Source organism: Phacochoerus africanus, chromosome 8, assembly GCF_016906955.1.
Source record: "Phacochoerus africanus isolate WHEZ1 chromosome 8, ROS_Pafr_v1, whole genome shotgun sequence".
Taxonomy (NCBI): domain Eukaryota; kingdom Metazoa; phylum Chordata; class Mammalia; order Artiodactyla; family Suidae; genus Phacochoerus; species Phacochoerus africanus.
This window is the reverse complement of record NC_062551.1, coordinates 118,627,216-118,771,394: the sequence shown is the minus strand read 5'-3', so window position 1 is coordinate 118,771,394 and position 144,179 is coordinate 118,627,216. Positions and strand designations below refer to the sequence as shown.

The following is a 144,179-nucleotide window of genomic DNA, read 5'->3' as shown; positions in this document are numbered from 1 at the left end:
AAAGTGTTGAAATTTTTATTAGGATTGCATTAAATCTACAGATAATTTTAGAAAGAACTGTCATTTTTACAATGTCAGGTCTTCTAATCCATGAACATAAGGTATCACTCCATTTATTTCAGTCTTTAATTTCCCTCAATTTTTCCACTGGTTCCTGAATAATCTCATCTATAAATTTTATTTTATATAACATAAACAGACTACTGTATAAACTAAGTGATTAACAAGAATCTACTGTATAGCAGAGGGAAATCTACTTAGCAGCTTGTGACAACCTATATGGGCCAAAAGACTGGATATATTTATATGTATGTCTGACTCACTTTGTTGTATATCTAAAACAAATATGACATTGTAAATCAACTATACTACAATAAAATTATTTTCAAAAAAATAAAAAATAAATTAAAAAATAAATTTTATTTTATAGACTCTTAAATTTTTTTAATTGCGGCAAAATATACATAACAAAATTTACCAGCTTAACCATTTTTAAGTGTACAATTCAGTAGTGTTATGTATATTCATGTTGTTATGCAACCAATCTCCAGAATTCTTTTCACACTGAAAACTCAGAAACTCAGTATCTATTAAGCAACAACTCCAGACACCTCCACCCTCAGCCCCTGGCAGCCACCATTCTACTTTCTGTTTCTATGAATTTGATCACACTTACTGATTACACTTATGTGAGTGGAATCACAGTATTTGCCTTTCTGTGCCTGACTTACTTCACTTAGCACTGTATCTTCAAGATTCATCTATGTTGTAGTGTGTGTCAGAATTTCCTTCTTTTTTAAGGCTAAATAATATCCTATTGTGTGCATATGCCAGATTTTGCTCATCTCTTCATCTGTTGATGGACACTTGCTTGGCTTCCATAGTCTGTGAAGAACATGCTACAAACATGGATGTACAAATATCTCTTTAAAACTGTGCAGCCACATGTAACAGAATGAAATTAGAACACTTCCTAGCACCATACACAAAAATAAACTCAAAATGGATTAAAGACCTAGATAGAAGACCAGACACTATAAAACTCTTAGAGGAAAGCATAAGCCAAACACTCTGACATAAACGACAACAACATCTTCTCAAGATCCACCTCTTAAAGCAACGACAGTAAAACCAAAAATAAACAAATGAGACCTCATTAAACTTAAAAGTTTATGCACAGCCAAGGAAACCCTAACCAAAATGAAAAGACAACCCACAGAATGGGAGAAAACATTTGCAAATGAATCAACCGACAAGGGATTAATCTCCAAAATTTATAAACACCTTTAGCAGCTCAATACCAAAAAAAAACAAAACAAAACAAAACAAAAAAAACAACCCCATCAAAAAATGGGCAGAAGGTCTAAACAGACAATTCTCCAAAGAAGACATACGGATAGCCAAAACACACATGAAAAGATGTTCAGCATCACTCGTTATTAGAGAGGTGCAAATCAGAACCACTATGAGGTACCACCTTACACCAGCCAGAATGGCCATCATCAAAAAGTCTACAAACAGTAAGTGCTGGAGAGGGTGTGGAGAAAAGGGAACCCTATTACATTGTTGGTGGGAGTGTAAATTGGTGCAACTACTGTGGAAAAAAGTATGGAGATTCATCAGAAAACTAAAAATAGAACTTCCATTTGATCCGGCAATCCCACTCTTGGGCATCTATCCAGAGAAAACCATGACTCGAAAAGACACATGTACTCCAATGTTCATTGCAGCACTATACACAATAGCCAAGACATGGAAACAACCTAAATGCCCATCAGACAGAGGAGTGGATCAAGAAGATGTGGTGCATATACACAATGGAATATTACTCAGCCACTAAAAGGAAAGAAAGAATGGCATTTCAGTAGCGTGGATGGACCTGGAAATTATCATGCTAAGTGAAGTCAGTCAGACAAAGAGACACCAACATCAAATGTTTTCACTTACATGTGGAATCTGAAAAAAGAACGTGATGAACTTCTTTGCAGAACAGATACTGACTCACAGACTTTGAAAAACTTATGGTTTCCAAATGAGACAGGTTGGGGGGTGGGGGATGTACTGAGGGTTTGGGATGGAAATGCTATAAAATTTAGTTGTGATGATTGTTTTGTACAACACTAAATGTAATAAAATTCATTAATTTAAAAAAAGAAAAAGAAAGAGATCCAGTGTAATCAACCTGCCCCTAGGTAGCTAGTTGGTACCCATGGGGAGTGGCACCATTTGAAAGGCTGAGCATTGGCTCTACCGTAGACAGATTAGGCACTCAGCAGTAATGTTAGCCAGGTAGGTCTTAAGTAGATGAGTCTGTGTTTTCTAGCCCATGCCTGGCCTCCATCCCTGCCACTGTGGCCACTTTGTTTATGGCCCATGAAGCCATCACTGGGGTGCCTGGGTAAGAGATTGACTTGCATGCACAGAGTGTGTCATTCTGTCCACTTGATTATTAGATACCCCCTGTGCAGCGCACAGCCATGGCTCGCTGGATAGAGAGGAGTCCCTGTTGCACCATGGTAGCGGAGCTTGCTGGAAATCTTCCTCTAGAGCACAAGGCGGGGCATCTCACTAGCAGCATTAGGAACCGAAACTGCCCAGGAGGGTGCAGAAGGATACTGCTGCTGCTACTGCATCTTGAAAAGCCTGGCACACCAGAACAAGAAGGGAAGCCCCTCCTCCTGCAACATTTCTCCAGCACCCCCTACTGGAGATCTTAAGATCAAGCTTTGTTGGTAAAAGGAAAATGTTTAGAAGGCCAATTTCATGTTTATGAAGCAGGCAAAGAAGGGTGAATTTCAATAAACTGCTGGCTGGCAAAGGCACCATGCTGAGCTGAATAGTTTCCCCGAAAATTCTTGTCTACCTGGAAGCTCAGAATGAGCTTATTTATGTGATGCATTTTTTTTTTCAGATATAGTTAGTTAAGATGTCTTACTAGATTAGGGTGGACCCTACATTCAGTGACTGGTATCCTTTTAAAGTAGGTAAGACAAAGAGATGAGGACAGAGGCAGAGATTAGAGTGATGTGGGATTGCCAGCACCCACCAGAAGTTAGAAAAGGCAAAGAAGGATTCTTCTCTAGAGACTTCATAGGGAGTGTGGCCTGCCAACACTTTGATTTCAGACTTCTAGCCTCCAGAACCATAAGAAAATTAATTCTTCTTGCTTTAAGACATAAAGTGTGTGGTAATTTGTTATGGCAGCCCTAGGAAACCAACACAGCACAAATGTTTAGTTCTTGTTTATGGAGAACCAATTCATAAATGCCTGGGCCCCCCCTGCCTTGGGAGAGAAGCGAGAAGCAAGACTCCATATGAACAACATGCTAAATGCCCAAAGTTACAGCAGACTTTGAAGTACCACCATCCACCTCCCTCTCATTGGGCATTACTCTCTTCTCAGACATGGATTTTTCTACTGTATGAAATGTATCATCTCTGTCTCTTCACATTAAAATGTCATGAAGCCATTATGCTTTTATTCCAAAGTGTGCACTGGCAGCAGCTCCCTGACCCACTGGGCTCTCCTCCTCATGGAGTATCAGTCTTCTCTGGTAACCATGCCTTCAAATCTGTCTGAACAGTCTCTGCTAAATTTCAGATTTAACAGTTTGCTTTTGTCCTTTATCTCCTTCAGACCTTACCTGGACTCCCTATAGCAACATAAATCAAATTTCACATCCTTTTGTTTCCAGCCCACCCCCATAATCCCATTTCTAGTGGTAAACTATCCCTTTTTATCAATTTGGTCCTCTTCTTTTTATTTCTGTATTTATGGAACATGAATTAAGTAGAGATCAATGTGCCAGCCACTATAAAGGGAACAAAGGACACACAAAGCACAAAGATGAATGGAACTCAGACCTTGCACATGAGTGAAATAGACATATCTAGAAGACTCTAGAAGTCTACTAAGGGGAATGGGTAGATGGTGGTGCTAGTCCAGGAGATAAGGAGGGAAAAGAGGCGAAGGTAGAAGTGAGAAGTAACCCATCTTTAGTTTAAGGTACCTGTGAAACAAACAAGTGGTGATGTCTGATAAGCACTCAGCTCTATGGAGAGGAGGCTCAAGAAAAAGATCAGGCTCAGATATAAATTGGAACTGATTAGTTTAGAGACGGTGGTTGAGTCCTCATAGACAGAAATAGATGAGCTACCCCAAAGAGCACCTAGTGGGGTAAGAAAAAGTGCAGGAACCAAAGGTAGAACAATGGAGAATATTCTTTTTTTTTTTTTTTTTTTTCGCTTTTTAAGGCCACACTCATGGCATATGGAAGTTCACAGGCTAGGGGTCAAATCAGAGCTACAGCTGTCGGCCTACACCACAGCCACAGCAATGAGGGATCCAAGCAGTGTCTGGGACTTACACCACAGCTCAGAGCAACACCAGATTCTTAACCCACTGAGCCAGGCCAGGGATCGAACCCACACTTCATAGATCCTAGTTGGGTTCGTTAACCACTGCGCCACGACGGGAACTCCCGATTCTTAATATATGGAATTTCAGGGTTCCTGTCGTGGCTCAGTGGAAACGAATCTGACTAGCATCCATGAAGACGCAGGTTCCATCCCTAGCCTTGATTAGTGGGTTAAGGATCTAGTGTTGCCCTGAGCTGTGGTGTAGGTCGCAGATGTAGCTTGGATCTGGTGTTGCTGTGGCTGTGGTGTAAGCCAGTGGCTACAGCTCCAATTCAACCCCCAGCCTGGAAACCTTCATATGTGCCGCCAGTGCAGCCCTGAAATGACAAAAACAAAATGTGGAATTTCAGAGCAAGAGAAACCACTGTAAAGAGTGTTCAGAATAAGAGAACTTCAAGACAGAGGAGTGGTGAAAAAATTAAGAACAGAGAGTTCAAAGTGGAAGAAATGCCACAGTTAATGTGAAATGCTGAGAAGATAAGAAATAAGTGAATTCAATTTGGCAACAGGGAAGACAAGTGAGGGGTAAGGGTGTGAGCCCAATATAGACATCTTAAGGGGAATGGGGGGTGCAATTATAGTTTATTTTCTAAAACCAATGTCATAATACACACAGTTGAAAAGTCAAATTGATCTATGAGACCTAGAATGGACAAGGGTAGTCCCTTCCCCATCTTACCACTAAGTCCTGCTCCTCAGACTGCATCTGCTTTCATCTCTTACAGCTGTTTCCATGGGGCTTTACTTACACTTTTAAAAATAACTTGATATAGCTATTTCTTTTTGATATTTCACTTTAATAATATTAAGGTCATATTAAGGAAGATAAGGATTTGGCTCTCACGCATCCTCAAGTACCTTCATTACACAGAATTCTCCTCTCCAAACTCCAATCCTTCCAATATGCTTCAAATCTATTGGTTAGATCAGAATTTGGTGTTTACATTATTGCAACTATGTAAATATTATCCATATCTAAGCCTTGTAATATGCTATAATTTTTTTTTTTTTTTGTCTTTTAGGGCCGCACCCACGGCATATGGAGGTTCCCAGGCTAGGGGTCCAATCAGAACTGCAGCCGCTGGCCTACACCAGAGCTACAGCAACTTGGGATCCAAGCTGCATCTGCAACCTACACCACAGCTCATGGCAACACCAGATCCTTAACCCACTGAGCAAGGCTAGGGATCGAACCTATATCCTCATAGATTCTAGTCAGGTTCGATAACTGCTGAGCCACATCGGGAACACCAAATTCCTTGTACACCATTTTGTTTACCTGGGACTAATGATAAATGATAACATTGTTTTCTGCCTTAGCTTAGTTGTCTATGTACCTATCACTAATTCTTCCACTTTTGCAGCCAAAGTAATCTCCTCTCAACACTGGAACATAACAAAACAAACACACCTGGTACTCCACTGCACCATTTTCCCCCATAAAGCCATGTTCTTTGAGCTCTCCACCCCTCCACTTCTTAACTCTGAATCGCCACCTGCAATCGCCTTTCAACATTCCAGGGAATTTCTTTAACTACCTCCTGTGTTGAATCCTCTATCTATGTCTTCTTACTTAGCTTACTCTCTTTTTGGTAGACTTCCAATAGCCTCCCAAGAAAGGATGCATGGGAGGTAACTTTTTTTTATACTTAGCATGCCCAAAAATGTCCTTTTTCTCACTTTGAATAATGATTCAGCAGGGTTTAAATTGGAAATAATTTTCCTCATGATTTTGATGACACTGTTCACTGCTGTTTAGACTGAGAAATCTAATACCATCCCGTTTGTCAATGTTTTAATTTGTGGTCTGTTAGATTCTACAAGTTTTTAGGATCTTAAATTTGTCCCATATTTTGAGAAATTCCATAATGATACAGGTCTCATCCCTTGTGCTAGGGATGAAGTGCTAGCCCTTTTCATCTGTGGATTCTTGTCTTTCAGTTCTGAGGCATTTTCTTGAAAAACCTTTATTCAAAGTTCAACCTGTATTTAGCATCAGAGCAGCCACACTTGGGACAAGCCCTGTGACTGTCATAACTGGCAGAAGAATCATCAATCAGAATTCACCCCTAACTGACCATCAAAGAATCCACACTGGGGAGATGTATATCATTTTCAAGTTGTTTGATTATCTCCAGATATTTTGGCAAAATGATTTATGCTAAGTATCTCAGGCAGACTTTACCTCAAAAACACGTGCTGAGTGGGCAATTAAAAACACCTCTATCCATATTGTGCAATCATTAAACTGTTTTAATTGGTACAAATTCACTATTAAATACCAAAGAAGGGTGGGGTTTTGGGCTTTTTTTTTTTTTTTTTTTTAGGGCCATACCCAAGGCATATGGAAGTCCCCAGGCTAGGGGGTGAATAAGAGCTGCAGCTGCTGGCTTACACCACAGTCACAGCAACGCAGGATCAAGCCACATCTTCGACCTACACCACAGTTCATGGCAACGCCAGATCCTTAACCCACTGAGCGAGGCCAGAGATGGAACCTGCATTCTCCTGGATCCTAGTCATGTTCGTAAACTGCTAAGCCATGAAGGGAACTCCAAAAAGGTATTTTAAAGATGGGGGGAGAAACCTCATGTACACACTACTCAGTACTGTTACTAATGCTGTGACCTGTCTGATATTTAGAACATGTCTCTGGCATGTTTAAATTTGGCTCTCCATTACGTTATTCTGGAAAACAGATATTACCTTGTTTTTTTTGATAATAGGCATCATGAACCAGCTCCTAGATTCAATCAGAGGCTTGCCTTCCAAACATAACCATCACCCAGGAATGTGTTTGAAATGCAGAAACTCTGACCCCACCTCAAATTTACTGAATCAGAATCTGCATTTCAACAAGATCCTCAAGTGATCTGTATGTACACCCAAGTTTGAGAAGCAATGATTTTGGACATCTTTGAGAATCAGATAGAAGATGAAGACCAGACATCTAAAATTCTACTACCTGTAGAAGCTAGGCTAGTGACAGAAATGGCAAGGGGCAGGTGGGGAGACTGACCAACTGGGGAATGCATGATCTTTCCAAAGCGGGTAGCAGATAACATTTGCCCTGGGATAATGTAGGATCAGAGCTCCTAGATTTTTCAGTTTTCCAAAACAAGTGAGTTGTGTGGTTTTTTTTAATGTAATGAAACAAAATTTACATGTTGGGAACCAATTCAATTTTTAAACAATGAGCCAGTTAAACACATCTTCAGGCTAGTCTTTGTCAAGGCTGGTAGCCTGTGTCTTGTTAGATCTTGTCCCCAGAATAGTGAACATATGCATCTAGAAACACATATTTGGGGGGAGGGCGTTATACAAAGGTGTCCTTTAGAGTTTTATACAATTGTGCAAGTGTTCTACATTTGTGCTGTCCAATATGGTAGCCACTAGCCACATGAGGCCATAAGCACTTGAAACAAGCAAATGTGACTGAGGAATTGAATTTTTAACTTTACTTAATTTCAATTAGTTTAAACTTAACCAGCCGTATATATTTAGTGGTTACTACTACACTGGGCACACAGGTAGAAAGTCCACAGACTATGGGTTAAAACTCTCCTCTCACATGCTTGTTTTTTCAAAACTTTCCATTTGAGGCAGTTCCTTACCTACCATATGGAGATTCTCAACCTTGGCTGTTGTGGAAACTTTAAAAAAAAAAAAAAAAGTGGCCCCCAAAGATATCAGATCCTAATCCCTGGAACCTATAAATGTTACCTTATTTGGGAAAGGCATCTTTGAAGCAATTGGGGGAGATTAAGAATTTTGAGAAAGGGAGATTATCCTTGGTTTTCTGGGTAGGTAGACCCTAAATGTAATCATATGTAACCTTACAAGAGGGAGGAATGGGGAGACTTGAAGATACTGGCCTTGAAGATTTAAGTGATAAGCCACAAGCCAAGGAATGTTGGTAGCTACCAGAAGCAGGAAGAGGAAAGAAATGGCTGTTCCCCTAGAGCATCCAGAGGCAGTGCTGCCCTGTTGAAATTTTTATTTTAGTTCAAGTGAAATTGATTTATTCCCCCCACAGCCTCCAGAACTGTGGGGGAATAAATTTCTGTTGTTTAAGGCACCATTTGTTACTGAAGCCCTAGCAAACTAATATAGCTGCCCACTGGAATCACCTGTGAAGCTTTACCACCACCATCTTCTTATTTAGTCTTCATCCAGTGAGATGACTACTATGATCCCCGTTTCATAAATGAGGAAACAAGGAGTAGAGAATTTTAGGAACTTGCCCACAGCTAGCTTGTGCCAGGGTCAGGGTGTGAACCTAGGTTCACCTGCTGACTTCCAGACCACATTGGGTGCAGTAGAATGAAGAAGAGGGAAATGTTCAAGATGAAGTCCAAGACTTTTATCAGAAACATGGAGTCAACAGCAGTTTTCACTATTAAAGCAAGTAACTGGGGAGGGCGGGGAGGGCAATTGACGGTGTAAGGGGAGAAGATGAACTCAGTTGCGGATGCTTCTTTAGTTGTTTTCCTGACATGGTACTTCATTCATGTCTTCCACAAAGGGGCACATGGCTTCCCCATTTAAACTCACATAGCCATTCAATGCATATCCACAGCTGGATTTCCTAAACACACTCTAATCCACCACTCTCTGGAAACCGTAGTTCCATTGTAGGCAAATTGCCTTTTATTTCCAAATCTAAATTTCTTGACTTTCTATTACAGAAACATGGCAGCTTGTCTCTAACTCACCTGTTTCACACATCCTGGGCAAGGGGAAAAAATGCTTATGTGCATAGATGGAAACAGAGTCACACCACAAAAAGCTTCTAACCAGGCAGAAAGCAAATATGTTGGGATAAAAGAATGTCCTGGGAGTTCCCATCATGGCACAGCAGAAACAAATCCGACTAGGATCCATGAGGTTGCAGGTTCGATCCCTGACCTCGCTCAGCGGGTTCAGGAATGGTGTTGCCGTGAGTTGTGGTGTAGGTCACAGATGCAGTTCGGATCTGGCATTGCTGAGGCTCTGGTATAGGCCAGCAGCCACAGCTATGATTTGACCCCTAGCCTGGGAACCTCCATATGCTGTGGGTGCAGCCCTAAAAAGACTAAATAAATAAATAAATAAAAGAATGTCCTGATGAAGGCAAATAGAAGGCTGAGGAGTGTCTCTATAATTTAAAAAGTGATTGCCCTTTTCTTCACTGTGTTTATAAGTAACTTATGAAATTTATAGGGAGTTTAATATACAGGGGAAGCAGTCAGACATACAGCACATTTATTTTCACAGTCTCACAAATGTCCAACTATGTACTGTATGATTGTATGGTACTGATTCCGGCATTTCATTCAGCTTCATATTCAGGCTACCAAAACTCCCTTCAAACGTCCACATAAGCCATTGTCAAACCCACCCATACTGGACAATGGGGCCCTACTGTATAGCACAGAGAAATATGATTGGGTCACATTGCTGATCAACAGAACTTGAAGAAACACTGTAAATCAACTGCATTTTAATAATTTTCTTTTGGTCTTTTTAGGGCCACACCCATGGCATACGGAGGTTCCTAGGCCAGGGATCGAATCGTAGCTATAGCCAGCCGCTGGCCTATGCCACAGCCACAGCAACACAGGATCCAAGCCAAGTCTGCAACCTACACCACAGCTCATGGCAATGCTGGATCTTTAACCCACTGAGCAAGGCCAGGGATCGAACCTGCATTCCCATGGATGCTAGTCAGATTCATTTCTGCTGAGCCACGATGGGAACTCCAATAATAATAATTTAAAAAAAATTTTAATGGCACATTATCCATCCAAATGTCAGCCTTCCATCCAACAAACACGGGTTCCTGAATGCTTCCTGAAACCTGCTTCCATCCTTGCCCCTATGCACTAGTTCAGACCTCCATCAGGTTCAGCCTGGATCTTGCAATAGTTTCAGAGCTGGTCACCCTATCTTGAGTTTAGTCTCCCCTCAAATCATCCTAAATTGCCATGGGAGAGTTCTATCTGAATTGCAGATAGTTTGTGTTCCTCGCTCAAGATCCTACTCAAAATTTTAATCCAGAGACTTTTACTTGGCCTGCCAAATCTTTAAAAACTAGACCATTACTTACTTATTCATTTTCATCCTAAGTCACTCATCATCAGCCTGACATCCTTCAATTCAAAAAATCTAAATATTACATTCTGGTCCCTCAGTCTGAAATGTACCAACACTCAGCTCTCCCCAACAGCTCCAATTCTTATCTATCCACCCCTCTCCCCTACACCTTCCTTTCTTTAATTAAGATGCTTTTGTAGCATCCTGTCAATAGTTTCTTCAGAACAGATGCCACTTTGTTTAAAATAGTCAGTTTATATGCTCTTCTCCTTAATTAGTCTATCAGTTCCTAAAGAGCAAGAATCTGCATCTCATATTTGAATTCCCAGTGTTTACCAGGCATCTGGTATACAGTGGAAGCTTGCTCTACTGGGAGTTTGTTCCTGCTAATTTCTTTCCACTTTACCCTCAGACATTAAAAAAATAAAAAAGAAACAAAAGACCCGCCCTTTACTAAGTTTACTGTGAACTATTACAAGGAGTCTTTTACATTTGCTTTTTTTTTTGTCTTTTTTGTCTTTTTGTCTGTTGTTGTTGTTGCTATTTCTTGGGCCGCTCCCGCGGCATATGGAGGTTCCCAGGCTAGGGGTTGAATCGGAGCTGTAGCCACCGGCCTACGCCAGAGCCACAGCAACGCGGGATCCGAGCCGCGTCTGCAACCTACACCACAGCTCAGGGCAACGCCGGATCGTTAACCCACTGAGCAAGGGCAGGGACCGAACCCGTAACCTCATGGTTCCTAGTCGGATTCGTGAACCACTGCGCCACGACGGGAACTCCTGCTTTTTTTTTTTTTATCTTTAGTTTCTTGGATCAGCTATGTGGTAGAATCCTAACTGATGAATACATCCCTGACTTCTTGCCAAATCATTTGGCTTTTCACAGTTCCTTATTCTCATTGCAGCTTTTGACTGCTGTCTATTTTTCCTTAAGCTACCTTTGACTTCACACCATTGCCAAAAATTTCTTGCCCTTGAGGAATTGTTTTAGATTCCACGTTGCCTTGATTCATTTGGCTGACCCATCATCACTATAAAAATATTCCCTTGTACACGTTTGGATTGTCTTGTTATTTGTTACCTCAGCAAAAAGAAAAAAAAATCTTAGCCCATGAAATATGGGCAAGAATTTCAAAAAAAACTATTCAAATTTAGTGTCATTGTGGGTTAATTAAGATGCAAATTTCTCCAGGTCTGGTATAGACTGAGTAAGCCAGCTTTTTCTCTCACTGTCTCAGACTCCAGTGGGAACATATCTTTGTTTTGCTCATATCAAAAGGGTTTTTTTTTTTCTTGTTACTGTTGTTTATTAATTTTCAAACATCATTGTCTTCTCCCTAATTCCCCACTTCTCTGTACAAGAATATTTCTAAGAGTTCCTAGGGAAAATGGGTGGAGGATGAGATCAATATGTGGGGCTGTGGCCTGGTAGCTCATTTAGCCTGAAATTTATTTTTAAATTGACTTAAGATTATCTGAGGAAATATACATGTATGCATTGGTGCCAAAATATGTGCATGCTCGAGTTCTCACCTTTTCAAGGGCCATTATGTTCTCTTGTGAAAGCAAGGGGTGGGGTTGGGGGGTCAACCCCATTCCTTCCATCACTACTTGGAGCATAGCCAACCTCAGAAGCGCCGACGGTATTACAAGAATGTTGCGCGCAGTGGTAGAAAGCACAGGAGTCTCCCCGTGACCCTGGGCAAGTCACCAAAACTTTGGGTTTATTCCCTGTAAAATGGGAACAACCGTACTGGGTTATTGAAAGAGCAAATGAAATAATGTAAGTACAAGTACTCTGAGAAATAATAATGGTTTCTCTGAACATGAAGCCCAAGCAGCTGGATATACGCACTCAAGGAGTTTTGGGCTCCCCTCGTACTGCACCGCCCCCACCCGCGTCAGGCTGCGGTGGTGGCTCGTCTCCATGGCAACTGCTCCGGCATCCCGGGCCCCGCCCCCTCTCTGCCTAGAGGACCGGAAGCAGCTTGCCGACTGGCGCTTCCCGGGCTTCTCCCCAAAAACGCTGGGCCGTCCTTTCCAGGCCTTAGGTGAGAGTTGAGGTCTCTTCGCGCTGCTAGGCCTCAGGGAAGCGATCCTTACCCGGCGGGTCGGGAAGGGGTGGCACCACCTCACTGCAGCCCCCTCCCCGCAAAGCTCCCACCGCGTACCGGCGCACCGTTCTTCATACACCTCCCCGCGCCACACTCTCAGGCTACGCCTTCCTTGTGCCCCACCGCGCTTTCTCGCTGCCCTCACCTCATCCCCGCAGCTTCTCACCTGTCACTGAGCGTCGGCGCACCGCCTCTCTTCTCCCTGGCACCCCGTGGCGGCTGACCTCCGCCCCCCAAGCGGACGGCCTCCCATCACCCCTCGCGCGCTTACCTGCCTCCAGCGCTCGCTCTCTCCTCTCAAGACCCTCGTAGTCTCGCGGAGTCCGGACTCCGTCCGAGAGCGGTGGCGCGTGGTGGGGGAAGGTGACCTGGGACCGTCTGGAGTCGGCTCTGGGAGAGGTATTTCCAGGTAAGAGTCGGACCCCTTAGGAAAGACCCCACGGAACTGGGGCCCTGGGCGAAGCCTCCGCTCCAGGGACCAGGTTCGTTACGGACCCTCGCGCGGCGTTGGGGGTTTAGTCTCTTACGTGGAGCTGAGAGCAGTTGTGGACCCCGCACAGATTCGGCCGCTGGTACCAAAAAGGCAGAGTGCTCCCCGTGACCGTTCCTGCGGCTTCCCAGAGGATGCTTTAGCATAGGGGCCCTCTGTGCAACTCCCCTAGACGGCTCCAGACACGTGGCGGCCTCAAACCCCTCCTGCCGCTCCAGTCTTGACCCCAGATTCTGTTCCAGCCTGGGATCATCTGGGTCTGTTGCTTCTCCTCTCCGCTGGGACCCCAGCCACTGGCTCTGAACCACGCAGCACTGTAGAAAGTGTGGATGGACTGGACTCAGACCCCAGCCCTGGCACTCTGCCCTTGGTCTCCTTACATGATCATACCCAAGCTCGCCCTGGTGGGTTTCCTCATCTCCAACATGAGGATGAAAATAACCTTCCAGAGCTTTTGTGAGGACTTAAATGAGTTTATATTAAGATGCTTAGAAGGGTGCTTGGTACATAGCAAATTCTCTGTGACAGCTGTTACCCTTTGCAGTGGAGCCTATAGCTATATAAAGTTGTGTCACTTATTTGGTATCCTTCTTGTCTCTCCCCAGCTAGAGTACAAGCTTTGTGCAGCCGCAGACTTTGTTCAGATCACCACCATAACTTCACAGCCTAGAAAAGTTCTTGGTGAAGTGGGGGGAAAATGGTAAAGAGGAAACATAGGGAGTTCCTGTTGTGGCTCAGTGGAAACAAACTAGTATCCATGAGTATGTCGTTCCTTCCCTGGCCTCACTCAGTGGTTTAAGGATCCAGCGTTGCAGCAAAGTGCAACATAGGTGGCAATTTCGGCTCCGACCCCTCATTGCTGTGGCTGCTGTTTAGGCCAGCAGCTGCAGCTCCTATTTGCTCCTATTTGCAGCTGGGACTTGCATTTGCCTCGGGTGCAACCCTAAAAGGCGAAAGAAAGGAAGAGAGAGAGAGAGAGAAATAGGGGCATGTATAACATTTTTAATTAATCATCAGTTACTAGTGATACATATACTAAAGTGCTGCAAAGTGTCTTCCAACCCCCTTCCTGCTAACAAGCTAGTGATACTTGGAGATGTCTACATACATCAGTAGGTTGCTGGTGACACTGTGATTTGATCCAGTGTTTCCTATAATTTATTCGATAATTCATAGCAAGATATTTGCTGCTCTTCCTTTGACCCCAATAAATCAAGTCCTTGGACATTTTTGAAGGAAATAATTTGAAGAGAAAAATAGTATATTTTTCTGAAAATGTGCTTCCCAGCATTATTTATAATAGTAAAAATTAGAAATAACTTAAATATTCTGCAATAAAAGATAGTTAAGTAAATAATATGGATGTTACAGATGAGCAGTAGACATGAATATGATTAAATGGAAATATATTAAGATGGAGGAATATGTGGTTACTTTTTTCATTTGAATTGTTCCTCTAACACCAAAGTAATAGTTTTAAATCTTAGTAAACATCGAAAAAAAATCCACACAAAGGTGCTTCTCTTAGGAGACTATCCCTTAGAGTTCTTTGCAGCAGGCTAGAAAAAACTAATGGCTCTTGCACCTGCTCCAGTCATAACTTTCCTCAGGCTTCCCTTATTTCTATTCTTCCGGAGCTCCTTTGTAACGTTGGCTGATTGCTTTTTCTTTTTTTTTGCTTTTTAGTGCCACACCCATGGCATATGGAAGTTTCCAGGCTAGAGTCGAATCAGAGCTACAGCTGCCAGCCTGCACCACAGCTGCAGCAACTCGCGATCCCAGCCATATCTGCAACCTACACCACAGCTCATGGCAATGTTGGATCCTTAACCCACTGAGTGAGGCCAGAGATCAAACCCAAAACCTCATGGATACTAGTTGGGTTCATTAACTGCTGAGCCACAAAAGGAACTCCCCTTGGCTGTTTTCTTTTCTTTTTTCTTTCTTTCTTTTTTTTTTTGCCACAGCACATGGAAGCTCCTGGGCCAGGGATTGAATATGCCACAAAGGAACTCCCCTGGCTGATTTCTTATTGTGATAATATAGTCAGCCTCATGGGCATGATTTTCGGAACAGATTGCGAATTATACATATAAATTAATGCATCTTAGTTCTTTGATTCCCTTAAAAAAAGAAGTATTCATTGAATGCATGGTTTATATTGACTAAGGACAGTACTTTCTGTACAGCCTTATGTTTCTAATCTTGGCCATATTGTTCTAAGAAGCATTTGTCTTTGTCTTGTTTCTGCTTGTTTCTTTAATCATATTTGAGGAGTGTCCATAGGAGAGTTTCACCTCCTTGAAGATTAAAGCTTAGCAGTCCTGAATTATTCCCAGTCCAAATGTCTACAAAATTGAGAGATTCATCAAAACTTCTTCTACAAACTTCAGAAGACCCTGACTGCATTCTGGTCACAAAGATGGAAGAGCGAGGGCAGGCTCATAATATGGTCTCCAGCCGCCACTGGAGCAGCTACTACAGCTCTGAGACCTACCGCCAGCGGTTCAGGCAGTTTGACTACCAGGAGTCACCTGGGCCCCGGGAGGCTCTCAGCCGTCTCCGAGAGCTTTGTTGCCAGTGGCTGAGGCCAGAGGTGCACAGCAAAGAGCAGATCCTGGAGCTGCTGGTGCTGGAGCAGTTCCTGGCCATGTTGCCTGCGGAGCTGCAGACCTGGTTTCAAGAGAACAGACCAGGGAGTGGAGAGGAAGCTGTGGTGATGCTGGAGGAGCTGGAAAAGGAGCATGATGGGGCAGCCAAACAGGTGAGAAGGCAGCTGTGGAGACAAGTGACATGGCTGAGTCAGGAGCTCTGGCGCATCCTTGGGTGTGGACCTTTTAATTGTCCTCCTACTCAGCACAACTGGATGTATAGTGTGGTGAATGTACTCCCAGCTGTGCCAGAAAATGGAATGTGCCTCTGCTTTTTTCCTCCCTCTTCCTGTGTCCCAAGACAGTTTCTTCTCTTATTTTATCCTTAAGTCCCAACCTGATACCCTTCTTTAGCCTCAATTATAACCTAACTGTTTCTAGATCTGTCTTGGACAAAAAGAAGACTTGCTTGCAAAGACGCTACCAGCTTATGAAATCACTCCAGAGACACCACAGAGCCAGCTCAAGCCCATGAAACAGCCGCTGTGGGCCTCGAAGAAGCTTCAGTCCTTGAGACAAAACGGTGAGGGACAGGGTTCAGTTCATGGTGGTGGTTCGAAAGTGGCCTCTCAGCCCATCTCCCCCACACATCTGGCTGCTTTCTACAAGAGGTGTCCAGTCTCCCCTCCCACCTCCTCTTCCCATGGAAACTTCCACCATTATATATCCTGCTAGTGCACATTCTCAGTATTTTGTCCTTATTTCCTTCTCATAGATTCTTATAGTATCTTTCAGATCTTTGAATCCTTGGCATTATCTCATCAAGATTTTGAATCTTTTGGGGAGTTCCCATCATGGCGCGGCAGAAACAAATCCAACTAGGAACCATGAGATTGCGGGTTTGATCCCTGGCCTTGCTCAGTGGGTTAAGGATCTGGCGTTGTTGAGAGCTGTGGTGTAGGTCGCAGACGTGTCTTGGATCTGGCGTTGCTGTGGCTCCTATTAGACCCCTGGCCTGGGAACCTCCATATGTCACAGTTGCAGCACTAAAAGGACAAAAAGACCAAAAAAAAAAAAAAATTGAATCTTTTTTAAGCAACATCACCCTTTTCTTAATGAAATTTTATATGGAGTTGCAATATCTAAAACAGATGAAAACACGCCTACTCTGACTGAAGCAGAAACAAGCAATGTCAGCCCACAAGGCTTTCTACTCAGCCTTGCTCCCACCCTTCTGCCTTCAGGCAGGCCCTGAGGCCCTTTTGAGATACTCCCAAGGTTACAGTCTAAAGACTGTGATTCATTCATCATTATAAATTTGTTTATTTATACTCTTTTCCTAAATTTTGCTTATTACTGTCTACAACCACTTTCATTTGCTCCTCTGCTTCTCCAATAATTCCACATCTTTTAGGTCCTTTTTTTTCTTCCAGACTCTCTTCAGTCTCTGATGTATCTTTTTACCCCCCTATTCATTATTCTACCCTTTGCACAGAGCTTTCCATCTTTATAGTTGACTGCCTCATCAGTATATAATCCTTTTCTTTTGCCTTATGATCTTCTCAATGTTTTCTGCCTTATCCTCTCCATCCTCCACAGTGTGATACTATATTACAACCATGCTAGCTAAAAATTAATCTATTTGTATTTTATTTGGATCACCCTATTTTCTCCTTACTTCTGAACAGAGAACTGGTTACATTTGCTTTTCTGTGTATTGTTTCAGATAAAGACAGCAAAACTGTAAATGTGAAATCAAGGCAAAAGACTTCTTCAGGCACAGAACTATATTACAGAGTTTCTAACTCTCCTCAAATGAATGCTTCCCAGAGTTTCACATTTAGAGGAACCTGTGAACAAGATAGAAACTTTGAAAGAAGACAGGGAAACCATCCTCGAAAAAAACAGCACAAGTGTGGTGAATGTGGCAAAGTATTTAGTCAGAGTTCAGCTCTCAATCTACATCAGAGAATCCACAGTGGAGAGAAACCTTATACATGTGATGTGTGTGCAAAGGCTTTCAGCCGAAGTGCAATCTTGATTCAGCATCGAAGAATCCACACTGGGGAAAAACCCTTCAAATGTCATGAATGTGGTAAAGCCTTCAGTCAGAGCTCGAATCTTTTAAGACATAGAAAAAAACATGCTGGAGAAAAAGTCCCATCAGTGTTGTGAAGGAATCAAAGCATTTACTGAGAACTTTTTCAGTGGGGGAGGAGAAGACACAAGGCACCAATACCCCTTTAGTATAAATCAGTAGTTTCAATGGGCACCAGTTTCCCTGCAAAGGTTATAAAAGAAACAGTAGAAAATGTGAATATTTTCAGTCAGTGTTGTTTGCTTTTCTGGTTTTCAATACAGTGTCAATTCACATGTTTGAGATTCTAAAGCTTAAATCAGATATCCATCTCTAGTGTAGCACTTGAAAAGATACTCTCAGGAGTTCCCGTTGGGGCTCAGTGGGTTAAGAACCTGACATAGTGTCCGTGAAGATATGGGTTCATCCCCCGGCCTCACTCAGTGGCTTAAGGATCCAGCGTTGCCTCAAGCTGTGGTGTAAGCCTTAGATGCAGCCTGGATCCAGTATGCTGTGACTGTGGCCTAGGCTGGCAGCTGCATCTCCAATTTGATCACTAGCCCAGGAACTTCCATATGCTGCAAGTGCAGCAGTTAAAAAAAAAAGAAAGAGGAGTTCCCGTCGTGGCGCAGTGGTTAACGAATCCGACTAGGAACCATGAGGTTGCGGGTTCGGTCCCTGCCCTTGCTCAGTGGGTTAACGATCCGGCGTTGCCGTGAGCTGTGGTGTAGGTTGCAGACGCGGCTCGGATCCCGCATTGCTGTGGCTCTGGCATAGACTGGTGGCTACGGCTCCAATTAGACCCCTAGCCTGGGAATCTCCATATGCCGTGGAAGTGGCCCAAGAAATAGCAAAAAAAAAAAAAAAAAGAGAGAGAGATACTCAGACACTTCTGCTGTTTCCATTATTAACACAAATAATGAACTAGTATGTTTCCTTTTAGACAAGTACATTTTCCTTGTCTAGAAGGAATATGTGAGCTACTCAGTACATAAATGGATAGTCTTCATTTCATTAGTGGAGCATTGGAGTTCTTAAACCAAAGATTAAATCAGTTTTTTGCTTGTTTGTTTTTTGGCTCCTTGAGACATATGGAGTTCCTAGTCAGGGATCAGATCCAAGCCACAGTTGCAACCTAAGCCACAGCTGTAGCAATACCAGATGCTTAACCCAGTGTGCTAGGCCAGGAATTGAACCTGTATCCCATCACTTCCACGACACCATCAATCCTGTTGCACCACAACGGGAACTCCTAAATCAGTTTTTTTTTTTCAATTTCCTATTTTTTCTGTTAGCAAATTAAAAATATGAGAATTAGGTTGGGGAGACCCAGAAGACTATGTCCTCATGACCTAGGCTGAAATATCCAAGGTCATTGTTAGGAAGCAGATGAGTAAAGGGACTTTATTCATCTCTTATGAAAACTCACCGGAACCTACATACTGTTTTATTTGGGATTTTTTTCAATTATTAAAATTGAGGAATATTTGGTATACAATATTAAGAGCCTACATACTGTTGAGGATACTAAGTAATTTCCTGTGAAGGAAAAAAAAACAATCTCCTTTACAATTTTTATTGGAAATATCTCAGTGAAAACATAATGATGGTGCTACCCATCTCCAGGGAGTGGCCTAAATATAATGAGTGTTCTCATGAACAGTGTTATCTATGGCGCTTACATGAAGTTGATGACCTTAATTATAAAAACAGGAGATGGAGAAAAGATTGTCCAAAAAAGACTGATGTTACCCAAATATTGGCAAGTGCAGCATGTGACAGAGAAGCGCGTACTACAGCTTACCTGGAAATGGAACCCTTAACTGCTGATTGACTATCCTTCAGAGTTCTTCATGGCTTCTCTTCTAGCATAAGTCAGCTGTGAACATGTGGCAGGCATCACAAGAAAGGCTCTTCAGGGTCTTGTGCATTCTTAGTAGGATGAATTTCTAGACAACCTATCATAATGTAAGACTTGGATTTTGATGCTCTTGTACAAATAAGGAAATCACTGAAGTTCAGTTTAACAGGTACATTGAGTTTTACCCACATTTAATTCAATCAGATTCTCTGTTCAAAGACTGAATGACTGGTATGTTTTTAAATTTTTTCTGACAGTATGTAACATCGTGTCCCATTTCCCAGGGGTTGATAAAACCGTGTTACAAGAACATAGATTATTGTATCTCCCATGTTGCCCCAGTTACCTAATATGGAGGCAACCATAAGAAATGAAAGTCCTAGAGAGTTCCCATCATGGCTCAGCGGGAACAAATCTGACTAGTATCCATGAGGAGATAAGATCCATCCCTGGCCTTGCTCAGTGGGTTAAGGATCTGACGTTGCTGTGAGCTGTGGTGTAGGTTGCAGACGCAGTTTGGATCCTGTGTGGCTGTGGCTGTGGCATAGGCCGGCAGCCACAGCTATGGTTAGACCGCTAGCCAGGGAACTTCCATATGTCGCATGTGCAGCCCTAAAAAGCAAAAAAAAAAAAAAAAGTCCTTAGAAGGTGGCGGGAACAGAGGTTCATGGTGAATTTCTTTGTCTGAGTTCTTTGTGAAGTGTAAACTTTTCATTGTCAGAAAATCCAGCCATGCCTAGTGATTGGAGTTACCCCAGAAACATGTGGGATTACATGCCTCTGCTTAGTTAGAACGTTGATAAATCTAAGATTATTAGGGGGAGAGGTTAGTACAAATTTTAATTTTAGAATTTTCTGATCGTGATTATACTTTGTAGCTGTAGTAAATATGAATATATATTGGATTTTATAGGTTCACTTATTAAAAATGTAGGAGTCTTTATTTGGGTATCATTCTTTTTGTAATTAAAGAGAGGAACAAGCCATCTATTAAAGCAGCACATGCCTCAAATGATATGTGTATTGCGAATTACTGCTTACTCATGGAAAGAGTATCTTGCTACTATGTGAATAAAATGACAGACTCTAAATCAAGTATTCTGAGGGAAGCATCTTTCTTCACTTGGGGTTGCCATAAGCTTTGCAAGATTATAAAACTTCCTCTATCAGGAATGCTGCTGGATTTAAAAAAAAAAAAAATTTACCTTGGTAGCTTAAATGAATTAGTCTTTGCAACCAGAAATCTGTAGAACGAGTTGCTGCTGGCTATCAGCATCTGAACAATGACTGGTCCAGCAGCTGTGTCTGCACTTTTTTAGGCCTTTCCCTTATCCTTTCTCAGATATATGGCAGAGCGGTCCCAGCTCTGGGAATGGTACCTGGGGTCAAGTCAGGAAAAAGAAGAAGAGGGACTCCAGCCATGGCCATCTCCTTTCCTAGGAAAAGTAAAAGCTTGTCAAGAAACCCCACCAAAATTCTGCTTGTGTCTCCTTGTCACAAGTATGTCAGCTAACACAAGTGCTTTCAGCTTCTAGAGGTAAAGCAAGAGGGCAGATGGGGATTGGGAACCATGCTGACTCAGTCAGTAGTGTTTACCATACTCCTTGGCCAGTTTCCTCTTCATAGGCATGTGGCTATGATTTTTGCCTCCTTCATTACCTCCCCTGCCAAAATAAAGACAAGAAATCTTAACCCCATGCCACCAAGTTTGTTAGCTTATCTGCATGCACCTCACCCATCATTTCCTCTCCCTGTTATTTCAGAGTGAAAGAAGGGTCTCTCTCCTGGTCCCTCTGCATTCCTTCCCAAGGATGTTGACTGCCATCAGTTATTCTCCCTCTTTTATTTCTTTATCCTTTCACCTTCATTCAGGATCCATCTCTTCAGCATTTAAATATGCCGATGTGACCTATGTTCCAACTCTATACTTTCCTAGCGTAGTCTTACAAAATTCAAGATGGTGGCTAATCCCTGAGTGAAGGGAGCAAAATGGTCCTTTGTTTTGCTTCCTTCATATGCATCCATCTCTTTCAGCCATAGTGATGCTTCTAAAACAAAAATTTGAATATGTCCCTTCCTTGCTTAAAACACAAGCTTCCCCTTGCTTTTAATAGAAAGTCAGGTCTCCTAAACAAGGGTTTTGAGGCTCTTCCTGATCTGACCTCAGCTTACATTTCAGCTTTCTCTCCTGTTATTGCCTCCTTAGTATTCTATGCCAAAGACATTCTGAATTAGAAGTCATCCTGCCTCTGGGCCTTTGTACGTGTTTTTTGTTTTTTGTTTTTAATTTTTAGCCACACCAATGGCTTGTGGAAGTTCCTGGCCATGTTCCATGCCACAACAGTAACCTGAGTCATAGCGGTGACAACACGGAATCATTAACCCATTGAGCCACCAGGGAACTCCTGAAATAAGATATTCTTAAATTATTCAAAGGAAGAGGAGGATGAGTGATGCTGATTTGATAGCAAAAGAAAAAAAAATTAACAGCCCTCCTAATCCTGGGAATGACAAAGAAAAGGTCAGACATAGGTGTCCTTTCACCTCTGCACCCAACCTCTGCAGAAATGCTGGAGGGGGCATGGGAGAACTGGAAAGGGGAGAAAGCTGGGCTCACGTCACTGAGTGCTTCGGGAAAACAATTGCTGAACAGACTTCTGTGCTCCAAACACTGGACTATTGTAAAAATGATAATGCAGTGTTAGCAAAGGGTCTCTTCCAGCTACCATGGGATTTAGAAGATACGTAGCTATTCCCCATGCCTGATGGGGAGCTTGGAAAATAGCTGATTGAACCACCTGGAGAGATGGGATCATTGCACAAGGTAACTTTATGGATCTTGTAGCTAAGACTGCAGGATCCAGCAGGCCCAGAACTGTGAGTCTCGGCACACCTTAGAGGGGTGGCTGAAACCAAAGTGGAGGCAAATTGGCAAATCATTGAGGAAGGGATACTGGCCTCCTGCCTCACCAGAAGAACAGATCACTCGCTGCTGCAGGTTTGGTGAGCAAGAACCACAGTGAGCAGCTGCCCAGAATAGAAACCGGAGAAGATCAAGCTGGCAAGCTCATCTGGGACCCAACCCATAGCCCCACCTCACCCCAGGGAAGGTAAACCCCCTCCCCAGATAGCCAGATGGCAGAAAAGGGCAGAGGGAGAAATGGCCATGACAGGGAGTTGAACTTAAAATGAACTGAATAATCTAATTCTATTCTTTCACCACTACCACTCCGCATCCAGTAGGGTGGGGATTCAAGAAACAAAAAGATCAGTTATAAAACCTAAGCTCCGTTTTCCTTTCCATAGTTGAGAAGCGATGTGATAGCTTTTTACCCTACTAAGTGGACACCGTCTGCTTCTGTATTAACCTCACTATGTCTCTTGAGAAAATGAGGTGCTTCCACTGGTGTTTCTCAAGCATCTGGCACAGTTCATGGTCAGTTATTGGCACTCAAATACACATGGAATGAAAATATTTTCAAATCATATATCTGATAAGGGATTAATATCCAGACTGTATAAAGAATACCTACACCTCAACAGAAAAAACAACAAATAACCTATTTCAGAAACAGGCAAAAGACATGAATAGATACTTCTCCAAATAAGACATACAAATAGCCAATAAGTATAGGAAAAATGTTCAACATCATTAATTTGGGAAATGCAAATCAAAACCTTAATAAGATACCACCTCATACCCATCACAATGGCTGATTAAAATTACAAAAAATAGGAGTTCCTGTCGTGGCTCAGTGGTTAACGAATCCAACTAGGAACCAAGAGGTTTCAGGTTCGGTCCCTGGCCTTGCTCAGTGGGTTAAGGATCCGGTGTTGCCTTGAGCTGCGGTGTAGGTTGCAGATGCAGCTCGGATCCTGCCTTGCTGTGGTTATGGCGTAGGCTGACAGCTACAGCTCCGATAGAGCCCTAGCCTTGGAACCACCATATGCCATGGGAGCAGCCCAAGATATGGCAAAAAGACAAAAAAATAAAAAATATTCAGATATTCTGTCGGATTATTCTTTTTATTTTTATTTTTTTTGGCCACCCTGTGGCATATGGAAGTTCTCAGGCTAGGAACTGAATCAAAGCTGTGACTGAAGGCCTACACAACAGCCACAGTTAACACAGGATCTGAGCTGCATCTGTGACCTATGCCATAGCTTGGGGCAACGCCATATCCATAACCCACTGAGCGAGGCCAGGGGTGGAACCTGCATCCTCATGGATACTATGTTGGGTTCTTAACCCACTGAGCCACAACAGGAACTCCGGTTGTGACGGTAGGAAGTGCTGCAACAACTGGAAGATGAAGCCAATCCATGTGGAGGGAGGAGCTGAGGATAATACAGTTAAGCAAGACTGAAGCCCTGAAAAACCAGTCCTTAAATACTTATATTGGAAGAAACAAAAGACTTAAAATCAGTGATCTAGTTGTGTACCTTAAGGAGCCAGGGAAGGAGTTTCCTGGTGACTCAGTGGGTTAAGGATCTGGCATTGTCACTGCTGTGGCTCGGGTTCAATCTTTGGCCTGGGAACTTCTGCAGGCCACAGGTCTGGCAAAATGAAGAGGGAGAAGGAGAAGAAGGAAAAGGAGAAAAGAAGGGGAAGAAGCAGCAGCCAGGGAAAAAACAAAATAGCAATTTAAAACCGAAGTAAGGGAGTTCCTTTTGTGGCTCAGTGGTTAACAAACCCAACTAGGAACCATGAGGATGCAGGTTGGATCCCTGGCATTGCTCAGTGGGCTATGGATCTGGCATTTCCCCAAGCTATGGCATAGGTCACAGATGGAGCTCCGATCTGATATTGCTGTGGCTGTGGTGTAGCCTGGCTCCGATTCAACCCCCTAGCCTGGGGACTTCCACGTATTGTGGGTGCAGCCCTAAAAATAAATACTTTAATAAACAATAAAGCCAAAGTAGGTAAAAGGGGGAAGTGATAAAAATAAAACAAGGGTTCTAGGCAAAATGGAGTAAGCATACTCCACCCTGTCTCTCTAAAGAGAGGTTCTCACAGAATCCTGGACAAAAAACATGGAGCAGCTCCAAGAGGACTCTTCAAGATAAAAATAGCAAGCAGATTGGGGAAAAAACTAAATTTCAAGTCCCACTGAATTTACCCCCTTTTCCCCTTTGATATCACCTGGCCTAGACTTAATGGCCTAGACTCAAAGGCAGCCTGAAACCCAGAAGTCCACACAGAGAAGAACTCCAAGAGAGGTGCTCTGTGTCTGGCCCAAGGAATGGGAAGGGGGCTCCTAATTTTCAGAGAGAATGGGGGAAATCCCATGCCTTTTTGTCTTCAAGTTCTCCCCCTATGGCCATGGCAGTGGCAGTGGCAACAGCACAGCAACAGCAGGGGGCACGGGGAGGGCACCTTAAACTCAGAGAGAGGGGAACCTTTCACTGATCAGTGGTGCTTTGGTCCCCGGAGCATGGCATCCATCTCCATTGCTTTAACTCTCTCGGTGCCCTATCACTCCCTGGACCAGGATACAGGTGTAGTTGTAGCTGAGAGAAGTAAACATTAGAGCAGGGAAACTAAAACTCCAGCTTTCTAGCTGGACAATTAGTAAGGGAGGCCTCAAGGAACCAGGAAGTGTTGGGTTTATTGCAAAGAGGAGAGAGATCAAGAGTGATCCCCACAAGTAGTGTACAAACTCCTCTGTTCACCACTAACCTATGCATGCATGGATCTGATCCAACTGCAGAGCACATGCATTAAGAACCAAGCTACAGGGCAGACTAGTGCCCAGGATCCAGAGTGGCCACTGGGTGGCGTATGCAAAGGACTAGAAATGTTTGGAAAATGAACTGACTTTTGAAAGCCCAAACAATGCAGATCAGAACTTGTCGCCTGACGCTAACAAGGGCAACCACATGCTAAAACAAACAAACAAATCAACCTTCTATTTTGGGTTTAAATGATACCCAGAATCTGATAACATAATATTGAAAAGCTGCAGGATACAATGCAAAATTACTAAGCATAGGAAGAACCCAGACTATTTCAATTTGCAAAGAAAAAGAACATTGAGTTATGCCAAGGCCTAAATGACACAGATTTTAAAGTTATCAGAAAAAGACTTTTAAGTCAGGCATTATAACCATGCTTTGGAAGTAAGGGTGAATGAATGGAAAGACAGGAAACATCAGCAAAGAAACAGAAGCTATAAAGACCCAAATGGAAATGTTATAGCTGAAAAATACAACCAAAATAAAATATTCATTGGATGAACTCAGTGGAAGAAGGCAGATGGCAGAGGAAATTTAGTTATAGATCAATAGAAATTATCCAATTTAAAAAACTTAGAGGGCGTTCCTGTTGTGGTGTGGTAGAAATGAATCCAACTAGTATCCATGAGGAAGCAGGTTTGATCCCTGGCCTCAATCAGTGTGTTGAGGATCCAGTATTGCTGCAAGCTGTTGGGTAGGTCAGAGATGCAGCTCAGATCTGGCGTTGCTGTGGCTGTGGTATAGGCGGCAGCTTCTGCTCCAAGCCCTAGCCCAGGAACTTCCCTAAGTGTGGCTCTAAAAAAATCAGACAAACAAGGAGTTCCCCTTGTGGCACAGCAGAAATGAATCCAAATAAGAACCATGTTGAGGGTTCAATCCCTGGCCTTGTTCAAGGGGTTAGGGATCTGGTGTTGCCGTGAGCTGAGACGTAGGCCCACAAGTGTAGCTCTGATTGGACCCGTAGCCTGGGAACCTCCATGTGCCAAGAGTGCAGCCCTAAAATAAATAAATAAATACCTATAATGAAAAGTCCTTAAGGAACATAGGCACAAAAATCCTTAGCAAAATATTATTGAATTGAATCCATCAATGTGTAAAAAGAATAAAACACCTGGACAAAGTGGGGTTTATTCCAGGACTCTAAGGTTGGTTCAGTATTAAAAATCAACCAAATGCACCAGATTAGTAGCTTCAAAGGGGAAAAACACACACACAGTCATATCACTAAACGCTGAGGAGGATATGGAGCAGCAGGAAGTCTCACTCATTGGTGAGGGGAATGCGAAACTGTACAGATACTCTGGAAGACAGTTTGACAGTTTCTTACAAAACTGAACATACTCTCTTGGAAATGATACAACCTAATATCCAAAATATATAAACAACTCATACAACTCAACATTGAAAAAACAAAACAACCTAGAGTTCCTGCTGTGGTGCGACACGATCAGCAGCATCTTGGGATCTCTGGGGTGTGGGTATGATCCCTGGCTGGGCACAGTGGGTTAAGGATCTGGCATTGCTGCAGCTGTAGCTTAAGTTGCAACTGCAGCTTGGATCAGATACTTGGCCCAGGAGCTGTACATGGCCAAAAGAAAAAAATAAAAAGAATAATCCGGCAGAATATCTGAATAGATATTTTTTTCAAAGAGGACATTCAGATGGCCAATAGGCACATTGGAAAAATGCTCAAAAGTAATTATCAGAGAAATGCAAATTTAAATCACAATGAGATATCACCTCATACCTGTCAGAATTGCTATCATCAAAAAGAACACGAATAACAAATATTGGCCAGGATGGAAAGAAAAAGGAACACTTTTATGCTGCTGGTGAGAATGTACATTGATGCAGCCACTGTGGAAAACAGCATGAAGGTTTCTCAAAAAACCAAAAAGAGAACTGCCATATGACCCAGCAATTCCACTCCTGAGTATCTGAAAAAAACAAAAATATTAATTTGAAAAAAGTGTGCCTCAATGTTCATAGCAGCATTATTTACAATTGCCAAAATACGAAAGCCACCGAAGTGTCCATTAACAGATGAATGAATAAGGAAGAGGTGGTAAATACATACAAAGGAATACTATTCAACCATAAAAAAGAATTAAGTTTTACCATGTGCAACAACATCAATGGACTTGGAGGATATTATGCTGGGTGAAATAAGACAGACAAAAAAGACAAATAATGTATGATATCACTTATACACAGAATCTAAAAATATAACAATCTAGTTAATATAACAAAAAAGAAATAGACTCATAGATACAGAGGACAAACTACTGGTTACCAGTTGGGAAAGGGAAGGGGAGAGGAATAAGACAGGGGTAGATGATAAAGAAGTACAAACAATTTTGTATAAAATAAAAAAGCTACAAGGATACATTGTATAACACAGGAAATATAGTCAATATTTTATAATAACTATAAATGGAGTATAACCTTTAAGAATTGCGAATCACTGTATTGAACACTTGTAACTTATATAATATTGCACATCAGCTATATTTCAATTTAAAAACTCAAAAACTTTTTTTAAATTAAACATGCTATTTATCACATGATCCAGTGATCATACTCCTTGGTATTTACCCAAAGGAGCTGAAAGTTTATGTCTATGTGAAAACCTGCATAGAAAGGTATAGTAGCTTTAAAAAATAAACAAATGAAAAAAAAATAAAAGGCATAGTAGCTTTATTCATAGTCACCAAACTTGAAAGCAACCAAGATGTCCTTCGGAAGTCGAATGGATACATAAACTGCAGTATATCCAGACAATGGAATACTTTTCAGTGCTAAAAAGAAATAAGATATCAAGCCATGAAAAGATATGGAGACAACTTAATGCATGTTATTAAGTTAAAGAAGCCAATCTGAAAAGACTACATACAGTATGATTCCAACTATATGACATTCTGGAAAAGACAAAACTATGAAGACAATAAAAAGATCAGTAGTTGCCTGGGGTCAGGGAGGATGGACAGCTGAATAGGCAGAGCGGGGCGGGGGAGTTTTTAGGGCAATGAAAATAGTCTGAATGGTATTATATGATGGCTATGGCTATGTGTCATTATATATTTGCCCAAACCCGTAGAATGTACAACACCAGAAATTAACTCTAAGATAGACTATGGACTCTGGAGATTATGATATGTAGGTTTTTCTTTTTCTTTCTTTTTTTTTTTTTTTTGCTTTTTTTAGGGCTGCACCCATGGCTTATGGAAGTTTCCAGGCTAGGGGTCAATCAAATCAGAGCCATAGCTGCCAGCCTACACCACAGCCACAGCAATGCAGGATCCAAGCTGCATCTGAGACCAACATCACAGTTCACGGCAATGCCAGACCTTAACCAACTGAGTGAGGCCAGGGATAGAACCTGCAACCTCATGGTTACTAGTTGGATTTGTTTCTGCTGCACCACAGCAGGAACTCCCTTAGGTTTATCCTGGGTTAAAAAATATACACATATTGGGCATTTTTGCTCACTCTGCTTGAACTCAGACATTCATTTTCTCCTGCCTCTCGAACATCAGCCAGGCTGAGTTACATCTCCAATTTTCCTGATTCCCCAGCTTATAGACAGAAGATTATGGGACTTCTCAGCCTCCATAACTGTGAGTTAATACAGTAATTTATCAAGATTGCAGGATATAAGTCAATACCCTAAAATCAATTATATTTATAAATATGGCAGTGAACAATGATATGTAAAATATCATTTTAAATAGTTCCAAAAAAAACCAGTTAGTGCTCAGAAATACATAGAACAAAACATGGGCAGGATCTGCACACTGAAATCTATAAAATCTTGATGAATAAAATAAAAAAAAATTTGAATGGAAAGATATAATGTGTATTCATGGATTAGTAGACTCAATATGATTAACATAAATTGATCAATAGATTTAATCTAATCCTGACAGAATTCCAGTAGGATATTTTTTGTAGATGCAGGTGAGCTAATTCTAAAATCACATGGAATGCTAAATGAACTATATAGCTAAAATAACTTTGAAACAAAGTTGGAATAGTTATGCTATCAGATTTTAAATAATTATTATGAAGCTATAGTAATCAAGAATGTGGTATTGAGATAGACATATAGATCAATGTAACAGATTAGAGAGTTCAGAAACAGAGCCTTACAAATATGGCCAATTGATTTTTTTTTTTTTAGAGAGACACAAAGGCAATTCAATGAAAACAAACTTTTTATCAAATAAAAGGATTGGACATCTAATGAAAACACACACAAACACACAAACACCCAACCTATAATTGATACATACCTTATATAAAAATAATGTAACATTGGAGTTCCCATCGTGGCGCAGTGGTTAACAAATCTGACTAGGAATCATGAGGTTGCGGGTTCAATCCCTGGCCTTGCTCCGTGGGTTAAGGATCTGGCATTGCCGTGAGCTGTGGTATAGGTCGCAGATATAGCTCGGATCTTGTGTTGCTGTGGCTGTGGTGTAGGGCCAGCAGCTACAGCTCTGATTGGACCCCTAGCCTGAGAACCTCCTATGCCATTGGTGCTGCCCTAAAAAGACAAAAAAAAATAATGCAATATAAACTATACTTATAATATTAAATGTAAAAATATAAAACTCTTAGGAAAAAAACTTGAGGGAAATTTCATGTTCTGGTGTTAGGTATTCTTAGCTTTGACTAAAGCACTAGCCACACCATTTAAAAATGGATAAATTATAGATTTACAAGTAGATCCTACTGAGTAGCATTGAGAACTATGTTTAGACACTCATATTGCAACAGAACAAAGGGTGGGGGAAAAAATGTATACATGTAGGATAACTTGATCCCCTTGCTGTACAGTGGGAAAAAAATAAATTAATTAAAAAATGGATAAATTGAAGTTCATCAGAATTAAACACTTTTCTCTGTGAAACACACTATTAAGAGAATATAGAAAAAGATAGATATAGATATAATTTTTAATAGTTATTTTTCCAGATTCATATTTTATGTACCATATATTGATTTTGGCTCAATATTTCTTTCTTTTTTTTCAATTTTTAAAATTCAATTTATTCAAACAAACAAAAAAGATCAGGGAGTTCCTGTTGTGGTGCAGCAGAAATGAATCTGATTAGTATCCATGACGATGTGGGCTCAATCCCTGGCCCCACTCAGTAGGTTGGGGATCCAGCATTGCCATGAACTGTGGTGTAGGTCGAAGATGTGGCTTGGGTCCCACATTGCTGTGGGCTGTGGCTGTGGCCGGAAGCTGTAGCTCTGATTTGACCCCTACCCTGGGAACTTCCATATGCCACTAGTGTGGCCCTAAAAAAACAAACAAAACAAAACAAAAAGATCATATGTATTAGTCATCTCCAGGTGCTATAACAAAATAGCATAAACTGGGTGGATTAACTATCAGGAATTTAGTTATAATTCTCAAGCTTGAGAAGTCCAAGATCAAGATGTCAGCTGATTTGGCTCCTGCATGAGGGCTCTCTTTCTGACTTGTAGGTGGCCACCCTCTTCCCTTGTCCTTGCATGTAGTAGAGAGAGAGAAAGCAAGCTCTCTGTGTTTCTTCTTCTTCTTCTTTTTTTTTTTTTTTTTTTGTCTTTTTAGGCCTGCGCCTGCAGCATATGGAGGTTCCCAAGCTAGGGGTCCAATTGGAGCTGTTGCTGCCAGCCTATGCCAGAGCCACAGCAATGTGGGACCGGAGCCACACCTGTGACCTACACCACAGCTCACGGCAATGCCAGATCCTTAACCCACTGAGCAAGGCTAGGGATCAAACCTGCACCTCATGGTTCCTAGTCAGATTCGTTTCCACCGCGCCGCTATGGGAACTCCTCTGTGTTTCCTCTTGTAAGGGAACTAATCCCATCATGGAGGCCCCACTCTAAACCTGACCATATCTAAACCTAATTATCTCCCAAAAGGCCCATCTTCAAATTCAGTCACATTGGGGGTTATAGCTTCAGTGTGAGTTTGGGAGGCAGGCACAAACATTCAGTCTATAATACCCTATGATTCAACAATTCCATTTCTAAATATTTACTCTAAAGAGATGAAAATTTATGGTCACACAAAAGCCTGTCCATTAGTATTTATAGTAGTTCTATTCATAATCACCCAAATCTGGAATCAACCCAAAAGTCCTTCAATGGTTGTGTGGATATACAAACTGTTACTTACAGTAAAATACTACTTTAGATTCAGCAATAAAATGAAATGCACTATTGAGACATGCAACAGCATAGATGAATCTGTTGACTTAAAAAAAAAAAACCGCACAACCTAAAAGGTGAGCGTTAAGTTGTATTTGGGGCAAAATTAGGGCTTAAGCCCAAAAGACAGCATCTCAGCCCTGAAAAACCACTCTGAGGAGGTAAGGGAGAAGCTAGGATCTATAGCTGTTTTTGCAACAAAGGGCAGGTAGCAGGAACAAAAGAGGCCCAGGCTCCCTGAAATCATTCCTTTGATATGCACCTCTGCTCTCAGGGCCTGTATCCTGAGTTTTCACATCCTGCAGGACTCACCAACTCTCACCCTGACTGCATTCACAGATGACTGTGACCTTCTTTGTTTTATCCTTAATTACAGCCCGGGCACAGTGTTTCAGATATCTGGTAGCTCTGAAATACCGCCCAAAGGGGAGAGGGGGACTATCAGGATATGATAAAGGTGAAGGGGAGGTTTATATAGCCATACACACATTTTTCAAAAGTTTGTTGCTGATCTCCTGAAGGTTACTACTAGTCACAAGGAGCAGACATTATCATAAAGGATTTTAGTGTTTTTCTAGATATGAGGAGATACAAGAATTGGGCACACAGAATCTTCTAAAAATGTCTCTATAAAGACATGTTCTGGAGTTCCCGTCATGGCACAGTGGTTAACGAATCCAACTAGGAACCATGAGGTTGCGGGTTCGATCCCTGGCCTTCCTCAGTGGGTTAGGGACCTGGCATTGCGGTGAGCTGTGGTGTAGGTCGCAGATGCGGCTTGGATCCCACGTTGCTGTGGCTCTGGCATAGGCTGGCAGCTACAGCTCCGATTAGACCCCTAGCCTGGGAACCTCAACATGCCGCGGGAGCAGCCCAAGAAATGGCAAAAAGACAAAAAAAAAAAAAAAAGACGCGTTCTTCTTGTTTTCCCAGACCACAGAGTGCTTCCCTCCTGATTTTCACCTTGAGGTCTGCCCAGGGGGTACTGGGAGTCAGCAGCTATAGTGGCTCATGACTTAATCCACACAGAGTCTGACGGCAAGGGCCAAACTTCAGTTCACAAATCTCAAGGCATTACACTTAATGAAAGGTATGTAAAACATTAAATATTTTATGATTCCATTTACATTACATTCTGTGAAAGTCAAAACTATTTCGATGGATAATAAATCAGTGGTTGCCATGGGTTAGGAATGTAGGAAAATTGTGAGTACACCTTGAGGGAGTTTTGCGGAATGGTAGAAATATCCTGTATCATGATTTTGGTTGTAGTTTCACAATCTATACATGTGTTAAAACTCATAGCGCTGTATGCCAAAAACAGAACTAATTTTACCATATGTGAATATCTTTAAAAAAGAGCAGAACTCCATGAAGCAGAAAACGAAATAACAGATCAAATACCTCAAAAGTTGTTTCTTTGAAAATTAATAAAATTGATAAACTTCAAGCAAAACTGATAAGAAACCAGAGTACCAATTTCAGGAATGAAATAAGGGACACCACTACTGATCCTAAAAACAGGATATTAAGGAAATACTATGAACTTTATGCTAATGCATCTGACAACTTACATGAATTGGATAAATTTCTTAAAAGACACGAACTATTTTCCCTTATATCTCATTGAACAGAACTGAAGCGTATGGCCATTCTTAACTGCTAAGGAGGCCAAGTGAGTACCTGGCAAAAAAAAGCAGGTAGTCATGGATTGCTCAGTTCAATCACAAATTACCTATGGCTGGGCACAGTGTTGGCACCCCCAAATCCAAAAAAAATGAGGGATGTATCAGGAGTAAGGGGGAGTGCGTTATGTAAGAAGCTAATAGTGGCTGCCACAGTTAGCTTTTTAGTCACTTGCAATGAAAAGATTCCTGGTCCTATATATTTATTAGCTAAAATGGAATATTTAACCAGAGGGGGTGGTGGGGTTTTTTCTGTTTTGGGGGTGGTTTTTTTGGGCTGTACCTGCAGCATATGGAAGTTCCCAGGCTAGGGATCAAGTTGGAGTAAGGCCAGGGATCGAACCCACATCCTCATGGATACTACTCAGGTTCTTAACCTATGAGCCACAGTAGGAACTCCATCAGTGTATTTTTTTAAAAGGAAACATTATTATTATTATTATTATTATTATTCTTGTCTTTTGTCTTTTTAGGGCCACACCCATGGCATATGGAAATTCCCAGGCTAGGGGCTGCAATGGAGCTAGAGCTGCTGGCCTATGCCACAGCCACAGCAACGCAGGATCCGAGCCATGTCTGCAACGTATACCACAAGTCATGGCAATGCCAGATCCTTAGCCCACTGAGCGAGGCCAGGAATTGAACCTGCAACCTCATGGTTACTAGTTGGGTTCGTTAACCACTAAGCCATGATGGGAACTCCAAGGAAACTTTTTTTTGTCTTTTTTTTTTTTGTTGTTGTTGTTGTTGTTGCTATTTCTTGGGCCGCTCCCGCGGCATATGGAGATTCCCAGGCTAGGGGTCTAATCGGAGCTGCAGCCACCGGCCTATGCCAGAGCCACAGCAACTCGGGATCCGAGCCGTGTGTACAACCCACACCACAGCTCACGGCAACGCCGGATCGTTAACCCACTGAGCAAGGGCAGGGAACGAACCCGCAACCTCATGGTTCCTAGTCTGATTCGTTAACCACTGCGCCACGACGGGAACTCCCAAGGAAACTTTTTAAAAAGAATTTTTATGGCCACGCCCACAGCACATGGAAGTTCTCAGTCCAGGGACTGAACCTGTACCTCCACAAGGACCCAAGCCGCTGTAGTCAAATTCTTAACCCACTCTGTCACAGTAGAAACTCCCTAGCCAGTGTATTTTAAGTGCTCAGAGGGAGATACTTTTGAGCTGAGGGGAAGGAATGAGAGCTCCAAAATAATTGTTAGAGAAACTCCAAGAAAATATTGTTTGGGGATGAAATATGGTAACACCAAATCTGAAGGTCTGTGTTTTTGTTCCAGTATGAAAACTTTTCTTATTTCACTCCTGCATTTCAGACTGCCTCCCTTCTCCCTCAGCATACTAATTCATTTAGGTTCCCCTGCCAATATTCTTTTTTTTTTTTAATTTACTATTTAACTAATTTTTATTTTATTTTATTTATTTATTTATTTATTTTGTCTTTTTGCCATTTCTGGGGCCACTCCCGCGGCATATGGAGGTTCCCAGGCTAGGGGTCGAATCGGAGCTATAGCTGCCGGCCTACGCCAGAGCCACAGCAACGCGGGATCCGAGCTGCGTCTGCGACCTACGTCACAGCTCACAGCAACGCCGGATCCTTAACCCACTGAGCTAGCTGGGATCGAGCCTGCAACCTCATGGTTCCTAGTCAGATTCATTAACCACTGTGCCACAATGGGAACTCCCCCTGCCAATATTCTTAAGCTCTTTTTTTCTGTAGCATTTCTACATTGTCTTATAAACTTGTTTCCTTGTCTATCTCCTAAACAAGATAGTAATGTTAAAAGAAGGAAACATGACTTCATTTTAATCATGTTTGGTTTTTTTTGATATGTTTGTTTATTTTGATTTTTACCATTAATGAATGGATGAGATGCTTTCAAGTCAAGGTTAAAAGGTTTGGCTGGTAAAGAAACAATGAGCCCTTTTAAGAGTTAGATTATTAGGGAGTTTCTGTCACGGCTCAGTGGAAATGAATTGGACTAGCATCCATGAGGAGGTTTGTTCCCTGGCCTCCATCAGTGGGTTAAGGATCAGGCGTTGCCATGAGCTGTTGTGTAGGTCACAGACGTGGCTCATATCTGCCATTGCCATGGCTATGATGTAGGCCAGCAGCTACAACTCCGATTCGCCCCCTAGCCTGGGAACCTTCATATGCTGCGGGTGCGGCCCTAAAAAGACAAAAAAAGAAAAAAAAAAGAGATTATTATTGGTTCCCTCTCTAGCGATACACATTATAATATAGACATCTTATACATCTAAGAGAAAAAAAAGTTATATTCCTTATGCTTCTTTTAGAAATAAATACTAAAATTGAAGAGCTTAGAATCCTTCCTTTTCCTTTTCCCTGGCTTAATTGCACCCTAAACACAAATACCCATAAGCTAAAGATTTGGCACCCTGTACATAATGTCTGTGGGTTAAAGATTAGTAGCACATGATGTTTTTCAAGAACTTTCCTAGTTTGTTCTAATCTCTGATCAATATACCCTTTTCGCAACTACTGTTATTCACCCATCGTGATCATGCTGAGATCTCCTGAGTTCAGCTTTGATGACTAAGATTCCCCCAAAGAAAGAAGAATGCATGTTGGTCCAAATCCTAATTCCTATCTGAAAACCTGTTTTTCTCCTTTTTACTATAAAACTCCTCTCAACTCTTCCCAATGGAGGGCACAGTCTTTAACGCATTAGCTTGCCTCGGCCTCCTTTGCCTGGCAAAATGATAAAAGCTATCTTTCCCCCCTTTACCCAAAACTCTGCATTTCAATTCGGCACGGGTACACAGAGGCTGAATTTAAGCAGCATCATCTGGTAGTTAACCTCTTCCACCTGGTGGGGGTTTCAGTATCTAAAAGGCAGCTCACAGGACATGGCCCAGGATCTACAGCCCTTGAAGAGGAACTAAAAGTCCTTGCCTTTGCTTAGTTATTATTTGGTCTTATTTGACTGTTTTCCTTTGCTTCTGTATTTTTTCGCTTTTCTGATTAAACTTATTACATGACAAAAAATTTTCTACAGACAAAAGGCAGGCAGAGAACATGAGGAGGAGGGGGGAACAGACCACAGGGTTTTGCTCTTTTCAACCCGAGCTATAAAAACCTTGTTGCTGAGGTACGAATGCCACTGCATCTAAGCCTTTATATAGTCTGCAGCTGGACTCCAGGCAGGTGAGGCAGAAAGCCTCATCACAACCTGGGGAAGCCAGAAGCAATGATTCCACGACAGCCTCCTGGGAAGACAGGGAGCTGAGTGGCAAATGGCCTTGTAACAGCTCATCAGGAGCCTCTCCTCTTTCAGGAGGATCACAGGGTTTTCTGCCAAGACTCAGAGCAGCTGCTGCTCAAGCATTGTCTCTGTGGCCTCTGTGGATATGTGCAAGGTCAGCAGGCACTGGCACGGAGGTTTCCCCTACATTCAGGTTGCCCAGAGGAACATGATGCTCTATCTTGACTATATCTTTAAGATAGCAACAGAGGTCACCATTCAGGAAAGAGCTCACCTAGTAGGGCTCAGAAGGATGGTGTTTCAAAGTGGGTGTTGGCAGTCCCGGCCCTCAAACGAGCAAATTAGAGAGGAAAACTTCATGGTGGTTTCCATTTATTCTCTCAGAAAAAAATTAAAAGTGACAGAATGAATACCAGGCAAAGAGTTTCGTAAAATCTTGCATTTTTAACCTCCCCAGATATGTCTGTTTGATGTGTATATTTTTTGTTTTCCAACATTAATTAGATGTTAAAAAACCTCTTAAAGCAAAGCAAAACAAAAATGCCTTGAGCTAGCTTTTAGAGTCACAAAAGACGGAAAGGTTGGGAAGAGCAGCCAAGCAGGTTGGTGGTAGTAGCCAAATAGAAAAGAGGAAAAAAAAAAGTCTGGATTTCAGAAACCTCCTAATAAAGAAAGAGAAGAAGGGCCATCAGAAGTAGCAGGTGTTCTGGGGAGACAAAATCCTGGTCAGAGAGTAAAGTAGTGCTATGGGATCATCAGCTGACTCACTTGCGCTCTCATTCATGAATTCAGCAGAGCCTAAGGGCACTTTGCAAAGGGCACTCTGAAAGAGGCAGAAAGCTGAGGCCTGAAGATCTTGGAAGGCTGCTGGAAGGCTGGACCTGTACTTCTAACATAGACCTTAAACAACAGGGCTCTTTTGTGTGGTTCCTGATGCTGGACATGTGACCTAGCAAAGGCAGCAATGTGACCAGCCCACATTTCATTCATTTATTCAACAAATATTTATTGAGTTCTCTATGTACCAGGCAGTCAGCATCCTGGGACTACATGGGAATACTGTGATGAACAAGACAGGCAAGGTCCCTGCCCTTATGGGACTTACAAACAAAACGAAATAAAACAAAAACCAGTGAAATGAATACATAAGATCACTTCTTCCCAGTGCTATGAGCGTGAGAAGGCTTCCAGGAGGAAGAAATGGTCAGGAAGGCTGAGGATTGCCAGCCACAACAAGGCTAAGAGCTGGGGTGTGGGGGTAAGGTGGGGGCAGGGAAAAACCCACAGGGGGCCTTACAGGCCAATGTAAGCAGTTTTTAATGTCATAATTAATGCAGTAGGGATCCACTGAAGGCCTTTAAGTAGGGGCATTAAGTGGTCTGATTTATGTTTTTAAATCACTTTGGCAGCTGTTTTGTAGTATGAAATGTCAAGCCTAAAGTCAGAAGATAACCATGCATTCTGCAAATTCACTCTGCGATCATTGCCAAAGCTCTTGATTAAGAGTCTCATCTTGTTTCCCTGACAAATTAATTAGTCATAATAAAGCTCTATAGCACAGCAAGTGGTAGCCAAAGGTTAGAGTCATGCCTTGGCTTCAAATCTTGCTTCGTACTTACTAGTTATGTATTCTCCGCAAGCTATTTACTTGAGCCTCAATTACCTCAGCTGTGAAATGGGGATAATAAAAGTTCTTACATCATAGGGTTTTCACGAAAATTAAATTACAACACATGTAAACCACAGTGACAGAACCTGGTACAACGTGGTTAGCACACATAAATATTAGCGTTTGTTACTTCTTTCAGAGGATTACTGTGAAGATCACATGAGATAATGCATGTGAAAGACTTATGACACCGTAAAGACTATGTTAGTGGCAGAATTTTTTCTTTCCTTTCCTGGTCTTTTAAGGGGAACACAGAAGGCTGGGCTAACCAGGCGAGAGTGGCGTGAGGCCAAGCGCAGCCTCAAAGCGGTCATTGTAGTTGGACAGCCCTTCCCCCAGCCCGCAGCGCATCTCTATGGCAACGCGGGGCTTCGCCTACCCCCCGCCTCCTGGGGCCCACAGACCGGAAGCAGTCTGCGCCGGGGGCTTCTGGGAAACGGCTTCTGAGCGGCGGCGTTTCTGCGTCGGCCGTGGACAGCGAAGCGGTTGCAGTTCCCGAGCTTGAGGTTTGCGCGAGAGAGGGGGGAAGAGCGTGCGAGGGAGGCTGGGCTAGAGGCTGTGGTCCGCTTGGCAAGAGTTAGCGAAAAAGCTTGGCGGCGACCTTCCTTGGCTTCCCGGGAGGCGCGGGGGACAGGCCACGGTCTCAGCGCCCAGCAGCTGGGGGACAGGGAGGGATAGACAGAAAGCCAGATAGGGCTTTCGGCACCCTTGGAGAGTCCTCCCTTCCTTGTGTCCTCCGCGACCCCCGCCTTTCCCCCTCCCCCATCGGCCGGTTTTGTTCTATTTCGAGGCCCTGGCATCTCGCGGAGGGTTCTGGGATTCGGGTGGAGGGGGGTGGGCGGTCCTCCGCCGTGGCTGCCGGGACTTGTAGTTTGGCCGGCCTCGAGCGGAAGTGCCGTGACTCCGACGCTGTTGAGGCTAGGTGGCCTTTGGTCTTCCGAAAGCCGCAGCCGGGAGTGTGGAGAGAAGAGGGGCTGGAGTGGTCTGGTGGGGGCCGGGTTCGCCACGGCACTCCGCTGAGTGAGTGGGAAGGTCGCGTGGGACAGGACTCCCTGCGCAAACCTGGTTGGGACTGCGGGTTTGCATTCCCCGCACCTCCTCACGTCCCATCGGCAGGGTGCTGTATGAAAACGTAAAAGGGAGAGAAATTTTATTTTTCTAGAGTGTTTGAGCCAATGGTAAGGTAGGGTTTTGGAATAGGAACAAACGAATACTGTTGGCTAAACCTTGTTTATAAGGCCGCCACACTCCAGAGTGTTTAAACAAACCTGTATGTATGTTACCTGATAAGATTTTTTTCTGATACCTAGACTTGATAGGTTTACAGGAAGTTTTGGGCAGTTACTGACTTTCAGATTCCGGGCCCTGAATAGATAATATTGAGTAACTGCATGGCTTGTTCCCAGTAGGTGTTTTAAACAATGGCATAGGCATGACTGTGCAAATACTAAGGAAAGGATCAGAAATAGCCCAAGGTTTCCCTGAAGATAGAAGCTGGGGAGATTGTGAGTCATCCAGTGTAAGGATTAGAGTCTGCGCCACTGTGGGAAGTCAAGGTGTTATGAGAGTCCCTTTTCTTCATAGAATTTGCTATGATTAATGCCCGCATTACAAATTGAAAGGTACTTATGGTGTCTCGGGTGACTGAATAATATTTGAATTTTATGGCACCTAGTGGTTTTTTTCAACATCATGTATCTGTTATTGAACAGGTGAATATTTTTTTTCATGTATATTTTAGTCCAGGGAGTTCTTAAACATTTTAAAACTATTTCTTAGCCCTGAAAAAAAAAATTGTCAAAATTTTTTAAGCAGGTGCTAAAAAAGATACCCCTCCTTTTGAGGTGACTCAGGTGTGTCAGGTTACACCGGTACTGAGTTGCAAATAATGTGTTCCATTTAGATAACACCAAGATAGGCAAGTTTTGTAGACATAGATTGGCATACTTCTCTCAAAAGGGCCAGATGGTAAATATTAAGTTTTTCATGACATGTAGCATTTATTGCAACTACTCAACTCTATTGAGTACAGTAGTCACGCTGTTGTAGCATCAACAGTGAACAAATAAGTAAAATTATTTATGGAGACAGACACTTTAATTTCTATCAATTTTCACCTGACGTGAAGTGTTCTTTTGATTTTTTTCAACCATATAAAAATGTGAAAACTATTCTCAGTGCAAGCATTATTGAAAAATAGGCAGTGGGCCAGATTTAGCAGTGAAATGGAACTTCTGTTGTAGGCTATTGATTGGCATGTTTAATCTAGTAAAAACACATTTTCTTCTATCAGTGTATGTTCAGATTCTTAGGATATTTGGTCATTTATATTGTTTTCATTTCTTGTGCCTCAGGAGTGCCTGTGAAGAAAACAGGGTATTTCCCTGAGGCCTGTCTCCTACCTTGATTGTCTTTTCTTGGAGTATTATAAATCAGGATGTCTGCACAGTCAGTGGAAGAAGATTCAATACTTATCATCCCAACTCCAGATGAAGAGGAAAAAATTCTGAGGGTGAAGTTGGAGGAGGATCCTGATGGCGAAGAGGGGTCAAGTATCCCTTGGAACCACCTCCCTGACCCGGAGGTTTTCCGACAGCGATTTAGGCAGTTTGGATACCAGGATTCACCTGGGCCCCGTGAAGCTGTGAGCCAGCTTCGAGAACTTTGCCGTCTATGGCTCAGGCCAGAGACACACACAAAAGAACAAATCTTGGAGCTGGTAGTACTGGAGCAGTTTGTTGCCATCCTGCCCAAGGAGCTACAGACTTGGGTTCGAGAGCATCATCCAGAGAATGGAGAGGAGGCAGTGACCGTGCTAGAGGATTTAGAGAGTGAACTAGATGACCCTGGACAGCCGGTGAGCCCGCTTGTGTTGCATTCCTGGGTCAGGAGCCCTGACATGGCAGTAGGCGCAGCTGTTGATTTAATGCCACTCAGCTAAGTTAGAATTCTGTTTATGCCTCCACCCACCCCCCATTACTTATGCTGCTTTGCCATCTAGGCCTCTGCAGCATATGTTTCGTGTGGTTTCTTTTGTGTGTGTTTTTGATTCTCATCAGATTCCTTCTCATTTGAACCAGTCCTGTTATTTCCAGGTTTCTCTTCGGCGACGAAAACGGGATGTGCTAGTAGAGGAGATTGTATCTCAAGAAGAAGCTCAGGGATTACCAAGTTCTGAGCTTGATGCTGTGGAAAACCAGCTCAAGTGGGCATCCTGGGAGCTCCACTCCTTAAGGCACTGTGGTGAGGACCTCCTTGTGGGCTGGAGGGTGAAAGGGAGTGGGGCCTTTGGTCCAGAACTCTGCTTATTCTTATGGGGATGGGAGGATAATCACCTTAACCTGATGGTTTAGACATAGACACACTATAGGACTGATTCTTTTCTAATAGCAGTTGGTTTTCTTACCTTAGTCTTTAATTCCTCAACATTAACATCATCATCAGCCTTTTTCTCTTTTCCCCGTTTCTTTGAAGACCCGCCCATTTCAGGCTGACATTTGCCTTACTCTGAGCCAGCACCCACCTGTAGACCAGATCTTTCCATTTTGCATGCAGTATTGCTTTTTTTTTTGTCTTTTTGTTGTTGTTGTTGTTGTTGTTGCTATTTCTTGGGCCGCTCCCGTGGCATATGGAGGTTCCCAGGCTAGAGGTCTAATCGGAGCTGCAGCCACCGGCCTACACCAAAGCCACAGCAACACGCATCCGAGCCGCGTCTGCAACCTACACCACAGCTCACAGCAACGCCGGATCGTTAACCCACTGAGCAAGGTCAGGGACCGAACCTGCAACCTCATGGTTCCTAGTCGGATTCGTTAACCACTGCGCCACGACGGGAACTCCCAGTATTGCTTTTTTTTGCCATCTGTTTCACATCCTTTCACTCTCCTGCCTAGTCCTCCTGATAACTTCTTCAAATCTAATTTTTTGGTTTGTTGTTTATCACTAAGGTTTTTTCTGAATTTTTAGTTTTTGGGTTTTTTTTCCCCCCAAATCCTATCTGGAGTCATTTTTTTCCCCCTAAGAAGCTTCTTTTGTAGAAATGATGCCTGGGTAGAATTCTTCACCTGTTCTAAATATTTAAACAAAAAATTGCCTTCCAGCTATAATATGCTTTAAGTACAGAAAAATTAAATAGAAAGGTCATAATTCGTCGAGGCTAGTCTTTCCCAATATCATGGCAGTTAATGCCACATACTTATTTATTTTTGACACAACCCCATATATTCCTAGAACTGCTGGATTTCTTTTTCATAACATAAATTAAAATGAAATTTTGTTTGAAACTATTTGGGAATCATTCCCTGAGGAGACAATGCTAGCATGCCTCAGAGTGAGCTCTGAGCAGGCTCATCTCTGAGGGGCACAGTGCTTGGGAATCAGAACTTCTGAGGTGGGGCTGAAGTTTGCTGAGAATCTGCAGTTTTACATCTTCTATGGGACATTCTTCTGTGCAGTCTAGTTTAGGAATTGCTCTCCTTGGATGTTGGAGGTGGCATCTTCCTAGGTGGAAAACTTCTCCCCTGCCTGAACTTTAGAAAAATTCCCAGTTTCATTTATGGCTCATTTGGTGAAGAAGCCAACTAATATCTTCGAGGATGCAGGTTTGATCCCTGGCCTCACTCAGTGGGTTAAGGATCCAGCGTTGCCTTGGCTGTGGTGTAGGCCGGCAGTTGCAGTTGTGGTTGTGATTTGACCCTTAGCCTGAGAATTTCCATTTCTGCAGATGTGGCCATTTAAAATAATAGTAATAATAATTCCCACCTCTTTAAATAGCCTCTTGCTTTAGCTGTCTGGTCTCTACCACACTTGGGAGCTCAATTCTCTCTCTGAAGACCTCCATTCAAGGTCTTCAGATCTCACTAATTCCCTGTAACTCCTCATTGTCTCTCTCAGCCTTCTTTCCTGACTATCCCTTTCTCCCTCCCTCCCTTCTTTTTTTTTTTGCCACCCTAAGCAGCATGCCGAAGTTCCTGGGCCCCTGATTGTCCCTTTCCTAATCATTTATTATAGACTTGCTTACTTTTCTGAGCATTGCTGCTCACCCTTTAGTAACTGTTTATTCTTCAAGGCTTGAAGTTTCAGGAAAGTCATACCAGTGCCTGCCTACAGGTGGTGATGGTACCTCAGGGTGGTAATTTAGGCTGTTCTTTCACTGGACACAACTAGCTGAGGCCTAGAAGTAATAGTTCATCTTGAGTACATGACAAATACCAAATTTGGCAAGCTGCTTTTACAGGAAGATATTTGGTTATTAAAGGTGCATTGAATTCGTACCTGTCTTGTCCTGAATTAACATAGGATGCTCCCAGCTTACCTTCAGCTTCTTCTTGACAGGACCCTTCCTATATTCTCCTTTTAGTATAATCTTGGCTGTGAAGTGTTTTGTTTTGCTCATTTCAGAAATAATCACTTTATGACAGATTGGTTATTATTTATACCATTGTATTTTTTTTTTGTTTTGTTTGTTTTTTGTCTTTTTGCTATTTCTTTAGGCCGCTCCCATGGCATATGGAGGTTCCCAGGCTAGGGGTTGAATCGGAGCTGTAGCCACTGGCCTACGCCAGAGCCACAGCAACGCGGGATCCGAGCCGCATTTGCAACCACAGCACAGCTCACGGCAATGCCGGATCATTAACCCACTGAGCAAGGGCAGGGACCGAACCCGCAACCTCATGGTTCCTAGTCGGATTCGTTAACCACTGCGCCATGACGGGAACTCCACACCATTGTATTTTGATATAATTTCTCCATTTTTTTTAGAGCAAAAGAATATTAAAATGATTTCCTAATGGCCAGTTTTGTTTTTCTCCAGATCTAGCTGCATCACTTTGACTGTCTCTCCAACAATCTTAGGATCTCTGTTTTTCTGCCCTTTGGTTTCCGACTATCACTGTATAAATAACTTGCTTGTATTACCTCTTTTATTAGTGTGTAACTTTTTATCCCCTCATATGTTATGTTCTCACTTCATTAATCTCATAGTCATTCCATTTTTTTATTTTTTGAGAGTAGGCAACCTTATCAGTTTTCGGAGTGCTGTTTCTAGACATATGCAAGCCATGTACTTCTAGTTCATTTTTAAAAAATTTTTCTTCAGGTTTCTTTGCTCCCAGAATAGGAAATGAGTGATATTTACATTTTCTGTTTATTTCAGATGATGATGCTAGGACTGAAAATGGAGCACTTGCTCCAAAGCAGGAGATTCCTTCAGCAGTAGAATCTCATGAAGCTCCTGGCACTCTCAATATAGGTGTTTCGCAGATTTTTAAGTATGGAGAAGCCTGTTTCCCCAAGGGCAGGTTTGAAAGAAAGAGAAATCCCTCCCGAAAGAAACAACATATATGTGATGAATGTGGAAAACACTTCAGTCAGGGCTCGGCCCTTATTCTTCATCAAAGAATCCACAGTGGGGAGAAACCCTATGGATGTGTTGAATGTGGGAAAGCATTCAGCAGGAGTTCCATCCTTGTGCAACACCAGAGAGTCCATACTGGAGAAAAACCTTACAAATGTCTTGAATGTGGAAAAGCTTTTAGCCAGAATTCTGGGCTTATTAATCATCAGAGAATCCATACTGGGGAGAAACCTTATGAATGCGTTCAGTGTGGGAAATCCTATAGTCAAAGCTCAAATCTTTTTAGACATCAGCGAAGACACAATGCAGAAAAACTTCTGAATGTTGTGAAAGTTTAAGAAGTTAAAAAAAAGAAAATCAGCACTCAGGTCTTTTTCTTCTGAAATGAAGACAAAATTAAAAACATGAAATGATACCTAATAGTTTCCCTATAGACTGTTAGAAAATCCACTGGGAAATGTAGAAAATCTTCACCCACTCTTACTATTTTATCTTGAAAGAAATGGTGTCATACCTGCCTAGAAACTGAAATTTTAAACTTAATTCAGGTATTAATGCCTAAATCTTCCATGTGATGTTTATATTCTTATTATTTTTCCAAATGAACTACCTGATCCTTTGTCCCCTTCTTAAAAGATTCCTTCTTAGACAGATAAATTATTTCTGTATTGATCATTGAAATGTCTTTGCAAGGATACATTCCCTTCTGTGTTAAAAAGCAACATAGGAGTTATAAAACCTGAACACTGAAACCTTTTTTTCCAAATTTACCTTTGTTTCCTTTCACCTAATTTGAATATGCTTTTCAAAAATAGAAGATAAAGGATGACCAAAAACCTCAAAGTGAAATGAGCCTTAAAACTCAGATAAGAATTGATGGTGAAAAAACATCGAAAAGTGAATGGGACACATATTCTGGGGAAGATTGACAAATACTTTGTTGCAAGAGTTGAAGTATATCAAAAATCTACGTGTGATTATCTGCCTACAGGAGAACTCAAAAATAGCTCATCTTACCTACAATTCGGAAGCATCCCACTAATGAAAATAATGTCCTCTCATGTATTATTAGAAAGTGGACAGTCTAAAAGATAAACAATTGTAAAACCATGAAGGTAAAAATTATAATACTAGGGAAGAATTTGTAGTGAAGGGCAGTGTTGAAGGGCAAATGTAAACGAGAGTAATGGTCTGTCTTGGCTTTTCGAAAACAAGAAGATCCAAGTCATTATTTTTCCTTTATTTTTGTTGAGGACAGAAAAATCCTTGACAGGCAACAAGTAATCAGGTTTGTGATTTTATTCTTTTGGTACAAAAGGGTTGAACACAAGGCCAACAAAGCAGCCATCCATTTACATTAAGCATTTTCTACCGACAAGGCACTGTGCTAGGTACTGTAACCCTGCCATAGTTAGGTAGGTATTCCACTGTAAATCTTTGGGGGTTTGGTACAAAGCTGTTTCATGTGAGTTAGCCTCTTCCCCCTGTCTGAGCAGTCTTGGGGGAGGTCACCTCTGAGATTCCTAGAGCCATAGTTCTCTTACCAGGGTGTTGCATTTGGGGAAAGGAAGACAGCTCAAAGAGCTAGCCGGCTCTCCAGCAATCTTCAGAGGTGAGTCCAAGATAACTGTCACAGTTTGGAGGTTTGTGGGTCTTTCTGAAAAAACTAATCAATATCTAGTAGCATTGAGGTTGTACTTACATGGTAAGTTGAATGGATTGTTTATTAAAAAGGAAAACTAGGTTATTAACAACTAGTTTATTAACTGTCAGAATTGGTGGAACTTTTTTTTTAAGTCTTAACACATTTTTAAAAAAAATGTATAAAAGTAATATGTTGTAGTAGTAGGATTATATACTCTGGCTGAAAATCCCAAGTACTGTGGTTTTGTTTAGTGGAAAACTCTGGAAGTTAAAATATAGAATATGAGAAAAGGCTTTTTTATAGTGGGCATAATCGTGTGGGAAATGACCCATGTGAATAAAAATACTTGTAGTTCCAGAGATTTTGGTTACATCTGGTGCTTGGATCAAATTTAAAAATGGAAGGTGAGATTTGCATGAGGCTGTTAAAAAGCTTAGTAATAAATGCAAGGCCAGCTGGTGGAGAAGTGAGGTGGAATGGAGCTTGTTTATAGATTTTCTGATAACAATTAATTATAAGAAATGTGCTTTATAGATTAAGATTTATTGAAGTATAAATATGTAGTAATGATATAATGTATTTTAAGTTATACAAGAATATGTAGGGACTTTTGTTGGGGTCTTTTTCTCTTTGTGGCTGAGAGGAAATAAGTCAATGTCCAATAAAGCTATAAATTCCTCTGCTCTAAGGTAAAACAATTTTGGGTTGATTGATTTATTTATTTTAACTGGCTTCTTTCCAAGTAGGTTTTGAGGTGCATATTTGGAATACTGCTGGAATAACAGAATTCTTGTATCAGAGTAGGTAAGAAGAGAGCAACCTCTTGGTGGCTAGAATTTCACGCTTTTTTTAGATCTTACATCTTCCCTGTGATACATACGTCATAAATGCCAAAGATGCTTGGTATAAGTGAGAGCTTAGAAAAGTGTAAGAGTTGGCAAATATGAATTTGGCTTGCCATCTCTTGATACCTGTGCATTGTTTAGTAAGGATTCTGAAGCTAAGGGAAGGCTCTGTGGGGAAAATGGGCTGGACCCAAAAAAACTGGTTGACTGTACACATGAAGAGGAAGTGGTGGTCTTTGTACTTGCCATCTCTGGTCAGGTTAAGTTCCTACTAGACTAGTTGATTCAGAATAACTATTCAGTGATTTATGATTTCAGCCAGACATTAATTTATATCCACACAGATAATCATCGTTAGCAAATCTAGGGGATGCCCAGCCTCTGATGAAGTGGTGATCTGGCAGTTGCCAGGCAGTGGCACCTGTTGGGCTATCCAGTAAGCAGTCATTGTTAATGGTGTGCGGACTGCGGATTCCTGTCCAGTAGCCACTGTGTGTTTGCTTGTTACTGCTAAATTTTGGTTTTCTTGGAGGTTGAACTCCCCACATTCACACCCATTTGGCACTTGATCATTTAGCAGTATGTCTATTGCATTTGTGTAAGGGAGGGTTATATGTTCTGAAATAATCTGCATGCCAGGCATTGAATTAGACACTACACCTATCTCAGATTTGTAGACTAGAAAAGCAAAATTTAGAGATCATGTGATTTGCATGTGCCCATTTAGAGCTGAAACTTACACCTATTTCTCTGAACTCCAGGGATGTGTATTTTTTCACCATGCAATGAATGAATGATGACTGTTAAAACTTGATTGATAAATTTTATGCTTTTATCTATGGTTAAATGTAAAAGCTATTAAAAAAAAGTTGGTTTTTCTACAGTATGGAAACATAAAGTGAAAAAGGTCATTCCTTTATGCAATTTTAACTCAGAAGTAATAATTATTTGGTTTGCTATTCTTCCAGACTTAGGCATATACATATTTAAGCAAAAATGTGTTTCTAGCTGACACTTGTGGTCAGTGATACAGGCACTGTTGGAAGCGCTTTACCATGGATTAACTCTTAATCCTCACAGCGACCATATGAGGTAGGTACATATCCCAGTTTCACATGTACTGCACTGAAAATTGCTTCCCCTCCCTCCCACTTTGATGTAGACATTGTCGTTTTAGGGCTACACACTGATCTGTTGCATCAATATGCTATAATTTATTTAACCAACCCCTGTTGGTAGGTAGTTTGGTTATTTCCAGTTTTTTTGTTATAAAGGTAGAGTTAACATCCATATATATTTTGCTGCCTGTATGGATATTTCTGTAGGGTAAATTATAAGTGGGATTTTTGAGTCAGAAAATGTGCACATTTAACATTTTGAGAAATACTGTTAGAAAAGATTGTACCATTTTACAACTCCATCAATAGTTAGAGTGCCTATTTGCTTACACTCCCATCTACCCTGAAACTTCCAATATTTTTGCCACTCTAATAGGCAAAAATGTATCTTTTCTTTGTCAATAAGGAGGAACATTTTTTCTTATGTTTATTGGCCATTTGCATTTTCTACCGTAAATTGCATTTCCCCCCTCTTTTTTAATTACGAAAGTGAAAATGACTACCATGTCATTGTATAAAAATATAAATGTAAGAATGAAGAGAGACCCTTTTCTCTAGCATTTACAGTCACATTCCACTGCCCACAGTTTAGTATACCTTCATTTAGTCTCCATAATTTCCATGTGAATATACATACACATACAGATGTTTTTATATAAATAAGATCGTGTATATGTATTGTTCTTAAGCTTGCTTTTTTTGGGGGGGGGGTCTCAAGAACAATTCTTTAATGCTTGAACAATATTCAGTACTATGAAAATAACATATTTAACAATTCCCATATTTTTTCTTTTGCTGTTACATTGCCAAAGTAATACATCTTTGTGCATGTATGTGAATATTTCTTAAGGATGGAGTAGGAAGTGGATGTGTGCTCTCTGATAGAATCCTCCTTAGCCTTCCCAAAGGACGTCGTAACTTTCTTTTTCACCAACTGTAGAAAGTGCTCATTTCCCCATATAGCCTTACCTACACTTGGTAGTTTTTATCTGATGGGCAAAAAAGAAAAAGATCATTTTGTATTTCCCTGACTAATGGTGAGGTTGAGGTTATTTTCATATATTTATTGGCCATTTATATTTTTATCATGGATTGTTTGGATCCTTTACCTGCTTTACTATTGGGTTATGTGTGGATGTATGTTGTCTTTGTTCAGCATCTCTTTCCCCATCTTGTGATAACAGAATCCTTATTTATTGTGGGGAACCCATTCCCTGTGGCGTAGGTGAGTATGTGACCAGGCTTGACCTTTCTGAGTCCCACAGCTCCTTACCCACAGTGACTAAAGAATGGTCATGTAACTCAAGTCAGGCTAAAGAAAGCCCTCAACAGAACTTCTGCTGGAACTTTTAGGAAGAAGGCTCAACAGAGATCCCATGAACAAAGGACTGTGTAAGCCTGAATTTGTACCATGTGGAGAGAGTCTGAGGGGAAACTCAGAGGCTAGCAGAAAAAAAATGAGAACTAAGTTCTGATGTCATTTTTCTGGAGGCTCTAGATCCAGCTGTGCCTAAAGCCTGCCCTACCTCCGGACTTTAACGTTTTGTGAGCCAATAAAGTCCCTTTCTTGTTTAAGATAATTGAATTGGGTTTCTGTCTTGATTAATATAGGTTATTTGTATTTTCTTATTTGTAGGAAACCTTTGTAATTTTAAATTCTAGACACTTTATGCGCTATATAGGTGAATAAAATTAGCATGGCCTTCCATGATTTGGCCTCTGTCAACCTCTGCCATTTTTACTCTACTCTCTACACCACACACATACACTTTAACTTCAGCAGTAACTGGACATTAGTGTTGGGAGTGTCTGTAGATGATAAACTTTTCACATGATCACGTCTTTGGCATTTCTCTTCCATCCTTCCTACGGATTCATTAACCTGGGACTCAGACTGGGGATTACTGTTTTTTGTTTTTGTTTGCTGCACCTTCGGCATCCAAAAGTTCCTGGGCCAGGGATCAAACTTGTTCCATAGCAGTGACCCAAGCTACAGAAGTGACAGTGCTGTATCCTTAACCACTAGGCCAACAGGGAACTCCATGGGGCCCTCTTTAAAGTTCTCAGGCCTGTGAATTTGAAGTCCTCAGGTCCAAGACTGTTCTGGGATTTACATCCTTTATTTTCATATGTGGAAACTTCAGATGGCAGTGGAAGAAAGAAAAGCATGCTGTATCATGATAAATGGTAAGGGGACAGTATATGGGGAAAGGATACAAAACATGAAGGGGAAAGGTATTGAGTTTAGAAATAGGTAAGGGTGGAGGGCGAGGCCAGATGGTGGAAGACCCAGTTAGCCTAGCCTAGGCGTTGGTGAGAACTATGACTGACTTTCATTGAGATGGAAAACTATTAGAGGTTTTGGGCAAAGAAATGTAATGAGTAGGTGCTGTGAAAAGAACAAAAAGTGTCCTGCTGTTTCTTTCAATTTGCAAAAATGTTTCTCTACATATTTTCTTTATGTAACATACAATACTATTCTATTAATAATATATAGTTACATAGTGGGAAAAGTTTCAAGATGAAAGTCACCTCAAAAGTCACCCTGGAGTCCACAATCCTGGTAACATCCCACTAACATTTTTAGGTTCTTGTTACAACTGTGTAAATGTTTTCTACATACCTACCTCCATCTATATCTGTTATACCATATTTACAAGAAAAATCTAAAAAATGGTTAAATTGTCTGAATCTTGGTTTGTTAGTCTTTTTTTATTTTTTATTTTTTTTTTGGCTGCCCTGTGGCATATGATTCCCTGGGCCAGGGATCAAATCCAAACACAGTTGTGACCTATGCTGGAGCTGCAGCAACACCAGATCCTTTAACCCACTGTCCTAGGCCAGGGGTCAGACTTACACCCTGGAGCTGCAGAAATGCTGCCAATACCATTGTGCCACAACAGGAATGCCTGGTTTATTAATCCTTTTTCTTTTTTTTTTTTTTAAAGGGTCGCACCCACAGCATAGGGACATTCCCAGGCTAGGGGCTGAATTGGAACTGCAGCTGCCAGCCTATGCCTCAGCCACAGTAATGCTGGATTCTAAACCCACTGAGTGAGGCCAGGGATCAAACCTGCATCCTCATGGTAGGTTTGTTTCCACTGAGCCACAATGGGAACTCCCAGTTTATTAATGCCTGTTTCCTCTTAACTTTGGATCAACTATGCTTCTGCCTGAGGTTAGCCTCTCCACTGGGTCTAAGCCATTCTCTCAAAAAACATACATCAATAATCCTTGCCTCTTGCATTACCAATTTTTCCTCTCCTGAATTTTTTTCAGTTGGCATGCAAATGTACTTCTTAAAAAGAAGTCACACTCACAAAATCCTTTAGACCCAGATGATTAGAAGTATCAAAATACATCAAACAGAAGCAAATGATGGGAGAGATAGGGTTCCTGAAATGGGAAACATGAAGCAAACTTGGGTTGCCTCAGTTTACTGCCTGAGGAGAGTTTCTAGGCCACAGCACAGGGAAGGAAAACTGCAGAGCTTGGCAGTCTTTAGGTGAGAAGATGGAGCAAGGGGCCCTGGGAGGCCAAGTGAATAGCTTTTGTAGGGCAGAGTACCACAGGAGAGAGCTAAACACGGGAGATCAGCAGTGGGTCCATCACAAGTATTCAGTTGAGTGCTGATGAACATGTGTATAAGGAAACCACCTAAGGTGAAGGAAGGAGCCATCTAGAAGAATTAAGGGGCAAAATCACCACAACTCACAAAGGGCCGGAAATATACTACCATCAGCCAGAGCAGAAACCCTCATAAGTCATAGGACATCTGTTAGAGCAGTGATTCTCAAACAAGGGCAGTGTTGTCCCCTCAGGAGACAACTGGTTATGTATGGAGACATTTATGGTGGTCACAACCAGGGCAAATGGGCTCTACTGGCATCTAGTGGGTAGAAGCCAGACATGCTGCTAAACATCCTACAATGAATTAACCAGCCTTAAATGTCAGTAGTGCTGAGGTTCAGAAACTGGGTTCAAATAGTAGGGTCTTGCCTCCATAGGACAAAAAAAGTGAACTCTAAAACACTGCCTAAAAAATAGTAGACCTAAGAACCTATTTACATGGTTCAAGTAATTGGAAAACATCCCAGAGCAAAGCTCAAGAATTTTATGTTTTAGGAGTTCCCATCGTGGTGCAGTGGAAACGAATCTGACTAGGAACCATGAGGTTGTGGGTTCGATCCCTGGTCTCCATCGGTGGGTTAAGGATCCAGCATTGCCGTGAGCTGTGGTGTGGGTCGCAGACACAGCTTTGATCAGGCATTGCTGTGGCTCTTGAGTAGGCCAGCAGCAACAGTTCCAATTCGATCCCTGGCCTGGAAACCTCCATATGCTGTGAGTACGGCCCTAAAAAAAAAAAAAAAAAAAAAAAAGATGAAAAAAAGAATTTTATGTTTTAAACATATCCAGCACCCAACAAGATAAAATACACAATGACCAGCAGCCAGTCAAAAACTGGATGACTCATAAGTCATGCAAAGAAGCAGGAAAATACAACCCATGGTAAGAAAAACCACTGAATCAAATTGACCCAGAAATGACAAAAAATTAGATGAGCTCACTAAGACAATTATTAAACTGTATTCCATATGATCAAGAAGCTACTAGGCATTCCCTGGTACTCAGTGAGTTAAGGATCTGGCATTGTCACGGCTGTGGCTCTGGTTTGATCCCTGACCTGGGAAATTCCCCATGCTGTAGACATGCCCCCGGCCAATTTTTTTTAATGCACAGATGGGGTTAATTGTGGATTAAACATAATAGAAGAATAGAAGAAAAATTATAATATGACATGACAGAAGAAACCATCCAAAATGAAAAAAGGAAAACAGAAAAATTGAATAGAGCTGTGGTACAACTTTAAGGAGCCCAATATATGTAAAAGTGATTAGAGTTCCTGAAAGGGAGGGAAGAGGAACAGAGAAGTGTTTGAAAAATAATCTCTAGGATGCAGCACTTTTTGGTAAGTTTTTAGCAATCTCAATTCAATTACTTCAGCTTCCACTTTAAGAAACCAAAATCAAGAGTTTCTGTTGTGGCTCAGTGGGTTAAGAACTCAACTAGTACCCATGAGAATGCAGGTTCAATCCTTGGCCTTGCTCGGTGGGTTAAGGATCCTGCATTGCCACAAGCTGCAGCAAAGTTTGCAGATGTAGCTCTGATCCAGTGTTGCTGTGGTTGTGTCGTAGGCTGGCACCTGCAGCTCTGATTTGACCCCTAGCTTGGGAACATTCATATGCCATGGGTGCAGCCTTAAAAAAAAAAAAAAAAAATTAAACCCAAAGTAAAGAGAAGAAAAGAAATAAAGATTAGATTGGAAATCAACAAAATAGAAAACAGAAAAGCAATTCCTATCTTTTTTTTTTTTAATGCATCCATAGCATATTGAAGTTACCTGTCCAGGGATTGAATTTGAGCCGCAGCTGCGACCTAAGCCACAGCTGTGGCAATGCTGGATTCTTACCTTATTGTGCCACAGCAGGAACTCTCTCTATACTTTAAACCAAAAGCAAGCTTTTTAAAAACTTTAATAAAAATTGAGGAGTTCCCGTCGTGGCGCAGTGGTTAACGAATCCGACTAGGAACCATGAGGTTGCGGGTTCGGTCCCTGCCCTTGCTCAGTGGGTTAAGGATCCGGCGTTGCCGTGAGCTGTGGTGTAGGTTGCAGACGCGGCTCGGATCCTGCGTTGCTGTGGCTCTGGCGTAGGCCGGTGGCTACAGCTCTGATTCAACCCCTAGCCTGGGAATCTCCATATGCCGCGGGAGCGGCCCAAGAAATAGCAACAACAACAACAACAACAGACAAAAAAACAAAAAAGACAAAAGAAAAAAAAATTGATAAACTTCTAGCTAGACTGATTAGGAAAAAAACCCAGAAATTACAAATCAGGAATGAGAAGTGTGATGTTATGTTATACAAAGTCTTCTCCACATAAATAGTGCTAATCAAATTTGCTAACCTCATATTGCTGATTCTAATACTTATTAAACATTTTGCTTGAGCCATCAGCAGTATTTTGCATAATTAACATTTTCATTTGGCTTCAAGAACAACACATTTGATTTTTCTCTACCTCATGGGATATTTCTTCTCAGTCTTGATGCTGGTATTTTCTTTTTCTTTTTCTTTCTTTTTTTTTTTTTTTGGCTTTTTGCCTTTTCTGGGGCCGCTCCTGCCGCATATGGAGGTTCCCAGGCTAGGGGTTGAATCAGAGCTGTAGCCACTGGCCTATGCCAGAGCCACAGCAATGTGGGATCTGAGCCGAGTCTGTGACCTACACCACAGCTCATGGCAACGCTGGATCCTTAACCCACTGAGCAAGGCCAGGGATCGAACCTGCAGCCTCATGGTTCCTAGTCAGATTCATTAACCATTGCGCCACAACGGGAACTCCAGTCTTGATGCTGGTATTTTCTTATGTCTCTGGACTTCAATAGGTTGGAATGCCTGAGGGCTCAGTGTTCAAATCTCTTTTCTAGCTGTGTTCACTTCCTGGGTGATCTCATCTGGTCTTATGTCTTTACTACCTAGGACTCCAAAATCTGTATTTCAGCTTAGACCTCTTCTCTGAACTACAGGCTCATATATCCCTTTGCCTACCAGACATTGCCACTTTGATGTTTGCTGGGTTCCTAAGAAAATAGTCTAAGATTAAATCTTATTGTCAATACTTTATGGGGGTGATGCAATCCCAGAAAAGGACAACTGAAGGTAAATGGTGGTGAAGCAGTGCAGGAGAGAGAATGTAAGTGGGTGTTTCTGATCTGACTAGAGCTAAAGCACAGCTGTTTGCATAGTCTATCTTCAGAGCGCAAGTGGCAATGGACTATTATGTCCTCTTACCTCCCCATGGGGTAGGAGGAAGGAGAAGAGATTTCTGAAGACTCCTCTCACCCTCTGGTCAGTTTCTACCCCAGAATGTCAACTCCACACTTAGGGTGGCACCATTCTGCCTCTCCAGCCACAGCCACTAGGAAGTCAGGCTCCAGGACAACACAGTAGCACTGAGGGGGTGGAGGGGGGGGTGGGGTGGCAGGGCAGAGATCCAGGAGAGTCATTTTCTTCCTCTACCTGCAGCTTGGCGGGCCTGCAACCTCTAGGGTGGATGGTGCAGGCAATCTCTGTAGAAGGTCCTCAGTATCACAGAGCAGAAACCCTGGGCCTGCAAATAGGAGGCTCATAAGCTGGGCTTGGTACAGTGACTAATCAGGCATCTTAAACCCAACATGCCCCAGTCAAACTTTTAATTTCTCCCCAAACATGTACTTCCTGTAGCCTTCATCTTAGTGGCAGTTTTGTCCTTCCAGTTGCTCAGGCCATACTTCCCTGCTCCCCTGCTTGCCTGGTTTCATTCCATTTTCTGTATATATGGCAGCCAGACCAGGCAAGTCAGACTCTGTCAGTTCTCTGCACAAAATCCTCCTCCTCCTCAATCTGTTTAAATGTCAAAGGGGCATTGTGTTTGCAATTTACTCTTAAAAGAATTCAGGAAAAAAATTAACATAGATATGGATTATATCTGGGTGGATAGAGAATCATAAAGCAAATGTGACAAAATAATATTTGAGGAATCTGGGCGAAGTGTAGATAGGAATTCTTTGTACTGTTCTTGCAATTTTTCTGTAAGTTGGAAATTATCTCAAAATTCAAAGTTTAAGAAAACTTTGAAAAACTTTAGTAATTCACTCTCTCCAAAAGGGAGAGAGTGAATTACTAAAGGAAAATTGGTTAAGGTGCTGTTATTGAGAAAGCTTGGGGCAGGAAGAGGGAGGAGGGAATTTTGAGAAAACAATTATAAATATAACCGATAGCCATATTTGAAATGATGATGTAGGAGTTCCCATTGCAGCATAGTGGGTTTAGAACCTGACTAGTCTCCGTGATATTGCGGGTTCCATCTCTGGCCTCTCTCAGTGGGTTAAGGATCCAGCATTGCCGCAAGCTGCAGCATAGGTTGCAGATGTGGTTCAGATCTAGTTTTGCCCTGGCAGTGGCTAGACCGCAGCTGTAACTCTGATTCAACCCCTCGCCTGGGAACTTCCATATTCTGCAGTTGCAGCTGTAAAAATAAAAGAAAAAAATTTTTTTTAAGATGTGTAGAGCTATGCTTATGGACACGTAAAATGTTTATGATACAATGAGGAAATTTTTCACTTATCATTATCATATCATTTTTGGAAAAAAGTACAAAATATACACATAGAATGGCATATATCAAAATACTAAGTTTGCTAAGTAGGCTTCTGGAGATATATGACCTTTTTTCTTTTACCTATTGCCATTTTTTGACTACAAGCTAGCAGCTCATTTATCATCAGAAAAAAAAATCAAAAGTTTTTTAAAAGTTCTCATTTAGATCAGAGATGAGCAAACATCTTCTGTATGGGGTCAGATAGTAAATATTTTCAGCTTTCAGGCCTTATAGTTTCTGCTGCAACTATGCAACTCTGTCTTTATAGCAGAAAGTAGCCTTACATAACTCACAAACAGGTGAGGCTGTGCTGCATTACAACTTTATTTACAAATACGGTGACTGGCTGACCTTCCTGCAGTATTGTGGATCCCTGTTTTATTTCATTTTTTATTTTTATTTTTTGGTACTTAGGGCCGCACCTGCAGCATATGGAAGTTCCCAGGCTAGGGGATTAGGGGATGAATACGAACCACAGCTGCTGACCTATGCTATAGCCACAGCAAAGCAGGATCCTTAACCCACTGACAAGGCCAGGGATTGAACCTACATCCTCGTGGATACTAGTTGGGTTTGCTACCAATGGGAGCAATCCCTCACAATGGGAACTCCAAGATCCCTGTTTTAGATGAACACTTTTTCCTAAAGCATGGCTTACAGGAGAGGAATATTCTCATTTCTCTAGGGTTTCCTACAGGGCCCCCTTGATCAGCTGACAGTCTGGGAATTCCACTGGCCCCATGTAATTAGCTACATCAGTGGGTAAGAAGACTATAAATAAAATTTAATGAAAACATTTACTACAGAACCACTTTTATAAACAAATAACAGGTGTTCCTGTTGTGGCTCAGCAGAAAGGAATCTAACTAGCATTCATGAGAACGCAGGTTCAACCCCTGGCCTTGTTCCGTGGGTTAAGGATCTGGCATTGCTGTGAGCTGTGGTGTAGGTTGCAGACAAGGCTTGTATCTGGAGTTGCTGTGGTTGTGGTGTAGGCAGTGGCTATAGCTCTGATTCAACCCCTAGCCTGGGAACCTCCATGTGCTGAAGGTACGGCCCTAAAAAGACAAAAAACAAACAACAAACACCTTGTCTGAAGAAAGATAGTGTAAGTGATAAATATGCATTGTATGATATTGTAGATAAATTCAGTCTGCCTGCCAGAGAACTGGATCCCAACTCTTGGAAAGAGATTCTTTTTAATGTGTCCTGGAGGCTCAGCTGCAGCTCCCTCACACCTGGAGTGATCAAAGGCCTGAAGGGCATCCTAAGGAGATGTGGAGAGATGGGCACACCAAAATCCTTGGGAAAGCCAGGCTGCTTCTGGTTTTGTTCCAGGAAGGAAATCTTCCTCTGTAAGGAACATAATGCACAGCTTCGATCAATTTAGCTGGATAGTGTATCATCTTTTCCTACTACCTTGAAGAGGTTGGGTAAGAATAAAACTATTTTGGAGTTCCTGTCGTGGCGCATCAGAAACGAATCTGACTAGGAACCATGAGGTTGCAAGTTCAATCCCTGGCCTCGATCAGTGGGTTAATGATCCGGCGTTGCTGTGAGCTGTAGTGTAGGTTGCAGACATGGCTCGGATCTGGTGTTGCTGTGGCTGTGGTGTAGGCCAGCAACTGTAGCTCTGATTGACCCCTAGCCCAGGAACCTCTATATGCCACAGGTATGGCCCTAAAAAAAAAAAAAAAAAGATTAAAACTATTTCTTCCTTTAATGTCTGGAAGTACTCTCCACTGACATATCTGACTTGGAATATGCTTTATAGGGAAAATTTAAATTTATAGATAATTTCCTTAATAGACCCAGAGCTATTCAGATGTCATATTCCTTATTGTGTTAATTTTGAATAAATTTTCAATTTGTGTTTTTTTTTTTTCCCCCATCTTGGAGTTCCCAGGCCAGGGATCACGTCTGAACCACAGTTGCAATCTATGCCACAGCTATGGCAGTGCTGGATCCTTTAACCCACTGTGCCAGATTGAACCTGCATCCTGGTACTGCAGAGATATTGTTGACCCTGTTGTGCCACAGAGGGAACTCTAGATTTTTCAAATTTGTAAAATTACTACTTATATCTTTATATTATACCTGTAATGGCTATAGATCTGTGCTGATGACCACTCTTGCGTTCCTTACATTGACAAATGGTACTTCCCTCTCTTCCTTGATTAGTTTTGCTGGGGGATTATCAATTTTGTTCTTTCCCCAAAATGAACTTTCGGCTTCGTTTCTTTTTTTAATGTTTGTTTTCTATTTCATTAATTCATGCTTTACTACTGTTTTCCTTCTATTTTTATTTTTAAAAAGCTTTATTTTCCATCAACCTGCGGCATATGCAAGTTCCCAGACTAGAGATCGAATTGGAGCTACAGCTGCCGACCTAGGCCACAGCTCATAGCAATGTGGGATCCAAGCCACATCTATGACCTACACCACAGCTCACAGCAATGCCAGATCCTTAACCCACTGAGCAAGGCCAAGAATCCATCCTCATGGATTCTAGTCAGGTTCATTACTGCTGAGCCACAAAAGGAATTCCTCTATCAATTTTATTTCCATTTTCTTTTAAAGAGTCTGTGGAAGAACAGCTTAAAACTAATCAGTGGTCATTCCTCCCCATTCAGTGTCCTGAGCAGTAGGAGCTGCAGGTCAGTGTTCAGTGGTGGGCTGAGCATTCTAGTCTACAGGAGGAAACTTCTGAACATGCACAGAGGGCACCTGAGTGCCTACAGACCAGCCTCAGTTTAAGTAGCAGTAAATGCAGGAGCTAGAACTGTCCATTCACCCCGAAATTCCTCCTTGGTCACAGTGTTTTTAGCGGCAGCCTGCTCTTCCTCTTCAGTCTCTTCCGGGTCTGTGTGGAAGTAGAGATCAGGCATGACCTCCTGTGGGTGCTCACGGGAGAGGATGTCACACAAGGGCAGAACTTCCCAGCTGGCATCCACCACATCAGACCCACTGAGTGAGCTTCCTTGTTGAATTGCAGGGAATGGCAATGTCCATAGAACACAGAGTTGGGTCTGTGTTACTCAGAGCAAAGGTAAGCAGGTTAACATATGAGAGGCTGCTGGTCAGCCCTGGGATCAGTAACCCCAGAAGTCTCTGCTCCCGGAAGCCTGCTTGGATCTGCTTAGTGAAAGTTCCAGGAATGGCACAGTGAGCAATAGGAGTAGCTCCAGTGGCAGCAGCAAACTTTAGCACAACTTGCTGTTCAGTACTCCTAGAGGATATGACAGTGACAACAGTCGAGTTTTCAATGGTGTCAATGGCACAAGCTGCCAGAACCTTCTCCCAGATTCTCTTTAGACTTACGACATAGATGCCACCACTTTTCCCTTTGTGGGGACTGTAGCATTTGGCAGTTGAGGTTGGCGCCATCTAGGTGGGTTTCCTCTGTAAGGAATTTGAGGACTTCCCCTTCCTTCATTTGCAGAACATCAAAGGTTCTGGACATCATGAATATTTCCCTTTAAGTTGTGATGGGAAACCAGAAGAAGCCATGTGGACCTCTCACTCCTTTTTAGATTTCTGTGCTATTCTTTTTCTAACTTTTTGTGATGGATACTCAAATTATTAGATTTTAGCCTTTCCCCCCAATACGTGTACTGAATGCTATAAATTTTCTCTTTAATCAGGGCTCCTGCTCTCTCTCACAATTTTCACTATTATCCATACAAAAACATACTCTAATTTTTATTGTGCTTGCTTCCTTTACCCATGAATAATTTAAATTGTTTTTCTTAATTTTCAAATATTTAAAAAATTTTTAAGTGTGTGTTATTGATTTCTAAGTAATTATTGCTATAAAAACACGCATTGCTGTGACTGTGGCGCAGGCTGGCAGCTACAGCTCCAATTCGACTCCTAGCCTGGGAACCTCCATGTACCAAGGGTGTGGCCCTAAAGATACAAAAAGACAAAAAAAAAAGGAGTTCCCATAGTGGCTCAGCAGTTAACGAACCCGACTAACATCCATGAGGATGTGGGTTCGATCCCTGGCCTTGCTCAGTGGGTTAAGGATCGGGCATTGCCATGAGCTATGCTGTAGGGCATAGATGCAAATTGGATGGTGCATTGCTGTGGCTGGGGTGTAGGCTGGCAGCTATAGCTCCACTTCGACCTGGGAAACTCTATGTGCCACGGCTGTGGTCCTAAAGAGACAAAAAGACAAAAAAAAAAAAAATAGGGATGGAATTAAGAAAGCAGAATAGAAGGATTGGAGCTCAACTTCTCTCCTAAAAACAACAAAATTTACAACTAAATGCTGAGAAATCTTCAACCAAATGGACTGGAAACTTCCAAAAAGATATGCTACTCCAGAAGAGAAAGAGGAGGCCACATCAAGAGGTAGGAGGGGTGATTACGTGATATAAACAACCTCATACCTCCCGGGTGGGAAGCCCCATAGACTGGAAAGTAACTGGTTCACAGAGACTCACCTACAGGAGTGAGAATTCTGAGCCCCACATCAAAATTCCACGTGTGGGGATCTGGCACTGAGAGAAAGAGCGCCCAGAGCATCTGCATTGAAGGCCAGGGGGCTTGTGCGCAGGAGCTCCATGGGACTGGGGGAAACAGAGATCCTATTCTTAAAAGGAGCACACAGACTTTCACATGCACTGGGTCCCAGGGCAAAGCAAAGTCTCCATAGGAATCTGGGTCAAACCTGACTACAGTTCTTGGAGGACATCCTGGGAAGACAGGGGTGGATGTGGCTTGTTGTGGGGAAGGACATTGGAAACAAAGCCCTCGGGAATATTCAGCAGCATGCCTTTCTCTGGAGGTGGCCATTTTGGGAAAATCTGGCCCCACCCATCAGCACTGAGATGTCCCAGGCCAAATAACAATCACAACCCTGCCCATCAGTAAACAGCCTGCCTAAAGACCCCCAGGCACATAGCCCTGCCTCTAATCCCACCCAGAGAAAAAGCCCCACCAACCAGAGGGATTTGAATCAGCTCCACCTACCAGTGGGAAAGCATCAGTCCCTTCCATCAGGAAGCCTACAGCAAGCCCCCACACCAACTTCAGCCACAAGGGGTACAGACAGCAGAGGTAAGAGAGGCTACAACTCTATTAACTGTAAAAAGGTCACCACACCAAAAGCCTATAAAAATGAAAAGACAGAGAATTATAACTCAGATGAGGGAGAAAGAAAAAACCCCAGAAAATCACTAAGCGATCAGGAGATTCTCAGCTTCCAGGAAAAAGACTTTAGACTATTGATGCTGAAGATGATGCAAGACATTGGAAATAAACTGGAGGCAAAGATGCATAACTTACAGGAAACACTGACCAAAGAGATACATGATATAAAACTTAAACAAGAGATGCAAAATACAATAACTGAAATAAATTCACTAGAAGCAGCTAACAGAAGAATACAGGAGGCAGAAGAATGAATAAGCCAGCTGGAGGACAGATTAGTGGAAATCATGCATGAGGAACAGAAAAGAGATAGATAGAAAAGAAATGAAGAGAGTCTTAGAGAACTCTGGGGCAACGTTAAACACACCAACAGCCGTGTTATAGGGATGCCAGAAGGAGAAGAGAGAGAGAAGGGGACAGAAAAAATATTCCAAGAGATAATAGCCAAAAACTTCCCTAACAAGAGAAAGAAACCACTCACTCAAACCCAGGAAGCGCAATGAGTACCATGTAAAATAAACCTGAGGAAGAACATCCCGAGACACATATTAATCAAACTAACCAAAATTAAAGACAAAGAGAAAATCTTGAAAGCAGCTAGGGAAAAGAAGAAAATAACATACGAGGGAACCCCGATAAGGTTATCGGTAGATTTTTCAACAGAAACTCTGCAGGCCAGAAGGGAGTGGCATGATATACTTAATGTGATGAAAGGAAAAAACCTCCAACTGAGATTACTTTACCCAGCAAGGCTCTCATTCAGATTTGAAGGAGAAATCAAAAGCTTCACAGATAAGCAAAAGCTAAGAGAATTCAGCAACACTAAACCAGCTTTACAACAAATACTAGAGGAACTTATCTAGGCAGAAAAGAATAGGTTGCAACAGGAAACAAAAATGCCGCAAAAGACAAGGCTCACCAGTAAAGGTATATATACAGTAAAAGATACGAAATCATCCATGCACAATTATGCCACCAAAATCAGAAATTATGAGAAGACAAAGGTACAAATGCACTTGCAGTTAAGAGACCAACAACTTAAAACAATCTCATATATATATATATATGACATATATATATATGACATACATATATATAGACACTTATATAGACAATCTCATATATATATATATATATATGACACATATCAAAACTTCAGAATAACTGCAAACCAAAAATCTACAACTGATACACAAACAAATAAGAAAAATCAACTGAAATGCAACACTAAAGATAGTCATCAAAAAACAAGAGGAGAGAACAAGAGAAGGAGGGAAGAAAAAAGAGCAACAAAAACAAATCCAAAGCAATTAATAAAATGGCAATGAGAACATACATACCAATAATTACCTTAAATATTAATGGACTAAACGCCCCAACCAAAAGACATAGACTGGCTGATTGGATACAAAAACAAGATCCATATATATGCTGTCTTCAAGAGGCCCACTTCACTTCTAGGGACACATACAAATTGACAGTGAGAGGATGGAAGAAAATATTCCATGCAAACGGGAATCAAAAGAAAGCTGGAGTAGCAATACTCATAACAGACAAAATAGACTTTAAAATGAAGAATATTTTAAGGGACAAGGAAGGTCACTACCTAATGATCAAAGGATCAATCCAAGAAGAGGATATAACAATTTTAAATATCTACAACATAGGTTCACCACAATATATAAGGCAACTGCTAACAACCTTAAAAGGACAAATTGACAATAACACAATCATAATTGGGGACTTTAACACCCCACTTACAGCAATGAACACATCATCCAGACAGAAAACCAGTAAGGAAACACAGGCTTGGAATGAAGTATTAGACCAGATGTACTTAATAGATATTTATAGGACATTCTATCCAAAAGCAACATTCTTCTCAAGTGCACATGGAACATTCTCTAAGATTGATCACATCCTGGGCTACAAATCAAACCTCAGTAACTTTAAGAAAATTGAAATCATATCAAGCATCTTCTCTGATCACAACGCTATATATGACTGTAAATCAACAACAAGAAAAAAACTGTAAAAAACCACAAACACGTGGAGACTAAACAACATGCTACTAAACAACCAATGGATCACTGAAGAAGTCAAAGAGGAAATTAAAAAATACCTTGAAGCAAATGACAACAAAGATACGACACTCCAAAACCTATGGGATGCAGCAAAAGCCATTCTAAGAGGAAAATTTATAGCAATACAAGCCCTCCTCAGGAAACAAGAAAAAGCTCAAATAAACAAGCTAACTTTACATCTAAAGCAGCTAGAGACAGAACAGACAAGATCTAAAGTTAGTAGAAGGAAAGAAGTCATAACGATCAGAGCAGAAATCAATGAAATAGAAACAAAGAAAACCATAGAAAAGATCAATGAAACAAAAAGCTGGTTCTTTGAAAAGATCAACAAAATTGATAAACCCCTAGCTAGACTTATCAAGCAAAAAAGAGAGAGGACTCAAATCAATAAAATTAGAAGTGAAAAAGGAGAAGTAACAACAGACATCACAGAAATACAAAGGATCATAAGAGACTACTATATGCAACCATATGCCAATAAAATGGAAAACCTAGAAGAAATTGACAAATTCTTAGAAAAGTACAATCTTCCAAGACTAAACCAAGATGAAATAGAAAAGATGAATGGACCCATCACAAGAACTGAAATTGAAACTGTGATTAAAAAACTTCCAACAAACAAAAGTCCAGGACCAGATGGCTTCACAGGCGAATTCTATCAAACACTTAGAGAAGAGCTAACACCTATCCTTCTGAAACTATTTCAAAAAATTGCAGAGGAAGGGATACTCCCAAACTCATTCTATGAGGCCACCATCACCCTGATACCAACACCAGACAAAGATACCACACACAAAAAAAACAAAACTACAGGCCAATTTCACTGATGAACATCAATGCAAAAATTCTCAACAAAATACTAGCAAACCGCATCCAACAATACATTAAAAGGATTATACATCATGATCAAGTGGGATTTATCCCAGGGATGCAAGCGTTCTTCAATATCTGCAAATTCATCAGTGTGATACACCACATTAACAAACTGAAGAATAAAAAAAATATGATCCTCTCAATAGACACAGAAAAAGCCTTTGACGAAATCCAACACCCATTTCTGAGAAAAACCCTTCAGAAAGTGGGCATAACGGGAACCTACAAAAACATGATAAAGGCCATATATGACAAACCCGTAGCGAACATCATTCTCAATGGTGAAAAGCTGAAAGAATTCCCCCTGAGATCAGGAACAAGAGAGGATGTCCGCTCTCGCTCTCGCCACTACTCTTCAACATAGTTTTGGAAGTCCTAACCACGGCAATCAGAGACATAAAAGAAATAAAAGGAATCCAAATTGGAAAGGAAGAAGTAAAACTATCACTATTTGCAGATGACATGATTCTATACCTAGAGAATCCTAACGACTTTACCAGAAAACAGAGCTCATCTATGAATTTAGCGAAGTCGCAGGATACAAAATTAATACACAGAAATCGATGGCATTTCTATACACTAACAATGAAAGAGTAGAAAAAGAAATTAGGGAAGAAATCCCATTTACCATCACATCCTAAAAGAATAAAATACCTAGGAGTAAACCTACCTAAAGAGACAAAAGACCTGTATGCTGAAAACTATAAGACACTGATGAAAGAAATCAAAGATGACACAAATAGATGGAAAGACATACTATGCTCTTGGATTGGAAGAGTTAATATTATCAAAATGACTATACTACCCAAGGCAATGTACAGATTCAATGCAATCCCTATCAAATTACCAAGGACATTTTTCACAGAACTCAAACGAAATATTTTAAAGTTTGGAAGCACAACAGACCCAGAATAGCCAAAGACATGCTGAAAAAGAAAAATGGAGCTGGAATAATCAGGCTCTTGGGCTTCAGAGTATACTACAAAGCAACAATCATCAAAACCGTATGGTACTGGCATAAAGAGAGAGATACTGATCAGTGGAACAGGATAGAAAGCCCAGAATTAAACCCACACACCTACAGTCAACTAATCTATGACAAAGGAGGCAAGAATATACTGTGGAGAAAAGACAGTCTGTTCAATAAGCGGTGCTGGGAAAACCGGACAGCCACATGGAAAAGAATGAAATTAGAACATTTCCTAACACCATACACAAAAATAAACTCAAAATGGATTAAAGACCTAGATAGAAGACCAGACACTATAAAACTCTTAGAGGAAAACATAGGCCAAATACTCTCTGACACAAACAACAGCAACATCTTCTCAAATCCTCGTCTTAGAATAATGACAGTAAAAACAAAAATAAACAAATGGGACCTAATTAAACTTAAAAGTTTATGCACAGCCAAGGAAACCCTAACCAAAATGAAAAGACAACCCACAGAATGGGAGAAAATATTTGCAAATGAAGCAACTGAAAAGGGATTGATCTCCAAAATTTATAAACACCTTTAGCAGCTCAAAACCAAAAAAAAAAAAAAAAAACAACCCACAAACAACCCCATCAAAAAATGGGCAGAAGGTCTAAACAGACAATTCTCCAAAGAAGACATACAGATGGCCAAAAAAAAACATGAAAAGATGTTCAACATCAGTCGTTATTAGAGAAATGCAAATCAAAACCACCATGAGATACCCCCTACACCAGCCAGAATAGCCATCATTAAAAAGTCTACAAACAATAAGTGCTGGAGAGGATGTGGAGAAAAAGGAACCGTATTACACTGTTGGTGGGATTGTAAACTGGTGCAACCACTGTGGAGAAAAGTATGGAGATTCATCAGAAAACTAAAAAGAGAACTACCATTTGATCCAGCAATCCCACTCCTGGGCATCTATCCAGAGAAAACCATGACTCGAAAAGACACATGTACTCCAGTGTTCATTGCAGCACTTATACACAATAGCCAAGATATGGAAACAACCCACATGTCCATCAACAGAGGAGTGGATCAAGAAGATGTGGTACATATACACAATGGAATATTACTCAACCATTGAAAGGAATGAAATAACCACATTTTTAGCAACATGGATGGATGGACCTAGAAATTATCATGCTAAATGAAGTCAGTCATGGAATGAAACACCAACATCAAATGCTTTCACTGACATGTAGAATCTGAAAAAAGGACAGACTGAACTTTGCAGAACAGATACTGATTCACAGACTTTGAAAAACTTATGGTTTCCAAAGGAGACAGTTTGGGGGGTGGGGGGATGCGCTGGGGTTGTGGGATGGAAATCCTATAAAATTGGATTGTGATGATTATTGTACAACTATAAATATAATCAATTCATTGACTAATAAAAAGATGAAAAAATAATAAAAAAATAAAAACATGCTAAGTTTGTGCTGTCCAAGATGTGGCCACTAGCAAGATGTGGCTATTTAAATTAATTAGAATTAATAAACTGCATTTAGTCACCCATCCATTTTAAGTGCTCAGTAGCCACGTGCAGCTAGTGACTACTGTATTGACTGTGGTGCCTACTGTATTGAACAATACAGGTAGAACACAGAAAATGCTATTGCACAGCCCTCCTCTAAATGATTTCACTCTGATGAAATTAATTGAGGCCAGCTTTACAAACCAGCACATGGTCAGTTTTGGAAAATGTTCTTTATGCACTTAAAAAGAACCAAGTTTTCTGCACAGTTGGTTGCACAGCTACCTCTATGTCAACTAGGTCATTTTATTAATCATATTGTGCACATATGGTTAGACATTTTTTCTGCTTGTTTTCTTTATGTGTGTGTGTGTGTGTTTACGGGTGCACCTATGACATATGAAAGTTCCCAGGGTAGGGGTTGAATCAGAGCTGTAGCCACAGGCCTACACCACAGCCACAGCAATTTGGGATCTGAGCCGCGTCTGTGACCTACACTGCAGAGCTCAGGGCAACTCGGAATCCTTAACCCACTGAGGCTGCATCCTCATCCTCATGGATCCTTGTTGGATTGTTTGCTGAGCCATGATGGGAACTTTTACTAAGAGAGTTGTGTAAAAGTCTCTAATATAGATTTATCTCTTTCTCATTTTATTTTTGTCAATTTTAGCTTTTTATCCTTTGAAGCAAAATTATTAGATGTATACACTTCTAGAATATTTCTTCTCTTTTCTTTTCTTTTCCTTCCTTTCTTCCTTTCTTTTCTTTTTCTTTCTTCTTTCGTTATTCTTTCCTTAATTCCTTCCGTCCTGCGTCCTTCCTTCCTTCCTTCCTTCCTTCCTTCCTTCCTTCCTTCCTTCCTTCCTTCCTTCCTTCCTTCCTTCCTTCCCCCTCTCTCTTTCTTTCTTTCTTCTTTTTAGGACCACACCTGCAGCACATGGAGCTTCCCAGGCTAGGGGTCTAATCAGAGCTACAGCTGCCAGCCTACGCCACAGCCACAGTAATGCCAGATCTGTGCAGAGTCTGTGACCTACACCACAGCTCAAAGCAACGCTGGATCCTCAACCCACTGAGCGAGGCCAGGGTTCAAACCCTCAACCTCATGGTTCCTAGTCGGATTCATTTCCACTGTGCCATGAATGGAACTCCTAGAATATTTCTATTTTCTTGGTAAATTAACACTTATCAATTGGAATTTCCTATTTTATCTCTAAGACATCTGCTTTAAAGTCTATTTATCTGATATTAGAACAGTTATTAGCAGCTTTCTTTTGGTTAGTGTTTGGAGTATTTTTTTCCATACTTGTATTTAAAATTTTCAGGATCCTGATAGTTGTATCTTAAATAAGTACCATATGTTTAGTTTTTAAAAATTATAGTCAAGAGTCTTCATCTTGTGTCCACTTGCATGTAATACAATTACTGGTGTATTTAGGCTTATATCTATCATGTTCTTATTTGTTGTCTATTTGCCTTGTTTATTTATATTCTTTTTCTCTTGCCTTCTTTGAGATTAATCAATAATTTCTGTTACTCCTTTTTTCTGTTAATTTCTTAGTTATAGTCCTCTTTTTCTCTAGAGATAACAACATGCATCCTTGTTTTACGAGAACCTAAAATAATAAGTACATCCACTATTTCCCTAGAATGTACTTAGTCCTGACTTTATGCTTTGTTATCTTTTCTTACAGTTATTATTCATTTAGATTTACCTTCAGACTTAACTTTCCTTGGCTCTTCCTTTCTTCCTAAACTGTTTTTCCCTGGTGCCTGAAGAACTCCTTTTAGTATTTATTTGTTTGAGTTTGTGGGCAATGAATTCTCTCATATTTTGTTTATCTGGAAAAGTCTTTACAAATGTCTTTGCAAAGTCTCTACATTATCTTCTGAATTTATGATGAGAAGTTAAACCTCAGTGTCTATTTGTTCCGTATTTGAATATAATGTTTTTTCACCTTTTTAAGATTTTCTCTTTTTCTTTGGTCTTGTTAGGTATTGTGATGTCCCCAGGTGTACTTTTCTCTGTAGTTTTTGGTGTTCGTAGTGCTCCTTTAAGGTATGACTTGATATTATTCATAAGTATAGGAAAATGTTTGAGCCTTCGTGTTTTCTCCTTATGTATCTTTCACCAACTCCCATTTCAGTGTATCCACCCTGCTGGTATTTCATATAAGGGGGATCATATGATATTTTTTCTTCTGTATCTGGCTTATTTCATTTAGCATGATGTCTTCAGTGTTCCTCTATGATGTAGTATGTATCAAAATTTCCTTTCCCTGTAAAGCTGAGTAATATTCTACTGTATGTATACACCACATTTTGTTATCCATTTGCCAGTGGACATTTAGGTTGTTTTCAGCTTTTGGCTATTGTGAATAATGCTGTTATAAACTTCAGTGTTTTCAGCAGTGATGTTATGACCATCAGTTTTTTCAAGCACACATATTTGCTTGAATCTCTTCCTTCAATTATTTTGGGTACATGCCCAGAAGTGAAATTGCTAGATCATATTGTAATTTGATGTTTAAGTTTTGTTTTGTCTTTTTGTCTCTTCAGGGCCACTCCTGCGACATATGGAGTTTCCCAGGCTAGGGGTCTAATCGGAGGTACAGCTGCTGGCCTATGCCAGAGCCACAGCAATGTCAGATCTAAGCCACGTCTGCTACTTACATCATAGCTCATGGCAACGCCAGATCCTTAACCCACTGAGCGAGGCCAGGGATCGAACCCGCAACCTCATGGTTTCTAATTGGATTCGTTTCCACTGCACCACATCGGGAACTCCTCAATGTTTAGTTTTTTGAGCAACAACCATACTGTTTCCTGCAGTGGCTATACCATTTTATATTCCCATCAGCACTGTGAAAGGTTTCCAATTTCTCTGCTTCATCACCAACAATATTATTTCCTTACTTTCTTCCATCCCTCCTTCCTTTCTTTCTTAAATAATAGCCATCCTAATAGGTGTGGAGTGATATCTCATTGTGGTTTTGATCTGCATTTCCCTAGTGATTAGTGTTGTTGGACATCTTTTTGTATGCTTATTGACCATTTGTATATCATCTTTGGAGAAATGACTACTGAAGTCATTTGACCATTTAAAAAATCTGGTTATGTTTTGTTGTTGTTGTTGAGTTGTAGAAGTTCTTTGTATCTTCTGGATATTAATCCCTTATCTGATATACGATTTTCAAATATTTTCTCCCATGCCATGGATTGTCTTTTTCATTCTATTAATAGTGTCCTTTGATGCACAAAAGTTTTTGATTTTGATGAAATCCAATTAATCTATTTTTCCTTTTGTTGACTGTGTTTATATCGTCACATCCAAGAAATTACTGACAAATCCAATTGCATTAAAATCTCTTCTATGCTCTCTTCTAAGAGCTTTGTAGTTTTGGCTCTTATGTTTAGGTCTTTGATCCATTTTGGGTTAATTTTTGTATATGATGTAACACAAGAATCCAACTTCATTCTTTTGCAAGTTGATATCCATTTTTCACAATACCATTTATTGATAAAACTGTCTTTTACTCATTGAATGGTTCTGATGGTCTTGCAGAAAATCATTTGACCACTTATGGGAGGGTTTATTTTGGGGCTCTCTATACCATTCCATTTGTCCTTTTTTTTTTTTTTTTGTCTTTTTGTCTTTTCTAGGGCCACTCCCACAGCATATGGAGGTTCCCAGGCTAGGGGTCTAATTGGAGCCATAGCCACCAGCTTACACCAGAGCCACGGCAATGTGGGATCTGAGCTGTGTCTGCAACCTACACCACAGCTCACAGCAATGCCAGATCCTCGACCCACTGAGCAAGGCCAGGGATCAAACCCACAACCTCATGGTTCCTAGTCAGATTCGTTAACCACTGTGCCATGACAGGAACTCCTATTTCATTTGTCTTTATGCCAGTACCACACTGCTTCTATTACTGTAGCTTTGTAGTAAGTTCTTAAATCAGGAAGTGTGAGACCTCCAACTTTGTTCTTTCTCTAGATTGTTTTTGCTACTGAAGGTCCATTGATATTCTATGTGAGTTTTAAGATGGATTTTTTTTTTTTAATGGCTGTACCTGTGGCATATGGAAGTTCCTGGGTGAGGGCTTGAATTGGAGCTGCAGCTGCAGTCTACAGTCTGTGCCACAGCCAGGGCAACAATGGAATCCAAGCCGCATCGGTGACTTAGGGGGCAGCTTGCAGCAACACCAGGTCCTTAACCCACTGAACTAGGCCAGGGATGGAACCCTTATCCTCACAGAGACAACGTCAGGTCCTTAACCTGCTTAGCCACAATGGGAACTCCAGTAAGAGTTTTTAATCAGGAATGGAAGTAGGATTTTGTTAAATGTTCTGCATCTGGAATTGCTTTCTTAACTTCCTTTTCAGGTTGTTTATTGTTAGTGAATAAAAACTCAAACGATTTTTGGATGTTGATTTTGTATCCTACAACTTTGCTGAATTGATTTTTTGGTTCTAACAAGTTGTGTGTGTGCATAATTTTAGGGATTTTCTGCATAGAAGACCATATTATCTACAAAGAGAGATAATTTTACTTCTTCCTTTCCAATTTCAATGCTTTTTATTTATTTTTCTTGCCTAATTCCTCTGGCTAGGAATCCTAGTACTATGTTAAAGTGGCAAAAGCAGTCATTCTTGTCTTGTTCTTAGAAGAAAAGTTTTTGGTCTTTCACCACTGAATAGATGTTAACTTTGAATTTTACATATATGACCCTTATTATGTTGATGTATTTTCCTTTTACTTGTTTGTTGTGTGTGGTTTTTTTTTTTTCCGTCAAGAAAGGATGTTAAATTTTGTCAAATCGTTTTTTCCTGAATCAAGATGATCATGTGTTTTTAATCCTTTATTCTATTAATATGATATATTGCACTGATTGATTTTCATAGGTTGAACCATCCTTGCATTTTGGAAATAAATCCCACTTCGTAACAGTGTATAATCCCGGATACTACAGAGCTGAAGTGATCATCTTATTACATCATACCAAATGGTACATGATATCCACACAACACTGGTGTTGTTAAACTTTAGGCAGTGCTTCTCCATCAGGTGTGATTTTTACCCTCAGGGGATATTTAGCAATATCTGGTTTTGGTTGCTGTAACTAGGGGAGGGAGATTGCTATTAGTATTTAGTGGATAGAGACCAAGGATGATACTAAACATCCTACAAAGTGACAGAACAGCCCCCATCTCTGACAAGTAAATATTTGGCCCCAAAATGTCAATACTACTGAGGTTAAGAAACCTTAGGTTAAGGTAGTTTTTGCAGGTTTTTTCACTGTAGTTACTATTTTTCCCTTTTCCTACTCTATTTTCTGGAAGCAATTCAACAGGTTCAACCTCCTCTAGGAATGGGAGGTGGGGATTAAAGTCCACATCCTGAGGGGGAAGAGTCTAAATATATTACCTGAAATTCTTCCATTAGGAAGATTTGTCTCTTCTCCCATATTTATTTATATCAATATGGACACATGTATATTTATTTGGCCTTGAGAACACTTTTAGGTTGGCTCCCATGTTCCTTTGTTCTGCTCATAGCGTTCTGTTTTTTGAGCTCTTTACTTTCTGATACTATAAGATGATCCAGGCTCATCTTGTATTTTCCTGGCCCTAGCCCTAGAATCAGCCATTTCTCAAGGGAACCCTCATCCCTTTTATTTGTATAATGCTATCTACGAACCTTGATCTGGGTATGCTTATTGATACTGGTATATCGTGCTCTGGGTCCTCTCAGAGAACACAGCTAGGTAAAATATGTATGTTTACTGACCCATGTATACACACATTCTATAACTGTTTCTGGCCAATCTGTGTGGGTGTGTATGAGTTCATATTAATAGCTATGATTCTAATGATTCTAATAACTTTTGATCGAACACTGGATATTGTGTATGAAAAATTATACTCTCTATATAGGGTTGTCATCCTCCAGAAAGGACGCATCCTCTCTTCTCACTGGCAGCTAGATTAGGAGTAGAAAACTTAATTCACTAAAAGGCCAACTTGACTTGAGACTGCATTTCAGACTTTTTTTTTCCTGCACCTGCAGCACGTGGAAGTTCCCAGTACACGGATTGAACCCCGTGCCACAGTTGCAACATTAACAATGCCAGATCCTTAACAGGCTATATGCCACATGGGAACTTCTCATTTCAGATTTATTTTTTATAATGATTTTTATTTTTACTTTCCATTACAGCTGGTTACAGTGTTCTGTCAGTTTTCTTCTGTATAGCAAGGTGACACAGTCACACATACATATATACATTCTTTTTTCTCACATTACCATGCTCCATCATAAGTGACTAGATATACTTCCCACTGCTGTACAGCAGGATTATTTTCAGACTTTTTAAAAACTTGGTCTACACAGATTTCATTCTTACTCATAGTATAGAGCCTTTTAATGTTTACACTGAAATTGTGTTGGTGTTTACAAGAACATCTCCTCCTTGGCATGTTCTGTACTCCAATTTTTATCCCTTATCACAGCGAGTCTGCTGAGAGTTCCACGTAAACCTCCAGTGTCCTTTGGCTAGATTTCTTGGCCTTTTGTCCTGTGTTTAAGAATCAGTAAATGCTGGAGTTCCCGTTGTGGTGCAGTGGTTAACGAATCTGACTAGGAACCATGAGGTTGAAGGTTTGATCCCTGGCCTTGCTCAGTGGGTTGAGGATCCAGCATTGCCATGAGACGTGGTGTAGGTCACAGACATGGCTTGGATCCCGTGTTGCTGTAGCTCTGGCGTAGGCACGGCTATGATTAGACCCTTAGTCTGGGAATCTCCATACACCTCGGGAGCGAGACCCTAGAAAAGGCAAAAAGACCAAAAAAAAAAAAAAAAAAGAACCAGTAAATGTTGGTGTTCCTGCGGTGGCACAATGGTATCAGCAGTGTCTTGGCAGCACCAGGACGAAGGTTCAGTCTTCAGCCAGGCACAGTGGGTTAAAGGATCTGGCATTGCCATAGCTTCAGCATACGCAGGCCGAAACCGTGGCACAGACCTGATCTCTGGCTTGGGAACTCATGGTCTTTGTTTTGCTTTTTACTCTTTACACTTCACTATGGTTTAAATTTGTGTGGTAAGTAGCATTATTTTTGTAACTCATTCCTAAGACCTAATGAGCAGGTAGATTTAGAAAACTGGGGGAGTGAGGGGTGTAGGACAAGAACCAGTTATTTTATCTGGATGGCAAGGTGTTTAGCAGGGGATTCAGAAGGAAGATATCCATGGGTATGTGTCAACTTCATAAATCTGCGTTTACTGGTAGGACACTAGATGGTAATGTGTAGTAAGCAGTTGTCTCTTCATATTTATTCTCAGGAAAGACAGCTAACTTACAGACATAAATTTTATCATCTTATTTTTCTTCTTCACTTTTTAAGTCCCCCCCAAAACAGACCATAATTGATTGTATGCTTTTTTCCCCTATTCACTTCTCAACCTATCATCATGTCAATGCTTTTTAGCTCTACATCTGAACCTCATGGTGTTATTTCCAGACTTCCAAAATAGATTTCCTTTTTTCCCCCCCTTTCACCTTTTTTTGGCCATGCCCATGGCATGCAGAAGTTCCTGGGCCAGGGATCCAACCCACACCACAGCAGTGTCAACATTGGATCCTTAACCTGATGGGCCACCATGGAACTCTTCCTCCTTTTTTAAACTCTTCTGAAAGCAGGAATATGATCATGCCATCTCCTGGCTCAAAGCTTTTTAAACACTTTCCATTATCTTAGCAAAAAAAATGCAGAAATAGGGAGTTCTTGTTGTGGCTCAGTGGTTAACGAATCTGACTAGGAACCATGAGGTTGCGGGTTCGCTCCCTGGCCTTGCTCAGTGGGTTAAGGATCTTGTGTTGCCGTGAGCTGTGGTGTAGGTCACAGACACAGCTCGGATCCCAGGCTGCTGTGGCTCTGGTGTAGGTTGGTGGCTACAGCTCCAATTGGACCCCTAGCCTGCGAACCTGCATATGCTGCAGGTGCAGCCCTAGAAAAGGCAAAAAGACAAAAAAAAAAAAGCAGAAATAGGAAATTTATTCCAACTATACCTAGTACTTTTCTGTTTTACAGATGACAGTAAACTGCAAAAAGTTAAAGTGACTGCTTTTTTAGCATCGCACTCCTCGTCTTTTCTCCTACTTTAATTTCCACCTTACTTTTTTCTTTTTTTTTTTTGGCCATCTTGTGGCATACAGAGTTCTTGGGCCAGGGATCAGATCTGAGCCCCGGCTCTGACCTCTGCCACATGGCAGCAGTGCCAGCTCCTTTAACCCACTGTGCCTGGGCAGAGATTGAACCTGCATCCTGGTGCTGCAGAGACGCTGCCAATCCCATTGCACCGTAGTGGGAACTACTCTGCTTTACCCTTTAAGTCATGTTTCAGTCATTATTTTCATAAACACTTGAGCATGAGAGCAGTTACCATTTTTTCTTTAGGAGCACTCAGTACAGTACCTCTCACTGAGTATCTACTGAATGAATTAATGACCAAGCACCATACTCTACATCATTTCTTGTATTTTTCTTGCTTCTATTTCTTTGTTGACTATTTCCTCCCAGACTTTATGCCTCTCCTCCCATCCTTCAAAACTCAAATTTCAGGAGCTCCACAAACTTTCCTTTTCTTTCCAATTAGAATTGAACCTACCTCCTGTGAGTTCTTATAAGCATCTTGTCTACCTTTATGATTATATTGAGCCATGTGTTTTCAGTCTTTATCACTATACAATACATGTTTTGGGGGGGACAGTATTTTCTTTTTGAATACTACGAAACCTTGTATATAATAATTTCACAATGCACATTAAATTATTCAATAATTATGGGGGGATAGTCGAAGTAAATGACAGTAGCAGGATTTTAGCAAATGGTTAATACTAGAAAGACAATTCTTATTTTTAACAAACTGTTTCTATTTGTAGTCTGTTATCAATATGTAGGTCACAAATCAACGAATAAAACAGTCTGATGAATGTTGCCATTAAAAAAAGATCAATAGAGACTGACGTGCTACCTACCGTACTAATGAGGCATCTAATAGGCCTTTTTATTTTTAGAAAGAATATGTTATATAAGTTAGTAATGTGGGTGTTATTTTAGCTAATATTTTTGTTCTACCTACAGGTGACAAGATAAACATAGTACAGAGATCACACTTTAACATATTTAAAAAATTGTTTCACATATTTAGATGTGATTGAATCATAATGTTGAAGAAGTAATTTCAAACCACTAAAATCTATGCATGGGTCCCATTATTAAGAACAAACTAGGGAATTCCCATCATGGCTCAGCAGTAACAAGTCTGACTAGTATCCATGAGGACTTGGGTTCAATCCCTGGCCTTGCTCAGTGAGCTAAGGATCCGGCATTGCCATAAGATGTAGTGTAGGTCGTAGACATGGCTCGGATCCCGAGTTGCTGTGGCTGCGGTGTAGGCTGGCAGCTACAGCTCTGATTTGACCCCTAGCCTGGAACTTCCACATGCCTCCAGTGCAGCCCTTAAAAAAACTAAAAAAGAAAAAACAAACAAGTTCATATTTGCTGTGAACATCATAGGAACTTGAAAACTCGTGTTCACTAGGAAGACCAAAACTAGGCCAAAAATCTTTTTTAAAAAAGGATCTTTGAGAAAATGCAGCACTGAATGGCCTACAGAAACAACTGCCTGTATAGACTGACCACCTACAAGGATTAACAGCCCTCTATCATGGGACTTGACCCCCAACCCCTCCTTGACCTTCCCCTCCTACTTCTTCATCCTTCCTGCCACAAGCTCCAGCCATAGATCCTTTACAAGCCTAGCACCACTTCAGTCAGGGCTGGTGCCATCTTGAGCTCAGCCCAACCTCCTCTGATGCCTTAATACATCTCTCTTGCTTTTAAAAAGAAAAAAGCAAAAGGAAATGCAGCACTGGAGTTATGTAGTTAATGTTTAATACCAGAATAGCACAGGGAATTTAATGATGCCTACTATTAGCATAAGGAAGGACTCTCCAGCTGTCAGGAGATAAGTGGTGTGCCAATTATCAGAGTGAATACTAAGATATGGAAGGGGTTTATTTTTTCCCTACATTCTCTAAAATAACTTCTCTGATATGCAATAAGTGATTTGGGCCCTGTAAAGTTTTGCAATAACATTAATACATTTCCTTCTGAGTTCTGACTGCATACAACACCACACTGATTTTTACAGCATCTGTTAAGGTTCTGCATTAAGATTGTTACACAGTTCTTATAACAATAAAACTTTCCTCCTGTGGACCGTCTGAATAAAAGACTAGAACTTTTCTCACTTTACAGCAGATAGAATTTTTTTTCCCCATTACTGCTTTCAGTAAAAATCTTTCCCCCACTGAAGTTTTCCCACAACTCACAGCGTTCCCCCTCAGAATTTGTCTTAAGTTTAGCAATGTCTGAGCTCTGATTTAAACTCCATTATATAAACTGAATTAATGTTTCCTTTCCACTGTTTTTTTTTTTTTTTCAAACATAGCACAAGAGTTGAGCATTGATTAAAACCTTTCTCGTAATCATCAACAGCATTCATAAGACTTTTTTTCTGGCAGTGTGTCTGTTACTGAATAAAGTTGGTGTACACACCAAAGGTTTTCCCATATTCATCGCATTTAGAGTGTCTTCCCCAGAATGGACTGTCTCATGATTAACAAGATCAGAGAGTTGGCTGAAACTTCTGCTGCACTGAACACACCTGTGGGTTTTCTCTCCGGTGTGGATTCTCTGGTGTTCAATAAGATCAGAGAATGTGCTAAAGGCTCTCCCACACATATCACATTTATATGGATTTTCACTAGTGTGGATTCTTTGATGGTTAATGAGATCAGAGCGCCGACTGAAGCTTTTGCCACACTGATCACATGGATATGGTTTCTCCCCAGTATGGATCCTCTGATGTAGGATGAGAGCTGAGCACTGACTGAAAGCCTTTCCACACTCGTTGCATTTGTATGGTTTCTCCCCAGTGTGGATCCTCTGGTGCTTGATAAGATCTGAGTTCTGACTGAAACTTCTGCTGCACTGTGTGCATGCATATGGTTTTTCTCCAGTGTGAACTCTCTGATGAAGAATAAGGTCGGAACTCTGACTGAAGGCTTTCTCACAACAATTGCAGTGATAGGGCCTTTCCCCAGAGTGTACTCTCTGATGTTTAGTGAGGTCTGAGCTTTGACTGAAACTTTTATTGCACTGACTACATGCATATGGTTTCTCTCCAGTGTGTATTCTTTGATGTTTCACAAGGTCTGAACGACGACTAAAACTTTTCGTACAATCATTGCATGGATATGGTTTCTCTCCGGTGTGAATTCTCTGATGGAGAATAAGGTTTGAGCTCTGACTAAAAGTTTTTCCACACTCATCACATTCATAGGGTTTCTCACCTGTATGAATTCTGTGATGTTTAACAAGGTCTGATCTTCGACTAAACATTTTACTGCACTGGTTACATGGGTAAGGCTTCTCTCCAGTGTGAATTCGTTGATGATTAATGAGATCTGACAGTCTACTGAAGGTTTTGCTACACTGACTACATGGATAGGGTTTCTCTCCAGTGTGAATTCTCTGATGCAGAATAAGGACTGAACTCTGGTTAAAAGCCTTTCCACATTCATTACATTTATAGGGTTTCTCTCCAGTGTGGATCCTTCGATGTTTAATCAGGTCTGAGTTCTGACTGAAACTTTTGCTACACTGATTACATGGATATGGTTTCTCTCCAGTGTGAATTCTCTGATGCAGAATAAGATCTGAGCTCTGACTGAAGGCTTTCCCACACACATCACATTTATATGGTTTCTCGCCAGTGTGGATTCTTTGATGTTTTATAACATCAGAACTTTGACTGAAATGTTTATTACACTGGTTACAGGTATAAGGCTTCTCTCCAGTATGGATTCTCTGGTGTTTAACCAGGTCTGAGCGCTGGCTAAAACTTTTACTACAGTGATTGCACTGATAGGGTTTTTCTCCTGTATGGATTCTCTGATGTATAATAAGATCAGAGCTCTGACTGAAGGCTTTCCCACATTCATCACATTTGTAAGGTTTTTCACCAGTGTGGACTCTATGATGTTTAATAAGGTCTGAGCTCCGACTGAAACTTTTAATACACCAATTACAAGGAAAGGGCTTCTCCCCAGTATGAATTCTCTGATGCAGAACCAGGGCTGAACTCACATTAAAGGCCTTTCCACAGTTATCACATTCATAGGGTTTCTCCCAATGAGTTCTTTGATGCCTAATAAGGCCTGTTCTCCAAGCAAAGCTTTGCCCACATTTATCACAGTTATGGTGTCTTTTTTTAAAAAGGTTCTGATCTTTACCATTGAAATTCTCCCCAAATTCACAAAATTCTCTGCATTCAGAATCCTGGAGAACATCATCTCTGGAGTTGTCAGACTCTTCAGTCAATGGTTTAATTTTTGCTATAATTTCCTCTTCAGAAGCCAGCTCTCCAACCTTGTCCTTAGTCTCACCATCTAGAACAATAAACAAAATCCAAATGGAATGTGTTCTCCATACTGTAAGAAAGCTTCAGTAATGGATAGAAATAGATCAGTATTTACCTATAAAATGCTGTCACATTACAGGACTGCTCCAAAGCTCTGAAAATTATGCTCTGAGAGGGAAACTAAGAGGAATCAACAAGTAATGCATAACCGTTTACTGAAGTGGCATGCCAGATATGTTCTGTATGTTTGTCATAGGAGATCTGGGAATACTGAAACCTAAACACAGTGATTAGCAAAGTTTGACTATATGAGAGCTAAAATATAAACAATTTAATGACACACATAAAGTAAGCAGTATGAAAGCATACCTGGGCAAGGGAGAGGGGAAGGAAGTGAAAGGGAGGGAGAGGAGGAGGAGGGAGGGGTAGCCAGGCTGTCACTATGAGTGTATACCAACCAAGCTGGTCACTACCATTAGGGGAAAGAAAGAAGTATCATGCCCAGGAATTGTTAGGAAGGAGGCCTGAATTTTCAAAAATAGGTCTACATAATCCCCTACCTCTTTTGTCCTCATTATTAGAAGACAGTGGACAAGAAAACATGATCCTTTTGGGAACAGCCACAGTCAGTGACCAAACTTCTTTATTAAGGTGTGTGGACCAGAAAAAGGATAGGGAGGTAGGATCAGAAATCCTTTTTGGAGTTCCCATTGTAGTGCAGCAGAAACGAATCTGACTAGTATCCATGAGGATGTGGGGTTGATCGCTGGCCTCTCTCAGTGGTTTGGGGATTTGGCGTTGCCATGAGCTGAGGTGTAGTTTGCAGACTTGGCTCAGATCCTGCATTGCTATGGCTGTAGCGTAGGCTGGCAGCTGTAGCTCTGATTAGACCCCTAGCCTGGGAACTTTCATATGCCGAAGGTGCAGTCCTAAAAAGCAAAAAGAAAAAAAAAACTTTTTTGAATTGATTTTTTAGGAGGTTATGCCTATGCTCAATAATACCAGATGCTGGTAATGGTAGAGAACATGGGAGCTTCATTAAAATTCTTGACTATCAACCCATTGTTAGGTGGTATTTACTATAAAGGCACACCATTCAGACTGCAAATGATCTAGAGCATTCAAAACATGACAAAGATTAATTTCAAGGGCTAGAGTCCAAAATCCCAAGTCTCCAGTGGAGGCTTATCCTCTTTGTCAGAGGCAAAGGGTGCTGGGAAAAGTAAAGTATTGGTATAAATCTCAATGTGTATGTACTGAATAATACAAGCAATATGATTGTCTCGTGGAGTTTACAATACATATGTAGAATTAAAATACACGGAAAAAATAGCACAAGAGGGAGGTAAACAAAACTAAAATATTATAAAAATAGTAAATTAAGATTAAACTGAAATAAGTCAAATGTGTATGTTGTAATTTCATGGGCAGCCTCTTTTCAACCTGGGTTCTTCAAGAAAATAAATCAGAAAATAATCTGAGTGACTACTTTCTCAAGTCTCCCAAAGATGACAGATAGCTAGTATATCAATAGATGTATAGGAGAGATATTAATACATTACTTACAGTGGGCTTGGTTCTCTCATAAGAATCACATTTGGGAAGTGCTGCTATGAGTGACCATTAAATAACAACAAAAGGATTATAAACAATAAGCTAATAGGGGAAAAATGGGAAAAACAAAAAACTTGATAATGTAAAATTAGGTACACAAGGAGAAAAAAGAAAAATAAAAATGAAACAAAAGATAGGATAGATAAAAATGAATAAGACGGTACATTTAAATCTTAATATCGACTCACATGTAAATTAACTATTCCATTAAAAAAGAAAGAAAACCAACAGCTAACATCACACTTAATGGTTAAACATTAAATGCTTTTCTCCTAGGAACAAGGGAACAAAACAAGAATGCCCTCTCCTATTCAACATAGTACGACTTCTATTCAACATTCATAGCCAATGCAGTAAGGCATGAAAAATGAGACATATAAGAACATCAAACTGTTTTATATATTATGCAGTCATGTATACAGAAAATCCTAAGTGTCTCAAAAAAGTTATTAGAACGTGTAAATGATTTTATTAATACAATACACAAAAGCTGTTTGTATTTCTGCATACTAGCAATGAATAATTAGAACCTAAAATTAAAAATATTTTTTCAATTACACCAAAAAATGAAATACTCAGAGACAAATTCAAGAATATATGTGTAGGAGTTAACAAATCCGACTAGGAACCATGAGGTTTTGGGTTGGATCCCTGGCCTTGCTCAGTGGGTTAGGGATCCAGCATTGCCGTGAGCTGTGTGTGGTGTGAGTCGCAGATGTGGCTCGGATCCCACATTGCTGTGGCTCTGGTGTAGGCCGGGGGCTACAGCTCCGATTTGACCCCTAGCTTGGGAACCTCCAAGAAAGAGGCAAAAAGACAAAAAAAAAAAAAAAAAGAATGTATGTGTAATAACTGTAAAATGAAAAGTACAAAACATTGCTGAGAGAAAATAAAGACCTATGAAATGTTTCCCAAATTGATCTAGGGATTCAATGCACCTCAGTAAAAATCTCAGCAGGCCTTTTTCAGTGGGGTGGGGTGTGTGTGTGTGTGTGTGTGTGTGTGTGTGCTGTACCTGCAGCATGATGAAGTCCTCTGGCCAGGGATTGAGCCCACACCACAGCAGTTTGTTGACAGGGCCAGATACTTAACCCTCTGAGCTGCCAGGGAATTTCCTATGACTTGCTTTTTTGTTCAACATTACGTTTGAAAGATTCTTCGACAATCATATGTGTAGCTGTGGACCATTCACGTTTCACTGCTATAGTGAGAAATATGCCACAATTGATTCAGACATTCTCCTTCAATGGACAAGAACATTTTGTCCTTTTAATCAATGCTGACACGAATATGCTGATACATCTGTCTTGGTACACATACGCAGGTGTTTCTCAAGGTTATATAAATTTAGGGTCAAAATTGTCAGGTCTTCAACTTGACTTTTCCAAAGTGGTTAAACAAATTCACACTTCCATCAGGTGTGTATAGTTCACATTGTTCTATATTCTAACCAACACCAAGCCTATTCACTGATTCACACTGCAATCAGGCTTTTATCCCTATAACTCCATCAAAACTGCATTTATTAAAGTCCCTCATCTTGACAAATTCTTTTTTTTAATGTAATTATTTTTAATGTCCAGAGTTTATAATTCGAGGACCAGAGCTTTCTCCGAGATGCAAGTTAATAAACTCTCAATTGGCCTGTGAGGCCAGTAGGGACACTTTTTCTTGTCTAATTTGGTTTCTGGGAAGACTTCATTCAAGTCCTCAATGGTCATCTGAAATGGAATTATGTTCTTCGTCTTGTCCAGCTCTTTCTCATATTCCTCAATCCTGGTCTTTGAGAGAGACAAAAACTCAGCACACCTTTTCACATCTTCTCTTTCTTCAGCATCCACCTGAGCAGTATATTTATCCTCTGGCACAGGGTACTTCAGGGCATTAAACTTCTTTTCAAAGTCATCTACCAAGCCAGCCTTTGCCATGGTAGCCTTATGGTAAGCCCAGTCAATAGCAGGTGGCTTCTAAGGTAGAGCAGCCAACCTGGTGGAGAGGGTCTTATTCCAGGATTTCAGGGAGTTAGCAGTGGCCTTCTGGTTTCAAGGTATGATCTCCCCAAAGGCTACCTAGTCAAAGGCTTTTAGAGCAAGTTTCCGCCCAGCCATCTTGGGATCCTTCACGGACTCTGGAGGCCCACTGACAAATCCAATGTTCTGTTTTCAATCTTATTCTTGATTTATTTGACTTAGTTGATTGCTATTTTAAATCGTTTGCTTTCATCTTGTTAACTTATCTTTCTCATATTCTCATGGAATAGGCAAAGTTATCTTTACATGTTATCCTGTGTAAAGAACTCCCAATAGATTCCCATTTCACTGGGAATAAATTTTAAGTCCTAACTATGGCTTAGAAGGTTCCATGTGATCTGGTTCCTTTCTTTCTTTTTGCTGTCACTGCCTTCTACACCACCTCTATTACTTGTTTACTCAAGGCTTACTCTTTTCCTGCTATATCTAGGGGCCTCTGGCTTTTGCTATTCACTCTATCTGGAAGACTTCTCTCAATCATAAAGCTTTTTCTTTCACTTTGTTTATATCTCTAACTAACTATTACCACCTCAGAGAGGCACATGGTTGGTAGGCTCTGTGTTTTTAAGGCAACATATACCATAGTAAATGTGCTTGAAATGACCAATTTGAGTAACTTGTAGGGTTGCTACTTTGAGTGAGACTTGAGGTATAAAAAAAGAAAAAGGCTCTGCAGTAGGACTACACTGCAATGCAAGCTGTCCTGACACATGACCTTATTAACTAGGATTACAAATGGTATTGGGAGTGTATGAAAGCAGTCAGGGTAGCTATATGGAGCCTCTTGCAATCCTTTATGAGAACCACAGTGGAGTAAGGCCACACTCCATCTTTTTTTTTTTTTTTTTTTTTTTTTTAGCACTGCACCCACAGCATATGGAAGTTCCCAGGCTAGGGGTCGAATCAAAGCTACAGCTGCCAGTCTATGCCACAGCCATAGCAGTGTGGGATCCAAGCCATGTCTGTAACCTACACCACAGCTCATAGCAATGCCAGATCCTCAACCCACTGAGTGAGGCCAGGGATTGAACCCACATCCTCATGGATCCTAGTTGGGTTCATTAACCACTGAACCCCAAAGGGAATTTCCAGGCCATACTCCCTTCTGTCAGCAATAATTTTCTAAGTAAAAAACATATCCTGGCTTGCTCTTAGACACTAATAGAGACTTGATGCTTGACCACAGGGCACCAAATAACTTACAAACTGACTGCTGTGTACTATGTTATTTGGTCCATCAACTCATAAAACTGAACATACAAACCAATATTCCATTAAAAAAGCAAAGACAAATAAATTACATGTGCTAGCAGATTCCCATAGTACTTGTTCCTATTGCTCCACTACCTCTCTTCAACCTATATTCATGGCCCCATGGGAATTCCCTATTCCCAGTTAACACAGGAGGAAAAAGTATACAACTGGCTGATAGATGGGCCTGCCTGGTATGTGAGCACCAGCTGAAAGTAAATAAGTTCCACTTATACCCCTACGCAGAGGTGGCCTCAAACACACTGATAGAGGCAAATCCTCCCAATGGGCAGAATTTCAGGTATACACCTGGTTGCCTCCCAGGAAGGCAACACAGCCTAAGATACGTGTATATACCAATTCACGGGTAATGACTAATGGGTTATCTGAATAGTTAGGTACCTGGAAAGAACAAGATTGGAAGATGAAAAGTAAGGATTCTGGAGGAAAAGTATAAGGATGAACCTCCTAGAATGTGCAAATAAAGAATATATTTGATAGCACTGAGAACTATGTCTTGATACTTATATTGCAAAAGAACAAAGGGCGGGTGAAATAAATGTATACATGTAAGAGGAACTTGGTCCCCATGCTGTACGGTGGAAAAAAATTAAATAACAAGAAAAAAAAAAAAGAATATATTTGTGTTCCAAGTGAATCCTCACCAAAAGGCATTCACCATGGAGAAGCCTCTCAATCAGATGGACATGGCAATTCATATTATAAATGTCAATCAGCTTTCTACCAATATTTTCCCAATGGACTCATGTACAAAGTGGTCATGGCAGCAGGGATGGATGAGCTCAACAATATGGACCCCTGCTTATGCCTCTTAATTCTTTCATTTCTAACAAGCCCAGTTAATGGTACACCTAAGTAACCTGAAAGAGACAGCATCACCAAGGACTCAGATCATCCAAGAAAGGAGGTTTGTGTTACTTGACTAGACAAAGAGCTCTGTGCTACTTAGATTCTGGCAGAAGGTAAGGGCAATATGGAATGAGTGATGGAAGACAGTTATGACTGTCAGCTTAGGCTCGGTGTAGGCTGTTCTCCATTTCTTGTTAATTTCTGTAACCCTGCCCATCTTCTTCATGAAACTTTGGATTACCCAATTTGATTGAGCCATCTGTTTCCTGCCAGAATCCTAAGATATACCCTGATTTATTTTCTCCATACCCATTACCACTATCTGATACTATTCTGTATATTTATTTATTTCCTATTTCCCCTACTAAAATATAAATTCCTTGAGAACAAAGGCTTCTCTGACTAGTTCACTGCTATATCCTCAGAACTTAGTGTCTGGCACAAAGTAAACCCTCAATAACCAATGATAATATTATATGGTTAATAATAACAAGCTATGATCTTATTAACTAAACATTTATCAACAATAACATTGGGAAATTCCCCTGTGGTGCAGTGGGTTAAGGATCCAACATTGCTGCAGCTGTGGGTACAGGTTCAATCCCTGGCCCAGGAACTTCCACCTGCCATGGGTGCCACCAAAACACAAATAAACAGTAACATTTAAGATAAACAGTTATCGACATTAAATATCTGTTGAATAGTTAATTTAAATTTTGCTCTGTGCCTTTCTATATTTTATGTATGTACTTTAGTATAATTATATTATCATAAAAATGTAATTTTGTACACACTCTAAGGGATACAAACACATATAGTATGTCAATTTATGTAAAACAAAAAGGAGGGGGTGCAATTCTGCAGTGATTCTCAAGAAAGACAAGAGCTAGATGCCTTAGAATAGATTCTTAAGTGTGGGGAGAAATCTTCAGGATGTATTTTCTAAGCCCTAAGGAAACTACAAGTTGGAAAAGTGCTTATTCATGCTGATGTGGAACTTAGCCATAAGTAACTATAAGTAAGGGGCTAGAGGGAACTGGCTCAGCAAGTCATGCATTAACTGAGAGGACAAGGTGTCGACCTTGGAAAACCTGGTCATCTCAAGTCAGAAAACTGCTCCAGCAAGCACTGACTGTTCCTCAAGATGCTATGCATAGAGAGCTGACCTTTTCATTGCCCTTTACATATAGAATGTAAGAGTAAAGGTAAGAATTAAAATACAATGTGACTGGAGGCAGAGGGTCTTGGGGTTTCTGCTTTCTAACATTTTTTACATTCCTGAGAGCACAATAAAGATGGTGAGGCATTGATATTCAAGGCTCTTGATCCATGAGGTCTTGAGTCCCAGGGTCCCATCTTTAAACTTTATTCTGTCCATGTGTCTTTCTTTGTCGCAGTTTAACATTTCTTAAGCTCTGCAGCACCCATCCTTCACCCCCTCCACCCCGGCTGGCTGAGCTGGTCTCAGCTTTTAAGGAAAGACAAATTCTAAATACAGGAGAAGCTAAGTAAAATAAAGATACTCCAAAACTAAAGAGAGGCAAAAGATTTAGAGTAAAAGAAAAGGACAATAGAAGGTGAATTTCATAGGTAAAATAGCAATAATAGGAGGACCAAAATCAAGAAGCAGCAAAACATGAGGAAATGAGAGCCTACACAACTTCTGAACAAAGTCAGGATCAAAATTATCTTACTGAAAATAACAGTGACTACCAATCATAAAGAATCTACTACCAGCCACGTATATGCTCAGAGCCTTACATATGGGATCTCATGTAGTGTTCATGGTGTCTGTTACAGTAGTAAAGGCTCCTATCTCCCAATATCTATATCCTTGGGTAGTTGTTTCCCATAATGACTCTGGAATGGTCATGTGACTTGCTTTGGCCAATAAGATAATAACAAATGTAATGTAAACATAGGTTAGAAAGTGCTTATGCATCAGGGCTTGCACTCTCTCTGATTTTATTTTTTTATTTTTTTGGTTATTTATTATTATTTTTTGGGGGGCCACACCCATGGCATATGGAGGTGCCCAGGCTAGGGGCTAAATCGGAGTTAGGAGTTGTAGTCACTGGCCTATGCCACAGCTACAGCAATGCCAGCAATGCCAGATCTGAGTCGTGTATTCGACCTACACCACAGCTCATAGCTACGCTGGATCCTTAACCCGCTGAGCAAGGCCAGGGATTGAAACTGCATCCTCATGGATACTAATACTAGTCAGATTTGTTTCCACTGAGCCACAACAGTAACTCCTCTCTCTGATTTTAAAAACTAGCTGCCCTGTGAAAAAGACTAGGTATGCCTGCTGGAAATACATGACCCAAGCCATGGCCAGCACCAACAGTCGGACAGATATGATTGATACCAACTTAGACTCTGGCCTTAGTTAACCATGAGGGATCCCAGAAAAAAACTGCCAGCTGAACCCAGCCCAAGTGATGACCTACAGAACCATAAGACAATAAAGTCTTTAAAAATGTCTGATGTTTTAGGTCACTAAGTTTTGGGGTTTTCATTATGGAGTAACAGACATAATCCTCACGATAACTTCCAAGGTAGGAGTTATACCTTTATAAGGCAAGGAAATAGAATTATTAAAAAAAACAAAAAACAAAAAAAAGTAGGTAACTTACTGAAGCTAGTAAATGACAAAGCTAGTTTCTGAATCCAGGTGTCAGACTTTTAACTACGCCCCCAAAGTACATGAGAAAGACCGATGACTTGAAAAGATTTTGAAGGGGAAACTCCAAACACTGACAGATTGATGATAAGGTGATTGTAATACGGAAAATGGATGACACTGGGGACTTAAGGAGAGGAAGGAACCCCAAGAGAATCTGATTGCCAGAATGGACAATAAAGCCATGGGCTTGGAGCACTAAAGAGATGCTACTATCTAATACAGTGGGGGGCAGGCAATGAGAAATACCAACAGCACTTGAAGACACAAACATACCAAGGTAACAGTGACCCCCACCCCAAGCCACTAATAAAGACATACTCTGCTTCTCACCTAAAAGAAAGTGGTGTTCTTGAGATTCATACTTGAATTGGCTCTCCATGGACTGCAGCTGTACATTCGACATCTCAGGGAACAACTGGAGAATTACCATTTCCTCAGTGAGCTTTTATGATCCACGTAGAAGTCTGAGACCTGGGGGCAACTGAGTACCAGCGGGCTTGGAAAGGAATCATTGTGGAGGACGGAGATATGATTTCTGAGACTATACCGCCAGAAAAATCCTTTAGCTACAAAAGAAGTAAAGGAGAAAACAAAATCTCATTTAAGTTTCAAGTGCTGTTCTCTCAAATTTACTACGCTTCCTCCCTCATCACCAAGGAATCAGGCATCACTCCTCTTGGGCGTGTATTCTCCATTCCAAGTTTAGAGATCGTCAAAGATAATGGGGGACGGGGGAGGGTTAAGGGTACCGAAGTAAGGATATAATTGGAAATATAAGGCAGAGGAGGGAATTTTGGAATTTGTCCTAGCGGTTAAGCTCTTGTTATTCGCTGCTCTTCCTACACCAAAATGAAACTACAGATCCAACAAAACGATCTCTTTCCCTCCTTCCGTTCTTCGCACACTCACTTTCAGGTTGCTCCTTCCCAGCACAGTCTGTTGATTCGCGCGGATGCATCCAAGCTTCTGAATTTCACCTGCTCCTTGAATTTCTGGTGTTCATTCAGTTGAACCCAAGTGAACCCAGGGCCTGGCAAGGGCTGACCAGGTACCAAAAGCAAATTGACCAACTGTCTGTGCCCAGAAACTGCGCCTGGGGGTCACGGCGGCGGCCCTGACTCTCCATGGACTCAAATAACCGCACAGGTTTCCCTAGCAGTGCTACGAGGCCGTTGGGGAGGCGAGATCACCTGACTTCCTCTGCCTTCCATGACCCGACATCACCCATACCTCGATGTGTTCGCCAGGTTGCCCTCAAGCCTCACCCGCTGCAAACCCTCCATCACCTCCGCCGTCACCCCGTCCGCTCTAGGAATTCGGGAGGATTGCTCAGCTCTATGGCTCGCGGTCTCGCACGTGCGCACGCGCAGGGTGGCGGTGCGGGGTGAAGTGGGGGCGGGGACTTGCTGAGATTTAACCCCTGAACGTCTGCAGACCTGGCCGCCGCCGAGCTGTAGTGGGGGACCAGGCTGGCCCTACCTGCCGGTACTTGACGTGAATGTCGGAAAACATCTTTCGGGAAAGCTCTCTGGGGCAGGGTAGGTTTCCTGACTACATAATGAGTTCTTCCTTAGTTATCTCTCTCTCTCTCCTTTTTCATCCGTCACCCCAAATCTCTCAATCGGATTCGCTGTATTCTTCCATTCTAACTTTCTTCCTGTCCTCCCTAGTCCTTCTCACCCCACAGAACTGAGGCATGCCTCTGTTAAAATGCAGATTGCTGGGCCCCACTCAAGAGTTTCCCTCTCAGTAGGTCTGTCGTGGGAGCCCAGCTTCTCCAGTGGTCCTGAGGCTGCAGGTCCTGGAACCACACTTTGAGAACCGCTGCCTTAAAAATAAATAATGCTCAGGAATTAATCCCTGAGTTGCTGGGAAGCTGGATTTTCATCTACTTTGCTATCAAGAAAGGCCATGGGGTCTCTTTCTAAAATGTTTGCTTGAAAATACAGTACACACTGTGGCCCAAAGATCAGGGTGAGAAGGAACTGAAGCAGGGAGGGGAGTGGCATCAGCATAGGAAAGGATATTGCTGTGTCCTTGGAAATATCTTAGGAAATAAGGTAGGGAGGTATATAGAAATAGGAAATAATAGAAGAAGTATTGAGACAGGTGAGACCTGTGACTTGGGTTAAGATGTCAGAAGAAAAGGTATAGGTGTGAGAAAATGGTGACTGGTTGAAGTGGTAGTTGATGTAGAGGAAGAGAGCTTTCCATCCAAGCCCAAGACCATCTTCCAATTTATGAAATCTTAGGGATCCGTGAATGAAAGCTGATAAAGTGTAAGGAACTTGTTTGCCTCCAGCCATCCAAAGTGGGGAGTGCAGATGCTTTTTTTAAAAAAATAGCTTTACTGAGGGATAACAGGCATACAGTAATCAGGGAATGTTTACAGTATATACAGTTCACTAAGTTTTGCGGTATGTGGAACCATGACCTCAATGAAAAGAGGGAACACATCCAGTAACCCCTGAAGTTTCCTCCTCTTGGGAATCCCTTTCTTTCCTCCCACAGCTGTTCTGCTCTCTGTTACTGTAGTTACTATTTTCTAGAGATTTATTTAAATGGAATTAAACAGAATGCACTCTTTTTTTGCACTCAGACTTCTTTCACTGTGCATTGTTATTTTGAGCTGTATCTACATTGCTGTGTATATCAATAGTCCACTCCTTTTTGTTGCTGATAAGTATATATCACATAAACAAATTGCATATACCATGATTTGTTTATCCAGTCACTAGTTGATGGACATCTAGGTTATTAACAGTGTTTTCACTGTTACAAATAACGTTGCTATGAACATTCATCACAAGTCTTTATATGGACATGTGCTTTTTTTCTCTTTCTTGGTTTTGTGTATGTTTAACATTTTAAGAAACTGCTACACTGTTTTTCAGAGCGGCTGAACCATTGTGCATTCCCACAGCAGTGTGTGAGAATGCCATAGTTGACATACTACTTGTGACAGGTTTCCAGGAAAAAAGTCTGGGGAAGTTAATCAAAGATTAATTCTCATGCACAAATATAAGGGTTTTGTTAAGCCTTACCCCAGAACTGATGATGTGAACATAACTTTTCTGGGTGTTTAACCAAGGAAATCAGATTATCCTAGATTGCTTGCTTTGTGGAGTCTTCCCAGAGATGTTATGTTCTGTGTGTGAGTCTGAGAAGCCAGCTTGGAGTTTGCCAATTTGATGGATTGGCCCAAACAAACCTAGACCCAACTGTGGTCCACATCCGCTGACACTGAGCAGGTTCCTCTCAGTAAGGTAAACGGAGTTTAAAGGTTTCTAGAGAAATAGGGGTGGTTACCAATACAATATTTCTTTCTCTCTCTCTTTCTTTCTTTCTTTTTCTTTCTTTTTTCTTTTGGTCTTTTTAGGGCTGCACTTGTGGCATATGGAAGTTCTCAGGCTAGGGGTCGAATCAGAGCTGCAGCAGCTGCAAGCCTATGCCACAAACACAGCAACACAGGGTCCAAACTGTATCTGTAACCTACACCACAGCTCATGGCAATGCTGGATCCTTAACCCACTGAGCAAGGCCAGGGATCAAACCCGCATCTTCATGGACACTAGTTGGGTTTGTAACCAGATGAGCCACAACCGGAACTCCATCACCCACCAATATTTCTACCTGATTTCTATTTCCTTTTCCATTTCTTCTTGGGGGTAAACTAGGCCAAACTAACATATATCTGATTTAGGCATAGATTTTAGAGCAATGGTTCTTAATCTTTGAGATGATGTAATTTCTTTGAGAATATAATGAAGACTATGCACTTCTTCTTCAGAAAGTTGAACATGAAGACCTTCATGAGAACTGTTGCTTATAATGTATTATACTTTATTAGACATTAATTTCCTTTGATACTTAGACTAAATAAGCAATGTGCACAAAGAGTGAACTTCAGTCTAAAAAAATCAGTCTCTAGTTTCAGGTAAAAAACAGATATAAATCCAAATTGTGAAGCCACATTAAAAAAGATTCCCTTTCCCTTTGACCAAGTAAATATGAATGAGTAGGCTGTTGCTATTTGTTACGAATAAGACATCTGAATTATGGGCAGTGTGACACTCTTGACATGTAAATGTGTATGTCCAGTTGACTTTGACTTTTTAAAATTTTAATTAAAAAAATTTTTTTACAGTCAAAGTCTCTTACTTTCTGCAAAGCACTTATCATGCTATGAATTCAAAGGGAAAGGGTTCCAGCAGCTCAGGCTCCTTTGCATTGGTTCTCATAAAGTGTGCTTTTCTGGGAGGAGCAGGCTGGTGCTTCAGTTGAACTGCTTCCTTTTTTGGCTTCTTTGTTTTTCTGATCATTTCCCTTCACATGTTTTAGGAAGCCATTTCAGCTCTTAGAGGAGATGTGGGATCGCATGTTGATTCTCTTGGCAAGAATCTTGCCCTTGTTTGGTTAGAGCCATGCCAATAGCATGCTGGTAATGCTGTAGACTCTTCTAGTTTTGCCATGGTAACATTTGTAGGGCATCCCCTTTTGAACATTGCCCATTCCCTTGGTATCTACAGTATCACCTTTCTTATAGATTCATGTGTATGTGGCCAAAGAAACAACTCCGTGTTTTCTAAAAGGCCTAGAGAACACAAAGTGGGTATCCCTCCTCTCTCCCTTTGTTTTGGCCATTTTGGCAAATTACTGGAAGATGGGGGTGCTGGCCAAAAGGAAAAGCAACTTTGACCTTTTAAAAAACAGAACCAGTGCTGAAAATTCAGATTCAGAAAGGAAAATAATGGCCAATTATTAATTAGAGTTCCCTAGGTTCACTTGGACCGAGATGAGTAGGCTTGTATCAGAAGCACCAGAATTCGCTAAGATCTTTAGTGTTGAATTAAGATCAAATCATTTCTTTTGTCTTAAGTCAAATGAGGTCCTTGGCATCAATCTGAAAAGTCTTCAACTTCAAACCAAGTCCCTTGGCCAAGGGACTTGGCCAAGTTTGTATTTATCACATTGTTGTGGTTTGAATTGTGTCCCCCCTGCCCCAAAACAAAGATATCTTTAACTCCTAACCTCGGATACCTGTGAATATGACTTTACTTGAAAATAGGGTCTTTGCAGATGTAATCAAGTTAAGATGGGGTCGTACTGGATTAAGATGGACCCTGATCCAATGACTGGTATTATATAAGAAGAGATAAATTCAGACTCTGAGAAGACTCACAGAGAGCAGAGGATGATGTTATCCAAATATGGAGGCAGAGATTAAAGTAATGCAGCCATAAGGGAAAGAATGCCAAGGACCGCCAGCAACCACCAGAAAATAGGACACGCATGGAACCCGTCCTTCCCTAGCGCCTTCAGAAGGAGCATGGTCCTGCCAGCACCTTGATTTTGTAACCTCCAGAACTATAACAGAATAAATTTTGCTGTATTAAGCCACTCTGTTTGTGGTACCAGAGATGCAGTGTGCTTTAACAAATACCTGAAAATGTAAGTGTGGCTTTAGAATTGGGTAATGACTAGAAGCTGGAAGAGTTTTGAGGCTCATAATACAAAAAGTCCGGGTTGCTTGAAGAAGGTTTTTGATAGAAATATGGATTAAAGGTGATTCAGGCAAGGGCTCAGAAGGAAGTGAAAAGAACAGGAGAGGAATCCTCTGTCATCTTAAAGAGTACACATATTGTCATGAAAAAAATTTTGCTGTAAATAATAAGCATTAAAAATACTTCTGGAGTTCCCGTCATGGCTCAGTGGCTAACGAATCTGACTAGCATCCATGAGGACACAGATTTGATCCTTGGCCTTGCTCAGTGGGTTAAGGATCCGGTGTTGCTGTGGGTTGTGGTGTAGGTCACAGACAAGGCTTGGATCCTGCGCTGCTGTGGCTGGCTGGCGGCTACAGCTCCGATTCAGCCCCTAGACTGGGAACCTCCATATGCCATGAGTGTGGCCCTAAAAAAAAAAAAAAAAATACTTGTGGTGAAGAGTTCCCATATGGCTCAGTGGGTTAAGGATCAGATGTTGACATTGCTATGGCGAGAGTTTGACCCCTGGTCTGGGGACTTCCACATGCTGTGGTTGTAGCCAAAACCAACAAAAACGAAAATTTTGGTGGGGTCTCAGACAGAAAAGGAGAAGACATTATTGGAAACTGGAGAAAAGGTGATACTTGTTATAGAGTAGTAGAAACTTGGCTGAATTATGTTGGGTGGAAAGTAGAGCTTGTAAATGATGACCTTGGATATTTAGCTGAGGATATTTCCAAGCAAAATGTGTAAAGTGCGGCTTAATTTTCCCTTGCTGATTATAGTAAAATGTGAGAGAAAAGGGAGAAATTGAGGAAGGAACTGTTAAGCAGGAAGAAATAAGTACTTAACGATTTGGAAATTTCTCAGCTTATGCAGATGGCATGCTCTGGAGACAAGGCCATGAGTTTGGTAAAGAGATCAGTTCTGTGATTCATGGATCCAATCAACCATCTCAGCAGAAACCAGGAATAGAAATGGGGTTATCCATAGGAAGGGTCTGGGGAGGACCCTTTTAACCAACTGTGTGAATCCCTTGATATCCATAAAGACCAACATGGTTCTTGAGAATGATTTATCACCAGAAACACTGCCAGCTTGGACTGAGTTTGACAGAGACAGGACTAAATAAAGACTTGGACTGTCAGACTTTTGGGATTTCACTTGCGAGAAATGGGGTGCCCAGAGGGTGGGTTCAATACTGAGGGTGGAGGCATCAAGGCCACCTCAGCTGGGAGTTGCTTAGGGGCCAATGGCACCTAGGTGGCCCAGAGACTAGGGTTGATAGGGTTTCCTCTGGCCTAAAGGGCATATAAAGTCACAGAGGAATTTGGGAACTCTAAAATATTTGGAAATTAAACAACCCAGATCTAAATAACCTATGGTTAAAAGAAAAAATCAGAAGAGAAATTAGAAAATGTTTTAAAGTGAACGAAAATGAAATGCAACATATAAAATGTTTTAGGGTGCAGCCAAAGCAGTGCTTAGAGGAAATTTTTTAGCTTTGAAATACCTATATTAGAAAAGAAAATCTCATATCAGTAACACAAGTTTCCACCTTAAGAAACCTAAAAGAGTTCCCTTGTGGCTCAATGGGTTATGGATCTGACATTGTCACTGCAATGGCTCAGATTGCTGCTGTGGTGCAGGTTTGATCCCTTGTCTGGGAGCTTGATTTAAAAAAAAATTGATAAGCCTTCACTAGACTGACCAAAGAAAAAAGAGATGAACAAAAGCCAAGACCTTGTAGAACCCTAAGGAAATTTGAAAGAGAATAATTATTTACTATAAACAACTTTATGCCAACACACATGAAATGGATAGATTTCTAGAAAAATACAGATTACTAAAATTGACTGAAAAAGAAATAGAAACTGAATAAATATATGTAAAGAAACTGAGTTGGTAATAAAAAAATTTCTAACAAAAGCCAGGCCCAGACGACTTTACTAGTGAATTATATCAGTTTAAGAATAATACCAATCTGGGAGTTCCCGTCGTGGCGCAGTGGTTAACGAATCCGACTAGGAACCATGAGGTTGCGGGTTCGTTCCCTGCCCTTGCTCAGTGGGTTAACGATCCGGCGTTGCCGTGAGCTGTGGTGTAGGTTGCAGACGCGGCTCGGATCCCGCGTTGCTGTGGCTCTGGCGTAGGCCGGAGGCTACAGCTCCGATTCGACCCCTAGCCTGGGAACCTCCATATGCCGTGGGAGCAGCCCAAGAAATAGCAACAACAACAACAATAACAACAACAACAAAAAGACAAAAAAAAAAAAGAATAATACCAATCTGCTGCCAGAACCACTAGTCCTGCACCAGGATGCTTCAGAGCCTCATTAAGAATGTTTGGATCCCCATGAAGCCCTACCATATACCCAGGTTACCAGGAGATTTGAGTAGGAATGGGGTTTATGGGACTCATCATCTACAAAATCAGGAGTGCTGATAAAAGAAATAAAGCCTTGAAAGCTTCCAGTCCCACATCTGCTCATGGCCACCACAAACCCACTCTACTCAGATAGGACGTTGACTTGGCTGTGCTGTGGGATCGTGGGACGTCCTGTCCACTTGTAGCAGTGCCACTGCCCTGCAGGTATAAACGTACCCATGAGACAACCCCCCCCCCCCAAAAAAAAGAATAATACCAATCTGGAGTTCCCATTGTGGCTCTGCAGAAATGAACTAGACTAGTATCCATGAGGACACAGGTTTAATCCCTGGCCCCACTCAGTGGGTTAAGGATCTGGCATTGCTGTGAGCTGTGGTGAAGGTTGCAGATGAGGCTTATATCTGGCATTGCTGTGGCTGTGACCAGCAGCTGTAGCTCTGATTCGACCCCTAGCCTGAGAATTTCCATGCATCAAACCTGTGGCCCTAAAAAAAAAAAAAATAAATAAAAATAATAATAATAGTCCTTCACAGTCTCACCCAAAAAATAAAAGAGGACAGTAATTATCTTGATACCAAAGCCAGACAAAGGTATCATAGGAAAACAACAGACCAATATCTCTAGCAATATGACACAAAAGTTCTCAATCAAATATTAGTAAATTAAACTCATTAATATATTTTAGCAATTATATATCATGATCAATGGAATATAAAAAAATTTTTAATTATCATTGATTAACAATGTTCTCTCAATTTATGCTATACAGCAAAGTGACCTAGTTATACATATATATATATACACATTCTTTTTTTCTTAATATCTTCCATCATGTTCCATCACAGGTGATTGGGTATAGTTCTCTGTGCTATACAGCAGGATCTCATTGCTTATCCACTCCAAATGCAATAGTTTGCATCTACTAACCCCAAACTCCCAGTCCCTCCCCCTCAGCAACCACAATTCTGTTCTTTATGTCCATGAGCTTATTTCTGTTCTATAGATAGGTTCATTTGTGCCATATTTTAGATTCCACATATAAATGATATCATAAGGTATTTGTCTCTTTCTGACTTACTTCACTTAGTGTGAGAATCTCCACTACTATCCATGTTGCTGCAAATGGTATTATTTTGTTCTTTTTATGGTTGAGTTGTATTCCATTGTATATATGTACCACATCTTCTTAATCCTTTCATCTGTTGATGGACATTTATGTTGTTTCTATGTCTTAGCTACTGTGAATAGTGCTGCAATGAACATAGGGGTACATGTTATCTTTTTTTTTTCTTTTTTGCTTCTTTTTAGGGCCTCATTCGTGGCATGTGGAGTTTCCCAGGCTAAGGATCTAATCGGAGCTACAGCTGCCATCCTATGCCACAGACACAGCAACACCAGATCTGAGCCACGTCCTCGACCTACCCACAGCTCATAGCAATGCCAGATCCTTAACCCCCTGAGCAAAGGCAAGGATCGAACCACAACCTCATGGTTCCTAGTCAGATTCGTTTCTTCTGTATCATGATGGGAACTCCTGTGTATCTTTTTGAATGAAAGTTTTGTTTGGGCAAGTTTTGTTTGTTTGGGCACAGATGTATGCCCAGGAGTGGGATTGCTGGATCATGTAGTATTTATATATTTAGTTTTCTGAGGAACCTCCATACTATTTTCCATAGTGGTTGTACCAATTTACATTCCCACCAACAGTGCAGGTGCATTCCCAAGCTTGTCAGTTTATTAGGTCCCATTAGTTTATTTTTGTTTTTATTTCTATTGCCTTGGGAAACAGGCATTTATATGGTTAACATCAGGGAATGTTTTGCCTATGTTCTTTTCTAGGAGTTTGATGGTGTCTTGTCTTAGGTTTAAGTCTTTAAGCCATTTTGAGTTTATTTTTGTGCCTGGTGTAAGGATACATATTCTAGTTTCATTGATTTACATGCAGCTGGCCAGTTTTGCCAGCACCACTTGATGAAGAGACTTTCTTTTTCCCATTTTATATTTTTGCCTCCTTTGTTGAAGATTAATTGAACATCGATGTCTGGGTTTATTTCCAGGTTCTCTATTCTGTTCCAATCAAGTGGAATTTATCCTAGTAATAAAGTTTGGTTTAACATCCAAAACCAAATTAATGTATTTAGAGTCTTAAATACTTCACTCTCAAAAATGTTCACCAATAAATAGAATGCCTGAGTATTGGCATAATCACAATATAATATTATTACAAATGACAGTGTACAGTGCACATCTACACAAAACTGTATGAATTTCTTAATGTTGAAAGAAGCCTGACTTAAAAGAGTGCATATTGAATTCCATTTCTATAAAGTATAAAAACAGGCAAGACCAATCTATCATGTTCAAGGTTCAGTGTAGTTGCTTTCTTTTAGGGCTATAGGAGGGTAATGGCTTGAAGAGAGCGTGAGAGAACTTCTGAGGACTGATAATACTCTGTTGCTTCATCTAAGTGCCAGTAACAAGAGTGTGTTCAATTTAGGACAGTTCAGAAGACTGTATGTGCAGTTATTCACTTGTAAAATCACCATTACTGATACTACATGGCTGGTCTGCATTCAAAGAATGACAATATAAGCCAAAGGCACAATTTTTTATTATGATGCTTCATCTTAAATTCTGAGACCACTCTACCTGCCTGTTCCATCTCATTCTCTCCCCATCAGCTATCTGTTTATCCTCAGTTTTTCTCCCCAGTCACACATTTTTTTTCTACAGATATAATTACATCTCCACTATCCTTAACAAACAATTGAACACATTTTAATCTTGTTGCCTAGACCAACCAGTGTCCTCTCTTTTTCCTTGTGAAAGGAATTATCTATTCCAAGGGCCATACCATACACTTGTTAACCCCTGGCAAGGACATTCCACTCTCTCTAGCCCTTCTTCCACCCCTCACCCCAATCCCAGCATCATCTTAGTTCTCACCTTCTCCAGCTCTCTGATGCTTCTCCTGCTCACTTGTTCCCTCTCCCTAGACCCTCTCCTAGCTTTTATGTTTGAGCCAGCTGGGCCCTTCTTCTCCGAGAAGCTCCTCCTCTCCACCAGTTCTTCCTTGTCCCACCACCAAACATTAGTATTTCATAACTCCCTGTTTCTCACAAGATCTACCTTGGTAATGTCATTCCCTTCTCATCTTCAATCATACTTTCAGATCCTAGTAAATCTTTTCAAGTTCACATTTTTAACCACCTGTGCCCTTTTTCTCATCCCTTTGGCCTTTAATCCACTCTACAAAGCACTATCAGATACTGCCTCGAAGTACAAGTCTGGCCACCTCACATGTAAATGGTCTGCATTGTTACTAAATATGTTCCTAATTCGTTAACCTGGCATTTGAAATTCTTTGAAACCTACCCTAACCCATCCTTTAGCCTAGGTTCCGGCCAACCAAGATGCTGGGGAAATTCCCGTGTGCCTTGAACTTCCCACTGCTGTGCTGTCCTCCTGCTGCTCCCTACTGCTCCCTATGTGGTAAACACTGCGCTCCTTTTTTTATCTTTATTTTTATTTTTTTATTTTTTTTGCGAAATTTTATTTTTACTTTTTACAGAATAAAATACATACATTTAAACACAATTACATTCACACAGATTATTATATCATGGATCTTAAGAAACAGATTAAGTGACTCCCACTAGAGAAGTGGAATGGAAAATATGCTGAGACAAATAGGAAATTTATTCTATACTTTATCCCATTTTTATGGCTTTCATCTTTACGACTTAGTTTTATCTATTACATTTCAATTTTCCTTTAAACATTAGCATTATATTAAAATTGTTATATTATGCAACTAAAATTTATAAAGAAGAAAGCCTTATATACCATTAAATATTTTATATAGCATAATAAAAAGAATAACTTAACTGGTAAGAATAACAAAAATAATACACCCTCTGAAAATAAGTAAAATATAAAATGCATAAATTGGTTAAAAAACAATGTAACTATATAAATATGTCCTCACAATTTGTTACATCTTATTGATTCTTCAATATAGGCATTACACCATTCTAGGTGATGTGATAAACAAGACATTATAGTTTAAACCTACATTTCACTCATTGAACTAGGCTCAGCTGGAGTAGCACGTTCTACAAGAAAAAAAGTGGCCTTCTCCCGCTTGGCCCCAGCCCCCAACGCCCTTGAAGTAACAGTACGGTCAATCTCCGCTTTGCACCCTCATCATGCCTGGGTAGCAGCCCTTTCCCTAAACTCCTCCCCGTAGCTTCTAGAACTGTCATTGCAGAGAGTAAACGTGTTTGTGGTGTGTGAATGTGACCTGGTTCTTTCCTCCAACTTTACAGGCAGTGGGTTCTATTTTTATCTCCTTGCGGCTATACGAAGCTCTACTTCTCTTTCTTTTTTCCTCCCTCCGTCGCCGCTCAACAGTTTTTGACCTGGGGTTGTCCCACCAGATCCCACCCAGACCCGCGCCCCTTCTCCGCGTCCCCAGCCGCGCGCCCGCCACAGAGCTGTAGTCCTCCCGGCCGCCTAGAGGGGCGAGCCGCCCCCCACTTCCGGCGCGCGCCGGCGGAGGCTGTTCTGGTCCCTGCCTGGGGTCGGTCCCCGCAGCCCGCGGAGCGAAGGGTGAGTGAGGCGGTCCGGTGGCGCGGCCCCGGGTGCTTTCTAAACCACCCCAGTCCTGCCTCGGCCCTCCCCGCCTCCTCGCCTCCTCCTGCCTGGGTCCCGGGCAGAGCGTGCGGTTGTACCAGGTGGCGCCCCTCGACCCTGCGGTCCGCCTGCCCATCTCTCCGTCCGCTCATCCTTTCTTTGGTTTGTCAGTGCCAGTTCCTCCACCCGGCCTTGCGTCTACCGACTCCGCGAACCCTTACCGGGTGCCTCCTTCGGACCAGGCAGCTAGCGGAGGAGTCGGAGCGGCGCTGACAGAATCCTTCCTCCCACTTCGCGCTCCCACAGCTCGCTCTTGAGTCCAATCTCAGCCGTCCTTCATGACCGTCCCTCCCCGCTGCAGTCTAGGTTAAGTTCTAACTAGTCATTCTCAGAACAGTTTCTACTCTCCCCTTTGGAGTTGTTATCACGATTAAATTAGGGAATTCGGTGCGCTTTTTAACATCTGCCTCTCCCTACTATTTTTAAGTTCCATAGTGCCAGGACACTGTCTTATTCGTAACTCCTTGCTCAGTGCCTAGTACAAGAACCTGCACAAAGTAGACACTCCGTGAATAAATATTGTGATACAATTGTGCGAAAAACAGGCTCTCTTCAAAAGGGCTCTTGGTTTGCTGGGGCAAGCAAATGTGAAAGGGCAGTTCAGATGAGTACACCTCTAAGAGTATGGACTCTGGAGTCAGACCATTAGATTGCAAAACAGTCCAGACTACATCACATCTCAGCCATGTTACCTGAGACAAAGTGTATAACTTCTCTTTCTCTTTTGTAAAACAGTAGAGCATAGAGTGCTGTGAAGGTGAAATAAAGGAAGACACTGAAAACGGGTAGACAGTGCTTGACTCTGTAGTAAAAGCTCAATTAGTGCTTTCTGTTACAATTAAATAGGCAAACAATGCAGATACATGCTACTGCAGTAAACCCAAGAGGTTCTTGGGTTGCTTAAACTAAGAGCTAACTGGGACCACAGGTGCCTCCAGCCTCCCAGCTGTGTTCCCTAGATAACAGTGTAAACGATTGACACTTGAATCCACATTTCTGGTCCAAAGCAGTCAACTTATGCCCTCCCATTGACTAGGCTGCTTTCTCACTTGTACACTATAAGAAAGTAGAAAGGAGCTCTCCCCTGAAACACAGCAGTGCCTCTCTCCAGAATTCCCTTCTATGGGGTGTTGAAGAGTCAGAGGACAAATACTCCTTTTACTCACCCCTGAGTGTTAAGTTTCCCCAGTAAAGCCTACCCATACCTTTGGATGTGAAAATTTGCCTTTCCCTTGCCCCATATCCACCATGTGTTAAGTACCTACAATGAATCAAGTGTTTTTAAATGTAAATTTTATTATTATTCGTGTACGGTGAGGTCAACAGATCAGGAGATGATTGCCATTGAAGAGGTAGTTTGTTACACTTCCCAAGGCAGGGGACATGCCATCCCTATAGACCCACGTGGGGAAGCACCAGAGTCAGTTAATGGGGAAGTGAGAGGAAAATGAGCAGGAGCCTTTATTGTGGTTTCTGTGGGAAGAAACAGATGAGGCAAGGTAAGCAGGTTTAGGATTGACTTAGTCTGAGTAATTTTATGGGCTTTGAGGCAAAGGGGTTGTCCCTAATTGTCTGGCACCTGGCTCTTGTGTGATTAGGGCAGGGAAATGGTGGCCCCCGATGTGAAAGCCTCTTAGAAGAGGTGGTGGAGGGGTGGGCTCTGGATGGGTTGGCTTGCATGTGAAAGGAAAGCTTGCCAGCAAGTTTACTATCTTGGGATATGCTAGCCCTGGGAAGAGCAGGCAGTCCCTCCAGTGTCAGCAAGGCCTCAGATGTCAAAGCATCAGAACAAAAAGACATGCTTAGTACACCAAGCACAACTCTAGATGTTTTATGCTATTTCCAATTTCCATAATAGCATTGAAATGAAAGCATTATTAACTTTTTCTTTTTTCTTTTTTTGTCTTTTTAGGGCTGCACCCGGGGCATGTGGAAGTTCCCAGGCTAGGTGTTGAATCTGAGCCACATCTGCAAACTACACCACAGCCCACGGCAACACTGAATCCTTAACCCAGTGAGCAAGGCCTGGGAAAAAACCCACGTCCTCATGGATAGTAGTTGGTTCTTTATCGCTGAGCCACAGCAGGAATGCCCAACTCTATTTCTAATGGAGTTTAACGGAGATTCTGAGTGGAATCTCAGAAAGGTTCAGTTGGTTCCTAATGTCATACAGCTAGTAAGAGGCTGCACTGTGATTCTAGATTGTTGGGTCACCTGGCTCCAAAGCTGGTGCTCTTCCTGTAAGCTAAATCATCTCCCTGCAGTATGAGAATTGGAGACATTTTTCATACCTGATTAGGCATTTGACAATGTTGACTACTGTCACTTTGAAACTCTCCTTGACTATACTGACACTCATTGTTTCATATCTATAGTACCTACTATGTACCACACATTGGATTGGGTGATGGAGATACAGTGGTGAGCAAAAATGTTGATGTAGCTTACAGTCAAATTGTAGAGAAGATAGGTAATACCCCAGTAGTTGCACTGAAGTATTGATACTGACAAAATGAAAGAAGTGCTCTGAGGGAAAGGAACGCAATTCTCTTGCATGGTGTCTCTCATGACTTCTTGACTGGCCCAGGGTTCTCAACCCTGCCTACACATCAGAATCACTTGCAGAATGTTTTACAGATGTAAAACTCCACCCCACTCAGGCTGAAATGCAGCCCAGCTTCTGATTTGAGTGCAATCAAAGAGAGCCTCACCTTGGTTCAAGGATTTTTTTTTTTTTTTTTTTTTGTCTTTTGTTAGGGCTGCACCTGAAGCACATGGAAGTTCCCAGGCTAGGGGTCGAATCAGAGCTGCAGCTGCTGGCCTTCACCACAGTCACAGCAATCCCAGATCCGAGCCGCATCTGTGACCTACACCACAGCTCACAGTAATGCTGGATCCTTAACCCACTGAGTGGGGTCAGGGATTGAACCCACATCCTCATGCGTACTAGTCGGGTTTGGTACCACTGAGCCACAACAGGAACTCCCTTTGTCTTGTTTTTGCTTTTGCTTTTTAAAAACTAGTCAGAGGAATAGGATCAGATTTGCAATTTGGGGTCACTGTGATTACTCTCTAACCAGACTGTGGGTTATTGTGCAGTGTGACAGGATAGTTGCTGGAATGAAGATGGTGGTGATGGAGATGGGGAAGGACATATTCTGGAGACAGGAAATCAAATCGATAGGACTTAATTTGCCTTAAATACTGGAAGGAGGTGTTAGTGATGCTTCCAGGTTTCTGGCAGTGCAGCCAGATGGTTGCTCCTACTTCCTAAGCGGGGACCAGTGGGAGGGAACAGATTGGGGTGGGAGGAATCATCAATTAGTCATGGATGTGCTGAGTTTGAGGGCCTTTTGAGAAATTCAAGAGGAGTTATGATGGAAGTGAGTCACAGAGGATAAATAGGGTTGGGGCTCAGATGGGAGGTCCAGACTAGAGATGGTTGGGTAAGGATGAGATTGCCTGAAAGAGAGTGAGAACAGTGGTGGACCTAGGGCTGAAACTCTGATATAGAGGGACACTTGTGAAGGAGATGGACAAGGGGCAGCGACAGTGCTTCACGATGAAAAGCTTCCTTTCAGCTGCCCATGGAGGACAAATTGGTGAGGGATGATATTTATCATAAAAATTGAACCCTGGAGTTCCCTGCTGGCCTAGAAGGTTAAGGATCTGGCATTGTCACCACTGTGGTGTGGGTTGGATCCCTGGCTTGGAAACTTTTGTATGCTGTAGGTGCATTCAGAAATAAAATTGAATCCTGCCATACACATATTAAAAAAAAATTCAGACAATGGAATAGACCACTATTTCTGAGAAATAAAAGCAAATAAACTAGTTATTTATACAAAAACATGCATGGATCTCAAAAGCATTTTGATAAAAGAAGGAACACAGACATAGAGGAATATGTACCTAATGTTTCTTTTTATATAACTTTTTAGAACGGCAGAACAATTGGGACAGAAATCAGATCTGTGGTTTCTGGGGACCAGAATTAGAAGGGATTAATTGCAAAGTGGCATGAGGGAACTGATACAAGTGTTCTATATGTCAATTCTTAAGGTAGTTCCATAAATAAACACATTTGTCAAAACTCAAAAAATAAAAAAATAAAAGCAAAATGCATGGCATAGACCAGTGGTCATTAGGTAAAGGACACACATCAGTGTGATACAGCCCTTGGTAAATGCACAGGTTTGCACTCTCATGGGGTTTCTTAAATGTCAATTGTCATAACAAGAGCTAAAGAAATGTATTTAGTATTTTTCAATACACCAAAATTAAGAAGGAAAATATCCCCAAGTTTCTCTCTGTTTAGATCTTTCCTTTCTCACTCTGCCCCAGGCTCTGGCCCAGGGATTTTTACCCTGCTTGCACTTCAGAAGCACTTGTGGCACTTAGTGAGGCCACACCCATGAAAGATTCTCTTTCAACAAGTCTGTCCTGAGGACAGTGCTCCATGGCTGATTCTGAGCCATACCCACCAGTCTGGCCTTTCTGAATCACCTGACTTTGCCTCAGTGGCCACATCCTCTCATACGCACTGTCTTCTGAATGACCTTCCTCTACATCTTCACCCATTTCACTTATATCAGATGCTGCTCAGATGTTTCCTCCAGGCAGGAAGTTCTCCCTCGTCTTAGTCATCTTTCCACATGCTACCCTGTCTGGTTCCCTCCATCCTTGGATGTATCTCATCATTTTGCCTGTCACTTTCTCATACTAAACTAGGAGTCCTTAAAGACAGACTTTTTTTTTTTTTTTTTGGTGTTTTTGCCTTTTGTAGGGCCACACCCATGGCATATGGAGGTTCCCAGGCTAGGGATCTAATCAGAGCTGTAGCCACCAGCCTACACCACAGCCACAGCAACGCTGGATCCGAGACGCATCTGGATCGGCAACACCGGATCCTTAACCCACTGAGCAAGGCCAGGGATCGAACCTGCAACCTCGTGGTTCCTAGTCGGCTTCATTAACCACTGAGCCACGAAGGGAACTCCAAAGACAGACATTTTAATCCTGAAAGTCCTATTTAGTACACTGCCTAACACATACCTCATGTATTTTTTGAGATAACGGATGAAGGAATCCATTCTTCTTTCCTTTGTGCTGTCTCAGAACCTTGCAACTTAAAGTCAAGAATAATTCTTCCTTATTTTTGCATTCACCATGGCTATTCTACACCACAGCCACAGCAACTCAGGATCTGAGCCGAGTCTGTGACCTATACCTACCACAGCTTACAACAACACTGGGTCCTTTATCCACTGAGCAAGGCCAGGGATTGAACCTGCATCCTCATGGATGCTAGTCAGATTCATTTCTGCTGAGCCACGATGGGAACCCCTCCATGACCTTTTCCTAACATTTTCACCCTCATTCCTTTCACTTTTTAAAATTTTATTGGCGTATAGTTGACTTACAATGTCAATGTCAGGTGTACAACAAAGCAAATTAGTTATACATTTATATGTATCCCTCCTTTTTCAAGTTCTTTCCCATATAGGTTATTATGGAATATTGAGTAGATTTCCCTGTGCTATGCAGTAGGTCCTTCTTAGTTATCTATTCTGTATATAGCAGTGTGTATATGTTGTCCCAACCTCCTAATTTACCCCCTCCCCCACATTTCCCCTTTGGTAACCATAAGTTTGATTTTGAAATTTGCAAGTCTGTTTCTGTTTTATAAATAAGTCATTTTGTGTCATTTTATTAGATTCCATGTATAAGTGATATCATATAATATTTGTCTTTGTCTGACTTCCTTCACTTAGTATGATAATCTCTAGGTCCATTCATGTTGCTGCAAATGGCATTATTTCATTCTTTTTTATGGCTGAGTAATATTCCATTATATATAAGTACCACAAGTTTTTTTGGTGTTTTTTTTTTTTTTGTCTTTTTAGGGCTGCACCCGAGACATATGGAAGTTCTCAGGCTAGGGGTCCAATCAGAGCTGCAGTTGCCAGTCTATGTCACAGCCACAGCAACACCAGATCTGAGCCTCATCTGAGACCTACACCACAGCTCCCAGCAATGCCTGATCTTTAACTCACTGAGCAGGGTCAGGGATCAAACCTGCATCCTCATGGATATTAGTCGGGTTTGTTACCACTGAGCCACAATGGGAGCTGCTGTAAAACATATTCTTCATCCATTCCTCTGTCATTGGACATTTAGGTTGCATCCATGTCTTGGCTATTGTAAATAGCATGCAATGAATATTGGGGTGCAGGTAACTTTTCAGATTATGGTTTTCTTTGGATAGATGCCCAGGAGTGGGATTGCTGGATGGTATCGTAGTTCTATATTTAGTTTTTAAAGAACCTCCATATGTTCTCCATAGTGGTTGCACTAATTTACATTCCCACAACAATGTAGGAGAGTTCCCTTTTCTCCATACCATCTCCATCCATATTTGCAGACTTTTTGATGATGGCCATTCTGACAGGTGTAAGGTGATATCTCATCATAGTTTTGATTTAAATTTCTCTAGTAATGTTGAACATCTTTTCATGTGCTTTTTGGCCATTTGTGTGTCTTTTTTGATTGGGTTGTTTTTTTGATATAAAGCTGCATGAGATGTTTATATATTTTGGAGATTAACCCCTTGTTCATTACTTCGTTTGCAAAGATTTTCCCCTATTCTGTGGGTTATCTTTTTGTGTTTTAATGGTTTCCTTTGCTGTGCAAAAGCTTTTAACTTTAATTAGGTCTCATTTGTATATTTTTGTTTTTATTTTCATTACTCCAGGATGTAGATTTAAAAAATAGTGCTGCAATATATGTCAAAGAGTGTTCTGCCTATGTCTTCCTCTAGGAGTTTTATAGTATCTGGTCTTACAATTAGGTATTTAATCAATTTTGAGCTTTTTTTTTTTTTTTTTTTTCATTTTTGGCTGTCCCACAGCATATGGAGCTCCTGAGCCAGGGATCAGATCTGAGCTGTGGTTGTGACCCACACCACAGCTGTGACAGTGCTGGATCCTTAACCCACTGTGCTAGGCCAGGGATTGAACCCTTGTCCCAGTGTTCCCAAGAAGCTGCCGATCCTGTTGTCCCACAGCGTGAGCTCCCATTTTGAGCTTATTTTTGCGTATGGTATTAGAGAATTTCTAATTTCATTCTTTTACATGTAGCTGTCCAGTTTTCCTAGCACCACTTATTGAGAAGACTGTCTTTTCTCCATTGTATATTCTTGTCCCCTTTGTCATAGATTAATTGACCATAGGTGTGTGAATTTATCTTTGGGCTTTTTATCCTATTGCACTAAGCTGTGTTGCTCTTTTTGTGTCAGTACCATATTGTTTTGATTACTCTAGCTTTTGAAGTTTAATCTTACGTCAGGGAGGCTCATTCCTCCAGTTCTGTTTTACTTTTTCAAGATTGCTTTGGCTATTGCAGTCTTTTGCATTTCCATATAAATATTAAACTTTTTTGTTCTAGTTTTATGAAAAATCCCACTGGTAATTTGATAGAGATTGCACTGAATCTGTAGATTGCCTTGGGTAATATAGCCATTTTGACAGTATTGATTCTTCCAATTCAAGAACATGGTATATCTTTCCATCTGTTTCTGTCATTTTGATTTCTTTCTTTAATTAGCATATTAGAATTTTCAAAGTACACATTTTTTGCCTTTTAAAGTAGGGTTATTACTAGGTATTTAACACCTTCATTCTTTTTTTTTTTGTCTTTTTGCCTTTTCTAGGGCCACACCTGCAGCATATGCAGGTTCCCAGGCTAGGGATCTAATCAGAGCTGTAGCCCCAAGCCTACACCACAGCCACAGCAACGCTAGATCCAAGCCGCATCTGGATCGGCAATGCCAGATCCTTAACCCACTGAGCAAGGCCAGGGATCGAACCTGAAACCTCATGGTTCCTAGTCGGTTCCTTAACCACTGCGCCATGACGGGAACTCCAACCTTCATTCTTAATTTATAGTGTCAACCAAGATTGTCCTGGGCACTAACCCAATCTGAAATTTAAAAAAATAAAAAAATAAAAGCAAGCACTTTAGAGTTGGGCTACCTTAGGTTCATGTCTTGACTTTGTTGTATACCAGTTTGGGACCTTGGGCAAATTATTTAACTTTCAAGAACCTCAGTTTTCTCATCTGTAAAATGGGGATTATAATACATACCTACTAGGGTTATTTACAAGCCCCAATCAAATTGTATTTGTGAAATTCCTGGCCCATAGTAGGTGTTTATTAAGTGCAAATTCCCTCCCATCGCTTACTAGAAAGAGCTAAATACTCTGGTTGCAGAGCACAGTTCTGCTGTTTATTGGCTGTGTGTCTTTGGTCCCCTTATTATTCTCAGTAGCCTCATGTGGAAAATGGGCATAATTATGATTGTCTTTATGGAATTATTAGGGAAATCATAGAAAATTTATGTTAAGTATTTAGCTAGTGCTTAGCATCTAGTAGGTGCTCAATAATTTGGTGATTATTATTCTGAAAAGTAATAATATACTACAGTGTTCTTCCTGCTTTCCGTGATCTATAAGCACTATTTATTATCCCTAGTATTGTCCGTAGTATTGTTACCAAAAGTTGAATTGATTTCAGTGATACTTAAATTTTCTGTTTCACCTCCTGAGAAAATCCTGAATTGTCTATATCATTTGTACAGAAACTCCCTTTTAGTCAGTTTTCTTTACAGTGCTACACTCCAATGCACCTGGTCTTTGAACACCTGAATTTATATTCTAGACACGTTTTTGCCCCATGTAACATTATCATTGTCCATCCCAGGAGCTCCCTGGAGAATTGAAATTGAGAAAGAATCTCTCAGACACAGAATTCCATCCCCTCCCTGCTTCAACTGGGCAGCCTCTTCAGACTCCCTCTACCCAGAATGGCAGGAAAGTCTGGATCCTTGGCCTATCATGTTCCAAAAGAACAAGAAGGACTCATAATTGTGAAGGTTGAAGAAGAAAATTATGTCTGGGGGCAGGACCTTGGCCTTCCAGGAAATGCCTGTAGCCAGGATGCCTTCCGCCAGCGGTTCAGGCAGTTTGGTTACTCTGACTCTGCGGGGCCCCGGGAGGCTCTGAGCCGACTCCGAGAACTTTGCTGCCTGTGGCTGAGGCCGGAGGTGCACAGCAAGGAGCAGATCCTGGAGCTGCTGGTGCTGGAGCAGTTCTTGGCCATCCTGCCGGAGGAGCTGCAAACCTGGCTTCTAGAGAATAGACCAGAGAGTGGAGAGGAAGCTGTGGTGATGCTGGAGGAGCTGGAGAAAGAGCTTGATGAGCCAAGGCAGCAGGTAAGTAGGTGTTTTTATTTGTTTGTTTTACCAATGGTAAGTTAAAATGGGGGAGCCATTCTGAGTGGCCTTTGGCTTATAAAATTTTTGTCTTTTGGGTTATCATTTACCCACTGGGATCGAGTCATCAGGGCTTTTAGTCTTATTGTTCTCTATATAATCATCTGAATGAGTTTCTGACTCTGGCTGCGCTGCCCTGTTATTCTAGAGTTTTTCCTGTTATATGTCCGCAGAGTCATAGTGTTGGTACTTGATTACTCCTAGGACACAGCTCATGCCCAAGGAATGATCTGGAAGGAAATGACATCCGTAGGAGCACTGAAGTCACTGAGTGTCCACCTCCAGCCCTTGGAGAATCAGCACAAGAGTGAGACTCAGGAACCCCAGGCTTTCTCTGAGAGAGGTGAGGAGCCACAGTTCATTTGGGGCTGAGTGTGGAGGGAGGTCACTTGTGCCTGCCATTGAGTTATGTGAAAAGGCCCCTTTGCCTAGAATTATTCTTCCATTGGCTCTGCCTAGAATCTGAAATTCCAATATCATTTCTAATCTGGGGTTAAGAACTAAGGTTGCTAATAAAATTCTCTAATATTTTCTGTAACATTCAAAGATCAGTATTCCACTTTTTTTGCTTTTGTTTTTTGGGTTTTTTTGGTCCATGGCATAGGAAGTTCCCAGGCTAGGGGTAGCCTGGCAGCTACCAGCTATTTAGGATCCGAGCCTTGTCTGTGACCTGTACCACAGCTTACAGCTTGCTAACACTGAGCCACAACGGGAACTCCCTAGTTTTTTTTTAATATTATGCTCCTACTGGCAAGGCAGTCCCTAAGATGGAGATAAATAATGTATCAACAACAGTAACTCAAACAGGGAAAGTTTAATCTTAAGAATTATTAAACAGGATTAATTACTAATTAGCTTTTAATTAGTAAAACCCATAAAGTACACATCAATAACACATACAGGGAGTCTCTAAGGTTGAGGCAGAGTGCTCAAGAAAGGAACAGATCTGGAGTTCCCATCATGGCTCAGTGGTTAACGAATCCGACTAGGAACCATGAGGTTGCGGGTTCGATCCGTGGCCTTGCTCAGTGGGTTAAGGATCCGGCGTTGCCGTGAGCTGTGGTGTAGGTTGCAGACACGGCTCGGATCTGGCGTTGCCGTGGCTCTGGCATAGGCTGGTGGCTACAGCTCCAATTCAACCCCTACCCTGAGAGCAGCCCAAGAAATCACACAAAGACCAAAAAAAAAAAAAAAAAAAAGAAAGGAACAGATCTGCAGTCAGAGCTGAGATCCAGATCTTATTGGAGAGGGCACGCTGGATAGAGATGTTCACTGAAGTGCTTGCTGGCACACGTGCTGGGAAACTGCTCTTTGGGGTGTGAAGGGAAGCCACTCATGGGTGGGGGGAAGAGTGTGTGTGCTGGTGGGCAGCATTCACTGAGAAGCCACCCTCCGGGGTGCCAGGAGCCCCCCTCGGGAGGTGCCATGACAGAACCTGCTGGAAAGCCACCCTTGGTGATGGTGCCTCTGAAACTGATTGGCATTGCCGGGTGCCCCACACCTGCAGGAACAAACAGAGCACAGCAGAGCCAGGAAAAAAAGCCCCTTCCTCCTCCAGTCCTTTTGGCCTCCCTACTGTTAAAGCTCACATCATGTCAGCTGACCAGGAAGAAGTATATCACAAGCAGGGCATTGAAGGGTGGATTTGAACCTGACCAAAAGGGCTTTGATTATGTTATTGGCAAATTCATTCCTATGGGCAGCAGATACATCATGTTTTATTAACTTGTTCTCATTATTCTTTTGTTACCCCCAACTACCATTCTGATTTCATCTTTAACAAGCAATCTTATTAAATTCCCATGAAGCTTAGCTATAATAAAAAAGTGCATTAGTCTCTTCTGGTCTGTGTGACAGTTACATTACTCATTAATTCTTATTATGGTTTTATTGCTCAGTTTCATGGGCTTGGCTAATGAGAGTTAACCCAAGAGGTAAATCTGTTCATTGTATGATGATAAAGTTAGGTTTATGAGGCCACAAGGCCAAGGGCCACATCTTGGACCTTGGCAATTCATCAAAGGAATCTATGTATCTGTACACTGAGTTCTTCTGGGAAACTCCCTCCCAGCCTTCTTCCCCACATCATAAGCTAAGTGAGCCCACTGTATCTTCTGCATCAAGCAGGAACTACATTAAAATGGATTTTTAAAAATTATCTCTTAAAGTAAGTAAATATATAAGTCAGTGAGAGTAGATTATTTCTATTTCCTTCTTTTAAGGAGTTGAGGAACAGAGTGTATGCTATAATTTTTAAAGTCTTTTGGGGGCTCTTTCTTATTGATATTTGTTGTGGACTAAGTTAGATCCCCCCCCCAAGTTTCTGGGTTGAAGCCCTAGCCCCCAATATCTCAGAATGTATTTGAGATAGGGCCTTTAAAGAGGTAAATAAGTTAAAATGGGATTGCTAGGGTGGGTACTAATCCAATATGGCTGGTGTCCTTTTAAGAAGAGGAGATTGGGACATAACACAAATTGAGGGACAACCATATAATGACACAGTGGGAAGCCAAGGAAAGCTAGACCTCAAACAAAACTAAACCTGCCAACACCTTGATCTTGGACTTCCATCCTCTCAGAATTATGAGAAAATAGATACTAAGCCACCTAGAATATGGTATTTTGTTAGCGGCAAGCAGACCAGCAAGCTAATACAGTATTAAACTCCTTCTCTGTGTCCATATGAACTACTTCCAGCTTTCATTTAATTCCATTTTATTTTATTTGTTCAGCAAAGTCCTTATATAACATCACCTGTACTTGAAGATAATGAATACACTGCCCTTTGTCTTTAACTAAGCATAGCATCTCGCTGCCTCTGATTCCATCTGTGTCCCATCTCTCCAGCCATTGTAGCTCATTTCCCTGGGCATGCTTCAGTTTCTCCATGTTCATTTGAAGTACAGAGATGAAAAATAAAATTAAAAAATGAAATAGGGAGTTCCTGTTGTGGCTAGTATCCACGAGGATTCGGGTTCGATCCCTGGCCTTGCTCAGTGGGTTAAGGATCCAGTGTTGCCGTGAGCTGTGGTGTAGGCTGCAAATGCAGTTTGGATCTCGTGTTGTAGCTGTGGCATAGGCTGGCAGCTGTCACTCCAATTTGACTCCTAGCCTGGGAACTTTACATATGCTATGGGTGCTGCCCTAAAAAGCACACACACACACACACACAAAATTAAATTAAATTAAAAAAATTAAGTACTCTCTAATGAAGATCTGGTTAATTTAAAATATAAGGTAGATTACCCGCCCCCCGAAAACTCTTGTTTGTTTCATTCTATATCTTTTTATTTGTTTGCTCCTTCACAGTGGTATTATATTGTTGACTCAGTCAACCCATGGCCACAGTGATTCTATCTTTCAGCCTTTCTTGGCCTCAGTAAAATTTCCTCATCCTCCATTTATGCCTGATTCCTAAGTATATGGTATTGAATAGCCTTTACTGGATTCCTTATACATCTCATTATGCTGACTTCTTTTTTCTTGAGGGTGTTAGCTCCACCTCTAAAGAATTAATTGGGATCATTTCACATCTTTTCAGTAGGTCATAAGGTTTACATCATTGGAGGAATTCACCTTGATAGGATTGTAGACTTTGGGGAGGATGAAAGTAACTTAACATTTCTTCAGATTTTCCCCACTCAAGATAATTCAAGTTACCTCAGCCATCATTGAGTAGCCTCCTGTTATGAGTTGCTGGAAATCTAGACATGAGAAGGGCATGTTATGTGAGAGTTGAAGGTTTGGCACCAGTCACATTTGCTTCTTGTTTCCATCCACCTTCCTTAGCCACTTATACACACACAAGGGAACATATAAGACTCCCACCTGACCCTAGAAGAAGTCAAGAACTCACAATATTCCTTTTCTCATGCTCTGCATGTCATAGTCTATTTGCTTAAATCCTTTGATCAACTTAGAACCTACCAGAATCTGCAGTTTACCCTTGCACTACCTACCTCTGTCCAATTCTGACTCCTAAAGCATTTCCTAATTGTATCTTCTGCTCTCCTATTTTTCTAAAAGCACTACTGATTCAAGACTCTTAGACAGCTTTCTTAATCCTTATTACTCCTTATCACCTCTTTTCCTTTTCCTTATTGCCCAAATAAAAACACATCTTCTCGTCTAACCCAGGACTGTCTCCTAGCTTACTGGCCTCTCACTGCTATTCCTGTTTATCACCATCTACTTGAATGTCTTTTCCTGTTCACTATTCCTCCTTTCTAATTACTCTCTGAGGGTGCCACCTCTCACTATCCCAGGCCACTTATCTAAATTCTAGATTGGGAAGCTAGTTTTTAAGAGTTTTCTTCCTAATAGGTAAATACCTATTTCATTTGGTTTATTTTTCTCTTCCTGCTATAAAATGTTCTTTTCTTCCGACATGGGGAGTAAATGACACTCGCATTCTTTATTCACATTTTTAGATGGCAATTTGGTGGCTGACAAAGTATTGACAGCGAAGCAAGACATTATTGAATGTGGCTTGTCAGCAGCCATGATGGCCCCTGGACAACGCCCTGGGGAGACTCCTTCAGGACAGACAGTTGGAGAAGCTTTGGGAGGTCTGGATGACTTTGATAAGCCAAAAGGAAATGCTGCAGGGAACAAAGTGAGTCAACTCCCTTTCCAGGAAAAGCATTTTAGCCTGCCAAGCTTCAACAAGAATGTCTTCACAGAAGAGCATGTCCTGGAACATGATGGAAATGAAAGAAGTCTCAGTCTGAACTCAAATATTATAGTGCAACCGAGAATTCACACTGGGGGAAAGCTCTACCAGTGCTTTGACTGTGGGAAAGCCTTTTGCCAGAGCTCAAAGCTGATTAGACATCAGAGAATTCATACTGGAGAGAGACCTTACACTTGCAAAGAATGTGGCAAAGCCTTTAGTTTGAGCTCAGACCTTGTTAGACATCAGAGAATTCATAGCGGTGAAAAACCCTATGAATGCTGCGAGTGTGGTAAAGCTTTCAGGGGCAGCTCAGAGCTTGTCAGGCATCGGAGAATTCACACTGGAGAGAAACCTTATGAATGTGGTGAATGTGGGAGAGCTTTCAGCCGGAGCTCAGCCCTTATTCAGCATAAGAAAATTCACACTGGAGACAAAGGCTATGAATGTATTGAATGTGGTAAGGCTTTTGGTAGAAGCTCTATCCTTATTGAACATCAGAGAATTCACACTGGCGAGAAACCTTATGAATGTAATGAATGTGGAAAATCCTTCAATCAGAGCTCAGCCCTTACTCAACACCAGAGAATCCACACTGGGGAAAAGCCTTATGAGTGTAGTGAATGTAGGAAAACATTTAGGCATAGATCAGGCCTCATGCAGCATCAGAGAACTCACACCAGAGTTTAACTCTGAGGGTAAGAGTTGTACAATTGTGAAATACTAGAACTTCACTTCGGGGGTAAGACTCCACAGAAGATGGAGATTTCCTGAGAGCAGAATTCCTGTCCTTTCAGTGCAATTAATTATTGTAAGAGTAGATCCACACGAAGGTGTTGCTGAAGTGTTGAATGAGTACCTTCACGGTAAATCCAGGCTGGGGGAGAGATCCTGAGAGGGCTCCTTATACGATGGGCTAAGAGGTAGTGATGCCCCTAATGGCAAGGATCCCTGCCCCGCAAGAGCATCTGTGCATTTGGGAGGTGGAGGCACATGCTGAGAGTTATTCAGTCCTTTGAAATGTTGACTTATGCCCTGGATCAGTTTAGTAGTATCTGGGGAATGTTAGCTCATTCTGCTCCCTTGCCTGTTCTCTCTTCAGCCCTGAGCTTCCTGTTGGGTCAGTTGAAGTCTGCTTATTTATTGAGCACCTGCTGCATGTTAGCCATCAGGGACAGTCAGGCCATTGCTTTCCCAGAATTAAGAGCTAATGGGAGGGAGTTCCCGTCGTGGCTCAGTGGTTAACAATCCGACTAGGAACCATGAGGTAGCAGGTTTGATCCCTGGCTGGCTCGGTTGGTTAGGGATCTGGCGTTGCCTTGAGCTGTGATGTAGGTCGCGGATGTGGCTTGGATCCCTTGTTGCTGTGGCTCTGGCATAGGCCAGCAGCTATAGTTCCAATTGGACCCCTAGCCTGGGAACCTCCATATGCCGCAGGAGCGGCCCTAGAAAAGGCAAAAAAAAAAAAAAGAGAGATAATGGGAGGAGTTCCCCTCATGGCTTAGAGGTAACAAATCCAACTAGGATCCATGAGGACATGGGTTCAACCCTGGCCTTGCTCAGTGGGTTAAAGGATCTGGCATGGCTGAGAGCTGTGGTGTAGGTCACAGACGCGGCTCAGACCTGGCATTGCTGTGGCTCTGGTGCAGGCTGGTGGCCTCAGTTCCAAATCGGCTTCTAGCCTGGCAACTTCCATATGCTGCAGGTGCAGCCAAAAAAGCAAAAAAAAAAAAAAAAGTTATGGGATATATATTTACAGTTAATTACAGTAAAGGGTGATCAGTGATCTGGCAGGATAAATCCAAGATTCTGTTCAGATGCATGGCAAGAATACCTAACCTGGTCCACGAATCCTGGATGTGATGAAATCTCAGGTGAGACATAAAAGGTGGGTAGAGGTAGCCAGATCAAGGCAAGAATGAAGAGAAGAACCTCACAGGCAGAGGTCAGAGCACGTGCAATGGCACGAAGAGAGGACCTAGAGATGTACACCCCTTTCTCTGGACCCTTCTTTCTGGCAGGAATTTGTTCTTATAGCCCGTGGATCAGAAGCCAGCACAAGTGTTGGTTCCTCTCTTCCTATTTAGTCACTGAGTTGGGTGGCCTGTCCCGGCTCCTTGAAGTGCTCAGGAGAATTAGCCTGGTGGAAGACTTTGCTGTATTGATAGAAAAAGGCATGTTTGTACACCAGTGAAAGAATACATATTGGAGGCTAGAGGGACAGTAGGGACACAAGTGCTTGTGTCCTATGACCCTGGGGCCCAGGAAATGGGAAGCTGACAGGAACACAGGGATAGGCGGTCTGCCTGTCTTGGCTCCACTAGTCCTCATTCCCTGTTCCCTCCCCTCGTCACCAGGCTCACAGATGCTGACCTATTGGAGGGGAGTGACTATTTGGTGAATTATCCCTCAGATTCCTCAGAACTCTACTTCTCTCATTTTTATCTTGGCAGTTTTAATTAACCCACAATTAATTGCTGAGGGTGAATAATACCTAAGAAAGTTTTATGAGTCCTTTTCTAAGATGTCCTGATTTCCCTTCCTGATACTGTCACTTCTGAAGAAGATATGATCCAAGCTGTTATAATAGGGAGGTGAAATTGGGGGGAATGATCCAAAGGTTGTGGAAGTATTAAGTGAGGTCAGAAGTCTAAAAAAGATCCTTCAAATAGATAGAGCACTGCCTTTTCCTATAGGTGACAATCAAATGATTTCATATTTTTAATACTGTTTAACTGATTGTGAATCAATTGTAAATGTTGATAGTGCAGAAAATGAGAAATATCAGTCACCCACAGTCCACCATTCATAGAAACATTGTTATCATTTGGAGTACTTTTATTCCCCCCCCAGTTTTTTTTGGGGGGGGGAAATATTGTTTGGTAAATCATTTTTATTAAGTGCTTTTAATGTTTATACTTGAGTAAATATTTCAACCTTTTAGTATAGTATGGAATTCGGATGTCTTATAATAAAATTTGATTTTTAGGTTTTGCTTTGAAATTATTCATTCAGGGACAGGGAGCACAATACTGCCAGTGGAGATGTGCTGGGGGGTGGGGGAGGAGTTGTGGGGGAAGGCAGGAAATTGTGGTCTTAGTTTTGATTCCCAGACCAAAACATGCCTGGAAATGACAGCTAGTCCCTGAGGCTGAAGTTCACCAGGCGAAGTCACAAACTGAGAGGACATCTGGGGCTGCGTCGCGGTTGAAGGAACATGGGAGAGCAAATAGCCTCTATAAACACACACGCATTCTGTGTCCACCAGAATCAGGATGCTCTTCTGCCCGCTGCTGCCGTGGGAGAGGAGTCTGGAGAATGCCATGCCATCCCCTCACCTCTCAGCAGATTCTTAACAGAAATACATGTGCAGGAAAAACCCATGACCCTTTGGATCTGCCATCATTTGGCCTGCCAACAAGACATCTGTGAACCATGCAGTTACTGAGTAGCAATGTCTGGCCTATCAGAAAGCAGGGAGTGGGGCTGCCTACCCAGCTCATCCTTCCTCTTGACTTTGCAGAAATGCTCTCCAGGTCAATTCCTTCTGCATGGAAATGACTGCCAATCCTTGCTCTGAGGGTTCACTTTATGGGGCAAGAGAAGCAAAGTTGTTCACAGGGGAGCTTGGAGAGGCCAAGGTCAGACTTGTTTAAATTTCCTTCCAGTCCTCTCAGCTGGACAGTGTTAACTGTAGCTGGTGGAAGTGAGGAGGGAGGAGGGGAGAGGTAGGAAACTGATGTTACGCCCTTCACCTAAACTCCACATCTTTCTAAATCTGTCAATCTGTGCAGGACCCACTTAAGGTAAACACTGGACTGCCTCTATACCAAGAGAAATGAGAGGGCTCTGAGCAAAAGCAGAGAGATGGGTTACTTTTCCTCCAGCAAGGCTGATGAAGGTAAAAGCAATCAACTTACATTGGCGCCCCCTTCATTTCATAAACAGAAAGTTGAAGCTTTAACTGTACTTTGGCGCCTTTAAACTGAGGGTCCCAGAATTGTGAGGTGACTTGCTTATGGCTGCAGAATTCATAGGAAAGCACCAACGAAGACAAGGTCTTCACCTCAAGGCCATTTGCTTTTCTCAATGATACATTTCCATGCAAATAACTTACATTTGCACAGAATTTATAACTTGCAGACTTTTGTACACTAGTGAAATGGGTACATTTGCCATCGCTATTTACCAGTGAGGATCAGTTAACGAGTCAGCTAACCTCTTAGGACTCGGAAGGCCCAGACACTATAGACATGCTTTTCTTGATTATTTCTCAGCTATCCTGGGCTTCCATTCCTTCTTTAACCTTTTTTCTCTAACTTTAGAAGTTTTCGATATCTATTGTAGCAAAAGCTGGAAGACTCAAACACAAGAAAAAGTTAAATCTATAAGCCAGACATAACCAGTATCTTAAGATTATATATATTTCCAATGTTTTTGATGCATAAATATATTTTTACAAGAATCAAATTGTACATATTGTCTTATATTTTTACTTAAGATATGCTTTGTCATTTCTTTTAATATTAATACACTTTTAACAGCTTTTAAGACTTTTATACATTCATGATGGTTTTTGAAGCATTTATTTCCAGGTAGATTTTAAAGTCAAAAGGAAATGTTGGAGTTCCTGTTGTAGTGCAGTGATGAATGAATCTAACTAGGAATCTTGAGGTTGTGGGTTCAATCCCTGGCCTTCCTCAGTGGGTTAAGGATCCGGCATTGCCGTGAGCTGTGGTGTAGGTCGCAGACGCGGCTCAGATCCCATGTTGCTGTGGCTCTGGCGTAGGCCGGCAGCTATAGCTCCGATTAGACCCCTAGCCCGGGAACCTCCATATGCCGCGGGAGTGGCCCTAGAAAAGGCAAAAAGACAAAAAAAAAAAAAGTCAAAAGAAAATGCTTAAGGCTTCTGGTACTGATTGCCAGAGACAGCATCTACTCACATCTCACCAGCAGCATTACAGTCCCAAATGCCCTGAATCACTGCTAGTTTTATGAGGGGGAAAAAAGTGCCATCTCAACTCTTGCTTTAATATAGTTTCAATTCTAGCATGACTAAAATTGTCCACTGGCATTTATTCTTTTGTGATTTGCCTATTTAAGTACTATTTTTTTCTATTGGAAATTTTTCCATGGGAAGATAATATAATTGAGTAGTGGCTCCACAGATGCATTCTCGACTCCTACTGCCTAGGTTCAAAGTCTGACCTCACCACTTTGTAGCAGTATGACCTCGAGTAAGCCATGACCCTAAGCTTCATTTTCTCATCGGCAAAACATGGGGTGAGAAATAATACATATACACAAATCTCTTTGCAAGTGCTTATTGTTTCTTATCAATATAAGTAAGAACTCTATATGAAGAATACTCCCTTTTATATGTTGTATCAAGTCCTACTTAACATTCTACCCTTTTCAGTTCTGGTCTTCCTCTGTGGAAGAGGAGCATGAGTTGAATAGCTTTACTGTGTTATTTGGTTACATTTTATTTATCCCTTTTTTCATATTCTCTTTCCAAGCATGGGCATTAGCCCTCCTGCCATTCTTACTGGTTAGTACTGTGTGTGCCCCAATAGAAGCATTATTTCTATCCTCATGAAAACTCTTGTTTTCCTATGCACAGGATTTTAGATTCCCACAGGTTTAGATTCTATGCGCAGGTCTGTATTTTTGGTAAGGTCGGTTGTAACTCCGATCTGGTAAGTATTTTAGATAATGTCTTTCTGTTGCTGGATAACCTATACACCTTTCTGCATGGCACTAAGAAGCACCAGTCTAAGGATACTTTTCCTGCTGGGTTCTTCAGAAGTGGGTAGTCTCTGGATGGACATGACTGTTATTGTTGTCACTTCCCTTTAGCATGGTCTTTAACAAAATTCACCAGACTATGAAATACTGTGATATAAGACAAAACTGAATAAATGTGAGGTGCTGGGAGAGTAACAGAGCCAGCAACAGACAAATATTTTTTAGCACCTGAACCCAAGAGAGTGCACTGGGAACTGTGGGGGGGCACCATTCCAGAAACAAATGACGTGGCAGCCATAGCAGCTTCTGACCCAGAGCCTTGGGAGTTAGGAGGAAGCTGACAGTAGCTCTGATCAAGTCCTAAGAACCAAAGAAGCCATTATGTCTGGGTCAGAGAGATATGGAACACTAAGATTCTTGACCTCTAGTCTGGTCCCTTTCTGGCCCACCCCCACCCCTGCCCCACACATGGAAGGTCTAGCCTACAAACTGGACAAGGAAACTACATGACAACCCTTACCCTGGGGTCACACAAATTAAGACAAAGCTCCTCACCACCCCATGTTCCAAGGACTCCAGGTTTAACCTATTAACAAACTTCTCCACTGGCTCGTCTTACTACAGTGAAGTGTAGTAAATAAGATTCTGACTACATGCATGTTCTCTTATAGACATAAATCCACTTCAGAACATCAGCAGGAATTCAAGGCTGTGCACAATGGCCTTTTGTTTTTTTTTGGGGGGTTGTGCCCATGGCACATGGAAGTTTCTGGGCCAGGAATTGAACCTGCGCCACAGCAGCAATAGGAGCCGATGCAGTGACAACGCTGGATCCTTAATCTGCTGTGCCATAAAGAATTCCAAACAGCCTTTTCCTTTCAATTTCTCAGATGTGCCAGACTTCCTTTCTGGCCTGCCTACCTTCTTGGCTGATTCCTACTCATCTTGCATGTCATTTTTCTCAGAAGCTTTTCCTGAGCCAAGGTTGGGTCAGGTATGCCTTAATGCCACATAGCACAGATCCTACCACACCGCCGTTGCCTGTTTGCCTTGGTCATGGTCACTAAACTGTAGCGATCGTCTTACCTTCCACCATAGCCCTAGCACCAGGCACAAAGCAGCCCCTCAATCACCACTGGGTCAATTAATTTGTAGTCTTTCTTATCATGACCTCATTTCTGACCTGCCTTGGGCTCAGTAAGTCATTGATGAAACTGTTTCCCCCCGTCTTGCTGCCCTGTCACTGTTCTTAACTGGTCTGCATTGCATTCCTGAGACAAAACGTCCCTCACACTCTCCACACCATCCCCCAAACCTGGCAAGCACTAATCAGATGCAGTGACAGAACCTGGGTTGCTGTGCCCTCTTTGTGACAATGAAAATGAGGTTTCAGTGTTATGTCCCCATCTTTCCTGTTTCCTGAGTATTCCCACTGATAAGAGAGAAGCTGGAAGCAATGATTCTTCCATCTGGTGTTCCGATTAGTGACAGGAAAAGCTTAGGAGACGTGCCTTAGTACTGGAAAGCACTGTATCAAGTTAGACTGACTCAAGACCGAGTACTTTACAACCACTTCCATGGAGTCTTACTCCAAAGTAAATTAAACCCATTTGACTGACAAAGATAGAAGCCTGACTCAAGTATTTACAATGTTCACAAGTCACTTTACAGTGTGGACTCTCTGATGGCGCAGGAGGACAGATCTGTGCCTGAAGGCCTTCCCACACTCGTTACATATGTAAGCTTCATCCCCAGAATGGATTCTCTGATGCTGAACAAGGGCTGAGCTCCTTTTGAAGGTTTTGCCGCATTCATTACACTGATAGGGTTCCTCTCCACTATGAATTCTCTGATGTCTGATGAGGTTTGAACTCAGACTGAAGGCTTTTCCACACTCATTACATTCATAGGGTTTCTCTCCACTATGAATTCTCTGATGGGTTATCAGCTCTGAGCTCTGCCGGAAAGCTTTTCCACACTCGTTACATTCATAAGGTCTCTCTCCGGTATGAATTCGCTGGTGTCTAATAAGCTTTGAGCTTTGGCTAAAGGTTTTTCCGCACTCATTACACTCATAGGGTTTCTCACCCGTGTGGATTCTTTGATGGATGATGAGATAGGAACTTTGACTGAATGCTTTGCCACATTCATTACATTTACAAGCTTTCTCACCGGTATGGATTTTCCGATGTCTGATGAGGGCTGAGCTCTGGTTGAAGGCCTTCCCACATTCACTACATTCATATGCTTTCTCGCCACTATGAATTCTCTGATGAATAATGAGGTAGGACCTCAAACTAAAGGCCTTCCCACACTGGTTGCATTTATAGGGCTTTTCTCCAGTATGGGTTCTCTGGTGTTGCGTCAGAGAGGAATGCTGTTTGAAGCTGTGCCCACACACATCACACCTGTAAGGTCTCTCTTCTGAGGGAACTTTCTGACAGGTTACAGAGTTCGTACTTAGAATCAAGCTTCTTTGAGGCTCATGATGATCCCTGTTTCCTAGAGCTTTGTGTGTGAAGATGACTTGACTAAAACCAGCCCCCTGGGAAGGGCATTGCCTTAATTTCTGCCCTGCAGCACTTCCTTGCGGCCACTCTAAGATGCTTTCATGTTCACTAACTCTTCCAAAGGAAGGTTCCTGGGAAGGCCTCTGAGATTTCTCTTTTGAAATGTCCTTCTTTGTTGCTGATTCCTTGTGTTTACAATCTGAAATGATAATAGCAAAAAAAAAATTTTTCTTTCTTTCCTTTTGTTTTGCTTTTTGGGGCTGCATGTGGAGGTTCCCAGGCTAGGGGTCGAAACGGAGCTGTAGCTGCTGGCCTACGCCACAACCACAGCAATGCCAGATCCGAGCCACATCTGAAACCTACACCACAGCTCATGGCAATGCCAGATACTTAACCCTCTGAGCGAGGCTAGAGATTGAACCTACATCCTCATGGATACTAGTCAGATTCATTTCCACTGAGCCACAACCGGAATTCCCAAAAAACATTTCTGAGAGAAAATAGATGCTTTACCCACAATTTATAGTTGTCTGCATCTATCTTTTTTTTTTTTCTTTTTAGAGCTGTACCTGCGGCACATGGAAGTACCTCTGGCCCAGGAACTTCCATATGCCACAGGTGCGTTGCCCCTCCCACCCCACCCCCCAAAAATTCAAATCTCTCTCATCTTTGTAAATTATGCTCCCTGCCTACATATCTCCCTCATGCAACCTCACTCCCACTCAAAGTAAGGCTTCTTCACATGGTTGTCTGTAATCTGGCTTCTGCCTTACCTGTGCACCCCTCACCCCCATAGGACTCTCAGCGAAATCACCTACTTCATAGCTAAGTCCAATGGCTATTTTCTGGATCTTACTTAGTTGGCCTCTCTGTAGCATTGACACTGGGGACCACACCTTCCTTCAAGAGACATTCTCCTCCAAACACTAGCCTGATTTCTGTGGCTGTTCTTTCTTGGATTCAAGGGTCAGTAACTTGAACCTGAGTTCCTCCAGATTTGGTCTTGAGCTCTCACGTATCCTCACTCTGCTAGCTCTCTACCTCCTAAGTATCAATTGTTACTTACGAGCTAATGTCTCCCCAGATCCCCAGTTCTATTCCAGTTCTATTAAGCTCTAGACTCTCATATTGAATGCTCATTCGCCATGTTACTAGTCAACACTTGAGGAGCACCAGAATGTCCCACACTAAACATCATTAGATGTATTTTTTACATTATGTTTTCCCATTTATACGTACAGCACCACCATTAATCAAGCTGTTTAAGACTGACACCTGAGTTATCACCCTCAACTCCATGTTTATACTGACCAGTTACTGCAATGCAATTTCAATGCTGATGAAGAGGAGCCAGCCATGATCTGCCCCACTGCTCACAATCTTGAATTCTTCACTGTGGCCACTGGAATCACAACTGTCTCTTAACAGGACTCTACTCCCACCTTCCTCAAATCCATTCTCTGCTCTGCAGCTAAGTTCTGAAACCCAAGTCCAATCACGTCATTCCTTTGTCTCAAACCCTTCAACTGTCTCCTCCCGCACTGTACAAATGAATGAGGATGACAGACATGGTGTCACAACCTGGATCCCCTGGGTTTCTCTCGTTTCTCTCTCACCACCTCTCCCCTAGGCACTGTCTATTCAGGTTAAATTGCCTACATTTCCCATAATACATTGTATTCTCTCACCTTCAGGACTTTGCAGCCTTTGCTTATGTTATACTGTAATATGGGAAATATATATTTGGCCTTCATCTCCAGTTCCTGGGACAGAGCTTTTAAAATCCCTGCAATTTCCTCTGTGGTAGAAACAGAGGATACTAGAATTTATGCAAATGAGTTGACTTTCAGAGGATGGGGGCTGGTTGCCAAAGGAACCAACCATTTGATTGGAGGGTTAGACTCTCAGCCCCACCCTCTGACCTCCATGGAGAGGGGCTGGAGATTGAGTTAATCGATAATGGCCAATGATTTAATTAATCATGCCTACCCAATGAAACCTCCCTAAAAACCTTAAACAAAGGCATTCATGGAATTCCCATCTGTGGCTCAGCAGGTTAGGAACCCAACTAATATCCATGAGGATGTGGGTTCAATCCCGGGCCTTGATCAGTGGGTTAAGGATCCAGCATTGCCTTGAGCTGTGGTGTCGGTTGCAGAAGTGGCTTGGATCTGGTGTTGCTGTGGCTGTGGTATAGGCTAGCAGCTGCAGCTCCAATTTGACCCCTAGCCTGGGAACTTTCATATGCCACAGGTATGGATCTAAAAAAAGGCAAAAAGAAAAAAAAAGCAGGGGTTCAAAGAGTTTGAGGAATGGTAAATGCACCCAGGAGAGTGACACACCTGAAACTGCAAAGAGACAGAGGCTCTTGTACTTAGGACCCTTTTGGACCTTGCTCTACGTACCTCTCCATCTGGCTGTTCACTGGTATCCTTTATAATGAAGCAGTCATGGTAGGTAAGGTGTTTCCCTGATTTCTGTGAGCCACTATAGCAAACTATGGGGGGGAGGGGTTATGGAAGTTCCAATTTGCAGCCAAATAGGACAGAAATGTGGGTAATTTGGGGACTCGTGACATGTGACTGGCACCTGATGAGGGGGACAGTCTTCTTTTTTTTTTTTGTCTTTTTTTGCTATTTCTTTGGGCCGCTCCCACGGCATATGGAGGTTCCCAGGCTAGGGGTTGAATCGGAGCTGTAGCCACCGGCCTACGCCAGAACCACAGCAACGCGGGATCCGAGCTGCGTCTGCAACCTACACCACAGCTCACAGCAACGCCGGATCATTAACCCCCTGAGCAAGGGCAGGGACCGAACCCGCAACCTCATGGTTCCTAGTCGGATTCGTTAACCACTGCGCCACGATGGGAACTCCGAGGGACAGTCTTTTGAGCCTGAACCTGTGGGGTCTGCACTGGTTCGAGGGAGTTAGTGTCAGAGTTGCTTAATGGGAGGGAAAGCCCCCATATCCAGTGTCAGAAGTGTTGTGAGTAGAGAAGCAGTTTTTCCTTTTAGCTTGGGAAATGCCTCCTCCCACTTGTTTACCTGGCTTTCTTCTCATAGTTCAGGTCTTAGCTTAGTTGTCTCTCCCTCCAGGAATACTCCTTAACCCTCTAAGGTTGATTTAGGTGCCTTTGTATATGTGCCCTCACTGTACTCAGTATCTACTTCTACTCTATAATTGACTACCCTACACTGTATTATGACTGCCTTTGTGCTTGTCCATCACCCCATCTAGAGCTGAAATTGCTTGAAGGCAGTGACCCAGTGCCTACTGTATGCAGACATGTATTAGCACCCTACTAAGTTCTGTGATGAAGGAATAAGTGAACAAATGACAGGGAGACTGACACAAGGAAGGCTAACTGCAATTCACCAGAGCTGCTGAATATAGAGCTGCAAAAGTGAGTGCCTCCACTCCAGAATACATGTGAGGCTCACATATGGCATGCCGTAAAATGCAGTTAATTATGTAAACGGAGGACCAGAAGCAGGTAACAGTTCCCAGGTGAGTTGCTATTTCTTACCACTTTGTGGGGAAAGGCAAGGTTCCCGCGGTTTCAGCTGTGTCTTTAAAGGCTGGAGTTGGATGTCTGTTAAGTCCTGGGATGCTCCAAGACATGGCATATCCTTCCATGGCACTGCTGGTCCCTGGGGACTAGCTGGGACCTGAAATCAGTAAAATATGGTTAGCTTTGTGAGGAAATCCCTAGGGAAGATGCTTAGTACTAATTTCCAAGAGGTCTATAAAGACATCTCCAGGGATGAAGGACAGGGACAAAAGAACTATATAAGGGCAGAAACAGTTATGGCCCTTGTAGTCACTTCGGGGTTATGATTCAGTAAAGACAAACAAATTCTTATCCCATTCTGATGCTGATGCCACATGCTCCAGTCTGTAAACTCCTTTTCCCAGAATACATCACATCTCCCCGTTCCCACCTGCTGCCCTGGATCATCAAATTCCCTCTCCAAATCCTCCAACAGAGTGACAGCTTCCTCGCCACTTTTTGGACTATGTTGCTGAACCCAGATCTGCAGCTCCTCAGGCAGGATGCTCAGGAACTGCTCCAGCACCAGCAGCTCCAGGATCTGCTCCTTCGTGTGCACCTCTGGTCTCAGCCACTGATAGCAAAGCTCCTGGAGTCGGCCCAGGGCCTCCCGGGGCCCAGGCGTCTCCTGGTAGCAAAACTTTCTGAATTGCTGGCGAAACAATTCTTGGCAGGATCGGGTACTCCCATTCTGCTTAAATTTCTGGCCCCATGAAAGGCTTTCTTCTACTTTCACTAGTATGAGCTCTTGTTCCTGAGGATTCTGAGGTACTGGGGTTGAAACTGCTCTGGATTCCACAGCCATTCTGGGCTGAAACAGTTTAGCAGAAAGCTCACTACCAACTGGGTACTGTACTTCAGAGTCTCTTGGAATAATCTCTTCTTTCCTGAAGGATATAAAAGCACTGTTACAGTAATGAAAAAAAAAATCTAAGAACTTACAATAATAAAGATCAGTCAAGGGAGTAATATATTGAAAGGCATCAGGAATGAGACTTTAAATAAGTAATAATCAAGTGACAAATGTGAAAAATCACTCACCTCATCGGTCCAATTTTGCAGAATTCCTACCATATTTATACTATGAGAAGTTATATTTTAGAGGCAAAAGAATATATATATACACACACACACATACTCCCAACCCCAAGGGCATATGGTGTTCCCAGGCCAGGGATCAGATCCAAGCCAAAGTTGAGACCTATGCTGCAGCTGTAGCAACACTAAATCCTTAACCTACTGTATGGGCCAGGGATCAAACCCGCATCCCAGCACTCCAGAGAGGCTGCTGATCCCATTGTGCCACAGTGGGAACTCCAAGAATGCAATATTAACGTGAATCACATGTTGGGAAATTTCCTTTTCAATTCCTTTTCAGTTCTGAATGCATAAAGGAGAATATTCTGTCAAACTTGCCAAATTCCTTTTCATTTTTATAATTTTTTTTGTCTTTTTAGGGCTGAACATACGGCATATGGAGGTTCCCAGGCAAGGGGTCTAATATGAGCTGTTGCTGCCTACACCACAGTTTATGGCAACACCAGATCCTTAACCCACTGAACCCAAAACCTCATGGTTCCTAGTCGGATTCGTTTATGCTACGCCACGATGGGAACTCCTGAACTCCTTTTTAAATAAAGTATAGGCCTCAGACTTCCATGGGTAATGGTAACAATTTTGTTAAAATTGATTTTTAGTTACCTTCTACCTAAGCAAATAATACTGCTTTTCATTTAAAGCTGTAATAAAAAATTTTTTAAAAATCCATATTACACATGAGTAGATTTAAATAAAAACGTTGTTGGGCATTTGCCATTTGATCAAATTTAGTATTTAATGCATTTTTCCAACAAACAATGAGGCACTGAGGCTCTGTCCTGAGCTGGGTATTAGAACACAAAGGTTTTTGTTTGTGAAGGTATTTGCTTGGGTCTACCAAGAAATTAACCAAGAAGTTTTTGTTAAATGCTTACCATGTTCTCAAAAACATGTCAGATATTACAGAGACACAAAAGCAAAAAGGTTAATCACAACTCTCAAAAAGCTTAGGATATACGGTGGTAAACATTTTAAAAAGTGAAATATGGCAAAAGTAATTGTGTTTTAAATTTTGTAATATAGATCGAACATGATCTGATTTTTGGATGGGAGAATACTGACTGAAGGGTATGCCCTTGAATTAACAGGACAGATCCGCACAATTTAACCCTAACACTACAGTTAGCTTTAGAGATCTGATTATTTAGCTGATAAATCTGTGGTTTATTAACCAGCCCTGCCGCGCTAGCCCTTCTATTTTTACATCCCGGTAAAGTCACAGCAACTGGCGAAGTGAAGGGGGAAAAACTGCCCTTTCCGCAGGAAAGCAGGGTCTTGACTGTTGGCCTCCTATGAGCCCCCAGGAGGCTCAAGAGACGCTGCCCGGAAAAGGTGCCGAGACCCGGGGATGAGCAGGCCGAAGAGCGGGGCTTCTCCACCCGGCGCCCGCCGGCCCGGCCGCGTGCCTTCCCCCCAACCCCCTCCGTCTCGGGCCCCGCGTCCCTCACCGCGAAGCAGAGGAGCGGCCAGGGAGCAAGCCCCGGACCTGCAGAGGCAAGCGACAAAGACCGGAAGTGCGCCCCGGCAGCCTTCCGCTCGCCCGCCCTCCTGAGGTCCGTCCGTCCCCGCCCCATGCTCAGAGGCAGCCAATCAGCGCGTTGACTCCGCCCTTCCCACCGCCTTCCCCAGGTGGCCGTGGTCCCGCCGAGCGTCGACGCCGAGGCAAGAGTGAGCTAGCAGCTGGGGTTTCTTTAGGAGGCCGTCACACCCAGAGGGCACTTCTGTTCGGCCGCCTCTTACCCTGGCTTTCTTTCACCGCCACCCGCCGTACTTGGTGTCTTCTCACTTCTGAGTCATTTCACCTCCAATTTTTCAGAAAAGATTTCGGATTTTCCTGTAATTCCTGTGAGTTTGCAGTACTTAACGACAGAAGTAGATGCGTGGATGAAAGGACTGAACAAAAAGTAGAAACCGCTTATATTGCTCTTCCGTGGGCCTATTTGAACCTTACAACGCTCGTGCTGTAGCTGTAACAGACCCATTTTACAGACGTAGACACTGCCCAAAGTCAAGCAGATCGTGCCCAGAGATGCCAAAATTGTAGTTCAGGGACACCCTGGGATTTCAGACTTTGTGCCTCTAACCAGGGTTTTCCCATTTTTCACTGAGGCTAGCGCACTTTGTCTTAGTGTTTAAATTTTTATTTGGCCATTCAGTAGCTTTAAAAATGATGCCTCTTGTTGGTTTAACTTGCGTTTCCTTTAAGTTAGGGAGCTTGAGGTTATATTTCCCTCATATGTTTATGGACCATTTATGGTTCTTCAAGGAAATGGCGTTTCCCATGTTTAAAATTGAGTTGTTACTATTTTTCTTTTGTATTTGCAAGAATTTTTTACTTGCTAAGGATATGGACTCTTCATTTGTTACAAATATTTCCCCTTTTTTGTATTGTAAATGTTAGTAAAAGGTGACACAGAAATTCTCCTTTGTGAGCTAAGACAAAACACATTATTGTTATTATTCATTAGCATTCAGAATAGCTCACTAATTCTTAATTGTTGCGAACAGACTATAGCAATTTTACCAAACAAGAGAACAAATAATACTACCTTGTGTTTCAGCTGTTGCTGCCTAACAAACCACTGCAGTACTTAATGACTAAAAACAGCAGGTGTGTTTTATTGCTCACAGGTCTGTGCTCTAGGATTCAGGCAGGGCTTAGCAGAGATGGCTAGCCATGCTTTCTGAGGTGCCGGACTGCTTAACTTGATCAGAACTGGAACGTCCAAGATGGTGTCTCACATTGTTGTGGACTTGGTGCTGCCTTTTGGCTGGAGTAACTCGATCGTCCTCCATAAAGCTTCTCGCCATGTAATCTCTAATCATTCAGGAGTTAGCCTAGGCTTTCTTACAGGGTCCTGGTTCCTTCCTTCCTTCCTCTCGTTCTTTCATGGCCACACCTGTGGCTGATGGAATTTCCCAGGCTAGGGATCGAATTGGAGCTGCAGCTGCCAGCCTACACCACAGCCACAGCAATGCCAGAGCCAAGCCACACCTGCAATCTACACTGCAGCTCACCGCAATGCCAGATCCTTTAACCTACTGAGTAAGGCCAGGGATGGAACACACATCCTCATGGACACCAGTCAGCTCTTAACCTGCTGAACCACAATGAGAACTCCTTGGGTCCTGGTTTCCAACACAGTGAAGGAGGAGGGGAAGAGGCTTGTTCTCTTAGGACCTGGGACCGGAACTGGCATTATATCACTTCTCTATTCTGTTGGCAGGACTAGACTCGTGGAGGGAAGGGTATTGAAATAGACTCCACCTTTTAATAGGAAGAGCAGCTTCAACGTAGGCAACTGAGGCCGTTATTATTGCATTCAGTCTACCACACCTTGTTATATTGAGAAGCCTACTGTTCAGGAATGGAACTACTGAGAGAGAAGAAATGCTCTCAATTGCAGTAATAGAAAACCTTACTAAATGTCCTTAATGTTTAAGCCTTTTTACTACCTAACAGCTAGATGCATGGAAATAAGGTCATCCCAGGATTGGTTAATTTAATGGCTTGACAAGAACCCAGGTCCCTTTCCTCTTTTTGCTTCTCCACCTTTAAGTATGTTGACTTTTCCTCCAGTCTGCCAGTCTGGCTTCCTTCATGGTCCTAAATGTCTGTCTTAGCTCCAGATTACAGATGATATCCAGGGGCAGGAAGAGGGAACACCCTTATATTCTGGCCCTTTTTTAGACTAAGGAAATCCCCTCCACCCAATAGGTTTTCCATGGTATCTCATTAGTTAGAATTGCTTCACTATCTGTGTCTATCGCTAACAAGGGGTAAGGGGTGAGGCCTCCATGGTAGGCTTGGCCAGTTGAGATTTATATTCCAGGCTAGCCTCTTCTGAAAGACACAGGTGATCTGGGGAGGGTAAACAAAATTATAGTTATGTTAAAAAGACAGAAAAAAGGGATAGATAGTATGCAATAGTAGCATCTATTTCAATAGATTACAGGTAATAGGTCTATATTGGTAAGAAAGTGAGACACTAGGGAAAAAAAATTTAAGTTCCTATCATTCCTTATAAAATGGGACAGATATTTAAAATATAAACAAGTTACTTAATTGCAAGAAGTACAGACTCGAGATTTATAGCAAATTTCTAGGACTTGGTTTAAATTCCCAGTGGGATAGCAACTGATTACTTCTAATTTTTTATTTTTTTTAGTATATTTGATTTACAATGTTGTGCCAATTTCTGCTGTACAGTAAAGTGACTCAATTTTTTATGTATATATATACACACACGTATACGCATACATGTATACACACACACACACATACACATCTGTTGTTTTTTTTTTTTTCACATTCCTTTTCTTATATTATCTTCCATCATGGTTTGTCCCAAGAGATTGGATATAGTTTTCTGTGCTATACAGTAGGACCTCATTGCTTATCCATTCTATTTTTTATTTTTATATTTTTGGTTTTTTAGGGACATACCTGTGGCATATGGAAGTTCCCAGGCTAGGGGTCAAATCGGAGCTGTAGCTGCCAGGCTACACTACAGCCATGCCAATGTGGAATCTGAGCTACGTCTGCAGTGTACATCTCAGCTCATGGTAATGCAAGATCCTTAACCCACTGAGCGAGGCCATGGATCAAACCTTCATCCTCACAGAGGCTAGTTGGTTCATTATATTGAGCCATGATGGAAACAACTGCTTATCCTTTCTAAGTGTAATAGTTTGCATCTATTAACCCCAACCTTCCAGTCCATCCCACTCCCCTCTTTGGCAACCATAAATAAGTCTGTTCTGTATATCTGTGAGTCTGTTTCTGTTTTGTAGATAGGTTCATTTGTGCCATATTTTATTTATTTATTTGCTTTTAAGAGCTGCACTAGCAGCACATGGAAGTTCCCAAGCTAGGGGTTGAATAGGAACTGCAGCTGCCAAGCCTGTGCCACAGCCTTAGCAATGCCAGATCTGAGCTGCATCTGTGACCTACACCACAGCTCACAGCAACGCTGGACCCTTCACCCGCTAAGCAAGGCCAGGGATCGAACCCACAACCTCATGGTTCCTAGTCAGATTCGTTTCCGCTGCACCACTAGGGGAACTCCCCATTTGTGCCATATTTTCTCTTTCTGACTTAGTATGATAATCTCTAGTTGCATCCATGTTGCTGCAAATGGCATTATTTTGTTCTTTTTTATGGCTGAGTAGCAACTGATTACTTTTATGAGTTACCGATTTCTGGGCGTTCCTGTTGTGGTTCAGCAGGTTAAGAAACTGATATAGTGTCCACGAGGATGTGGGTTCGATCCCCGGCCTTTCTCAGTGGGTTAAGGATCCAGTGCTGTCGCAAGCTGCGGTGTAGTAAGTCACAGATGTGGCTCAGATCCAGTGTGGCTGTGGCATAGGCTGGCAGCTGCAGCTCCTATTCAACCCCTAGCTTGGGAACTTCCATGTGCCATGCAGGTGCAGCTGTAAAAAGAAAAAAAAAAAATTAAGATATCACATAATTTCCACTTATGTGGTATCTTAGTCCATTTTGCTATAACAAAAATACTATAGACTCAATGACTTATAAACAACATAAATTTATTTCTTGCAGTTTTGGAGGTTGGGAAGTTATGATTGAGACACCAATGGATTCCTTGTCTGGTGAGAACACACCTACTTGTCCATAAACTGGTAATTGGTGAGTAAGGCTATTCATTCATTCAGTGAAGTCCAACTGCTTGAATTATGTATCATTTAACAGTGCTGTACTTCATGGTCTTCATTATGTGAGATAAACTCAACTGTAAACCACTATTCAATTATAAAGATAGAGAAAATGGCTCCTGATGCTTAAAGGAAAGTACATCATTCCTTCATTGAGCAAATATTATTGAACATTAGTACCTGTGAAATACTGGAAAGAAAATTGAGAGATTCAGATGAAGCAAAAGCTTCTGTTGCTGAAATATCAGCTACCTCTGTACACCAGTGCTAAACAGAAATGTGGAGACAGCATTGGAGGAAACAGAGAAAGTAGCTTTAATTGCCAGGCAAGGAGGGAACACAGTAGGCTAATGCCTTAAGGACTGTATCCCCCCTAGAGAGGGTAGCGAGGAGTCTTAATAGTGTCCAAAGAGTAGGGCATGATCAGTCCACGGACATTTTCCTGATTGGTTGGTGGTGAGGTCACTGGGAATCAGCATCATCAATCTTCAGATTCCAACATGTCTGGGGTCTACATACTTGTAGGCAGCATACAGTTAACTTCTTCCCTCCAGTAGGGGCTTCAGCATCTGCAAAACAGCTCCAAGAATATGACTCAGAATATTATCTATAGTCCTTGAAGAAGAACTAAATTTCCTTGACTTTGTTGAATGGTTAAACTATCATTATTTTGTCTTGTCTGTTTTCCTTTTTCTCTGTATTTTCTCACTTCTCTGATTAAATTGATTCTTTGACTAAGTTTTCCTATAGACAAAAGGCAGGCAGAGGATGTGAGTGGGGGTCTCTCCTGGGAAGACCTTACAGGGTCCTGCTTGGTTACACCTCCTTACTTCATTTACACCTATAACTCCTAGAGTATAAACTCCATGAGGGCAGGGATTTTGTTTTTCCATTGTTCTCTCTCCAGTGTGACTAGCATATGAATATACAAGAGAGAATATTGGAGCTCACAAAGTAATTAAATGAGGTTTTTGGACTAAGGTGGCTTTAATGCCTTGGCAGCCTACGTAAGCAAACCAAAATCTAAGCCAGAGTTGATTCCTATGAATGCCTCAAGGTTAAGAAACCGAAACTGAAGGACAGCTAATCACAAATAGCCAACTGGGCTTTCTCAAATCAAGCCATCACTTATGCTGTAGTCAATTAGAGGATTTCCTTGCTTTGCTTCAGTGTCTGCTCTATAGAGCCTTTGCTGTAGCACCTGCTGGTGAAGTGCTCCTAACTCTTTTCAGTTTGGCTCTGCCTGAATTGCTTTGAGGTTTGCTCAGATAACTTCAGGATTTTCATGAGCCTCATTTTACCTTTGAACAGTGCCAAAACTAGTGATAGTAAGTAATTGAAGGATTCAAAGAAGTAGAGTATTCAGAAAGGAGAATTTTGAATCATACTTAAACTATTTATTTTAACCTAAGATTTTTTTTTTTTTTTTTGGTCTTTTGTTGTTGTTGTTGTTGTTGCTATTTCTTGGGCCGCTCCCACGGCATATGGAGGTTCCCAGGCTAGGGGTTGAATCGGAGCTGTAGCCACCGGCCTACGCCAGAGCCACAGCAACGCGGGATCCGAGCCGCGTCTGCAACCTACACCACAGCTCACGGCAATGCCGGATCGTTAACCCACTGAGCAAGGGCAGGAACCGAACCCGCAACCTCATGGTTCCTAGTCGGATTCGTTAACCACTGCGCCACGACGGGAACTCCCAAACCTGCATCCTTATGGATAGTAGTTGGCTTGTTTCCACTACACCACAGTGGGAACTTCCTATTTTAATGAGGTTTTGACAGACAACTGTCTTTGAAAGAAGAGTTTATTAAAAAAAAAAAAAAAGAAGAAGAGTTTATTAATTATTTCCCAGAGGACAGGAGGCAGCACATGCCACAGGGGGCCATATAGGGTCATTCACAGGGAGAAGTAGAGACAGAGCTGGGGCTAAACCTTTATTATAGTGCTGGCAGGTGGCTCAGTGGAGATGTCCCCTCTTGAGTGGGAAGCAAAATACGCAGTTGATGCTTGTGTTTGGAGGGTTTGTGATAGATTTCTGAGTGACTAATGGTGGAGGAGTTTGTAAAAAAAAAAAACAAAAAACAAACTCTTGCATCGCTAGTGTGGCTCCATGACTCTTAAGATGTCAAATCTTTTATTTTTTTAATTTTTATTTTTTTCAAATGATTTTTATTTTTTTCCATTATAGCTGGTTTACAGTGTTCTGTCAATTTTTTACTGTACAGCAAAGTGACCCAGTCACACATACATATATACATTCTTTTTCTCACATTATCCTTCATCATGCTCCATCATAAGTGACTACACATAGTTCCCAGTGCTATATAGCAGCAAATCTTGATTACAGAGCATTGAGAATAATTATGCCAAATATTGATTACAAAGCATCAAGAATAATTATTACATTATTAAATTCTACCATTGTTAACCATTATATCACCTAGTAGCTTTGTATTTTTTAGAGATAGATAATAGACAGATTGGCAGAATGAGACAATACTTATTTGCAGCACCCAAGGCAGTACACAAAGGTCTTATTTACTCAGTTACTCAGTTGTTTCTCTTTGCCTCACCGGCTGCTGCAGCTCCGATTGGACCCCTAACCTGGGAACCTCCATATGCCTCAGGAGTGGCCCTAGAAAAGGCAAAAAAACAAACAAACAAAAAACAAACCACACAGCTCTGGAGGTTGCTCATGAGGTGTTTTCTTGCATTTATCATGCCTGGAACAGAGTTAAAGCTACAGATGACTGGCTTTTATCATTGTTTTCTTTTTTCTCCTTTATAGTTAACCACAGTGACAAATCTCATCCTAGCTCTTAATCCTGCCAGCCACTACAGAAAGATCTTCCACCAGGATTCTGTTGTGCCTTAGGGGTGATTCAGCAAAGAAAGATACATTCCAAGATTAGGAAAAGAAAAATGCAATGCCTTTCTAAATGCACGGATTATGAGAAACAAAAAGAACAATTCTGCTAAAAGAACAATTCTGCTAAAGAAGATGAATGAAATATTTCCTAATGGTTTTGTGGGTTGGAAACATTAGAGTGTGGAGGGAAAGCTTTTATTTATTTATTTAAAGCTGTGGGACTTGGGTGTTAAAAGATACATCATTTCATTATAACTATTTGTGGTAAGCTGAATGTGTTTAAAAATCTAATTTGATTGCCTTGAGCTTGTATTATTTGCCTAAATTCTTTGTTAGTATAGTAATCATTACTAAAAGATTTAGGTTTTAATTGAATATTTTTTTATGGAAGAGTGAACTTTTTGACTGCTCGGGTTTCTGTTTGGCAGCATCTAAAGAGAAGTTCATTTCTTTTAATCTTGTTTGGCAGTGTGGTGAGAAAGGACTAATTTATATACTACTGCTTAGTATTACCTCCATGCCTCCTGAATGCCAAAATATACTTTTATTTTTATTTTTTATTTTTTTATTTTTTTGTGCTTTTTAGGGCCGCACCTGCGGCGTATGGAGGTTCCCAGGCAAGGGGTCTAATTGGAGCTACAGCTGCCAGCCTACGCCACAGCCATAGCAACACCAGATCCGAGCCGCATCTGCGACCTACACCACAACTCACAGCAAGGCCAGATCCTTAACCCACTGACCGAGGCCAGGGATTGAACCCACAACCTCATGGTTCCTAGTCGGATTCATTTCTGCTGCGCCACAACGGGAACTCCCAAAATATACTTTTATTTTTAAAACATTTTTCAGGAGGTGCAATCCTTTTTGCTTTTTCTGGATTTGTCTTTTAAAAAATCATTATTTTAGAGAGTTCCCTGGTGGGTCTAGTGGCTAGGAGTCAGTGCTCTCATCCTGGGTTCAATCCCTGGCCTGGGAACTGAGATCCCACTTCAAGCTGCTGCATGTCACAGACAAAACAGAAAACAAAAACAAAAACAAAAACAAAAAACCCCCACAACAACCTTATTATTTTATAACATGTTTTTAATGACTGGCATTGTATTGCTGTGGGTAATATAACACTTTCCTTATAAATGGCTAATTCTTTCAGTTATACTAAAAAGATTCAAATGAATGAGTTTTGGCAGAACTCTGTTTATTAATATAATCTACCACTTTGAAATTTGTGCTCATGTGTACAGAGATCACAAGTTGTCTTTCATTACCAGAAGTGAAAGTTTCCCAAAGGGAACACTTGGGAACAGCACTTTGGGGAGGCTGGAACTAGTGGGTATGTGCAGAATAATGCAGTGGTTACAAATTCAGGTCCTGGAGTGAGATGGGGTTCAAATCCCTGCTCTCTCAATTATTTAGTCTGTGACCTTGTACAAGCTTCTTAAATTCTCTCTGCCTCTCTTTCTTTTTCTGAAAAATGGATATATAGTACCTACCTCATAAGGTAGTAGGAATCCATTTAGAATTGTTCTATGGGAGTTCCCTTTGTGGGTCAGTGGTTAATGAACCCTGCTGGTGTCCATGAGGATGCAAGTTCTATTCCTGGCCTTGCTCAGCTGGTTAAGGATCTGGTGTTGCCACAGGCTGTGGTGTAGGTTGTAGACTCGACTCGGATCCCACGTTGCTGCAGCTGTGGTATAGGCCAGCAAATGTAGCTCTAATTCAACCTGGAAACTTCCATATGCCATGGGTGCAGCCCTAAAAAAAGCAAACAAACAAACAAACAAAAAAAAAAACAAAAAAACCCTCCAAAAAACAGTGCTCTATGAATGTGTGTTGTTGGTATTTGGGGAAGGAGAGATTGACTTGAGGAGTGTGGAAGCTGGGAGAAGGCACATTTCTGTACTTCTGGATTTATTTGATGGTAAGCATTATTTAGCTTCTCTACTAAAAATACATATTATGGAGGGCTCCAATTAGAACACCTAGGGAGAATTCAAGAAATTTATATTTTTGACAGATACCCCAAAATGATTCTTACTGTCAGCTTGGTTTGGGAAACTGTGATGTGGTAGATAGAATGCAGACTTCAGAGTCAGACAGATGTGGATTCTGATCCATTCTCTAAACAATTGTGTCCAGCTCTCCACCTGTACCAGAAACTGTTTTAGTTGCTGGGCATATAGCAGAGACTAAATCCGATGAAAATCTCTCTCATTTTTGTCCTTTTAGGCTTTAGAATCTATGGGGTTTCCTACTCTAAAATGTCAAGTGGGGCCTCTCTGAGGGACTTGAATGAACTATTTAATTTTAAGAGCTTTTTTTTCCCCATCATCACAAAAGCATTATGAGTTCATTAAAGAAAAAAAAAAAAGTCAGAAATTGTAAGCCATTGCCAAGTGAGCTCATGTTGGAGAGGAAAATTCTTAGCTATCCAGAGGCCTAATGTTCATATTAAGTAAGTAGAAAAAAAAAGTGGTGGAGTTGGTGGTTTGGTGTTGGTGAAGATGTCCGAGTAGTTTTACCTTTAAATGGGAAGTTGAGCCACTTGACCACAGAAAAGCAAATGTGACCAGATTTAGTTTCTTTGGGTTTGGGGTTTCCATATTTATTTCCTGGTTGGCTAGTTGCCAAGCCTAATTGGTTATTTTTGACAAATCCCTTCACAGTTGCCCTCTTAAAGGGAGATTACCGCAGCTGAATTTGAGTCTTATCTTTCTCTGGGAAGATATGACCAAAACCAGGAATATTTTCTTTTTGTTGATGGCTTCTTCACATATTTTGTGATGATCTTTTTGTCTTTTCCTGGGGCCACATCCACGACGTATGGAGGTTCCCAGGCTAGGAGTCGAATAGGAGCTTTAGCCACTGGCCTAAACCAGAGCCACAGCAACGTCAGATCTGAGGTTCATCTGTGACCTACACCACAGCTCACGGCCACACAAGGCGGATCCTTAACCCACTGAGCAAGACCAGGGATGGAACCGCAATCTCCTGGTTCCTAGTTGGATTCGTTAACCACTGAGCCATGACGGAAACTCCAAGAGGACATATTTACCTTTGAAAATAGTTTTGCTTTTCTTTTGTCAGGGGGATACAAAAGCTATTTGACAGTAGTTTAAACTGAAGCTTGATTTAACACAGCTAGTGACCTGTCTACTTCTAGGGTCAGAGCAGAAGCAGCTACTCTGTTTTATTTCGTAGCAAATGAAATAAAACAAGGGTTACAACTGATGTAGAAATGCTATTTAATTTACTTCTGTAAAAAAAAGTACATGTTAAAGGTAAAATATGCTTTCTTTGAATCTCTTGAGTTTCTCTTTTTATCCTTTGATTTGCAGGTTCTGGATTTATTCCAGCCTGGGCAGAGTAGTTTACTGCTCCTACTTTTTGTATTTATGCTTTAAGTATGGTACAAAACCCAAACATTAAAACCAAAAATATACTTTGTTTGGACATGACCATTGGGGCAATAGGGGCATTCTTTCCAGTGACATTTAAGACAGCTGATGCTTACCTCTTCTAGAGCCAGTTATCACATTCGTCCACATTCCGCACGGGCTACACATTACTGTCTCCATTGAAAGACAGTGTATCGAAAATTTTAAAGCTGTAATTTACTTTTACATTGAAGTAATGATTTGAGGGAATTACGGAATTGTGGAGACAAGGATACATCCTCACTTATTACTCAGTCCAGTTTCCTCTGGCCTTTCCACTGAAGTTGAACCTTAGCAGATAGTGACCTTGTAACTGCCGAATCTAGTGAGTGCTTCTCAATCCTTATTCTTCCTGAATGCTAGCATTTTGTCACTGTTAACAGCTTACCCTTTATTTATACATTTTTTTAGTTTCGAGAGTTTTTTCTCTACTCTTCCAGCCACACTTTGCATAGCTAGCTCCTCTTTACTACCTACCACCTTCACGTAGGCATCTGCTGAGCTCGTCTTTAACACCCCCTCCATATATATTCCCTCTGCTGGAGTGAACTCACTCCAGCAGAGGGAATCATCTATGTATGCTTCTACTCATACATAGATGATCCCCAAATTTGTATTTTCAGTCCTGACTTTTTTACTAAAGGAAAACTGTTTGCTCTGCTCACGTCACTTCTGCCACCAAGTGTGTGGGTTTTTAACACCAAGAATTTGCCTGTTCTCTGTGAACAAAAACTGGGTGTCCTACCGTTTAGTTCGATTCTGACATAGTTAACTACCCAGAGTCAGCACAGACCCCACAAGTTAAGGGCTCAGTCCCATAAAACTGCTCCCCACCTGAGGCAACAGTTTTAAGTGGTGGGTTCTCAGCTTACCAACACTTCTGACTTGGCTACAAGCTGGAGGTTCCTTTAGTATCCCCCCACTCCTGGTTTAATAATTTGCTATAATGACTCACAGAACTCAGGGAAATACTTTACTATTACTGGTTTATTGTAAAGGATATGAATGAACAACCAGATGAAGGGGTATATAGGACGAGGTCAGGAAGGGTCTTGAATGTGGGAGCTTCTGTCTGCATAGAGTTTGGGTTGTGCCACCCTAGTGGTAGCTCTCTGAACCCAACATTCAGGGGTTCCATTACATAAGCATGATTGGTTAAATTATTGACCATTGAAGATTAACTTAATCCCTAGTCCAACTCCTCTCCCTTGAGGTAGCTGGGTGAAGCTGAAAATTCCAGTCCTCTAATCATGTGTTTGGTTCCTCTGGTGACCAGCCCTCCCTAGTGTCACTCCATTAGTGTAAACTCAAGTATAGTTAACAGGGGCTTATTGTGAATAACAAAAGACACTCCTTTCACCTACCACTCAGGAAATTCCAGGGGGTTTAGGAGCTCTGTGACAGGGACTGGGGATGAAGACCAAAAATATATTTCTTTTTTTTATTATTATTTATTTATTTATTTATTTTTTGCTATTTCTCGGGCCGCTCCTGCGGCATATGGAGGTTCCCGGGCTAGGGGTCGAATCAGAACTGTAGCTGCCAGCCTATGCCAGAGCCACAGCAACGCAGGATCTGAGCCGTGTCTGCAACCTACACCATAGCTCACGGCAACGCCGGAACCTTGACCCACTGAGCAAGGGCAGGGACCGAACCCGCAACCTCATGGTTCCTAGTCGGATTCGTTAACCACTGCGCCATGACGGGAACTCCCTATTTCTTATTATATCACAATATTACATCTACCAAGCCCCAAATCTTTTTCTTTTTCTTCTTTTGTTTAAGGGCCACACTTGTGGCATATGGAGGTTCCCAGACTAGGGGTCGAATTGGAGCTGTAGCTGCCAGCCTATGCCATAGCCACTGCAATGTGGGATCCCAGCTGCATCTGAAACCTACACCACAGCTCACGGTAATGCCGGATCTTTAACCCACTGAGCAAGGCCAGGGATCAAATCTGCATCCTTTTGGTTACTAGTTGGGTTTGTTAACCACTGAGCCATGACAGGAAGCTCCTCAAGCCCCAAATCTTAACTTTCAACTTGTGAGGACATCTTTTCATGGATAGTTCACCAGTGCTTCCACATTCACACAGCCAAATCCAATTTGAGTAACTTCTTCCTTTTTTTTTTTGGCTTTTTCAGGCCTGCACCTGCAGCATATGGAGGTTCCCAGGCTAGAGGTCGAACGGGAGCTGCACCTGTGAGCCTATGCCACAGCCACAGCAATGCTGGATCTGAGCCACATCTGTGTCCTATGCCACAGCTTGAGATAATGCTGGATCCTTAACCCGCTGAGTGAGGCCAGGGATCAACTCTGCATCCTCATGGATACTAGTTGGTTTGGTAACCCACTGAGTCACAACAGAAACTCCCCACCTTCTTCTATTTTTAATCTTATTAATAAATTGTTATATTGTGGAATTATTATGATAGAATAATTACTTATTAACTTGCATTTTTATCCTCACACATCATTCCAGTGGAAGGGACCCAGACAAATTGGTCATTTAAAAACTCTGGTCCTAGTGAATCATCTGATATAGCTCAAATTCATCTTCTTTTCCTTTTTATTTTTTAAAATTTATTTATTTATTTATTTTTGTCTTTTTGCCATTTCTAGGGCTGCTCCTGCGGCATATGGAGGTTCCCAGGCTAGGGGTCTAATTGGAGCTGTAGCTGCCGGCCTACACCACAGCCACAGCAATGTGGAATCTGAGCCGAGTCTGCAGCCTACACCACAGCTCACGGCAACGCCGGGTCCTTAACCCACTGAGCAAGGCCAGGGATCAAACCCGAAATCTCATGGTTCCTAGTCGGATTCGTTAACCACTGAGCCACGACGGGAACTCCTCCTTTTTAATATTTTAGTTCAAGCTTTATTGTCTTTCTAGTAACTGCTTCTTAATTGATCTCCTTGACTCACATCTGCCCTCTCAGTCCAGTGCATCTTTCAGATTGCTGCTAGAGTCTTAGTATGAATCTGGATGTAATCATCCTATTTATAAATCTTTGCTGCCTTGTATCATAAGAGGATAAGTGGCACACTCTTACCACGCGGTCCAGCGTCTTCCTCCCTCTGACCCACAGTTATTGCTCCATTTACTTGTCCATCAAAGCTGAGGCACCATCTCTCTCACCTTGTTTTGTTCAGCATTTTGCCTTTGCTGTGACTATTGTTTTTAATAACCATTTTGCTCCTAAGCACCCTTCAAGGCTGGCTTGTGCGTTGTTTTCTCAGTGAAACCTTCCTCAGCTCCCTAGGAAGGGATCTGTTATGAGTCGTTCCTCTTATATGTTAGTATTCCTAGGATCTAGCAAAGCACTTTGAACATACCATTAATTTCTTTTTAAAATTAAAGATACTTATTTTTAGAAACTATCTTTAAAAGGTAGTTTTTGTTTGTTTGTTTGTATTATCTTTTTAGGGCTGCACCCACAGCAAATGGAGGTTCCTAGGCTAGAGATTGAATAGGAGCTATAGCTGCTGACCTACACCACAGCCACAGCAACGTGGGATCTGAGGTGCATCTGCGACCTATACCACAGCTCGAGGCAACACCAGATCCTTAACCCACTGAGCAAGGTCAGGGATCAAACCCGACTCCTCATGGATACTAGTCGGGTTCATTAACCCCTGCGCCACAATAGGAACTCCTGGTGGTGTTTTGTTTTTGTGTGTGTGTGTGTGTGTGTGTGTGTGTTTTAAAATTACCATTTAGCTCCTTATCTGGTAAATTTCCTTTGTTCGATTTCTTAGCAAACCAAACTAATATCATCATCACTTTGACAGACATTTGACGTGTCTAGACTGCTTGCATACTGTTGGGGTGCAGAAAGATTTAACAGTCTCGGTCCTCCACTCACCAACTCAGTCATTCATGGCCTCAAGGCTGTTTGTGATTGTACTGCTTCAGTGCTGTGCTGCCCCAGAGCCCACATCGATTCCTGGCTGAGACCACTCCCAGGAAGATGATGTGCTGCATAAGTTTCCAAGTTTCATTTGAAATTCAAAGTCAGAACCTGATTCACACTTGATACATTTCTAAACTTAGTGGCCAGTCCCTTATGTAATTTTAAACAAGTCTCAAATCAGTTTTGCACTTAAACAAGTCTAGTCAGTTTAGCTTTGTGTTTAAATAGCAACAGATTTCTCAGTCTCCTAGGAAACTGCATGGCAACCAGGAACTCAAATAATAACCCTTTAAATAGAGAGCATGTCAGAATCTGTTAAATCTTTAAAAGCAAGGACACTATTAATTAACAGTTTATATGGGTAAGCCTGAAGACATGGCAGAGCGAAATAAAGTCTGCTAATAACTGAATCTAACCAAACCAAATAAACTCAAACAAGTAATTGTTGGTCTTTTTTCATCTAGCTTGCCGAATATTTTACTGAAATTTTATTATTCTATAAAAGGATCACACACTTGTAATGTTCTCTAGGTATAATCAAATGTATGAAAATGTTGAATGTCAGTCAAACAGAAGTACCTATGCCATGGGATAAATTCTTCTTCTTTTTTTTTTTTTTTTTGTCTTTTTAGGGCTGTGCCCTAGGCATATGGAATTTCCCAGGCTAGGAGTCGAATCAGAACTGTAGCCACTGACCACAGCTACAGCAATGCCAGATCCGAGCTGCATCTTCAATTTACCACAGCTTATGGCAATGCTGGATCCTTAACCCACTGAGAGGCCAGGGATGGAAACTGTGTCATCATGGATGCTAGTCAGATTTGTTTCTGCTGAGCTACAATGGGAACTCCAGATAAATTCTATTTTTACTGAATTGTATACTTGTACAAAGAATGAGTAAATTCATTGACCTTAAAAATCCTCACTAGTTTTGTAATTATTTGATATTATTGTTATTAATATCTATGTT

The 144,179-nt window shown here is 41.6% G+C and overlaps 4 protein-coding genes and 4 pseudogenes across 10 annotated transcripts; 4 read left to right on the top strand and 4 right to left on the bottom strand.

Moving 5' to 3' along the window:
- Positions 1–12,452: 12,452 nt before the first annotated feature.
- On the top strand, positions 12,453–18,171 carry ZNF396 (zinc finger protein 396). Of its 3 annotated transcripts, none has more exons than XM_047794129.1 (5): positions 12,468–12,544; positions 12,910–13,016; positions 15,372–15,861; positions 16,130–16,271; positions 17,415–18,171. In XM_047794129.1, the coding sequence occupies exons 3-5, from the start codon at positions 15,442–15,444 to the stop codon at positions 17,861–17,863; spliced, it is 1,011 nt and encodes a 336-aa protein (XP_047650085.1). In that variant the 5' UTR covers positions 12,468–12,544; positions 12,910–13,016; positions 15,372–15,441; the 3' UTR covers positions 17,864–18,171. The 3 variants fall into 3 exon arrangements, with proteins under 3 accessions (XP_047650086.1, XP_047650085.1, XP_047650084.1); XM_047794128.1 differs by having other exon boundaries at positions 12,766–13,016; XM_047794130.1 differs by having other exon boundaries at positions 12,453–13,016; positions 15,375–15,861.
- Positions 18,172–38,569: 20,398 nt separating this feature from the next.
- ZNF24 (zinc finger protein 24) lies at positions 38,570–46,860 on the top strand. The gene is made up of 4 exons (XM_047794127.1): positions 38,570–38,668; positions 40,517–41,019; positions 41,258–41,405; positions 44,317–46,860. Exons 2-4 carry the CDS (start codon positions 40,600–40,602, stop codon positions 44,853–44,855), a joined length of 1,107 nt encoding a protein of 368 aa, XP_047650083.1. The 5' UTR covers positions 38,570–38,668; positions 40,517–40,599; the 3' UTR covers positions 44,856–46,860.
- Positions 46,861–58,874: 12,014 nt separating this feature from the next.
- LOC125134611 (40S ribosomal protein SA-like) lies at positions 58,875–60,175 on the bottom strand (annotated as a pseudogene).
- A 16,654-nt stretch (positions 60,176–76,829) lies between these two features.
- Positions 76,830–128,827, bottom strand: ZNF397 (zinc finger protein 397). 4 transcript variants are annotated; one of them, XM_047794124.1, is made up of 6 exons: positions 127,260–127,365; positions 126,610–127,105; positions 126,195–126,336; positions 121,828–122,867; positions 84,510–84,517; positions 76,830–79,228 (listed from the first exon to the last, which is right to left on the bottom strand). In XM_047794124.1, exons 1-6 carry the CDS (start codon positions 127,262–127,264, stop codon positions 77,461–77,463), a joined length of 3,459 nt encoding a protein of 1,152 aa, XP_047650080.1. In that variant the 5' UTR covers positions 127,265–127,365; the 3' UTR covers positions 76,830–77,460. The 4 variants fall into 4 exon arrangements, with proteins under 4 accessions (XP_047650080.1, XP_047650076.1, XP_047650077.1 ...); XM_047794123.1 differs by lacking the exons at positions 76,830–79,228; positions 84,510–84,517; positions 127,260–127,365 and adding an exon at positions 128,765–128,827 and having other exon boundaries at positions 121,114–122,867; XM_047794120.1 differs by lacking the exons at positions 84,510–84,517; positions 121,828–122,867; positions 126,195–126,336; positions 126,610–127,105; positions 127,260–127,365 and adding exons at positions 88,169–88,404; positions 88,748–89,161 and having other exon boundaries at positions 76,830–79,412.
- Positions 82,079–83,121, bottom strand: LOC125134613 (ATP synthase subunit d, mitochondrial-like; annotated as a pseudogene).
- ZSCAN30 (zinc finger and SCAN domain containing 30) lies at positions 89,256–115,880 on the top strand. 2 transcript variants are annotated; one of them, XM_047794126.1, is made up of 4 exons: positions 89,256–89,376; positions 109,168–109,678; positions 109,943–110,081; positions 114,169–115,880. In XM_047794126.1, the coding sequence occupies exons 2-4, from the start codon at positions 109,271–109,273 to the stop codon at positions 115,098–115,100; spliced, it is 1,479 nt and encodes a 492-aa protein (XP_047650082.1). In that variant the 5' UTR covers positions 89,256–89,376; positions 109,168–109,270; the 3' UTR covers positions 115,101–115,880. The 2 variants fall into 2 exon arrangements, with proteins under 2 accessions (XP_047650082.1, XP_047650081.1); XM_047794125.1 differs by lacking the exon at positions 89,256–89,376 and adding an exon at positions 100,237–100,323 and having other exon boundaries at positions 114,169–115,671.
- LOC125134614 (60S ribosomal protein L21-like) lies at positions 92,017–92,482 on the bottom strand (annotated as a pseudogene).
- Positions 95,644–95,845, top strand: LOC125132182 (ATP synthase subunit ATP5MJ, mitochondrial-like; annotated as a pseudogene).
- Positions 128,828–144,179: the final 15,352 nt, after the last annotated feature.

Bases quoted from the DNA above. Each gene is read 5' to 3' on its own strand.
- ZNF397 (XM_047794124.1), bottom strand. The intron at 126,337-126,609 runs GTGGGAACGGGG...TACTGATTTCAG, and splicing joins TTGATGATCCAGGGCAGCAG to GTCCCAGCTAGTCCCCAGGG. The intron at 122,868-126,194 runs GTAAGAAATAGC...TTATCATTTCAG, and splicing joins TTGCCTTTCCCCACAAAGTG to ATTGTAAACACAAGGAATCA.
- ZSCAN30 (XM_047794126.1), top strand. From the start codon at position 109,271: ATGGCAGGAAAGTCTGGATCCTTGGCCTATCATGTTCCAAAAGAACAA. The intron at 109,679-109,942 runs GTAAGTAGGTGT...GATTACTCCTAG, and splicing joins TTGATGAGCCAAGGCAGCAG to GACACAGCTCATGCCCAAGG. The intron at 110,082-114,168 runs GTGAGGAGCCAC...TCACATTTTTAG, and splicing joins CCAGGCTTTCTCTGAGAGAG to ATGGCAATTTGGTGGCTGAC.
- ZNF396 (XM_047794130.1), top strand. From the start codon at position 15,442: ATGTCTACAAAATTGAGAGATTCATCAAAACTTCTTCTACAAACTTCA. The intron at 15,862-16,129 runs GTGAGAAGGCAG...AACTGTTTCTAG, and splicing joins ATGATGGGGCAGCCAAACAG to ATCTGTCTTGGACAAAAAGA. The intron at 16,272-17,414 runs GTGAGGGACAGG...GTATTGTTTCAG, and splicing joins TCAGTCCTTGAGACAAAACG to ATAAAGACAGCAAAACTGTA.
- ZNF24 (XM_047794127.1), top strand. From the start codon at position 40,600: ATGTCTGCACAGTCAGTGGAAGAAGATTCAATACTTATCATCCCAACT. The intron at 41,020-41,257 runs GTGAGCCCGCTT...TGTTATTTCCAG, and splicing joins TAGATGACCCTGGACAGCCG to GTTTCTCTTCGGCGACGAAA. The intron at 41,406-44,316 runs GTGAGGACCTCC...TGTTTATTTCAG, and splicing joins CCACTCCTTAAGGCACTGTG to ATGATGATGCTAGGACTGAA.